Source organism: Lithobates pipiens, unplaced genomic scaffold (genome assembly GCF_037356315.1).
Source record: "Lithobates pipiens isolate NorthernLeopardFrog02 unplaced genomic scaffold, aLitPip1_a1.2 Scaffold_8, whole genome shotgun sequence".
NCBI lineage: Eukaryota > Metazoa > Chordata > Amphibia > Anura > Ranidae > Lithobates > Lithobates pipiens.
In genome coordinates, this window is record NW_027507903.1 from 479,897,354 (window position 1) to 480,021,311 (window position 123,958).

Consider the following 123,958-nt stretch of genomic DNA (forward strand, 5'->3'; position numbering starts at 1 on the left):
AAGGAGCTGGTGGTGGGACTCTGATGTAAGGAGCTGGTGGTGGGACTCTGATGTAAGGAGCTGGTGGTGGGACTCTGATGTAAGGAGCTGGTGGTGGGACTCTGATGTAAGGAGCTGGTGGTGGGACTCTGATGTAAGGAGCTGGTGGTGGGACTCTGATGTAAGGAACTTGTGGTGGGACTCTGATGTAAGGAACTTGTGGAGGGACTCTGATGTAAGGAACTTGTGGTGGGACTCTGATGTAAGGAGCTGGTGGTGGGACTCTGATGTAAAGAGCTGGTGATGGGACTCTGATGTAAGGAGCTGGTGGTGGGACTCTGATGTAAGGAGCTGGTGGTGGGACTCTGATGTAAAGAGCTGGTGATAGGACTCTGATGTAAGGAGCTGGTGGTGGGACTCTGATGTAAAGAGCTGGTGATAGGACTCTGATGTAAGGAGCTGGTGGTGGGACTCTGATGTAAAGAGCTGGTGATAGGACTCTGATGTAAGGAGCTGGTGGTGGGACTCTGATGTAAGGAGCTGGTGGTGGGACTCTGATGTAAAGAGCTGGTGATAGGACTCTGATGTAAGGGGGCTGCTGGTGAGAATCTGATGTAAAGGGGATGCTGATGGGACACTCAAAACGTAAGTGGGCCGGTCTGGATGACGTCCAGGGCCGAATTTCTGTCCCAGTCCAGCCCTGCCTGCATGGTGCACCTGGGAGGAGGTCAGTGACAGCACCACCAGGCTAATCTGAGGGGAGTCACTGATGTAAGGGGGGAGCAAATACAATAATGTAAGGGGGCACTGATATATAGGTTCCCCCTCATATCAGTACCCCACCCTCCCTTACCTTAGTGCATTCTTTCTGTGAAAGGTGGTCACCAGAGTCCCCCCCCCCCCCCCCCCCCACATTCCCAGTTGTCCCCCTTGATGATTGCTCCACTTTTACTACTTTTAACTGAAATTTGCTTTTATATAAGCCTCCTTATGTGCTTTCATATCTGTCTTATCTATATATAATACGCTCTTCAAATGTGCTTTAAAATGCATGGTTATCTTTTATGAACAAGAAAAAAATGACATGCTGTTGGGCTGGTATAATAATGCTATGTGGCTGGTATGAAATTATTTCCAGGGCTGGTTTTTATCCCCAGTCCGGCCCTGCTATCAGTGGTACCTATCAGTGCCCATCCGTTCCACCCATCAGTGCCACCCATCAGGGCCCATCAGTGCCATCTTATCAGTGCCGCCTTATGCGATGCATAGTAGCCCATTATGCTTTACCTTTGCAGGGAAACAAAGAGGAAGTAAAACCATCAGGGTTTACTTCCTCTTTAACTGTGCCTATTAGTGCCCATCAGTGCAGCCTATCAGTGCCCACCAGTGCCGCCTCATCAGCGCATATCAATGAAGTAGAAAAATTATCTGTTTGCAAAATTTATATAACAAACTATTAAACATGATTTTTTTTTTTTTTTTCCATCTTTTTTTGTTTGTTTAGCAAAAAATAAAAACCCCAGCTGTGATTAAATACCACCAAAAGTAAGCTCTATCTGTGGGGAAAAAAATTATAAAAATTTCATGTAGGTACAGTGTTTTATGACCGCACAATTGTCATTCAAATTGTGTCAAAGAGCTAAGAGCCTCCTCTTAGTCTGAACACATGAGGAGAGTGTCCAGAACGATTACACTATGGAGGCATTTTTTATTCTTCTTTTATGAGCGGCATGATTGCCATACCCTTATCCATTTTGTGAGCCATTTTGAGGAGTCGCTATAAGGTTTTTGGGGATACCTCAGAATTTCTCCCCTACGCTTAAAGTGACCATTGCAGTGTGGTCATGTGGAGTCGGTAAGGGTTATCATTACTGACTTTTGGTGTGTCACTCATTTTGGATCTAATTACCGGCTAGGATTAAGGAGTCTGTTTCTCACTCATCTGAGATTGGATCGTGTTTTTTTCAGCACTTCTGGACTTTTTTGTGCACCATTCACTACCTCACTTTATATTGGACTTTATTTATTTATATATATTAGATTTTAGTGATTATTGATTATTTAATGTATTATTTGCATAGGTTATTAAGTATTGTGTGTTATTAGAGCAACACATTTTTTACATTTATGAATTTTTTACACTTATGAATTTTGGTTGGTGTCTGCCTTAGTTTTAATCCTTCAGGGATTTTTCACCATTACTTGGGTATTGTTTTTATTTATCTAAGTTTTTTAATTTCAATTTTTTAATTTTTATTTATTTCACGTCACCTTGAAGGGTATTATATATATTTATTTTATGTCACTTTAGTGGGATTATTCATTTTTTTTATAATTTTATTGATTTCGTTTATTTATTCTTAAATTGACATTTGATTCAGTTTGGTATTATTAGCGCTGCACTCCTTTTGCACTTTAGTATTTTGAGTTATTGTATTCTGACTCCAGTGTCAGCTGCTTTTTCCATCGTATTTAATGATAATTTATCTTTAGCACAGCGTGAATCCTCTTTTGTTTTTTTTTACCATTCTCAGTACACCTGCCCCGGATCGGCCTTTTCAAAGCAGGGACAAAACTGGGGACAGACTTGGTCCAGGAACAGTGTCATCGGTCCTAGGACTGTCCCTAGAAACCGGGGACTTCTGTTCATCCTAGGCTAGTGGCCAGCAGGCCCAACAGGCCAGCAGGACCCCCAGGCCACGGTCAGCGGCCAGCAGGACCCACAGGTCAGCGGCCAGCAGGTGCTGTGGATCCTGCTGGGAGCTGCCTGCGGACCTGTGGGTCCTGCTGAGAGCTCACCGTGGCCTGCGGGTCCTGCTGGCCATAGCCAGCTCCCAGCAGGATCAACAAGCCATGGCCAGCTCCCAGCAGGAACCATAGTGTTGAGGGCTATTTTGAGGTTACTGGGTGGGCACTGGCCTAGGGCAGGGTGAATAGGGTGTATGGGGGGGAGATGGGATGTGGGGTTCAGCTGCGGGTGTCAGGGTCTCTCGCCACAGTGATGGCAGCTGCCCGTGCTAGTTCAGCAGGTCCTTGCACGGCCTCCTCCAGTCCTGGGTGTGTGATGCTCCTGTCCTGGGGTCAACTAAACATGCAGCCTGAGCCAGTTACGTGGACCTCGACTCCCTGGCGTGCCCTGCTGCCTCTGCCTGCCTTCAAGATCTGGGAGTTGTAGTTTCCTGGCTGCGATTCCCTGCTCTCAGTTCTCTACCCACCGGGAGCGCGTGTGGACTACAACTCCCAGAATCAGGGCTGGTGCAAAGATTTTTGACACCCCCTAGGCCACGGGTCTCCAAAATGCAGCAAAATTAAAATGTCAGCACTAGAACAGTAACATAAAATAACAGAATATCAAGCAATGATAGAACTAATAAAAGTCCAAAATCACAAGTCCATATATTGAAGAATGGGTATAGTAGCCAACATCTGTGCTCATTGCAGATAAAAGGGCTCTAGGTGAAGATAGGGTGATATTCCTCCTCTGGCAGCAAAGGAGTATCGAGTGATTGGTGAGAATTGAAGAGAGCCTATGAGGCTTCTGGGGAGACCCATTTCCCTACGCTTGGTGAGACCACTTTTATCCATGGTAGCGTATAGCTGGTAAGCAGGCTTACTTACTCTCACTGTGTGTGGAACGAGATTCTCTCTGGTGTGGAGGAATATCAAACTATCTTCACTTATAGCCCTTTTATCTGCACGGCGCACAGATGTTGGCTAGTGGCTACTATACCCATTCTTCAATATATGGACTTGTGATATTGGACTTTTATTAGTTCTATCATTGCTTGATATTCTGTTATTATTTTATGCTACTGTTCTAGCGCTGCATTTTTTACCTTACACAGCAGGTAGAAGACAGAGGATGCAGCATGCCGGATCAGAGGGCAGGAGCTGTCCAACTTTCAATTTAACAGACAGATAATTAGTTGCTATGACCGCCCTTAGCAACCAATCACAGGCATTTTAACTTGAAAAGTTGGACAACTCTCTGCTCGTCTTCTACCTTTTGGATAAAAGCAACGACGGGGAAGGAGGAGTCACAAGGGAGACAAGAAGACACCTAGGCAGGCTGCAGGGGTGTTGTTAGGTCTGCAAAAAATCTGGGGCTAAAGCCTATAGCAGCGGTCACCAACCTTTTTGCAGGGGTGGGGGGACGCCGTTGGTGGCTGGTGTTGGCGTTTCAATCATCATGGCACCATGGTTAATATGGTGTCAGGGTGATCGAAGTGCATTGTTTCTACTGTTACATTCTAATATATAATGAAGTGGTTCAACTCACCATAATGCAGAATCAGTGGGAGCCCTGAGCGTGTCACTTAACAAATCTCCTGCCACCAGATGCAACATGTCACTTGCCACTGTCACCTGTCACCAGATGCAGCTTTTTAACTTGCCACTATCATCTGCCACCATTTGCAGATTGCCACGTCACTTGCCACCATTTGCAGACTGTCACTTGCCACCATTTGCAGATTGTCACTTGCCATGTCACCTGCCCCTGATGTGGATTGTCACTTGCCACATCACCTGCTACCTGATGTGGATTGTCACTTGCCACATCACCTGCCACCATTTGCAGATTATCACTTGCCACGTCACCTGCCACGTCACTTGCAGATTGCCACTTGCCATGCCAGCCAGTGCCTCCAAATGTGCATTGTCACTGCATTGGTGGCAGGCAGGCAGCAATGATCCCTTTAGTGAGAGCGGAGATGCGGGGCGGGCAGTGAGAGATGATGTAATCTCTCTGCTCCCCGCCACACCTCCGACATTGAAGAGGCCCACGCTGTGATGGCGGAAGAGCACTGATCTGTGGCGGGCATGGAGAGATGATTTCATGAGGTCTCTCCTCCACCTCTAATGCAGCCTGCCCTCCACAGCCGCAACCCGCTGAGACTCAGGGCTATGGGCTCTAGATTCGGGGCTATAGCCTCGATAGCCACCCCTTGTAGATGCCTATGGCAGGCTGTTTTCACCTGCCCATACACTCTTCCCACCCACTCACCCCCTCCCTCCAGCAGCGGTACTCTGCAGCCAACACTGGAACTAGCAGTGCAGGGAGCTTAGTCTACATTCAATGCCACAGCGTGCGGCTGTGCTCCTGGCCCGAATTCATCAGAGAAAAAATTAATAAAAAATCAGATAGGCAATGGTGAGGCTGCATTGATGGACATTGGCTCTTATTTTGCTTCAAAGTTCTTTATTTAAAATGTAAGTTTTTTTCCTGAAACTTCCCTCATAAAATGAAGGTGCATGTTATATGCCGATAAATACGGTATATTATTGAAAACCACAAACAAAATGTGTCAACAGAAAAATCATTATAAAGGAAAAAATTGTCAACAAAGAGTAAAAAAAAAAAGAAAATACATACCGTATTTATCGGCGTATAACACGCATTTTTTCCCCTTATAATCCGCTGATCCGCCGCGATTCCCTTGCGATTTTTGGGCTCTGGGCTGCTTTAAGCTGCCTTCGGCCCTTCTCGCGGCTTTCGGCCCTTCTCTGCGGTTTTTGTGAGTGGCCGAAAGGCTCCGAGTACGGCCAAGGCGGCCGAAAGTCTCAGAGTACCGCCGAGGCAGCCGAAAGGCTCCAAGTAGGGCCGGGGCGGCCGAAAACCGCCGAGAAGCGGCGAGAGCGGCCGAAAGCCTCCGAGTGCGGCCGACGCGGCCAAAAGCTACGAAGGATATCTCGGCGGCGCCATTTTTAAAAACAAAAGCTGAGGGGACAACAATGACAAAGCTGCAATGACAGACAGGCTGCAGGCTGCAATGACAAGGCTGCAAATGACACTGACAAGGCTTCGGATGGACACTGATAAGGCTGCATTGATGAGCATTTAAATGTAAGTTTTTTTTCCTTAAATTTCCCTCCTAAACTTGGGGTGCGTGTTATACGCCGGTGTGTGTTATATGCCGATAAATACGGTAATATATCTCAATACATCCTCTCGAACATAGCAGTATGAATATTTATACAGCCTTGTACAATTTGAGGGAGAGTGGCCCTGAAGGCTGCTGGGTCTGTATAAATACTCTGAGACACAAAACTGCTGAGCTGCATTTCCTGCAGATGGGACATTCAAGCTGGAGGGCTTGCTGCCCTCTGGTTGCTGTTTGTGAAGTCTCAGGTGGGTGACCTGGGGGCCTGGATGCTGTAGAGAGCTGACTGAGAAGCTGTCTGCTGAAGATCTAGTCTGGTATCACTGGAGAAAGTTGTTGCATGGATGTTGGAAGAAGGCAACCAACTTTCCTTGAAAGATTGTGAGTACAGACTGCTGAGAGATCTTAGAGACTTAGGCCCTATACACACTATTCGATTTTCTGCAGATTTTTGTCTTCAGATTTACCAAAACCATATAATATGAGGTCAAATTTTAAGAGTTTCGATTTGTATGCAGTCAGGCAGGCCCTTGCACTACATGGTTTTAGTAAATCTGAAGACAAAAATTTGCAGAAAATCTAATCGTGCGTATGGGGCTTTATGGGCTGCTGCTAGGGATGAGCCGAACACCCCCCGGTTCGGTTCGCACCAGAACTTTCGAACGGACCCCAAATTCGAACGAACTTTAGAACCCCATTGAAGTCTATGGGACACGAACGTTCGAAATTAAAAGTGCTAATTTTAACGGCTAATATGCAAGATACTGTCCTAAAAAGGGTTTGGGGACCTGGCTCCTGCCCCAGGGGACATGGGTCAATGCCTAAAATGTTTTTAAAAATGGCCGTTTTGGCGGGAGTACTGATTTTAATGACGATTAAAGTGAAAAAAAAAAGTGAAATATTCCTTTAAATATGGTGCCTGGGGGGTGTCTGTAGTATGCCTGTGAAGTGCCACGTGTTTCCCGTGTTTAGAACAGTCCCTGCACAAAATGACATTAAACAGAAATAACACCATTTAAAACTGCTTGCGGTTTTAATGTTATATCTGGTTCCTGCAATATGGTTGAAAATCATTGAGAAAAATGGCATGGGTAGCCCTCCCTGCCCATTACCAGCCTATTTGGGTCTTGTACGCATATTAAGGGGAACCCTGTACCCATATCAAAAAAAGGAAATGCGTGTGGCCCCCAGGCCCTATATACTCAGAACAGCAGTATACAGGCGGTGCAAACAGGACAGGGACTGTGTAGGTTTGTTGTGTTAAGTTGAATCTGTTTGTAATTTTCAACTGGTACATTTTTAAAGTGTAGCTCCAGTCAAAAAAACTATTTTTAAGCTTTTTGGAAAACATAGGGAAGGGTTATCACCCCTGTATAATTTGTTTTGTCGTCCATCTTTTTTCATCTCACTTGCTGTTGTCTCCTTCCGTTTGCAAGTAGGAGATGTTTGTAAATTGGATGTTTGAAAGTAGGGGCCTGCCCTATATGCTCTGCAGAAATGGCGGAACAAGGTGTTGGTTTTGCCACAACATTGTAAGCCCTCAAAGTGACTCTTGGTGGGCGCTGGAGCGCCCTGCTGTGAACGATTATATCAAGAATTGTAATTACATGCCATTGTTGAACAGTGGTAGAAAAATTGACCTTTGGTGGTTGTGGTGCTGGTGCCACAACACTATAAGTCCTCACCGTTACTCTGGGTGGGCACAGGAAGGGGCCCTCCTGTGAAATATTATATCAAGAATCGAAAGAACGCTGGATGCAGGACAGGCCAGTAGCTCAATTGCATACTGTGCAAGCTCTGGCCAGTGATCCATCCTCAATACCCAGTAATCCAGAGGATTTTCGGTGGGAAAGGTGTCCAAGTCTGACCTTGCCCCTAGGTATTCCTGCACCATGTAAATCAGATGCTGGCGATGGGTGCTGGAACCGATCATACCTTGGGGCTGCGGACTAAAAAATTGTCTGAAAGCATCAGTCAGACGGCCACCTTCTCCACCGCTCCTTCTGACCGATGCCTCAGCAACACGTTGTCCAGGACCAGGAGTTTGTAACCTCCCAGTCTCTGGGAACGCGTTGCACAGACCTTTCTGCAAGGCCTCCCGGAGATGTCTCATCCTCTGCTCCCTCTGCGATGGCAAGATAAGGTCGGCAACCTTACCCTTGTACCGTGGATCAAGGAGAGTGGCCAGCCAGTAATTGTCCCTCTCCTTGATCCGAAGAATACGAGGATCCTTCCGCAGGCTTTGCAGGATCAGGGAGGCCATGCAGCGTAGGTTAGCTGAGGCATTCGGTCCGGTATCCTCTGGGTCACTAAGGACAACATGATCCGCAGCTACCTCCTCCCAGCCACGTACAAGTCCACGTGTTTCTTTGGACTGTAAATCATCCCTACAAGACTGCTGCTGCTGCTGCTGATGCTGAGTGCCAGCCTCCACCTCCATGCTGACACAATCATCCTCCTCCTCCTCTTCCTCCTCCTCTTCCTCCTCCTCATCCTCTTCCTGTGTGATGGGTGGCACAGCAGGAACATGTCTGGATAAAGGGGGCCTTGAGAGGCAAGGAAGTCCTCCTCTTCCTGCCTCTGTTCTGCCTCAAGTGCCCTGTCCATTATTCCACGCAGCGTATGTTTCAAGAGGTGGACAAGAGGTACAGTGTCACTGATGCATGCACTGTCACTGCTCACCATCCTTGTGGCCTCCTCAAACGGTGACAGGACAGTGCATGCATCCCTGATCATGCCCCACTGGCGTGGTGAGAAAAAACCGAGCTCCCCTGACCCTGTCCTGGTGCCGTAGTCGCACAGGTACTCATTGATGGCCCTCTGCTGCGTGTGCAGCTGCTGCAGCATGGCCAACGTTGAGTTCCACCTGGTGGGCATGTCACATATAAGGCGGTTCTTGGGCAGGTTCAACTCCTTTTGGAGCTCAGCCAGCCGAGCACAGGCATTAAATGATCGGCGGAAATGCACACAGACTTTCCTGGCCTGCTTCAGGACATCCTGTAAGCCGGGGTACCTGCCCAAGAACCGCTGCACCACCAGGTTAAGGACGTGAGCTACACAGGGCACATGGGTCAGTTGTCCCTGTCGGAGGGCGGAGAGGAGGTTGGTGCCATTGTCACAAACCACCATTCCTGGCTTAAGCTGGCGTGGCGTCAACCACCTCTCGGCCTGCCCCTGCAGAGCTGACAAAACATCTGCCCCAGTGTGGCTCCTGTCCCCCAAACAAACCAGCGCAAGCACGGCATGGCATCGTTTTGCCTGTGTACTTGCGTAGCCCCTGGAACGCCTACGAAGCACCGCTGGTTCTGAGGACAGAGCACTGGAAGAGGCCATGGAGGAAGAAGAAGAGGAGGGGGTGGAGGAGAGAGGTGTGTCACAACCAATAGTAGCATTTTGGAGGCGTGGTGGCGGAACAACCTCCAACACTACTGCACCTTGTCCTGCATCCTTCCCAGCTGCCAGAAGAGTGACCCAATGGGCCGTGAAAGACAGGTAACGTCCCTGTCCATGCCTGCTGGGCCATGAGTCAGCGGTAATATGCACCTTACCGCTGACCGCCCTGTCCAGCGAGGCAAGGACATTGCCTTCCACATGCCGGTAGAGAGCCGGAATCGCCTTCCGTGAGAAAAAGTGGCGTTTGGGGACCTGCCACTGAGGAACCGCACATTGTACAAACTCACGGAAGGGGGCCGAGTCTACCAACTGAAAAGGCAGCAGTTGAAGTGCTAGCAATTTAGCCAAGCTAGCATTCAACCGCTGGGCATGTGGATGGCTGGGAGTGAACTTCTTTCGCCGGTCCAGCAGCTGGGGCAGGGACATTTGCCTGCTATAATCAGACGTGAGTGTACCGCTAGCAGAGTTCCCGGAAGCACTTGGCTGTGACACACCTAATTCTACACCTTCATTCCTCTCAGAGCAGGTTTCAGAGAGGACTGAAGGTCTAGTGGGGTTGGAGATGCCAGCTGATGAGGAGCAAGGAGAGGTCCGCTTTGTTCTTTGGTGTGGGTCTTTGAGGTACGCTTGCCAACGAGCTGCATGGCAGGTCAACATATGTCTGGTCAAGCATGTGGTGCCCAAGCGGCTGATGTTTTGGCCACGCGAGATACGCTTGAGACATATGTTGCAAATAGCAGCGGTGCGATCTGATGCACTCGTCTCAAAAAAGGCCCACACCAAAGAACTTTTAGAATAACGCGCAGAGGCAGCGCCCTGCACAGGCGGAGCTCTGCGGTGTGATTCAGTCGGTGTGCTGCCCCTAAGCTGGCCCCCGGAGGGCATCCTGCCTCGTTGGACATGTGCCTCCTCCTCCTCCTCCTCCTCTCTCCTTCCAGGCACCCACGTGGAGTCAGTGCCCTCATCATCCCCTCCCTCTTCATCGCTGTAGCAAACCTGGCAGTATGCTGCAGCTTGTGGAACATGACTGCCAGATTGCTGTCCTTCTTGAGCATCCCCTCTCTCTGCGCTCACGCTACTGCCTTCCTCTAGCTGAGTGTCATCATCAGAGCCCACAAAACACTGGGCATCCTCCTGGAGCATGTACCCAACACTGTGCTCAAAGAGTTCAGGAGACTCCTCTGGAGGACGTGGTGGGTCTAGGGAAGGAGTCACTGATGATGACATTGAGAGGAGGGAAGACGATGCGTTGGCAGCTGCTTTGCTAGTACCCTGAGACTGGGTGAGAGAGGATGAGGAGGATGAAGAGGGCTTGGTCATCCACTCTACCAAGTCGTTGGCATGTTGCGGCTCAACATGTCCAGCTGCCGAAAAGAAGGACAAGCGTGTCCCATGGCCACGTGCTGATGACAATGCACCGCGTCCACGATTAGCACTGTTGCCTCTAGACACAGAGCCTGCTTGCCCTCTTTTATCGGCTCGCGCCTGTCTGCCTCTCCTTGCTGGCCTTCCAGACATGGTAATGGCCTGAAGGGAGTTGGGTAAAAAAGCAGTTGGGTAGTGTATATTGTGCTAGAGGCACACAACACCCACTAACTCCTGCAGATGCCTTTATTATAGAACACCAGAGATAAAGGGGTGTATACAGATGTATACTGTGCTGTGCTGGAGGCACACACAACTTCCAATAACTCCTGCAGATGGCAAGTGGTCTCAAATAGAGAAGAGCTATGTAGGTGGATATAGCGGTATGTACTGGGTACAGAGCACACAGACAGCACGCCCACCTCCTAACACTACTGACTGCAAGCTCTATTATAAAAGATAGATCACTAGCTATATAGGTGAGGTGAATATAGCGGTGTATACTGCGGTCAGGGCACGCAGACAACAACCACTACACAACAGCAAGATCGAAAATCGGCCGAAAACGATCGGTGTGTACTGTGTTGAAGGTACACAGAACACCCACTGCTTCAAACACCAACACACTACACAAGGCCGCCGCGCTGGCGGCCTTATATAGTGTGGGGCGTGCACTACACAGCCTGAGCTATGATTGGCCACAGGCATCCTGCCTGTGGCCAATCATGGCTCTCCTCGCTGCTGGCGCTGCGATTGGCCAAGCATGCGGGGTCACAGTGCATGCTTGGCCAATCATGAGCCAGCAATGCACTGCGCCATCGCAGTGCATTGTGGGCCGTGAGCGCCACACGAATTTGGCGCGAACGGACCAAAATGTTCGGACTTCGCCGAATGGACGAACAGCCGATGTTCGAGTCGAACATATGTTCGACTCGAACACGAAGCTCATCCCTAGCTGCTGCTGTCCCTCTTGTACTAGAGCGTCAACTGTGTGTTTGACCAAAGGGGGGGACAGGGCTGGTCTCCTGAAGAGCTCAGTCTATCTAACTCTTTGTGAAGGGACTCTGCTCTGGTTGCTTTTAACTGCTCCTACCACAAAGTTAGGTCCACAATTTGCAATTGCAAGGACTTCTGCTTCAGATTTTCAGAAAGAAGTTTTCTATCCACAACCTGTATATAGTTCTTTTTTTGGTGTATCCCACTCAATTCCCTCAAACCTATCCCAGTTACTACAAAAACAACAAAAAGAACACCCCTAGACTGGTGTGACTGTGAATGTGTGCCTGGCTGAGGGGCAATCTCCAGCGGCTCCTTCGGGGGAAGCAATGCATATCATTTGTGGACTCTTCCTATGCAGGTTTGCTGGGCTGGCCACAGTTAGGGTTAGTTAGGAAAAATACTCTTGCCTGTTAAACTGTTATGTTGAGTTTTGACAGTAAAGCCTTTGAACCATTATGAGCCTGGTCTGAAGTTATTCAAAGGGGTGCATGTTGGATTTTGCAGTATCAAAAGAACTTGGGTCTGTAAATGCAACACTACTGCAAAGACTTAGCCCTTGTACACACGGTCGGAGATTCCGGCTAGTGATGGACGAACTTCCGACGGGACGTTTCGCGAACGCGAAACGCGAACGGACACAAACGTTCGCGAAAACGACCGTTCGCCGCGGGCTCCATTGACTTCAATGGGAGGCGAATTTCGCAAACCTTTAGGTCGAATTTGCGGCCACGGGGTAATTATTAGGGGGTAGCACGTAGTCCCACCACCTGGACAATAGCATAATACATGTATGAGGTGAATTTGGGATCGATAACTACAAGCATTTTTTTTTTATTTGGGAAATTGTTCTGACAATTCAGGACTATGGAGCTAATGAAGGCAATGGAGGAGAGGGAAGGTCAGGGACCAGGGTAGGCAAACAAGAGGGTGCAGGAGATACAGAGCACTGACAGCAGCACCGTAATACAGAGCACTGACATCAGCACCGTGACATACAGCGCTGACAGCAGCTCCGTGACATACAGCGCTGACAGCAGCTCCGTGACATACAGCGCTGACAGCAGCTCCGTGACATACAGCGCTGACAGCAGCTCCGTGACATACAGCGCTGACAGCAGCTCCGTGACATACAGCGCTGACAGCAGCACCGTGACATACAGCGCTGACAGCAGCTCCGTGACATACAGCGCTGACAGCAGCTCCGTGACATACAGCGCTGACAGCAGCTCCGTGACATACAGCACTGACAGCAGCTCCGTGACATACAGCGCTGACAGCAGCTCCGTGACATACAGCGCTGACAGCAGCACCGTGACATACAGCGCTGACAGCAGCTCCGTGACATACAGCGCTGACAGCAGCTCCGTGACATACAGCGCTGACAGCAGCTCCGTGACATACAGCGCTGACAGCAGCTCCGTGACATACAGCGCTGACAGCAGCTCCGTGACATACAGCGCTGACAGCAGCTCCGTGACATACAGCGCTGACAGCAGCTCCGTGACATACAGCGCTGACAGCAGCTCCGTGACATACAGCGCTGACAGCAGCTCCGTGACATACAGCGCTGACAGCAGCTCCGTGACATACAGCGCTGACAGCAGCTCCGTGACATACAGCGCTGACAGCAGCACCGTGACATACAGCGCTGACAGCAGCTCCGTGACATACAGCGCTGACAGCAGCTCCGTGACATACAGCGCTGACAGCAGCTCCGTGACATACAGCACTGACAGCAGCTCCGTGACATACAGCGCTGACAGCAGCTCCGTGACATACAGCGCTGACAGCAGCACCGTGACATACAGCGCTGACAGCAGCTCCGTGACATACAGCGCTGACAGCAGCTCCGTGACATACAGCGCTGACAGCAGCTCCGTGACATACAGCGCTGACAGCAGCTCCGTGACATACAGCGCTGACAGCAGCTCCGTGACATACAGCGCTGACAGCAGCTCCGTGACATACAGCGCTGACAGCAGCTCCGTGACATACAGCGCTGACAGCAGCTCCGTGACATACAGCGCTGACAGCAGCTCCGTGACATACAGCGCTGACAGCAGCTCCGTGACATACAGCGCTGACAGCAGCACCGTAAGCAGCCCCAGGAGGAAGTCAGCACAGCACAGGGATGGTGTGATCCCCTCATAATAAGAACCCCCAGGAGGAAGTCAGCACAGCACAGGGATGGTGGGAGCCCCTCATAATAAGAACACCCAGGAGGAAGTCAGCACAGCACAGGGATGGTGGGAACCCCTCATAATAAGCAGCCCCAGTAGAAATATGACACCGCTCAACCTCTTCAAAGAGGAGGGTAGGGGCATATAGTACGGTGTGCTTTTTTGGGTCAGGGAAGTGAGCCAAATGAATTAAGAAGGTCTGTGTGCTTGATTCCAAAAATTGTTTATAGACATATACATGGTCTACTGATCACATGTGTTGAATTCCTCCGAGATCCATGCCTCATTCATTTTTAGAAATGTGAGGTAGTTAACACTGTGGTGAGCTAGGCGAGTACGCTTATCGGTCACAATCCCCCCTGCTGCGCTGAACGTCCTTTCGGACAGGACACTGGATGAGGGGCAAGCCAACAGTTCGATTGCAAATTGGGCAAGCTCTGGCCAGAGGTCAAGCCTGCCCACCCAGTAGTCTAGGGGTTCATCACTCCTCAGAGCGTCCACATCGGCCGTTAACCCAATGTAGTCGGACACCTGACGGTCTAGGCGTTCCCTGATGCTGGATCCGGATGACACCTGTCGATGGGTCGGCTGAAAGAATGACCTCATATCCGAAGTCACCAACACATCTTCAAACCGGCCTCTTCTTGCAGGCGCTGTTGGATTGGTACCCGCAAATCCTTCTCTGGGAGTGGGAATTGCTCCTCTGCCAGCGCACGCAAAAGCAGAATGCAGCATTTCTCGAAGCAAGGCCTGGAAGTGCTGCATTCTGACAGCCCTCTGCGACGGCGGTAACATTTCCGCCATTTTGTGTTTGTACCGGGGGTCTAAGTACGTTGCCACCCAGTACTGGTCCTTGACCCTCATGCTTTTTATACGGGGGTCCCTATTAAAACACTGGAGCATGAAGGCCCCCATTTGCACTAAAGTGGAAGCGGTGTGGTGGCCTGGCTCCTGCTCATCATCCAGGATAATGTCGTCCTCTTCATTCTCCTCTCCCCATCCTCGCACAACAGGGATCCCAGAAAGGTTTAAAGCATGCTCTTCTTGCTCCTGCTCATCCGCCCCGGCACCATCCTCCTCTGACTCCTCATCAGACTCCTGTTGTTGACTTGTCTCAGATAGAGTAGCCCCCCCTGGGAATTCATCCAGCATTGCGACTTCCTCATCTTCCCGCTCCTGCTCCTCCACAGCCTGATCAATGACACGACGCAATGCACGCTCCAGAAAGAAGGCATAAGGTACCATGTCACTGATGGCGCCATGGCTGCGACTGACCAGTTTGGTGATCTCCTCAAATGGCCGCAGAAGTCTGCATGTGTCGCGCATGAGCAGCCACTGGCGCGGTGAAAAAAAACCCAGCTCCCCAGAACCGTTTCTTTCGCAGAGTTCATACAGGTAGACGTTAACTGCACGTTTCTGCTGGAGCAGCCTATCAAGCATATAGAAGGTTGAGTTCCATCGCGTCGGGCAATCGCAAATAAGACGTCTGACCGGCAGATGGTGTCGCCGCTGAATGTCAGCAAGGCGAGCCATGGCCGTGTAAGATCTTCTGAAATGGGCCGAGATTTTCCTTGCCTGCCGCAAGATGTCCTGGACCCCAGGGTATTTGACAAGGAATCGCTGCACGACCAAGTTTAAGACGTGTGCCATGCACGGCACGTGCGTGATTTTGCCCTGTTTCAATGCGCTAAGCAGATTGGCACCGTTGTCACACACCACTTTACCAACTGTCAAATTGAGCGGTGTTAGCCACTCATCTGCCTGTGAACGCAAAGCTGAAAGGAGTGCCGGGCCAGTGTGGCTCTTTGCTTCCAGGCACAACAGACGCAGCACGGCATGGCAACGTCTCACCTGGCATGTGGAATAGGTTCTGGGGAGCTTGGGCGGTGCAGTGGAAGAGACGCTAGCAGCGGAAAAGGAGGAGGCAGCTGAGGAGGAGAGGGAGGAGGATGGAGTAGGAGGAGGAGAAGAAGAGTCAGGCCTGCATGCAATCCGTGGCGGTAAAACCAAATCTACACGGGTGCCACGGGTTACATGCTTGACGGCCGTCAGAAGGTTCACCCAGTGGGCAGTAAAACTGATATACCTTCCCTGCCCGTGTTTGCTAGACCACGTGTCTGTGGTCAGATGTATCTTGGCACCGACACTGTGTGCCAGAGATACATTCACTTGCCGCTGAACATGGCCATATAGCTCTGGGATGCCCTTCTCTGAGAAATACTTCCTTCCTGGGACCTTCCATTGTGGTGTTCCAATGGCCACAAATTTGCGAAAGGCCTCCGAGTCCACCAGTTTATATGGCAGTAGTTGGCGGGCTATGAGTTCTGACAAGCCAGCCGCCAACCGTTGGGCAAGAGGGTTATCCGGCGTCATCATTTTTTTACGCTCAAACATTAGGCCCACGGAAGCCTGCCTTTTTGCAGAAAAATGTGAGCTTGGCGTGATGGAAGGTGGAGTGGAGGACAATTGTGAGGAGAGAGGAGAAGGAGAAGTAGAAGACGAGGCTGGACGGTGAGAGCCTGCAGTGTGGCTTTGTGTGTTCCGTTGCTCCCACTGGGCTCGGTGATGGCTGCTCATGTGCCTTCTTAAGGCGGTCGTCCCTAGGTGAGTATTGGGCTTACCGCGACTAACGCGTTGACTGCAAAGATTGCAGATGGCAACGCTATTGTCAGCAGCGGACACGTTAAAAAAAGCCCACACTGCGGAGCCATGTGCCGGTGTCCTGGGAGCGCCAGATGTGACCGTACATGGTCGATGACTCGCTCCTGATACATTTGCAGTCTGCTTTGTCCCTGCTGTGCAATGTAAGTCATTGCTGCTTCTCCTCCCTATCTGCTGGTCCATATCTCCCTCTGAACTCCCCTCCTCTTCCTCTCTTGTGGGCACCCACGTGACATCACTAGACACGTCATCATCAACGTCACCTTCCCCACCGCTATAAGTAGAGTAGGCAGCAACACCGGGGACCAACCTCCTCCTTGGGCTGATCTGGGTACTGGCGTCAGACTGCTGAGTAGCGCTTGTTGCTACCTCCTCTTCCTGATCCAATACCAAGAGTGGCTGCGCATCAGAAATGTCCTCTTGATATGGATCGGAAAATAATTCCAGTGACTCAAGCGGAAGGTATGTGGTGGTGGTGGTGGTGGTCGTGTTGTTGGTGGTAGTGTCTTTGGGGGTGCACATAGCAGAGAGTGAAGAAGAGGGTGCAGATCGAGAGGATGAGGAGGGTGCAGAAGAGTAAGGCTGAGCGAGCCACTCAACCAAGTCTGGTGCATCCTTTAAAGTAATTGAACGCACCTTCTGCAACTTCCCACTTTGGCTCAAGCCTGTTGCTCCTGCCCTACCCCTACCACCCCTGCGGAAGGGCCTGCCTCTTCCTCTGCATGTCATTTTTTAAATGACCCTGTGACAAAACTCTTAGTCCCTATACCGCTGAAGGACTGCTGCAGTATAGGTGAGCGGTCAGCAGTGGTGCACGTCAACCCTATCTATTGTGGACCTATAGCGGTCCTTACAGAACAGCAGACTGTACCGCACTCAAGCCTATGTACCGTAGCACCCTATACCAAGTTACCAGTCCTTATAAGAACTTTTGTGGACCAAGCAGGTTGTGTATTAGTGTTTAGCAGACTGTACGTCAGTCCCTATACCGCTGAAGGACTGCTGCAGTATAGGGCAGCGGTCAGCAGTGGTGCACGTCAACCCTATCTATTGTGGACCGATAGCGGTCCTTACAGAACAGCAGACTGTACCGCACTCAAGCCTATGTACCGTAGCACCCTATACCAAGTTACCAGTCCTTATAAGAACTTTTGTGGACCAAGCAGGTTGTGTATTAGTGTTTAGCAGACTGTACGTCAGTCCCTATACCGCTGAAGGACTGCTGCAGTATAGGGCAGCGGTCAGCAGTGGTGCACGTCAACCCTATCTATTGTGGACCGATAGCGGTCCTTACAGAACAGCAGACTGTACCGCACTCAAGCCTATGTACCGTAGCACCCTATACCAAGTTACCAGTCCTTATAAGAACTTTTGTGGAACAAGCAGGTTGTGTGTTAGTGATTAGCAGACTGTACGTCAGTCCCTATACCAATGAAGGACTGCTGCAGTATAGGGCAGCGGTCAGCAGTAGTGCACGGCAACCCTATGTATTGTGGACCGATAGCGGTCCTTACAGAACAGCAGACTGTACTGCACTCAGGCCTATGTACCGTAGCACCCTATACCAAGTTACCAGTCCTTATAAGAACTTTTGTGGACCAAGCAGGTTGTGTGTTAGTGTTTAGCAGACTGTGCGTCAGTCCCTATACCGCTGAAGGACTGCTGCAGTATAGGGCAGCGGTCAGCAGTAGTGCACGGCAACCCTATGTATTGTGGACCGATAGCGGTCCTTACAGAACAGCAGACTGTAACGCACTCAGGCCTATGTACCGTAGCACCCTATACCAAGTTACCAGTCCTTATAAGAACTTTTGTGGACCAAGCAGGTTGTGTGTTAGTGATTAGCAGACTGTACGTCAGTCCCTATACCAATGAAGGACTGCTGCAGTATAGGGCAGCGGTCAGCAGTAGTGCACGGCAACCCTATGTATTGTGGACCGATAGCGGTCCTTACAGAACAGCAGACTGTAACGCACTCAGGCCTATGTACCGTAGCACCCTATACCAAGTTACCAGTCCTTATAAAAACTTTTGTGGACCAAGCAGGTTGTGTGTTAGTGTTTAGCAGACTGTGCGTCAGTCCCTATACCGCTGAAGGACTGCTGCAGTATAGGGCAGCGGTCAGCAGTGGTGCACGTCAACCCTATCTATTGTGGACCGATAGCGGTCCTTACAGAACAGCAGACTGTACCGCACTCAAGCCTATGTACCGTAGCACCCTATACCAAGTTACCAGTCCTTATAAGAACTTTTGTGGACCAAGCAGGTTGTGTATTAGTGTTTAGCAGACTGTACGTCAGTCCCTATACCGCTGAAGGACTGCTGCAGTATAGGGCAGCGGTCAGCAGTGGTGCACGTCAACCCTATCTATTGTGGACCGATAGCGGTCCTTACAGAACAGCAGACTGTACCGCACTCAAGCCTATGTACCGTAGCACCCTATACCAAGTTACCAGTCCTTATAAGAACTTTTGTGGAACAAGCAGGTTGTGTGTTAGTGATTAGCAGACTGTACGTCAGTCCCTATACCAATGAAGGACTGCTGCAGTATAGGGCAGCGGTCAGCAGTAGTGCACGGCAACCCTATGTATTGTGGACCGATAGCGGTCCTTACAGAACAGCAGACTGTAACGCACTCAGGCCTATGTACCGTAGCACCCTATACCAAGTTACCAGTCCTTATAAGAACTTTTGTGGACCAAGCAGGTTGTGTGTTAGTGATTAGCAGACTGTACGTCAGTCCCTATACCAATGAAGGACTGCTGCAGTATAGGGCAGCGGTCAGCAGTAGTGCACGGCAACCCTATGTATTGTGGACCGATAGCGGTCCTTACAGAACAGCAGACTGTACTGCACTCAGGCCTATGTACCGTAGCACCCTATACCAAGTTACCAGTCCTTATAAAAACTTTTGTGGACCAAGCAGGTTGTGTGTTAGTGTTTAGCAGACTGTGCGTCAGTCCCTATACCGCTGAAGGACTGCTGCAGTATAGGGCAGCGGTCAGCAGTAGTGCACGGCAACCCTATGTATTGTGGACCGATAGCGGTCCTTACAGAACAGCAGACTGTAACGCACTCAGGCCTATGTACCGTAGCACCCTATACCAAGTTACCAGTCCTTATAAGAACTTTTGTGGACCAAGCAGGTTGTGTGTTAGTGATTAGCAGACTGTACGTCAGTCCCTATACCAATGAAGGACTGCTGCAGTATAGGGCAGCGGTCAGCAGTAGTGCACGGCAACCCTATGTATTGTGGACCGATAGCGGTCCTTACAGAACAGCAGACTGTACCGCACCCAAGCCTATGTACCGTAGCACCCTAGACAGACCAAGTTACCAGTCCTGATAAAGAGCTTTGTGGAACAAGTGAGTTGTGAATGATTAGCAGACTGCAGCAGAAGGGCAGCAGTCAAGTATAATATTCTTTCTATATTTGGAAGAAAGAATATTATACGTGTACAAGCCTATTACCGTACCACTGATACCAGTCCTGAAAAGAACCTTTGTGGAACTAATAGTAACAGCAAGTCTTTAAAATTATCCTCACTGCCTGACACACTGCTTCCTGCCTGTCCCTATACAAATTGGCAAAAAAGAGTAGGCTGGAACGATTAGCTGGAACAGCTCTTTTGTGGACCTGATAGTAACAGCTAATGATGATGATGATGATGATGATGAAGAAAGACTAATCTGGCTGAGCTGTCCCTAAAATAGCAGCATACAGCGCTCTGTCCCTTTATCTAAACTGACAAAAGAAACTCAGGCTGCTGACCTAACACCTATACCAGTCCTGAAAAGAACTTTTGTGTACCAAATAGCTAGCGTTTTCTCTGTCCCTACTCCACACAGGATCCTTTCCCTACAGTGACAGAAGAAAGAATGTAAAATGGCCACCGGATCGGGTGTATTTATAGGTTAGGGGGAATGTCCAAGTGTCCATGAGCTGTCATGTCTCAATTGGTTGTCCTGTAACACATGATAAACGTGTCACGAAAGGTTAAAGTTCTTGTATACATTAAACACGTAAGTCCGCCGGGGCGAACGACGGAAAAAGGCGTTCGAACCCGCGGACGGCGAAAGTCGGAAATTCGCCGCGAAACGACCGCCGGGCGAACCGTTCGGCCATCACTAATTCCGGCAACCAAATCCATCGGATTAATTCCGTAAGAGGTCCGGAAGTGATGTTGCATACATACGGTCGGACTCAGTTGTCGGAAAATCCGATTGTACATAGCGTGATGACGTTATTTCGTTACGACTGGACTACGTTCAGGCTAGTAGCCAATAGCTTTGGTCTAGGAATTTGATCTGAGCATGTGTGGCACTTTGTCTGTCGGAGTAGGCTACACATGATCGGAGTATGTTCGATTTGAGCATTTTGTCGGAAAATTTTACCGGCAAGTTGGAAAAATCCCTACATATTTATCCCAAGGATCCCAGATTCTTCGAACTGTAGGGTCTTGTTCGCTAAGGTGCTGGCCAATTTTTCTTGGGTCATTATTCAGGATACTTTTCTTCTGACCTCCGACATAAAGGGCCTAAGTTTCTGCCAGGCTTTTGCTATTGTAAGCTTTCAGTTGTGTCTTTTATGCTGGAGAGAACATGTACTTGTTCTCAGAACTAGCCAGGTCACATGATATTGACATCACACATGTGGGTGTGTATACAGGCTGTAGTGAAAATCTCCTCCTTCCTGAACTCTCAGCACTGGAGAAACTGTGCAGTTTATCATGTAACCATGGTATACAGATCATCCAAAAAGGTATTTAATGGCAGTATTTTAATGTAAAAAGAAGATTTATAAGCTGTGGGCACTGTGGGGGGGAGGGGGGGCAGATGAACTATTTTCATGTTGCTGGGTTTAGTAACACTTTAAGGCTTAGTCACGGGGCACAGGCAGTGAAGGAGTTAATGAGCATGCATGAGGTTTGCGCTGTTTGCTCGGCAGGACCCCATTCTTTTACTGGGAGTGACGTAACACTGGACTGGTGGAGTGGGTGCAGGCTCAGCACGTCCCTCCTAATGCAAAACATACACATACATTGTGTACATGGGACAAGTCGCTTTTCAGAGGAATACTTTATAAATACACATAGTGAGGCTCATCTCAAATTCAGTGGAATACAGTAAAATGAAATTAAATAATATCAATAAACTGTAAATGGTCATACAAATGTATAATAGAAATCATATCTTTATTATTTTGTGGAAATAACATGGTGTGGGTGGATTTCTGCAAGTCACAGGCAGCCCTCCACCCTGTGTCTTAAAATAAGAAGGAAGAGAAGCCACTATCAATTTACATTTACTATCCCACCCCTATTGTGTTTAGCTGGTTAGTGGGCATAGGAGGAGAAAGGAGGGAGGGGAGTGTCATTTACCACTGTGTATACCCCCACATGTGCGACTCTATAGTCACATGGGCTTCTCAGATGTGATAGAGAGGAAATGTACAGCATAGAAACTGTCATGAATCTGCAGTAATGTTTTATGCTCTGACTATCTGCTTACCTCTCAGTTCTGTGTCTCAGCTTTAGAGAGCGTGCCCCCACACCTGCGCATTTAAGTATGAGCTCTCTGCATGGCTCCACCCCAGCCTTTCAACAGGAAACTCTATTTAATCCAGCGCACTGCAAGCCAGCCTTGCCGAGCAAAGTTGTGGTTAGGCCTCTGGTGTGGCACCCTGCTGTATGTTTGTGTCTGACTTATTGTACTGACCGTGGTGTGTTCTTCTGACCATTCCCGTCTGCTAGCCACCCGACCTTTGCGTGCTTTCCTGACCATCCCTGTCTGCTAGTTGCCCCGACCTTGGCTGTGTTTAACCCTGAACTGCTGCTTCTGCTCTCTCCACCAGAGCCAGTCCATTAGCATGAGCTGAGAGACCTGGAGTCAGCTGCCGCCAAATCCATCCTCCCTATCAGAGGCTCTGGTGAAAACCTGCTGACTCTTAGATTATGTGCCCCGGGGGAATCTTGCGCTCTAGCTTCCTGTTTGGTCCGTGTCGGTGTTCAGGTGGAGTGGAGCTGCTTTCCTGAACCAACCAGAGCTCCATCCGCAGCAGTCAGTCGAAGGGTCCACAACTTTAGCGGGGCGCTCCTAACCCCAGCGGTGTGCATCTGTCACATGGCCTCAGGTGACCCGTCATACTCACTGAAAACTGAACATGTGCAAAGTTGCCACCACAGCTGCAAAATTCCTATCTGAATTGGGGACATGAACAGGAAGTGGCGATAGAGAGCAGAAGGATCAATCAGGTTTTTTTGCAGCGTATAGAAAACAAATCTCATAATGAGTATAAACAGCATGCAATACAGCTTTTATTGATAGTTTTTTATGATGTGGGTTTAGTATCACCTTTAAAGCAGGAACATCTAAACACAGAAAAAAAGCAGTCTAGGAGGCATAAACGTTGTTTATACCACCCAGATCACTTGTCCTACATTTATAAACGATAACCGTAGGAGCAAATATTGTCTAAATACAAGATTCATGTGTGTTCTTGATCTTGGTGTGCTTTCTGTACATCTTCCAGATCTGTGTGGTAATTTACTGTGACACTTTCTCTCTGTGTAGGAGCTCTTGTAATAAAGACCGGTCACTGTGGTTCTCTCTCCTTGTGTAGGGTGACTGGTCTTGTCTCCTCCCCCCTGTAGTTTTCTGCAGGCAGACTGTAGTGGGCAGAGCTTGCTGTGTCCCACACGATAAGAAAATCAGGCGAACATTTTCGTCCGAGGAACGATCATACGATTTTTTGATAGTGTGTACACAATTTGCGACAGCCAATTCCAACATTTCAACAATGAAAATTTTGGAAGGGTCAAACGCCCAAATTGTTCTCATACGAAAACAGAATGAATAATTTTCGTTTAATGTGTACCATTTTCATACAATTTTCGAAGGACAAATAGCAGATACAAAAGATCAGAAACAACAAATAACAAAAAAAGGCTTTGAGAATTTCCGTACATTACTTCTATCCTCGGTCCCGACTTGCTGTGAAACATCGGGGAAAACCGGCCGATCGTTCATCCGATTTTCTCATAGTGTGTACGGGGCTTTAGACGCGCTACCTGCAGCAGAGCTGGACACTGCACCTGTCCCTTCCAGGCACATTAACTGCTTAAGGACCGCCCCACGTACATTTACTCTAGTAGGGCGGCCATACTTTATTTTTTTCAAGGGCTTTGGGGCGTGATTGGACACAGCCAGAGCCAATCAGCGGGCCCGGCTGACCCGATGGGTGCTGGAAACCAGTCGATTCTTTGGATAGAGACAGAACAGCAGTCTGCCTATGTAAACAAGGCAGTTCACTGTTCTGCTAGTAAGGAAGATGGAGATCTTGTGTTCCTGCTAAGGAGGAACATGGATATCTGTCTTCCTACAGTGCAACCATCCCCCACACAGTTAGAAAGCACTCCCAGGGAACACATTTAATCCTTTGATCGTCCCTGATGTTAACCCCTTCCCCGCTAGTGTCATTAGTACAGTGACAGTTCATTTTTTTAGCACTGATCACTGTATTAGTGTCACTGATCCCCAAAAAGTGTCACGTAGTGTCAGATTTGTCTGCCGCAATGTCACAGTCTCACCAAAAATCTCTGATTACTGCCATTACTAGTAAAAAAAAGAAAACGTATATAAAGCTATCTCATAGTTTGTAGACGCTATAACTTTTGCACAAACCAATCAATATACGCTTATTGGGATTTTTTTTTTTACCACAAACATAGAGCAGAATAAATATTGGCCTAAACTGATGAAGAAATTAGATTTTGAAAACATTTTTTATTGGATATGTTTTATAGTAGAAAGTAAAAAATATTTTTTTTTTCAAAATTGTCCAACTTTTTTGTTTATAGAGCAAAACATAAAAACTGCAGAGGTGATCAAATACCACCAAAAGAAAGCTCTATTTGTGGGGAAAAAGGGGCATCAGTTTTATTTGGGTACATCGTCGCACAACCGCACAATTGTCAGTTAAAGTGACGCAGTGCGGAATTGCAAAAAAATGGCCTGATTAGGAAGGGGACTGAAGTGGTTTAAACACAGGGACTTTATAAGGTAAAACCCAGGTTTACAATAAACATAATATGTACGTTTTAAATGTCACTACTTCTATGGGGAATACCTATAATATATCCTTTTTTCAAAATATCCCAACCCTTAGTGCCCGTTCACATTACCGCGACTTGTCAGGCGACTTAGCCGCCTGACAAGTCGCGCTCCGTTCTGTACTACGGAACCGTTCTAATAGGAGCGACTCAAGTCGCTCCGACTTAGAAAAAGGTTCCTGTAGTATTTTCGGGGCGACTTCAGGCGACTTGCATTGACTTCTATACAGAAGTCATTTTGCAAGTCGCCGCTGAAGTCGTGTGCAGGTCGCGTCTGTGAGACGCGCTGCAAGTCACGTCGCCCCTGTGTGAACGGGCACTCAGCCAGCTTCTATACAGTATCTCGCAAAAGTGAGTACATCCCTCACATTTTTGTAAATATTTTATTATATCTTTTCATGTGACAACACTGAAGAAATTACACTTTGCTACAATGTTAAGCACTGAGTGTACAGCTTGTATAACAGTGTAAATTTGCTGTCCCCTCAAAATAACTCAACACACAGCCATTAATGTCTAATCCACTGGCAACAAAAGTGAGTACACCCCAAGTGAAAATGTCCAAATTAGGCCCAATTAGCCATTTTCCCTCCCTGTCATGTGACTCGCTAGCGTTACAAGGTCTCAAGGTCTCAGGTGTGTATGGGGAGCAGGTGTGTTCAATTTGGTGTTATCACGCTCACTCTCTCACATCGGTCACTGGAAGTTCAACATGGCACCTCATGGAAAAGAACTCTGAGGATCTAAAAAAAAAGATTGTTGCTCTACATAAAGATGGCCTAGGCTATAAGAAGATTGCCAAGACCCTGAAACTGAGCTTCAGCATGGTGGCCAAGACAATACAGCAGTTTAACAGGACAGGTTTCACTTAGAACAGGCCTCGCCATGGTCAACCAAAGAGGTTGAGTGCACGTGCTCAGCATCATATCCAGAGGTTGTCTTTGGGAAATAGACGCATGAGTGCTGCCAGCATTGCTGCAGAGGTTGAAAGGGTTGGGGGGTCAGCCTGGGGTTGGGGGGGTCAGCCTGTCACTGCTCAGACCATACGCCACACACTGAATCAAATTGGTCTGCATGGCTGTCATTGCAAAAGGAAGCATCTTCTAAAGATGATGCACAAGAAAGTATGCTAACAGTACGCAAACGTATTGGTTCAGATGGTGTCAAGTGTGTGTGGTGGCAAACAGATGAGGAGTACAAAGACAAGTGGGTCTTGCCTACAGTCGAGCATGGTGGTGCGAGCGTCATGGTCTGGGGCTTCAGGAGTGCTGCCGGCACTGGGGAGCTACAGTTCATTGAGGGAACCATGAATGCCAGCATGTACTGTAACATAAGGAAGAAGAGCATGATCCCCTCCCTTCAGAGACTGGGCCACAGGGCAGTATTCCATCATGATAATGACCCCAAACACACCTCCAAGATGGCCACTGCCTTGCTAAAGAAGCTGAGGGTAAAGGTGATGGACTGACAAGCATGTCTCAAGATCTAAACCCTATTGCGCATCTGTGAGGCATCCGCAAATGGAAGGTGGAGGAGTGCAAGGTCTCAAACATCAACCAATTCTGTGATGTCGTCATGGAGGAGTGGAAGAGGACTCCAGTGGTAACCTGTGGAGCTCTGGTGAACTCCATGCCCAAGAGGGTTAAGGCAGTGCTGGAAAATATTGGTGCCCCTGTTGAAGACCACTCGAGTTGAAACGCTTAGGACTGCTTATTTGAGATTCCTGCATTACTTTTTAAAAAATTTTATGCCATTTTATCATTATTGGACTATTGTACCTTTTTTTATGTCTCCTTGATTGCGAGAGTATATCCCAATAAAGCATTACTGGTTAATCTGCACTATATGGAGCACTTTTTCCTATCTTTTATACCATATTCCATCATCGGTGATTACTGACGAGTTGGTGTTTGAGGTCCCGGACGAGCCTAAAGACCATCCCTGGCCACGAGTTCATAGTCTTATGGTGTGCCCTTTTGACCAGGATTTCGTTGTTACACCCAACGGGAGAAACACAAGCGTATCTGACTCACTGCCATATGGTATGTGCGTCCACCATTGTTGGTAAGATTACCTCATTTTTGGTTCTACAGTACTGGTGTTCCCTGTGTTACAAGCAGTACATCCTTTTCCAGTTATTGTGTCTGGGACATTATTGCTAATCCCCATCTTCATTTGAGCTTTTCAAAAAGATTTATATCAACCAGTTTTACACTGGCCATTGGACTCTATACTGTACACTATTGTTGTCTTTGGACTTTATTAATTTTGATACATGTTTATTATGTGCTTAAGCGCTACACATATGTTTGTTTAAATTTGTATGACTTTGTTTGAGTTTTAGCTGCTACAGAAAGTTACTTTTCTCATTTTTTCTTTTAGGTTTAGCGCAGTGTTATCTCCCCCTTTTTTTGGAAAATATTGGTGACCACAAAAAATATTGACACTTTGGGCCCAATTTGGACATTTTCACTTAGGGATGTGCTCATTTTTGCTGCCAGCAGTTTAGACATTAATGGCTGTTTGTTGAGGTATATTGAGAGGACAGCAAATTTACACTGTCGTACAAGTTGTACACACACTACTTTACATTGTGTAATTTGTTCAGTGTTGTCACATGAAAAGAAAAGATACAATAAAATATTTTACAAAAATGTGAGGGGTCTACTTACTTTTGTGAGATACTTGGGCTGATTTACGAAATTTTTGCGCCATGAGTTGAGGCGTGAGGCGCAATGTACATTTTCATATTTAGGAAACGCTTGCGCTGGTAACAGCGCGCTAATCCCCATTTACTATAGCGATCTCCGTGCACGTGAGAATGAAATCTGAGGGCCACTATTGACATGGCGCATGGCATCTTCAATTCAATATTGCCAGAAGATGATGGTGCCAATATTACGGGTTGATGTGAGGAAGTATAGTAACAACTGCTCAAATAACAAATATGCCCAAAATAGAATGAGAAAGTAACCTTTTCTGAACAAGCCTGCTGTGCCTGCAAGTATATTTAGAACTAGGTCAATTTATGTACTGGGCATGCGCAAGCAGCTTTCATCGCTCGTTCACATTTGTTTGTTCACTGTGTTGCCAAAATCTTAATAAATGTCAAGCATCGCAAATGCAATTGCGTGGGTTGAACAGGCGCTGCTCTAAACTTGACAATTTTTTGTTTACGCTGGTTCACCTTTATGTATTTTTTTAATGATATTTGCACACAGGTCATGTTAACATTTTGCCAACATGTGAAATGCACCTTGTTAAAATTATGTAAAAAGACTCTTGCTCCTCCCAAAAGGGCATTTAACCTTCCCTCTCTAATGCATAGTTACATAGTTATATAGTTACATAGTTTGTCAGGTTGAAAAAAGACACAAGTCCATCCAGTTCAACCTTAAAAACAATAAATAAATAAAATAAAAAATATAATACAATCCAATATACCCAATTTTATGCCCACAATTGATCCAGAGGAAGGCAGAAATCATGCATATGATTTCCTTGGGCTAACTTTTGCTTTTAAAGGGGAACTCCACACTCCACTCCATTCTCAAAAGGCTATGAGCTCCCTTCGCCAATACAAACCACATCCTTTTTCACAGCATACAACAGGGCCAGCTGGGAAAGGAGCGAGAAGAGCGATCGCCCCACTCCCTCCTGAACCATACAAGGTCACATGCACTCAACAGAGCTGGCTGCCTTTGGGGCATGTTGGGCTCAGCCCAATACCAACCACAAAGCATCTTATACCCACTAGTTTAAAGGGGCTTTCCACATTCCATAAAGCCTTTACAGACCCAAATCAAATGGTCTTGTATGTATTGGGGGGGGGGGGGGGGTCAGGCTATTTTTTGTTTTGGGTTAAATTCTTGCAGCTGCAATGTAGATTTGTACGTTTTCTCTAAAGCCGTACATCTATGAAGCAGCATTTTGGATACATGCTACAGATTCACCCCCCTCCCCCCCCAAATTACTAGCTTTAGGGTTAATTCAGGCCATAGAAACGCAGTCTGCGTGTGTGTTTTTGATGCTGTTTATGATGTTCCAGTGCATTTAAGATATGTTTTTGTTGCGTTTTTGATGCAGTCCACTACTCTTTTCGACTTTCTTTTTTCTTAACCTTAAATAGCCTTCTTAACCTTTTCTTAACCTTAAATAATGACATGCTGGATGATGTCCTTCATTTTTGACAGGGGGGTGTCTTATTTTGTGCTAGTTGCATTTGAGTTTGTCTGGGCATGCTCAAGGACTTTGTTTTTGTTTTGTTTTTGCATGTGTGAACAGCACTTGGATGTTTCTGGGCATGCTCAGAGAGTGTTTCGGGTTCCCTACTGCACATGCGTGAAGCGCACTGCACTTTCTAATGAGTCCAGCGACGGAGGAAGAAGGAGGGGGACCGCGGCCCCATCTCCTGAAAGTGGGGAACGTTACCTGTCAAAAAAAAACCCTCCCCCCGAAATGTGCCAAATGTGGCACCGAAAGGGGGAGGAGATGGATAAACGGAAGTTCCACTTTTGAGTGGAACTCTGCTTTAAGTCCAACTCCTTAATCACTCGGCCATCCTGGTCAGGTTAAAGGTGGAGCTGCTTCTATATATGCACTGATTTTTTTTTTTTAATCCAATGTACGCAGATCTCAGGCTGGGAAAGACAGGGACAGGACTTAGGGCCAATCAGGTCTCCTGTATTCATGTGCTGATAGGAGGATAGAGCAAAGAGATATCTTTGTCAGTCTGCTGCTACTCTTTCACTGTCCAGTCACTGCCTGAGGGCAAGGAGGTGACCCCAATGTGCTACTTAAATGCAACAGAGAAAAGTCTGCTTTGTGGCAGAGTTGCGTGGATCTCAGATCTGGTTAGTACCAGGGGATGCATGCATGCTGCTTTCTGTCACAGAGATACTTCAAAGTGGTCGGAATACTTGGTGGTGTGTAACCCCTGGCGTTAGCCTGCTGCAAAACCTGCCCTTCTGGTCTCTGCCATCTATGGTCACTTTTGGCGCATGGTTTTTCTGACGTAGCAAAACATCCAGTTGTCCCAGCAGTGCTTGGTCCTTTTGTTTTTAAGAGATATAGAAGGCATTGTATGTTGGAAACGACCAGCATCCCCTGAGGAAGCCCTTTTTATGAGCGAAACATGTTGGGAAGTCCATCACATATTGCTGTGTTGTTGAAGCTGTAAATCAGCTGTACTAGCCATTATTTGTATCTCCTTTTTCTTCATTCTTCCTTCCCGATGAACAAAATTTTATTTCGTTGCTTAAAATAAAGGAATACATTATATTTGATATTTCTTTCAAATTTATATGCACCTATAAAGTTCTGTGCCTTTTTATTGACTGGTTGGAAAGTAATATAAAATCTTTGACAAGTAAAACAGCTATCATATATTTCAACTGTATATGCTTTAGGGGGGTTGTAAAGGTTTGCGTTTTTTCACCTAAATGCATCCTATGCATTAAAGGGGTTGTAAAGGTAAATGTTTTTTCACCTTAATGCATTCTATGCATTAAGGTGAAAAAACATCTGACACTGCCGGCGCTCCCAGTCCCCCCGTTTTACTTACCTGACCCCTCGAAAATCCCGCGCTCGCCCCCGCCGTCCTCTTCGCCGCTCAGCCTGGCCGCTGATTGGCTGGAGTGGATGGATTGAAAGCAGTGCAGCCATTGGCTCGCGCTGCTGTCAATCACATCCAATGACGCAGCGCGCCGGGGGCGGGGCCTTGTGATACAGCGAGCGGCTATAGCCGCCGGCTGTATCACGGGAGCGCGCCCGCAGGTGCTTCTCACCAATGCGAGGGAGCTCGCATGAACGTGAGAAGCACCTGTGGGAAGAAGCAGAGGCAGCCGCTGAGGGACCCCAGAAGAGCAGGTTCGGGGCCACTCTGTGCAAAATGAGTGGCACAGTGGAGGTAAGTATAACATGTTTGTTATTTTAAAAAAATAAAAAATTTGACTTTACAATCCCTTTAAGGTGAAAAAACATCCGACAATAAAAAACATCCGACAATACCAGCCCCCCCGTTTTACTCACTTGAGCCCGTTCACCTGCTGCGCTCACTCCGATCTCCTCTTTGCCGCTCAGCCTGGCCGTTGATTGGCTAGAGTGGATGGATTTAAAGCAGCGCAGCCATTGGCTCAATCACATCCAATGATGCAGCGGGCGAGGTCGAGTGATAGAGTGAGCAGCTATAGCCGCCGGCTGTATCACAGGAGGGCGCCCGCAAGAACTAACCACCATGCGAGAGCTCGCACGAAGGTACTTAGTTCTTGCAGGGAGGAGCCGAGAAAACCGCTGAGGGACCCCAGAAGACCAGGTTCAGCTCCACTCTGTGCAAAACGAGCTGCACAGTGGAGGTAAGTATAACATGTTTGTTATTTAAAAAAAAAAAAAAAAAAAATTACCTTTACAACCCCTTTAAGCCTCAAGGTGCGATTTTTTGTAAAATTATGCCTAAGCGCAGTCATACACACTACAATCTGATTGTACAAGCTCTGAAAAATGTCCTTTGAATTTACCAAAGCTATGTAATGTGAGGACGCTAACAATCCATTCAATATGTATCCAGTCGCACAGACCATAACATTAAATAGCTGATAATAGATCTAATGGAAATTGGACAATCAGATTGCAAAGTTTATGATCAGTGTGCAAGCAGACAACATGGAGTTAAATGTGGAACTTTAGTTAGATACATGACGATGCATGTTGTGTTATGTGACTAATGACTATACACACACAGCAGGAGCTGCTGGGAAATCCCGTGGCTGATCACATGATCATTTTCCTGACCAGACAGTGGTGTAGGGGCGGTACTGTAAGGACGCGCAGCTGTGGACTCAAACCAATAAGGAAGAGGATCCCCAGACTGTACAAGTGTGAGCTTGGGAGCGGATTGGTGCAGAACTGACAGCTCTGGTAAGGATATAGATCTGAGGGGTGGCTGAGAATCGGAGATGGACTCCTCAATTCACTCTTTGTCACTTCCTGGATAGAGTTCTATCTGCTTGTATTCTTTATGTATGGATTTTACACTGGGTGGTATTCTTAGTATCTCTGCTTATTCAGCATGTATAGATGCTACACAGTAGCACTTCTCCTGTCCTCTATGCTGGGTGTAATTCTCAGGATCTGATCTTATGTATGGACTCTGCACAGTACCACTTCTCTTATTTTGCTTTCTGGGTATGATTTACAGTATGTTTTTTATTCTGTTTGTGCGAACATTGAGCAATCTCACTTCTCATTTCCTCTACGTTGGATGTAAGTCTCAGTATTTGTTCTTTATTCTGTATCATAGGGAACACGCGTTACTCACATGCAGTGAGACATTGCCCTATCTCTGCAGCCACGCATCGGGGCAATGTCTCACTGCCTGTGATTAGCGCAGTGCTGTGCCGACTTCCTGGTGGGCTCTGCACGTGTTCCATGCAATGATGCAAACACACCTGAGCTCATCCCTAGTGGCAAAGGGGGTGTGTTCCGACCCGGATGTGCCTGAGCACACCCAAATTACCCCATGGACATTAGCATTATTACTCTGTGCTGGTGGGGAAATGGGAAATCTCTCCCCCTGACCAGTTCTGCCATTAATGAAGTGCTACCATCATAGGTGTGCATGGGGGGTGTGCCTGGGCACACCCTAATCACTAAGTGTGGTGCAGATTCCCCCTACTCCCCACGCCCTGCCCTGCAGTGCTGCTGGCTTCCCTTTTCTCCTCCCAGCTGCTGTGGGGGAAGGGATGGTGATAAGGGTGGGCAGTGATCGGAGTGGGGGTTTGTGATCAGGTTAGCATTATGGGTGGGGAGTGATTGGAGCAGATGCATGTGGGGGGGGGGGGGGGTGATCAGGGTGGTGGCACACAGGGGGGTGTGATCAGGGTATGTATGTATATGTATGTGGGGCTGTGTGGTCAGGTTGGCTGTAAATGGGGGGTGCGATCAGGGTAGCGGTATGTGGGGGGTGTGATCCGAGTGTGTAGGGGGGAGATTAGAGTGGGTGAGGGGTATCTGGGCGTGTGATCAGAGTGGGGTTATTTGGGGAGGTGTGATCAAAGTGGGGAGCATCTGGGGGGTGTGATTTGGGAGTTTGTTTATGGAGGGTGTGTGTCTTGGTGTGGGGTGATCAGGGGGTATTTTGGGGGGGTGGGATGCGAGCAGAAGAGCATGCACTGGGTTATGTGTATGGGGTAGATTCCTCCAGGTTAGGGGAGGATAAACTGTAGAGTATGTGTATTGGAATTGAGGGTATCCAGGGCCAGTGTCAGCATGGCTTCATGTACAACAGCTCCTAAACTTTGAGTTTAGGAGCCTTATGCCGCATACAAATGACCGGAATGAACTCTGACTGACTTTTCAACAGACTTTTCGACAGAGTTAAACTGAAATGGACTTGCCTACACACGATCACACCAAAGTCTGATCGTTTAACGCAATGACATAAGACAGGACTAGAAAAAGGACATTCAATAGCCAGTAGCCAATAGCTGCCCTTGCGTCGTTGTTGGTCCATCGGACCTGCATACAGACGAGCGGTTTTCTCGACGGGAACTGGTTCCTGGCAAAGTTGTCGGAAAATCAGATCGTTCAGAACGAGGTGACGTACAACAGGACTATAAAGAGGGCAGTAGCCAATAGCTTTCGTCTCGCAATTTATTCTGAGCATGCGTGGCACTTTGTCCATCGGAATAATCTACACACAATCGGAATTTAAACGATCGGATTTTGTTGTGGGAAAATTTTAGATCCACCTCTCAAACTTTGTGTGTCGGAAATTCTGACGGAAAAAGTCCGATAGAGCCCATACATGATTACGATCGACTGCAGGTCTCATTTAAAGTCCCACCTTGTTTTTTTCTCTTCATATGATCATATTTTCCGACCAACACGATCCGATCGCACATTTTCCGTCAGAAAGTCTGACCGTGTGTACAGGGCATAAAGCTTCATGCACATGGGTCCATGAGGCCAAACATAAGTGGGTGTATTTTTCACACTCAGGAGACAAAGCTGAAACATACAGTCACCTATTGTAATGCATGGCTGTATTCTTGTGTACACAAGTATATGCATGTGTGAGTTTACTCATATTCAACATATACCTGCATACAGGTAGCATAAAGCTATTCACTACTACGGGTGGCTGTATGTTGCAGCTGAGTTTTCTCATGAGCGTGGAAATATGCTTGCAGTTTACATTGTAAAGCCTCATATGTCTGTTTGCAGTTCTAAACCTTCTAAGAGTAATGATGGTCTCGGGCATGCTCAGGTCGTACCCACCAGGAAGTTGTCACTGCACATCACCAATCATGTGCAGCTGCGGCTCAAGAAATGCCTCGCTGCCTATAATTGGCGGTGGGCAGTGACAGCTTCCTGGCGGGTACAACCTGAACATGCCTGAGCCCATCCTTACTTCTAAATATGCTCCCCTTTCAGCTAAAATTTCCATAAGTGGCTCCATTTATACTGCACCCTGCTTGTAGTCAACCATTGGCTACTTACATTCCAATACCACATAATCCTTCTTTTGGCAAACTGTTGTCTTCACATAAATTGTATCCTAGAAAAGGAAAAAAGGGGAGCAGGGGATTTTTATACGGTACAATTTATAGAGAAGCAAAGATTTCTTTTAAAAGAATTCATAACTTTTTTATTTAGAAATGTATTAAAAATATGTTTTGTAAAGACAATAACAGCAAATACATTCATTGTACAAACAATGCATAGCTATAAAGTATAGGGGATCCTGAAAGTGTTAGTTTCAGGATGAGTAAATTCTCTATAAATTGTACCGTATAAAAATCCCCTGCTCCCCTTTTTTCCTTTTCTAGGATACAATTTTTGCAGAATCATTAGGGGATGAGGTACCTATAATAGTAATGTGTCTCTGGGATAGCGTGGACCAACTTATTTCTGTTGTCTTCACATGTTTTCATCACTATTCCAAAAAATGATGGTTAAATAACTGGTTAAGACTCAACCTCCTCCTCTGTTCACTCCTGAATTGAAGACAAATGTATGGAGGGTACACTGAACACCATAAATCGGTACTCCACTTGGTCCAAGCACATTACAAATCTACTTTATTTAATACAAATATGATTAAAATCATAACACAACCAATTTTATAGCTTAAAACACTGACAAAATTCCCCCCTCCCTCAATGATACCATGGGAAGCTGGCTATAGTGCCTATGTTTCTATATAAACCAATCAATAACTGCATAGGACATCTACGGTGCTGAAGTACTCCAATGTACAAATACCAAAGGCCTTCCAATTATGAAGAGTCGTGGGCTAGCAAGATGTTCTATAGCATAAGGGGCTACAAGATGGCAGAGAAGCATTCAGCAGAGTATTCAAAATGGCTCATTGATTATATTTTCACAAACCAGAGTTCCCTCTGGAACTGTGTATCCACATAGTCCATCCTCTGATTTGCCCCTTATTAGTGTACAGCTCCAACGTCAGCCCGTAGTGCCCTCAAATGCAATGTCAGGCACAGTGGTCCAGAGGAGGAAGAATGAAAGTGCTGCCAGAGTCCACCTGACTCTGAAGATCATAATCAACTTATTGCTATTATATTGTTTGATATAGGGTAGTCAATGTTGAACCTCCCTTGCATTCCATAGAACCTATGAGCTATGAGGTGAGGGGGCTTGATACAGAAATCATGTTCAGTCCAAGGATAAGATCTCCATAGGTAGCTCAATAAAATTTGCACTTGTCCTCCATGCAGAAGATAATGTAGTACAAAAGAAATAATACGTATCAGTGCCCAAGTATACATCCCATAGAGAATCAGGGAAATGTAAGAGTCATGCCTGACCGGAATCTCTATTCCACCTTCCCTTTCTTGCCTAACTTTTTAGCCTTCTTCAATGTCAGTTCCGTTCTCCTACATCATGTTACCCCACTTTCATTTTGCATTTCATGCCATGTCAGTGCAGGCTTCTGGGCTTGTTCAGTTCTGCCGTGCAAACGCCACTCCTGCTCACTCCCCTCTCCTGACATTTTGTTTGGTCATTTCTAAGGGAAATAGACAGCACCAGCTGATCCCAATGTGCATCTGACTGGGTGATGCCACCTGGTGTCTTCAACCAGGAGCTGCTGTTTTTATTGGGCTCCTCCGCTGACACAATGGGGCTCAGTACAGGAGGGCTGCCTGTTCACCCTGTCCCCCCTGACCGTCCGTCCGTCCATCTGTCGGCAGCCCTAATAGGGGTTATCGCAAATAGGCAGGGGGCTGTTGAGAAGTGGGGACTTTGCATATTCTCCTGAGATCCCCATTCTGTAGGCATAATGATACTACCTACACTAGAAGAGGGGGCATTGTTGCTTTGGAAGGGGAGGTGTCACTGCTCTTTATGGGAAGGAGTCACTATTCTGGAGAAGTAGGAGTCACTGCATTTGAGGGGGAGGGGTCACTGATCTGGAGGGGTAGAAGTCACTACATGTTTGTGAATTTCAGCTTGAGATACTGAGCACTGTTAACAGCATTAAAAATAGTAAGCAAGGAATGGCACAAAAAGGGGATAAGTTACCAGGAGCTACCTGCATATTAGCATAAAACATTTATTATTTCATCTTTATATAGAAAAAAAAATTAGAAATTTGTGTTTTAGTGCTGACTCAAAAAACAAGCAAAGAAAGTATATACAAAACCATTATATGTTCCCTAGCAATCCTCAATATTGCTTGTATTAATTCACACACAAGCAAATTCTGTCAAAGCTTTTTTTAACATAAATTACTTGTCTCCAAATAGAGTCGTTTATTTGTGTGATATCCTTTTAGGTATGATCTGTGTCTCTCTGTATAACTAAAGTCGGCCATAGGAGACTCCTCCGCTGTCAGAATACAGTACAGAGAACAGTGCAGAGAGCAGTCACTAATTGAATACAAATTTCTAACAAGCAGGAATGACCAGAGATGACTCAAAATTCAGTCGGTCCTTGCTAAACCAACTAAATTTCGATCCATCTATGGCCAGCTTAATCCTATGACTACAAAATGAGTCACAATCTTGGCTTCGCCTCATCCAAGCTTGTGTAAACAAACCCACTACGCTCTGTGTGTTAAAGGCTTTTTATATTAACTCCCTCTTCTGCTTTCAGCAATGGCGTCTTCTGATCTCTCGCTGAGAGAGGAGCTGAAATGCCCCATCTGTTGGGCAATTTATATAGACCCTGTAAGCCTGAAATGTGGACACAGCTTCTGCCAGGATTGTATCATTCGTCAGCTGATCACACAGAAGGGATCCGGGTGTTATTCCTGTCCTCAATGCAAGGAAGAGTCCCAGGAGTGGCCTACGCTACACAAGAACATTGCTCTACGGAACATATCAGAGCACTTCTTATCTAAACCCTCCTTAGAGATCCAACAATGCTCCGTCCACAAACTGGACCTGAAGTATTACTGTGTCCAGGACACTGCCTGCATCTGTGAAAAGTGCTCAGAAGATGAACATCAGGGGCACCAAGTAGAGTCCTTGGATGAAGCCTCCAAGAAGAAGAAGGAAAAACTCAAGTACGTTCACCAAAAACTTACGAGAGAGAGAGAGGATACAGAGAACAGAGCTCAGAGTCTGCAGGAACGAAGAAGAAAAATAGACGAAAAAGCAGCTGGCGAAAAAGAGAGAGTTACTGCCCTGTTCAGAGACATCAGAAGACAGCTAGATGACTTGGAAAAGAAGGTCCTGAGTCAGATTACTATAGAGGCAGAGCAGCTATCTGTCTTAGTCTCCAATCTGATTGATCAGCTGGTGATAAAAAAGGGGGTGCTGTCAAGAAAGATGTGTGACATTGACCGAGAGCTATGTAACATAACTGATTTAGTGACTGTCCTACAGGAATCAGACACCGGTGACTTGTGTAATACTGAGGATGGAGGCAATGAGGAAAGAGGGAGTCAGGAAGCAAGTGATCTGGATGTGGCTGGCATCTCCCACACATTACACACAGGTGTATCCCATATAACAAGGGTAACCATGTGTTTCTATTTGCAGAAACCTGAAGATATATTACTGGATGTGGACACATCTCATAATGATCTACATATATCAGATGACATGAAAGCTGCATCCTATTCACCAAACCAGAATCGCCCAAAAGCACCAGAAAGGTTTCAGGATTATACTCAGGTGATAAGTAGTCAGAGTTTCTCATCAGGGCAACATTACTGGGAAGTAGATGTCACAGGATCCGAGTATTGGGGTATCGGGATGTGTTACCCTTGTATAGACCGGGTAGGATACCAGTCCCAGATTGACTGTACTGAGAAGGCCTGGTGTTTGCGCAGGAGTGGCGATCGATATTTTGTGATACATGACAGTACCAGTAGCCGGGTACCTGACAATGTATCTGCTGACAGAGTCAGGATATATCTGGATTATGAGGCTGGATTGGTCTCATTTTATGCTCTGTGTGACTCAATCCAACACCTCCACACTTTCACCGCCACCTTCACTGAGCCCCTCCATGCGGCATTACGTATATGGAATGGTTGTATAAAGATATCAGAAAGGAATTTGGATAGATGAGAAATTGTCAGAATATGAGAATTCTACAGAGAGACCTCACAACAGAAAAGGGAGTAATCTAATGGAATATTCAGCCAATAGCGTGAGGCAGTGGGCAGGGACTGCTGCCATTGTCCTGCCTGGTCTTGTATTAAAGTGGAACTATGCCCTCCTATCCTTTACAGCCAAGGAAACTGCCTTCTTGGACACTGTTTGATCTACAGTGCTGTACATGTGATCAGTTGTCATACCCGCCATTTCTTGTTTGACAGTTCGGTTGAGAGCACAAGTGAATGTGACAGTTAGCATTAATAGCATGTCTTAAAAATAACTTTTTCTCCAAAACAGTTAATTTTTATAGGTTTAGTTCCTCTTTAAACACGTATATGGGGTGATTGGCTCTCATAATATTATGGTGACTATACACTATATAATCTGATTGTACAATCCCTGTAAAATCTGCCCTAGGCCCCTTTCACATGAGCTGTCCGATTTAGGTCTGTCTGTCGGTTTTTAAATCGGACCTGATCAAAGCCTCCAGTTTCCCCTATGGAGCAGCTAATGTCAGCAGTGACATGTCCACTGATATCCATCGCTATCCAGACAGATGGTGGTCGGATGTAAACGGACAGGCGGTTTGTTTTCACCCGATTTCCCCATAGAGGAGAGCAGAACTGTGTCTGTGTCCACTCTGCACAGTGAGCGGAGAAGGACCTGTTATCCGCTTGCTCAGTGGGGATCAGCAGAGCAATAACCCGCTGAGCAAGCAGAATTTTTGTATAAGGGAGGAGCCCATGTGAAAGGGGCCTTGGATTTACCAACTCTGTGTAATATGAGAACACACCTAATCTATCCAACCAATCTGCATCCATTCTGGCAGACCCTTGCACTACATAGTTGATGGTAGATCTAAAGCAGATGGTACAATCAGATTGTATAATGCAGGGGTCTCCAAAGTTTCCAAACCAAGGGCCAGTTTACTGTCCTTTAAACTTTAAGGGGGCTGGACTGTGGGAGTAGAAAATTACCAGGTGTCAGTGGGCGTACACCGTTCCTCATCTTTGGTAGGGGGAGGAGAATAGTGCCCCATCATTTGGTGTCAGTGGGAGAAATAGAGTGGCAGGAGCTTTGGCCTACTGTTGCTAACTTTGGGGGAAATAATGCACCAAGGGCCAGATGAAAGCAAGCAAAGGGCCACATCTGGTCCTCGGCCTGCAGTTTAGAGACCACTGGTATAGTGTACAGTGAGCTTAAAGTGGAGTTCCACCTGGTTCTGTGTTTATTAAAAGTCAGCAGCTACAAAAAGTGTAGCTGCTGGCTTTTAATAAACACACACTCACCTGTCCCACGGTCCAGCGATGCGGGCACCCGAAGCCTTGCTCCTCTTCCCCCGCCTGTTCGCAGCGCCGGCATTACTACTGTGGATGCCCGACTGTGACAGCTTGCAGCTTCATAGCCTGGTCACACTGCATGTTGTGAATAGCCGTGCAATCTTCTGATGTGGCCCAGAAGATTGCAAGGAGGGAGGGGGCCGCTTAGGGGGAAAGGAGGAGTCGCCTAGGTGGCCCGGTGCAGAAGTGGGAGCTGGATACCTGTCAAAATCAGGTACCCGCTCCCCCCTCAAAAAAGGACATGGCAAATGTGGCATGTCAGGAGGTAAGAAGTACTTAAAGTGGAAGTTCCGCTTTTGTTCCACTTTAACCACTTGCCTACTGGGCACGTTCACCGTCTTCCTGACCATGCCAATTTTCATCTTTCAGCGCTGTCACACTTTGACAATTACTCAGTCATGCAACACTGTACCCATATGAAATTGTTATAATTGTTCACGCAAATAGAGCTTTCTTTTGGAGGCATTTCATCACTACTGTTTTATTTTTTATTTTTTGGCTTAAAGCGGAGCTCCACCCTAAAGTGGAGCTTCCGCTCATTGGAACCCTCCCCCCCTCCGGCGCCACAATTGGCACCTTTCAGGGGGGAGGGGGGTGCAGGTACCTGTACAGTACAGGTATCTGCACCCACTTCCGGCATAGATATCTGTAGAATCTACGCCCCTTTCCGCAGAATCTACGCCCCTTTCCGAAGGTCCCCCGCTGTCTGCTGGGAAACACAAGGATCCCAGAGACAGCAGGGACCATCCTTATTGCGCAGCGCGACTCGCGCATGCGCAGTAGGCAACTGGCAAATGAAGCCGCAAAGGCTCCACTTCCTGATTCCCATACCCAAGATGGCGGCGGCAGCACCCGAGAGACGATCGAGAGATCGCTTCGGGTGCGGACATCGCGGGCGCCCTGGGCGGGTAAGTGTCCTTATTTTAAAAGTCAGCAGCTGCAGTATTTGTAGCTGCTGGCTTTAAAAAAAAAAAAAAACGGCGGAACTCCCGCTTTAACAAATGAAAAAAGACCAAAAAGTTTTTTCATAGTTTGTTATAAAATTTAACAAACAGGTAATTTTTCTCCTTCACTAATGTGCGCTTATGAGGCGGCACTGGTGGGCACTGATTAGGGGGCACTGATGGGCACTAATAGGCAGCACTTATAGGTGACACTGATGGGCACTGATTGGCAGCACTGGTGGGCATCCTCCTGGCAAATTAGGCCCGCACTGTAGCTGTCTTTCAGCTATAACGTGTAGCAAACAACGTGACTGAACTGATGACGCCTCTGTGAAAGTCCCCTTATTATGCCGCGTACACACGACCGGACTTTCCGGCAGACGAGGTCCGAAGGGATTCGATTTGATCATGTGTGGGCTAGTCCGATCGTTTAAAAACAAAAAAAATAAATCCGACGGACCTTGAAATAGAACATGTTTCAAATCTATACGACGGACTCAATTCCGACGGACTAAAATCGGGAAAACCGTTCGTCTGTGTGCTGGTCCGACAGACCAAATACGATGCAAGGGAAGCTATTGGCTACTGGCTATTGAACCTCCTTGTTTAGTCCCCTTTATGTCATCACGTTCCAAACAAATGGATTTTCAAACAGACCTAGCCCGTTCATGTGTGGCCAAGTCCGTTCGGAAAGTCAGTCGGAACTCTGTCGAAAGTCCGTCGGGAAGACCATCGGACCTATTCTGCCGGAAAGTCCGGTCGTGTGTACGCAGCATTACTCTTCTATTGCTTGAATCACAGATAGCCTTCTTCCTATTACCAAAGAGGTTGAATCTGAAAATCCCCTTCTGCTAGTAGCTGCCATTATCACTGCTGTAATATGTAGAACTCTGTGCTACAATTCCTAGCATGCCTTAACCATCTTTGAAAAATAAATGTAAATTATAGAATATGGTTGATGTAATTTTTTTCAGTCTCAGCACAGTTGTGTGATTTGTTTATGAATAGAAGAATGTGATGGTAATGGTTTGAATGTTACCCTAGGTTCCGATCTATGCGGTTGCGATTGATGCATTTTTTCCAGTGTGTTTTGTGTTTTTAAACTCACGTTTTTGATGCGTTATTGCATTCAGTTTTCATGACTTTTGCATATATTTAACTGCGGCGGATGGTCCGGAAGTGGTTAACAAGGCCCCCCTCCCCATGTGAATGAGTATGGGGTACGTAATACCCCTACCCATTCACCAAAAAAAGTCACAACGCAAGTTTTGTGCCTTTTTTTGTTTGTTTCCTTTGTTAAAAAAAAAAAAATGTCGCCTCCCCCCCCCCCCCCCCCGGGTTTAGATTCATCGTCAATCACAAAGACCGCCACCACTACCAAACCCCAAAAAAATTGCTCCGCTGCCTGACCGTTCTTTAAATAGCTAAGTGGCAGGGCCACCTGACAACATCACTGGGTGACCCGCATGTACCGGTCGATGAGGTCACAGGGGGGCAGTGTCACTAGATGAAGTCGCCAGGTGCCCTCGCCCCTTAGCTATTTAAGAACTGTCAGGCGACGGTGGTGTGATTTGACAATGGATTTACATTGTTATTTTTTTACTATACCTTCAGCTGTCAACGACAACTGATGACTCATCAGTTGTTAAGGATACAATGGCCAGCTTTCCGCCTGCTCCTTAACAACCAGCTATTCAAAATTTGGTAAAGAGAAAAAAAGTTTAAAAACACAAAACGCACCACAAAATGCATCAAACGCAGCTGCATTGATGTGAACCGGGGGTAACACAAGCTTTAATGATTCATACTATGATATTATATCAATAGTGATGATCATCGGTTGTTAAGGACACAGCGATTAGCTCCTCAGCCCGCTCCTTAAAGTGGTTGTAAACCCTTACAAACCACTTTGACCTACAGGTAAGCCTAGATTAAGGCTTACCTGTAGGTCCAAGAAATATCTCCTAAATCTACACGGTTTAGGAGATATTTACCTGAAGACAGCCACCGCGAGTGTCAGCTCCCGTGCGCATGCGCAGGAGTGACGTCATCGCTGCTCCGGCGAATCACAGCGCCGGAGCAGCGAGACCCACCAAGAAGATGGACGTTCGGAACTACAGGGGACAGCAGTGACTTCGGTGGCTCCTGTGTCAGGTAAGTGACACATAATGGACTACTATGCGATGCATAGTAGTCCATTATGCTTTACCTTTGCAGGGAATCAAAGAGGAAGTAAACCCATCAGGGTTTACTTCCTCTTTAACAACCAGCCATACACAGTTTGTTATGGAGGGAAAAAAAAAGGGTCAGTTTGAGTCTCTTACCCACAAACTGCAACGCGCAATAAAAAAAACGCATAGATGTTAATTTAGGATTAAAGCTAAAAGTGGTTGGTCTTTTACATCCACTGTATTAAGGTAAAAAAATTTGCACTGTCTGCCCTCCCCCCCCCCAACACTTACCTGAGTCCTCTATTGATCCAGTGCTGTGCCAAGCTGCAGGTCTTCTCTCCTCTCTTCCCGGTCTTACAGGCTTTGCTGAGAGCAGCTGGAGCCATTTGCTTCTGCAACTGTCAATCCAATCCAGTGAGGGGGGAGTAGAGGGTAGGCTGAGCCACACTGTGCGTGTCTCTGGGCGCATACAGCCTGACTCTGGAGCACGCCTGCATGTGTGCCCCCATAACAAGTGGCTTCTTATAGGGGCACACGCAGAAGAGGTGGAGTGGACAGAGCCAGCAAGGGACCCCAGAAGAGGAGGTAAGGGGCCATTCTGTACAATATCACTGCACAGAGCAGCAGGTAAGTATAAAACGTTTTTTTTAAATTAAAAACAAATATGATTGTCTTTACAATCACTTGAAGTTAATTCTGCTTATGTTTTGCTTTTCCTGGTCGTTTCTTTTCCCCTTCATCAACATGATACAGTAATTCAGTAATTAAGCTTTTAGATTAAATGTTTTGTTTTCATTACATACCTTATTTTAGCTTATAGCTAAAGCGTATAGCTTCTCTATACAATGCAGGCAGATCCTGGTTAGTGGAAGGGATCAACCATGTCCTCAACAACATATTAATATAAATATAACTTCCTGCAGCTCACAGTGTGCACTGAAATCAGAATATCCACTTTCAGTACAGGAGAAGAGTGTGTACACCTGTGCAAGAAGGCTGGAGTTCAGCCTTTCCTCCAGGACTTATATGATGGAAAAACCAACATTTTTGGGTTGTCACCAGAACGGAAAGTAAAGGGAAATATTCCAATGGGGACACCTGCTCTGGTGACACCTGTTTACAATAGATTGCCCCCTCGCTTTGAAGATTTTCCTCTTGTTTCTTGTGTCTCTAGAACAGGAAGAGAAGGCAAGTCTCTCCAATGGGACACAATGAGGATGATTCACTAAAGAGAGAGCGCGACTGCAAAAATCTGATTAATTACTGCGCCTATTGATACCAGTTAGGGGTGCTGTAACGAACACAGATTCCAATATGAAAAGCACAGTTGCGCGTGCAGAAATTATGTAAATAATACAATTTCAGGAGGGCTGGAATTACCTGGTATCATGGCCTGGTGCTCTCTGTTAATTAGCTTCCTTTAGGGCCAGTTCACACCATAGAAACACTGTCCTTATGCGTTCTGGAGGCTTTTCTGCATGCATTCTTTTGATGCGTTTTTGATGCAGTCCAGTGCATCTCCCCCCCCCCCCTTATTCTTAACCTTAAATAAGGGCTTGTATTCCCGTGTGTTTTTTTTTTTGGTGCGTTTTTGATGCACTGGACTGTTCTGGAACGCTGTAAAACGCAATGGAATGCACCAGAAAGTCACTAGAACGCACTTATTTAGGCTTAATAAAATAGAGGGGAGGATGCACTGGAATGCATCAAGAACACTTTCTTGCAGAAAAAGTGTTTCTATGGTGTGAACTGGCCCTTAAAGCGGTTGTATATACATTTTTAACTTTGACCTACAGGTAAGCTTATAATAAGGCTTACCTGTAGGTAAAAAGAATATCTCCTAAACCTGTACGCTCGCAGTCCCCTCGCAATGAGCTGCTGACTTCAGCACCGCACGCGTATCGGGGATTCTCGGATGAAAGTCCAGCAGACGCCAGACCTTGCCGGGAAGAAAACTCCTGCACGAATGCGAAGGAGTGATGACATCGCGGCTCCGGCCACTCACAGCGCCAGAGCCGCGATATCCCGGAAGACACGCTGAGGGAAAATGTCAGTTCCCTCGACGTGGACTGAGTGAGATGCTGGCGCCACGTTCTAAGGTAAGTATTTCATTATGAGCTAGTATGCACCGCACTCGCTTTAAAGAAAATTACAATATTTTAACCTTTATTGATATTGTTTATCATGTTGTGTGTGTTTTTTTTTTTTCTAGGCTTGCCAAAGCATGCTGTTTTAAATGATTAGTTAAGACTAATAAAAGTAACGATAATAGTAATTTTAATAATATGTTCCAGCAGATGACCTGCAATTTACGTGAAACCATCCATCCTCTCACAAAGTAGTATTACAAGTCAATACAAATGCGCACTTTTCTGAACATACAAAACTATGTTGTGCCAAGATTTGTTAGCGTGAGTAAGGTGAACATTTCTCAATACACTAGTCCAGTGGTCATCAACCCTGTCCTCAGGGCCCACCAACAGGCCAGGTTTGCAAGATAACTGAAATGCATCATAGGTGATATTTGCTGCTCAGTGATTGCAGTATTCTAGTCTGCATCTCCCCAAGGTAATACATAAAACCTGGCCTGTTAGTGGGCCCTGAGGACAGGGTTGATGACCACTGCACTAGTCCATAGGACTGTGTATTTTTCTGAACATACAGAACTACTATATGTTGTGCCCAGATTGCACAATCCGATTGGGTAGTGTATGGACAAGATTATTTATTTATTTTTTTTTTTTTTGTGTATACTTTAACTAAATACTTCAGTACATTACAAAGGACAAGGAAGCATTTAGACAAATCAAATTAATGAACACAATTACCCAAGCCTATGAAGTTAAATATAGATGTGATGTGACCCACTTGTATGTTCAAACAATTTTCTTTTATACAAAACACAAGATAACAGATTTTACTAAATATATTGCTGAACATAAAGACAAGCTTCTCCATTATTGCTAGAACCTCAATATAATCCATCATGGATAGTCAGATTTTCTGATCCAATCTCCAAATACACTATTACCAAAAGTATTGGGACACTTGCCTTTACACGCACATGAATTTTAATGGCATCCCAGTCTTAAGCTGGCCATACACATATAGATTATCTGCAGATTTTCTATGGTTGGATGGAAAAAGTGCAACAGATTTCTCCATGTTCGCTAAACTGTGTGGATGGAGGAATCTCCCACTTTTACATCTAACCATAGAAAATCTGCAGATAATCTATAGGTGTATGGCCAGCTTTAGTCCGTAGGGTTTGATGTTGAGTTGGTCCACTCTTTGAAGCTATAATAGCTTCAACTCTTCTGGGAACACTGTCCACAAGGTTTAGGAGTGTGCCTATGGGAATGTATGACCATTCTTTCAGAAGCACATTTGTGAGGTCAGGCACTTATGTGGACAAGAAGGCCTGGCTCGCAGCCTTCGCTTCTAATGTCCTGTACACACGGTCGAACATTCCGACAACAAGATCCATTGGATTTTTTCCAATGGATGTTGGCTCAAACTTATCTTGCATACACACGGTCGCACAAAGAATTTCTGATCGTCAAGAACATGGTGACGTACAACACGTACGACAGGACTATAAAAGGGAAGTTCAGCACCACGTCCTCCATCCTTTGGGCTCCTTCTGCTGAGCTCATGTTTATCGCGTGTTAGTAGAAGTTTGGTTAGAGACGATTCGCGATTTTCAGACTTGTGCTTCAGATTGTTACTGCTCTTCAGTTTGTGCTTGTGGGTTCGTATTTGATAATCAGTGCGTGTAGTCAGTTCGCATTTGTTTGTCAGTGCGTGCCATTTATAGTCTTAAGCTGGGCATTTATAGTACTGTATTTTATATTCAGTGCGTTCTTGTCCGCTCGTTTCTGGTTTTCAGTTCGTTCTTTCAGGCCTTGCTGTTTTTCAGTCCTTTTCTGTTAGTCCGTTCTGACCAGCCAACCATTTTGAAGCCATGTTGCGTGTACGTACTCGTCGTAGAGTTTGTGCTGTGCAGGGACTTGGTGTTGGGCTTTTTGCTTTGACACAAGCCCGGTCCATGAACAGGGTGAGGAGGAGTTCATGGACCAAGAATTGGTTACTCCAGCGTGACCAATTCTCGCACATGCCTTTCTTTGCTTTGTCAGATCAGGGAGAATAATCCTGATTTCAGGAATTATCTCCGGATTACGGACCCCATTTTTCACCGCCTGTTGGCTTTGCTGACCCCTTATATCAGCAGGCAGGATACCTGCATGCGGCAAGCCATCACTCCGGATCAGAGGCTAGTTGCCACCTTGTGGTACTTGGTGACTGGGAGAAGTCTTCAGGACCTCAAGTTCTCCACAGGCATCTCACCCCAGGCTCTGGGGATCATTATTCCAGAGACCTGTGCTGCCATCATTCAGGTCCTGCAGAAGGACTATATTAAGGTAAGTTTTCTCCTTTAACATCACATTCTATGTATTTAATGTTTGCTAATGTATTGGATTTCTTTCATCCTTGCCCAATTACTATGATTGTAATATGTTGTGCCCCTTTGTCCTCATGCATGCTGGAAGCTTTTAAAGTTCCTTTTTTGTCCTTCATGCATATTTGCCTTCACTAACCTCCCCAGCATGCTCTTCCTGGGTCCATATACACCTATAGCCTAGTCACTATGCAATGTATTTTGTCAGCACCATAGTATTGCTTTCCCCTAAACACCCCCTAAAACGTGTACAAATGTTATGTGTGTCCTTAAATTCATGCAGAGTGCCAGAGGCTTTTTTTTTTTTGGTGGCCCAAACTCATTTGGAACCCCCCCCCGACCACTAAGTCAGCTGATATCAATCCTCTATCTGCTAACTTTGGCAACCCATACACACTATACTTACCTCTTTTTGTGGTCAGATTTATGGATGAATTCACCAAAGCATGTAGTGCAAGGGCCTGTCTGAATACTTTCAAATGGTACTGTTTAACCACTTAAGCCCCGGACCATTTTGCAGGTAAAAGACCAGAGCACTTTTTGCGATTCGGCACTGCATCAGTTGTGGGGGGGCATGGCTGTGTATGACATGTCATTGATCTCTTCTCCGATCACAGGCAGCAGAGATCCGTGACACTGTCACTAGGCAGAACGGGGAGATGCTTGTTTACATTAGTATCTCCCCGTTCTTCCTCCCCGTGAGGCGTTTGCAGGTATCCCCGCGGCGATTGAGTCCACGGGACCCGCTATTGGACTCACGGAGGTGCCGACTGCCGCGCGCCGCTGTGGGCGATGGCACGGCGGCAAATTTAAAGGGATGTACCTGTACACCCATTTGCCTGTCCGTGCCATTCTGCCGACGTATATTGGCGTGCGCCAGTCAGCATGTGGTTAAAGTTTTTGGTTTCTCATATTATTATCTTGATGGGTAATAGCAGAGGGAAAAAATGTGCTTCCATTCAGTGCGTTTTTTTTTTTTTTGTTTTTTTTTATGACACTTCTTACTTGTCCAGTGGGCTGCTAATAATGTAAGTAAGGAGGGGCTGGCCAAAGTTTAACACACACTATTTATGCATTCAGCTCTCAGTGAAGTGGAGAGGGTTACCTGTCCAAAACACCCCCCCCCCCCCCCCCACCCTACATTTTTGCAATGGGCCATCAGATGGGGGGAGGAATCTGATAATTGGACCTTTATACTTTTGACATTAAATACTTATTTCAATAAATGTTATACTTATGTTGACCAAAAATGTTTGTGTCTAATCTGCTTGCAATGTTTATTTGCAAAATTACTATTTTTTTATTTATTTTTTCTTGTTTGACTCCACAGTTTCCTTCAACGCTACAGGAATGGCAGACTGTGGCCTCCCACTTTGCCATCTGTTGGGAATTTCCCAACTGTGGAGGTGCAATTGATGGGAAGCACGTACACATCGTCCCACCCCCCAACTCAGGGTCCTACTATTATAATTACAAGGGGTATAATAGTATAGTGATGTTGGCGGTGGTGTCAGCTACTTATGAGTTCCTCTATGTGGACGTGGGGGAAAATGAGCAGATGTCGGATGGTGGCGTGATCGCCCAGACGGAGTTCTACTGCCGTCTCCAGAATGGCTGCTTAGGCTTGCCGACTCCAGAAGATTAAGCATTTCCGCTGGGGGAGCATGTTATGCAGCCATTCCCTATGAGGACCCTCACCCCGGACCAGAGGGTTTTTAATTACCGGCCGGCCAGAGCCAGAAGAGTGGTGGAGAACACTTTTGGGATGATGGCCAGCCAGTTCCGCCTATTTTTGACTCCAGTCCACATGGCGGAATATAAACGGAACCATATAGTGCTTGCCACAATTTTCTCCGAAATAACTCACCAAACTATGTGGTCTCAGTTGGGAAAATTTAAAAAGCACTGTGGGTGTTGTAGTGCAAAGTGGATTTGCCTTTAGTAAATAACCCCCATTGCCACAGAAAACACCAACTTTACTACAAAAACTGCTTTTGAGCATTGAAAGAAGCCACAGATTGTTGATGATGATAAAACTTTTTACTCAAAGCACATTCATATGTGTGTTTTATAAAAGGGTTTTTCAACAAATCAACATATTTGCTGTATATAACATTATTTTTGGTAACATTAATATAACTAGCCGTTTTTGTTAAAACAGACATGTTTCAAAGCATAATAAAACATACACAACTCAAAGTTCAACTTTGAAAAGTAAAGGCAATATTAGACATTAGTATGTCCAAACTGTGTTGATATTGCCTTCATCGGATGGGGTGGCACCCCTGTAAAAGCCAAATTTGGAAGATGCACACAAATTGTGATTCAAACTAGGCATTTTCCTCCTGATCCCATGCCTAATGTCAACATGTGCTATCTCCCATCATGGGGGATTAATGTACGAGTTTTGGGGGTGCAACCCCTTCATCTCAGCCACTTTAGTAGCGAGGAAGGAGTTGCACCCACAAAACGTACATTGATCCCACATGATGGGAGATAGCACATGTTGACACACTGTGTGCAGCTTACAAATTTGGCTTTTGAAAAAAAAATTAAAACAGTTTTTTCAAATCTCAGATTGATGCGAGCTAGTTTTGTGTGTTTTACATTTTCCCTAAAACATCAATGATGTTCTTCATTTTTGTTGAACATCATTGATGTTTTTCTTGAGATTTTCTAAATCGCGATTGCAACGCATTATCTCCCCGATGAGGATCTGGGCACTTTCACTGGTAAAATGACATTCTTCCACAACATCCAAAAAACACATCATGTATTATATAAATGCAGGCATACATCTATTACCTGAAGCTGTGGTCTCAGACACTCACCTGTTGTGGTGACAATTTCGCCAATTTCAACAACCTCTCCTTCCTCCTCTTCCTCTGCTTCTGGTTTTGGGATTTCCCCTTCTTTGGGAGGTGTGGGGTCCCTGGTGTCCTCAGATGTCCCTGAGTCTTCTCTCCCCTATGAGAATGTAAAAATGGAATACTTAGCACACCTATATTTGAGGGCAGAAATAGGAATATGAAACATTGCTTGGAAGTGTCGTACAATTGTCTTTTTTGGCAGAGTTCAAAGCTGATAACATTATTTTTTACACTTTCTAAAACTGGAATACTTACCTGTTTTGTGCAAGTTTCACAGATGGAGACACCCCTATAGTATCCACTGGAGCACGTGTGTGGGACACCCTAATAAATTGGGTGTTCTGGTGTCCCACACTAGTGCTACTGAGCACAGCTGCTGAGTGTCCTCTCCTTTACACTGAATCAAGTTTGCATTTCATTCTAGTTACAAACCCATCTAGACAACAAACTTCTTTGACTAGAAATAGGCATGAACAAATGTAGTTAACTGCAACTTCTCAAAACATCGTATTTTACTGGGCGAACAAACCATGTTTCCTACAACCGATTGAACCCATGAAAGGTGCCATTTTAAACTGTACAACAGTAAAGAAAAGCACATGGAGCAGTATGCAAGTAATAATAATATGAACACACGACAAATACTTACTTTTTTGAAGAACTCACTTGATCTTTCTGTACTGATCGTGCTCCCCCAGTTTCAGGTCTGACCAGCGTTTCCTCAGTTGATCCATGGATCGCCGCACCCCAAAATTCTTCTGCAGACTCTTCACAACTTTAGTCATGATCTTGGCCTTTCTGATATTTGGGTTTGGGTAAGGTCCATACTTCCCATCATAGTCGTTCCTCTTCAATATGTCCACCATCTCTACAAAGGACATATTTGAGGCCTTAAATCTTCTCCAGGATCAGGACGTTTCTGGCTCCGGGCTTTCCTCATTGCTGTAATTAGCACGCACCCGCTGTGTCTCTGCCATGTGCTCTCCCCACTGCGCCAAAAGAGAAGGGGCGGGGAATAGACTAGAAAGAACATCAGGGGCGGGCGGAGTTTCACGCAAGCGCAGTGTATATACAATGTAGCATGCGTGCGTCCTACGTACGATCTGTGAGCGGAGGACGGAGTATTGGAAGTGACGATCGTTACAATTTAAACTTGGAACATCAGTGGCCTATACTGTTTATAGATTGAGGCCTATATTGGGTCAAGATTAGGAGAGTTTAGCCTGACATTAGGGTTTGTCTTGTGTTGTGTCTTACAGAGAAAATAGATGGGTTCAAAGACCACAGTTTTCTCCCAATTTTCATAGACAAGTACAGGGAGCTGCCCTGTCTGTGGCAGGTGAAACACCCCCATTACAATAATTAAATGGGCAGGCAGCGCTGGAGAAACTGCTGGAGTTGGTGAAGCCAGTGGTCCCCATGGCAAACATCCCCTATTTAAAAGCCAAAATTGCTGGCCTGAGCAGTACATATCTGAGGGAGTGCAAGAAGGTCCAGGATTCCATGAGATCAGGAGCTGCAGCAGATGACGTTTATGTCCCCAGGCTCTGGTACTATGAGAGACTGCATTTTCTGTTAGACCAGACTGAAAACAGGGAATCCCTCTCAACCCATCCTTCCACACTTCATTCCACCCAGGCTGAGGCCTCTGATGCCCACCCTGGGCCTTCCAGCCAGGAAGAAGTGGAGGAGCCCAGCTTGCGCCAGGTATAGTATCGTTCTACATATTTTTTGAGTAAAAATGAATGCGGTTAACTAGATGTGATTATTGATCACTAATTGTTGATTTAATAAAGTGTTTTACATATCAATAGACAGTAGTAGCCAAAAATAATTGGGACAAGAATGAAAAATGCTGGGGTCAGAATGATAGTCTTTTCTATTTGTTAACATTCAATTTGCAACAATCATGAGCTGAAAATTGTGTGTGATTGATGAACCAAAAACTAAAAGTATGTCCCTTTTTCATATACAGGAAGACCTCAGCCAGGAGGAGGGCGTGGAATGTGGCAGCCAGGAGGTGGCTGTGGTATGTGGCAGGTAGGGGTTAGTGGCAGCCAGAAAGTGCCTAGGAGCCTCACAGAATCCCTGGTCCCTCACCTCCGTCTTCCAACCAAAAGGCCCAGAAAGGGGAAGAACGTGGAGGAGTCAGCACTCAGGCTGCTTGGGGAGGCTTCTGCGGCTCTCAAAACCACCCCCACTCATCAAGAGGCCTTTTCCTCCTTGGCTGCATGCAAACTGCAGGACATGGAGGAGGGGCAACGCCTCATGTGTGAGAAACTAATTTATCTCGCACTAAATAAGTGGTTGGGGGGCCAACTCACCAACAAAACCACCTGTATGGGTTGGACCATCCTCCTCCTCCTTCTGCCACACCTCCAACAGCCACAGCCTGGAAGGAAGACCAGAGAGTGATGGCCTGGGTTCAGTCTGGTCTGACAAAAGATGCAGGCTCTTGTATGACCACAGCCTGGGGACATATATGTCATCTGCCGCTGATCTCTTGGACTTCTGGACCAGATTGTACTCCCTTATATATGGACTCCTCAGGCCACCAATTTTGCCTTTAAATAATTGATGTGTGCCCTGGGAGCCAAAGGCTTCGTCAATTTCACCAGTTTCTCCAGTGTTGCCTTCCTCTTTATTTGGTTATGGCCCCTAATACATTTTTTTTTTTTTTGTTAAAGAAATACTTGCGTTTGTTTTACTTCAAAAAGGACAGTTTATTTGTGAGTAGGCAGGTACATTTCAAAGATTCAAAGTCAAATTAACAAGGGACACCAACACCAAAATAATAAAATAAAAAGATAATAATGGTGTTGTGGTAAGTTGACACACAAAACACACAAAAAAAATTACGGAGATCACCAAAATAAAAAAATGAGATTTTGAGTTAAGAAACAGCCACAAAATTAAAAAAATAAATTAAAACATAAAAATATGATATTCATGAAATCAGGAGAAATAATAAAGAAAGAAGTTTGTGAGAAGTCTGTGTGAATATGAGCAGCAAAACCACTTCATTCTTCTAGCATTATAAAGAAAAAGAAAATGCGCTGCATTAAACAATTTTTAACATTGCAACGTGACGAATGTGCTATTTTTAAATACACTTTGCTACAATGTAAAGTAGTGAGTCTACAGCTTGTATAACAGTGTAAATTTGCTGTCCGCTCAAAATAACTCAACACACAGCCATTAATGTCTAAACTGTTGGCGACAAATGTGAGTACGCCCAAAGTGTCAATATTTTGTGTGACTACCAATATTTTCCAGCACTACCTTAACACTCCTTGGGCATGGAATTCACCAGAGCTTCACAGGTTGCCATCGGAGTCCTCTTCCACTGCTCCATGATGACATTATGGAACTGGTGGATGTTAGAGACCTTGCTCTCCTTCACCTTCCGTTGGGGAAGGTGGAGGAGCACAAGGTCTCTAATATCTGTGAGGATGCCCCACAGATGCTCAACAGGATTTAGGTGTGGAGACATGCTTGGCCAGTCCATCACCTTTACCCTCAGCTTCTTTAGCAAGGCAGTGGTCATCTTGGAGGTGCGTTTGGGGTTGTTATGTTGGAATACTGCCCTATGGCCCAGTCTCCGAAGGGAGGGGATCATGCTGTGCTTCAGTATGTCACAGTACATTTTGGCATTCATGGTTCCCTCAATTAACTGTAGCTCCCCAGTGCCGGCAGCATCATGTAGCCCCAGACCATGACATTCCCAAGTGAAAATGTCCAAATTGGGCCCAATTAGCTATTTTTCCTCCCCAGTGTCATGTGACTCCTTAGTGTTACAAGGTCTCAGTTGTGAATGGGGAGCAAGTGTGTGAAATTTGGTGTTATCACTCTCACTCTCTCATACTGATCACTGAAAGTTCAACATGGCATCTCATGGCAAAGGTAGAAAAAGCAGTGCAGCGCAAAACATACAATAACAACATATTTAATAATGAAAGAGTCCATATTGTTCACACAAAGTTGAATAATGAACACCACAACGTGTCCAAACGAGTGCTTCTATGGATGAGATGCAAGGTGATCATGTGACAACCTCCACCAGCAATATTCCTAGCAGCTCACCTCAATGAATAGACCCCTGAGTAAATCAGACAGGTCACACAGGCAGTTCCCTCCCAAGGGGCATAATGGTTGGTTCACTGGATATGCTGAACGTTGAAGAGGAGTGTAGTCATGCTAGTCCCGTGGTTCTGTACGCGTTGCGTCCCAGGGGGCTGAACTTCATCAGCGGTGATGGAATGACGTGAGACATCCGCTTTATATATCGTAGACTGACACCTAAGGACGTTAGGGGTTTTACACATGATTAATCTCCATGGAAACCCAGCTGACTCCAGGAACAAGCCAGGAAGTGACCTAACACTTAAGTCAAATAGAAACAGAACGTCCATAACAAGTATAATCTGTCAGGATGAAACGAATGTACATTACCAAGCCCAACAAGACAGGAAAAATTTATATTGCACCTATCAAATGGTTATCAAAACCTAAGTAGAGGACAAAGTGCACTGTAACTCCCGTGTTAAAATGGGCATAAATGCACATAGTAATTTGAAAAGATAAAAAAAATCTATCATAAAAATAAGATGATGATCATTCATTATAATTGCACATGAATCCGTGTCCTCATTGATCCTCATAAAAAACACAAATGCACGTATTCACATGTGTTTGCATAAATCATACAGTGTGTATTTAATGGTCAAAATCAACATTCAAGCCTGCTGGTGCTAAAAATTTTGATGTATCCAATGAGATTCCCTGTGACTAAGCTGACGTATAAAGTTGCCTCCTCTCCAATGCTTTGCGACTCTTTCAATGCCCCAGAATTTCAAACCCCTAGGGTTCTGGTTATGGACCAGTTTGAAATGCCTGGATACATTATGAGTCTTTAATCCTTTCTTGATGTTGTTTACATGTTCCCCTGATCTGACATGGAGGGGTCTAGAGGTCCTACCAATATATTGCAGACCACATTCACATTCGAGTGAATAGTTGTTGTATCTTATATTTTTTTTTATTTGTCGCTGAAGCCTGAAAATTTTAATCCGCTTCTTAATGTACAGGCGATACACCACCCACAGGCATAAAATCCAGAAAGGAATGAGAATAACCGATTTTCAGATTGGACTGGTGGGTCAATGACTCCTGGGGGCCAAGCGGTCCTGTAAAGACGGAGCTTTTTTGTATATAAATGATCGCTGTGGTAATAAGGGACCTAACACCTTATCCTGTTTCAAAATGGATCAGTTGTTAAGTGCTATCTTCTCAAACTTTTTGCGCTGGACGTTGTAATTTAATACCATCTTAAAATTTGAGACATCAGTACTGATATCTTTAGTCTGATTTGATACCACAATCTGCCTGTCCATAGTATACACTCTCTCTATTTCACTATCCAGGGTAGGAAGGAAGGAGAGAGGGGGTAGGAGAGTACAAAAGACCAAAACCCCAGTAAGAACAGGTATTTACAACTTACGTAGTAGCTCATTAAGTGAGGATGAAATGCAATTGGTTAGCGGAGATGAAGTGAGAGGTGCATGCCGGACGTCTTGACGATGTAACATCCATCATAATGTTGTAACGCAGTGTGCCCTGTGTTCTCACAGTGGCACCAACATGACACCCACTCTACATTTCCGCGATTGGTTAGCAGAGGCAAGGCATGTGACGCACGTTGGATGACGTGATTGGAGAGCCAAAGTGAGGGTATACATGCACGCCAGTCACCATAATGATTCCGCGCCTAATTGGCAATTACTGTCCAATCTATTTTTTATTCTGTTTATCATATAAAGCTCAGTGTGGGGGAGCAAGCTCATACCCCAGTTGAAGTCCAATAGGACGAAACGCATCGGGTTCTTGCCTGCCAAGCTCTGCACACTGCGCCTGTTTTATGAAATTTTTGTGATCACATTTTATATGTACACATCTTGCATGATGTTTGTGCTTTTTATATATCATTAAATCCTACGTTGTTTGATCTATTCCATGTAGCAGACTTCCTTTTTCCTTTTATGGTCATATGATCACCAGGGGCATACAGTAAATTACACATGTCATTTCCTGACTATCACATTTTTGGAGGCCCTGGCACACCAGGACCGTAGAAACGCTTACAAAATGATCATATTTTTGGAAGCAAACACCACCAAAGTATTTTCTAAAAGGCATGGCGAGTGTTTTGAATACTTAATTTTTTGCCAGAAGTTTATGAAAAAAAAACAGAAAGAAAACTAAAATGAATTTATTTAAACAAAGTCATTAAATGTATTAAGATATTTTCCACACACAACATGGGCATACTTGTAATTACACTGCAAAGCACATTCTGTTACTTCTGAGTGTGGTGATACCACATATGTGAGACTTTCAATGTCTGGATTGTTTATGTACCTGACATTGTATCTTCTGTATCACAAATTAGCCAATTGTATCAAAATCATGTACTGTAATGGTCACCCCTGTACAAGTATAAAAAAACTAAAAACTAAATTGCAGTGCTAATAGTGAATTAAAACAAAAAGTCCAACGTAAAGACCAAATAAAGTGCAATGCTCCTTCCTTGGACAATAATAACCACATGGTAAATCAACATAGTCCATAATGAAAGGCCATTAAATATGCAGGAATGGAAGAAATGACATCTCACCAGACAAAGATACTGTCTCAATCAAGAGAACAGCACACACGCTTTTTACAATAAAATGCAGATGTGATTCTTTATATAGATCCACTTATGATGTCTAATTTCTATAATAACCAATATATTATAATATATATATATATATATATATATATATATATATATATATATATATATATATATATATGTTTATATGTATGTATATGTATATATATATATATATATTTTTTTTATATGTATATAACCAAGCAGTATGCAGCCCACTGTGCTCAACAGGGAAGGATAGATGGATGGATGGTTCCAAACAATGCCTCCAATATCCTTCTAATCCAGGATTCTCAGTCAGATAATTTTAGGGGACACTCAGCCGCTCACACCACCACACGATGCCAGTAAGCAAAAAAACAAGGTATCCAAGTGTAGTAGTTTTTATTGGCTTGTAAAACAGCAATATAAAACAGCCAAAAACAAAAAGTTTGTATATATGATTAAAATGCTTCTGTGGGGTCCAAGAGGTTAAAGCAGGTGGTGAGGAGGTGATATACTACCTCTTTACTGGCTGTCAAATGGTCTCTGAAGAACAATCCGAAAATGGATGGTTCTTCAGAGAGCATCGCACATGTAAACAAGTCCTTATGCTGACACTGACTGCTGTAAGGATGATAAGAGACACTATATCTGATGCGGCAGTAAACAGGGACACTTGAGACTGGTGTGGCAGTGATTAGGGACAATATGACTGGTGTGGCAGTGATGAGAGACACTGGAACTGGTGTGGTGGAGATCAGGGGCAACATAACTGGTATAGAGGTGATCAGGGACACTGTAACTGGTGTGGCTGTAGTTATGGACAATATGACTGGTGTGGTGGTGATCTCTGACATTATCTGGTGTGGCGGTGACTAGGAACCATATGGCTGGTTCAGCAGTGATATGGGACACTAAGTGGTGACAGTGTCAAAAAAAAAAAAGTGTAACGTATAATAATGTCACCAGGGCAGTGCAGTGTCACTGTACTACTTTGGGTAAGTGATCAGATTTTTTTCTGCTATCTGATTGCTTATTACAGTGATGATCACTGAATAAGCAATATGTAAAACTGTTGAAAGGTTTCATTCATGAAACCTCTGTTTACTACTGTGATGCAGTGATTGGTAACAGTTATCACATGCATTGGTGTGCGCAGTCTATTGCACATGTGTGTCTACATATATGTGACCCTGGCATACTGATCTCAATGCCGGCACAGTGAAAGAAGTGTGTGAACACATCTCTTATGGCAGGGCCGGTAAGAGGGAGATCTTTCCCATTGTTCTGGCAGCACACAGAGCAAAAATGCTAATGTGCATGGGGTGATTGGGGTGTGCCCAGGCCCTGTGTGAATGCCTATGATCACATGGTACAGGGCCGCTGTGATTGCCCCTGATACCATGTGATCACTGTGTCCGATCACAGAGATCACACATTAGTAAAAATGGCATTATGAATGACAGTCTTCTACTACTACTACTACTACTACTACTACTACTACTACTACTTCTGTTACTGTGTTTGCTATAATTGGTCATAGTAATCACATGGTACCAGGGCCTGGTACAACAATTAGTATAAGATGACACAGCAGTCACAGATTGTGCATGAGCGGGCAGGATATACTGTATGGGTACAAATGTGTATAGTATATGGGTAAGTCTATACTACCCATATATGGGTACATCTACCCGCATCAGCCCTGTTCCACTGTATATAAAAGGCCAGACGAGAGATGATTAATATCTCTTTCTCACAATAAAAATATATATTTTTATCTTAAAATAGAGAGAGTTTAAAAATATACTTAAAGTGATTGTAAAGGATCGTTTTTTTTTTGTTGTGTTTTTTATAACAAACATGTCATACTTACATCCACTGTCTAGTTTGTTTTGCACAAAGTGGACATCCTCTTCTGGGGTCCCCCAGCAGCTCTCGTGGCTCCTCCCTGCATCAGATAACCCCCTAGGAGAAGCGCTCTCCCAAGGGGGTTACCTTGTGGGCGTGCTCCCAAGTACAGAATTTGCATCCACAGACATGAATGCCGGACTCGGCCCCGTCCCCTGGCACCCGCGTCAGTGGATTTTATTGATGGCAGCGGGAGCCAATGGCTGCGCTGCTATCAATCTATCCAATCAAGAGCTGGGACCCAGTATAGAGAGGAAGAGCCCATCCTTGCTGGAGAGATGAAGGGGCTCAGGTAAGTAAAATGGGGGGGCTGGGGGGCTGGTGACTGCCAGGTGTCACAGCCGACACAGGGGCTGACACTGTGAAGGAGTATTAACCCCTGAAGGGGCAGGGTATCTGGTGAGTGCAAAACCACAACTTGCACGAAAAAATGCACTGGGGGTTTTTCAGCATATTAAGAAGCAGTCACGGCATCTGTTTTATTGGGCAAAAGTCACATCTTTCACGTCTTAGGACTATTAACCTATTCATTTAAAATTTCTGTAATTTGAGGAAAGTACATTTTGGTAGAGGAATTTGGACAGCACATTCCTCATTTGGAGGCATTAGGGGACAGCACCATTCCTAATTTAGTTTTGTTGGCTACTCTTCTACATTATTTTGATGTGCCTTTTGCATAATGTGAGCTAGTACAGGCGATCCCCGAGTTACAAACCTCTGACTTCTACTAACAAACGGGAGGGGGCGTGATGTTCTGCGCATGTGCGGCCACTTTCCGACGGTGGAAAACGACGTCTGCGCATGTACCGCTACTTGACAGAACATCGGAAAGCAACGCCTTTGCTGTTCTGCGCATGTGCTTCCATCTTACGGACATTTCCGACTTAAGAACAAACCGGCAGTCCCTAACCCGTTTGGAACTCGGGGACTGCCTGTAGTTGATGAACATTTGTATCATGTTTTTTTCTGGATTTTTGGTTGATATTCTGTCTCTATCATTTAAAATACACCTATGATAAGGCTTGTAGACCCTTAATTTCTTCGTAAGTGGGAAAACTTACAAAATCTGCAAAATGTATTATTTTTTCCATTCTAGATGAGTCACAGCCTTGAGCTATGAAGATCGGAAAAAGAATTGCTCTCCCTATGCAGCATGCAATCAGACTGAATGTAATAAAGATAAGACGTGTTTTTTACTGGCTGCAATATTTAGAGACCTTTCAGATTGTGATTCAGAAACAATAAATAATTGCCCTTTGGAACTAGTTACAGTGCAGTAATGAACAAATATGTCCATATAATCATGCATTTTACCCTTGAGAAGCAATTGATCAAAATCATGTCGATAACTGTAAGATCTGGACATATATATTTATTATTATTATTATTATTGAGCTGTATTAACTAGTAACTAGAGGATATATGGTGTCCAGTCAGTGATGCTTTTACAATGTTATCCTATTTGTTTTCTTTCATCGTGCTTTGTGTCATGTCTTGTAAGTGAAGATGTAATTGTGCAACCTAGAATAGCATAATGGTGGGAATTATACAATACTGTAGGTGGGGGTGATGCCAACTTGGTCAATTTTACTAATGGTAGATCTGTAGGTAGGTGATCAGGTTTTAACACTTTGACTGAATTTTATTAATATAATTTTAGTAGTTCAATAGCTTATTAAAGTGGTTCTAAAGCCCAAATATTTTTAACCTTACTGCATTCCCTGCAGCAAGGTTAAAAAAAAATTGGTAACAGTATCGCCCCTCACCCCCCTTATACTTGACTAAATCCTCACTCAATCCTGTGCTGTGGCGGTCTGTAGCAGCTCTATTCTCTCACTTCTGATCTCCCAAGCTTTGCTTTTGCCATTTGGCTTTCGCTGCTGTCAGTTAAATCCTGTGACATGGGAGCGGGGAATGAAGCCGAGCCACTCTGTCTGTGTCTATGGATGCAGGAAGCGTGGCTCGGGATCGAGCTAGCAGGTTTGCCATCATAGGAAACGGCTTACAATGATGCCGCACCAAGAAGAGGAGGAGCCATGAACACGGGGGTGGGGCGGACCCTTTTAACCATTGGGCCACTGGCCACTTAAAGTGGTTGTTAACCCCTTACAACCACATTAACCTACAGGTAAACCTAGATTAAGCCTTAACTGTAGGTGCAAGAAATATCCCCCAAACCTAAAAGGTTTAGGAGATATTTGCAGAAATAGCGGCACCGATGTCTACAGTGCATGCGCCGTAGACATCAGGGGCAGGCACACTGAGCGTGCCGTTTCTAACGGCGATCATGCCGTTAGTGACGGCACCAGCGCGCATACGCGGGAGTGACGTCATCACGGCTCCAGCCACTGAAAGCTGAAGTTATTCTGGGATAGATGGCGGTGTTAGAGGAGGTGAACGAGGGCCGATGTGGGGGCTTCGATCTCAGGTAAGTAATTCATAATGAGCTAGTATGCTAGTATGCTATGATTCTGCACGTTCCTTTTCGTTTGTTAAAACAATAACGAAAATACCTGAAATTCGGATGAACGAATGCACATGTCTAATTTTAAATCACTTTGTGTATGTCTAGACAAGATGGGGTAAAAAAACATTCAGTAAATCTCTGAAATACATTAACATTTTTGTCTATTTAAAAACATTGCAAGTGCATAGCTCCCAACTGTACGTCATTTCGAGGGTTTGCCCCTTCAAATAAAATTCCTCTTTCAGCCTCAGTTGTCCCTCTTTTTGGTCTAGGGTGACCTTTTTAAATAATGTATTTAACTACCAAAACTATTATCATTTGTCAATCCCTTCATTCATTCTCTAAATTCCTGTTTTTGTTGTTTTGAACAATCAGTATGAAGGATAATTAGTGGTAAAAAGGACGTGTGGGTTTACCAAATCATTTTCTGCATATTCATCCTTTACGGTCTGCAGAACTGGGGGGTGTCCTTTGCCTTCATACGTTGCAGTGAAACGTGTCCCTCTTTCCTATCTCAGAAAGTTGAGAGGTATGCAGGTACAGTAAAACGCTTATTCATCTGCCTAAAATCCCATGAACTTCTACCATCTCCCCTACTGAAATACTGAAATACACCCCTCCTCATCTCCATAATCTAAGCAGGAGGTGTTTTTAGTCCAGCAGTACAGAATTGGGTAAGGCTGACATTTTATTTTCCAAGCATAAGAATGCTATTGCATTAAATCCCAAGAGACTTCCCACACACTGTGTCTGGGTAAAGGGCTCTTGGGAGATATATTTTTGGTGGGTGTGCCTTTGACAGTAGGTAAGACCTAATCCTTTCTCCCAGTGCCTCTGTAACAATTTTAGAAGTCTGGTAATGACAACATAGGAAGAGGGAAGAGATTGGAAATTTGGCCCATGCCTATACCAATCGTTTGGCCTTATTGACATGGTTGATGGTACCAATGTGATAGGCATGTGGACAGGGCTTAGCACCTGATGTGGGTATCCTCGACTATACTCGTTAATGAGCTAGGAACATGGGCATGGGGCTCTGGTCATGCGGAGATCAGCATTGAGGCCACATCCCAACTTAGGAGTGACCATTCTACTTGGTAGACCTAAACATTTTACAGTTAAAGTGGACCTTCAGTAATATTTTCTTCTTTCATTCAATTAAACCTTCAGCCCTTGTGAATCATTGAGAATCAAAAATGTAATTTGGTTGAAGTAAATACATTTTTTTTCTGTACTTTCTCTTTCCCTGCGTGTAAATTGCCTAGGCTAGTGACGTAGTTTCCTGCATTTGCATTGATCCCAGGAGATAAATGCCAGATCTCACAGCAGTCTCTGTGTTATGGGCATATAGATTACTGCCCTTTTCTAAATTTACAGTTGCTCAGTATTGAAGGCTGTCTTTTCTAATGTATTAATTCTTTGCAGAAAGGTTTAACAGTGTTTTAAGCTTCTATATGCTTTAACCGCTTGCCGAACAGCTGCCGCAGTTTTGCTGTGGCAGAATGGCACGGTTGGGCAAAATGACGTTACCTTACGTCACTTCATCTTTTGGCCACTAGGGGCGTGATGACTGCTGGGCTTCCGCAATCACTCGAGACAGAGCAAGAACCAGGACCTGTGTGTGTAAACACACAGATCCTGGTCCTTTCAGCGAAGTAGAGACAGATCATATGTTCATATTATGTTCATATAATCAATCTCTCTCTCTCTCTCTCCTACAGCTAGAACACACTCAGGGAACACAGTTAACCTCTTGATTGCCCCCTAGTGTTAACCCCTTCCCTGGCAGTGACATTTATAGAGTAATCAGTGCATTTCTATAGCACTGATCGCTGTATTGTCAATGGTCCCAAAAATGTGTCAAAAGTGTCCAATTTGTCTGCCACAATATCGCAGTCCTGATAAAAATTGCAGATCACCGCCATTACTCGTAAAATAATAATAAAAATTCCATAAATCTATCCCCTATTTTGTAGATGCTATATATATATATATATATATATATATATATATATATATATATATATATATATAAATTTATTTATTTTTATTACCAAAAATATGTAGAAGAATACATATCGGCCTTTTGATAAAAAAAATAAAATGCGGGATATTTATTATAACAAAATTGTCGCTCTTCTTTTGTTTATAGCGCAAAAAATAAAAAACGCAGAGGCAATCAAATACCACTAAAAGAAAGCTCTATTTGTGGGAAAAAAAGAACATCGATTTTATTTGGGTACACAACCACGGAATTGTCAGTTAAAGTGATGCGGTGCCATATCGCAAAAAATGGCCTGGTCATTGAGCAGCCAAATCTTCTGGGGCTGAAGTGGCTAAACCGTGAAAATATATTCAATATTTTTATCCCTACCAGGTGTGTGTCTGGTGATAATCCACAGCCAGGTTAACGGTATTTTCCACGTGTGTCCTTAAATGTGTTTACAATAATTTTATTTAACCAGGTGTGCCAGAGGGGCGGAGATCAGAGAATCCAAATTCACCAAGCGGCTCCTTTGGGGGGCGGCACTACATGTATATAATAGCAAGGGGTGCTGGAGGGTATATTGATGCTAGCTTCTAGGAGATTTGTCACAAGTGGGGAACTGTTTTTGTGTGAGGGTATATTGTTGCTGGTGGGGGATCTATTGTTGCTGGAGGATTTTATGTTGCTGGTAGGGATCTACTATTGAGGGATAGGTCTATTGTCGCTGGCTTCTGGATGGTCTATTGATGCTGGCTGCTGGGAGATCTGTTGTTTCTGCTGTGGGGGTCTAATGTTGGGGTGAACCTTTTGTTGCTGGGGATGGTATTTTGTTGTGGGTGGTCCATTGTTGCTGTGTGTGTGTGGGGGGGAGGGTGTCTATTGTTGCTGGGGAAACCTATTGTTCCTGGGTTGGTGTCCATTGTTGCTGATAAGATCTATTGTTGCTGGAGTGGGGTCTATTATTGCTAGGGGAGTCATTTGTTGTGTGAGGGATCTATTGTTGCTGGGGTGGGGTCTACTGGTATCTGTTGTTGCTGGCTCCAATGGATCTATTTAACTGCTTTTCTGGTTATTAGGCAGGAACAAATTCAATACAAATTATTTAGCACCACAAAATGATACTTGGGGCAGTACTGGGAGGTGCGTATGGGGTGGAACCAAGGGATGTGTCAGAGGATGGTAGGGTGCGGAGACGAGAGGGGCCTCATTTGGGTACAGTGTTGTAGGACCGCGCAATTGTCATTCAAAGTGCATCAGCGCTGAAAGCTGAAAATTGGTCTGGGCAGGAGGGGGGTTTAAGTGCCCAGTAAGCAAGTGGTTAAACTGTCCTCCAGTTGCTCTGATGCGCACCCACCCTCTTTGTTCTCCCTCTGCCTCTGGGGCCTGTTGCCCATGTACTGTCTTCCTCTAACTCATTTCCCTTGTGTGTTGCAAGCCCTGTTCTTCAACTACGCTGTGCATACACCCATTCAAGAGACCTCAGACCAGGCAAAGCAAGTGAACAAATAAGCATCCTATACTGAGGCAGTTGCTGAGAACAGTACAATGCTCAAAAGACATTCCCAACACAGTTCCTATACAAGGCTCTTCTAGTGCCCCATAATGTGTGCATACCTTAGGCATATGCTAGGTCAATAAGGCAATCCCTTTTTATCACAAGAATCTCTTTAGCTTAGGCAATAATCCACAAGAGGTAGTGCAAGTCTCTTAGCGTCTATGATTGGTAGTAACCCATTAAGGCAGTAAGTCCATGATTAAGTCAATGGGGGTCTCCAGACTCAAGACCCTCACCAGGAACCCCAATTGGGCTCCCATCACCCCCCAAAAGGGTGATCATTCTAGCAGAGTAACAGGCTACATTGTGGCTGTATTTCAGGAGGCTACAACGCCTTTTTATGTGGGTTGACCTGTAGGAGGTGGTAACCTTGCTAAAAAATGGCGAGAAAACGTTAACCCTTACAGCCTGGTTACCCCAGCTGACAGGTCAATTTAAGGACACAGTGCAACATCAAGACACTGTAACCTTTTGCACCTGGCTGGCTCAGGTAACATGGTACTTGCCTGCTCTGTGTAGTGTTTTTGCACAGAGCAGCCCAGATCCTCCTCTTCTCAGGTCTCTCACCACCCCTACTGGTCCCTCTCTCCTGCTGAGTGCCCCCACAGCAAGCAGCTTGCTATTGGTTCACCTGAGCCGAGCTGCTGCTCTGTGTGTAGATTCAGACACGGGGCTGCGACCCCATCCCTTCTCTCTCATCGGCTCACTCACTTTGACAGCAATGGGAGCCGATGGTGCCCTTCTGCTGTCTCAGCCAATGAGGAGAGGGAGGGACTCTTGGACAGCAAGCCTCTTGTGCAACATTTCTGGTTCGAGATGGGTTCAGGTAAGTATTAGAGGGGCTGAGGGGGGCCACTGCACACAGAAGGTTTTTCATCCTAATGCATAGAATGCATTAAAGTGGTTGTAAAGGCAGAAGGTTTTTTTTATCTTAATGCATTCTATGTATTAACATAAAAAGCCTACGGTGTGTAGCAGCCCCCCTAATACTTACCTGAGCCCCAGCTCTGTCCAGCAATGTGCACGAGTGCTTCGGCCATCTAGGACTCCCCTTCTGATTGGCTGAGACAAAGCAGTGGCGCCATTGGCTCCCGCTGCTGTCAATCAAAGTCAGTTAGCCAATCGCGAAAGAGAGGGGATGGGCCAAACCTCTGCTCTATGTCTGAATGGACTCACAAAGCTGTGGCTTGGCTTTACAGGAGGGAGGGGCAGGAGCACCGAAGAGAGATCCGAGAAGAGGAAGATCCAGGCTGCTCTGCAAAACCACTACACAGAGCAGGTAAGTATGACATGTTTGTTATTTACAAAGAAATAAAAAAGGAAACTTTAGTGTCTCACTTTAAGATTAAAAAAAAAACCTTTTGACTTTACAACCACTTTACCTTTAGTAGGCATCTGCCCACAGACATGCATTCTAAGCCCTTGTACACACGGTTGGACATTTCGATAACAAAATCCATCGGATTTTGTCTGAAACTGGTTTTGCATACACACGGTCGGACAAAGTTGTCGGAAAATCTGATCGTTCAGAACGTGATGACGTTATTTCGTTACGACGGGGCTACGTTCAGGCTATTAGCCAATAGCTTTGGTCTAGGAATTTGATCTGAGCATGCGTGGCACTTTGTCCGATCGGAATTCTCTGCAAACGATAGGACAAAGTCCAATCGGACCATGTTGTTGGAAAATTTTATAGCCCAGATCTAAAACTTTGTCGGTCGGATATTTAGACAGAAACAGTCTGTGGAGCCCACACACGGTCGGATTATCCGACAACACGGTCCGATCGGACATTTGTACAAGGGCTTACGGGACTTTATAAGCCCTGCCAGCACAGGGAGCACAAATAAAATAGGTGTATGTGTCAGTATGGCCGGGGTAAAGTTTAAAAAGTAAGCTCAGAGGAGGACATTTTATAGAAAAAAAACAGCCACTACATTTATGTAATTAGTGTCTGTTTTATTAAAAATTAGTACAAATAGTAAATGCTTGTTACAAATGTATCAAATCTTAATGGCATTACCTTTATTCTTTATCTAAACAGGCAGCCTGACAGCGGGATACACTTATCTAGGTTTTTCTCGGTAAATAATCCTGTGAATGCTGCATGAGTCACAGCCCCAGCCTCACCCTGAATAGGAAAACGCAGCCTCTGCAGTCTAAAACTTGAAACCTCATCTTCCCTCTGCTGTCAGCGATGGCGTCTGCTGATCTACGAAAGCTGCTGGAATGTTCTGGTTGTCAAAATATTTACACTGATCCTGTTATGCTAGATTGTGGACATAACTTCTGCCGGGTCTGTATTGATCGTGTATTGGATACACAGGGAGAATCTGGAGCTTATTCCTGTCCTGAATGCGGAGAGAAGTTCCAGGAGCGGCCTGCACTGCACCAGAATATAACACTGTGTAACATTGTGCAAAATTTCCTGTCTACTTTGCCAGATCGGGAGTGTGGTATACCCTGTACTTACTGTATTCATTTTTCTGTGCCTGCTGTCAAATTCTGTCTGCTATGTGAAGCTTCTCTGTGCAGTAATCACTTGAAGGTCCACAGCAAGTCACAAGAACACGTCTTATCTGACCCCACAACCTCTCCGGAGGACAGAAAAAGCTCCCTCCATAAGAAGGTCATGGAGTATAAATCCACTGAGCACTCGGAGTCTGTTCGTGTGTCCTGCTGTCTGATCACAATACAAAAAGGGGACCAGGTCGAGTCACTAAATGAAATCTCTGAGAAGATGAAGAAGATGAGAAATATTAAGCAGAAACTGATGACAAAGAAAGAGGAGATGGAGAAGAGAGTCCAAAATCTGCAGGAACACCAGAGGAAAGTAAAACAAAAAGCAGACGTCGAAATAAAGAGGGTAATTGATTTGTTTACGGAACTCAGGAGACAGCATGACGACCTGGAGAGCAGAGTCCTGAGTGAAATCTCCAGGCAGGAAAATCAGCATTCTCTTTTAATTTCAGATATGGTCCAACAAATAGAAACAAAGAAGGATGAGTTATCTAGGAGGATGAATCGAATTGAAGAACTGTGTACCATGACAGATCCACTGAGTGTCCCACAGGAATTGGACACAGGTGATTTGTGTGATACTGGGGATGAAGATAATGAGGACATAGAGACATTTTCCGAACAGCTACAAACCGATGGTGACCTGAATGTGACCCAGATTTCGCAAATATTACGCAAAGGTTTAGCTGATGTAATAACTGGTATTATTGGGGGGATCTATATACAGGAAGCTATAGACATTTTGTTGGATGCAAACTCTGCTACCCATAATGTTCATATATCAGATGATATGAAGACTGCAACCTTGATGGGAAACCAAAATCGCCCAGAAACACCAGAGTCATTTCAGTTTTATCCTCAGGTTATAAGCAGAGGGACCTTCAACTCAGGGAGACATTACTGGGAGGTGGACATCAGGGGATCCCATTATTGGAAAATCGGTGTGTGCTATCCTAGTATACAAAGAAAAGGAGGAGAAAGGAGTGAAGGAGGCCTGTCTGGTCTTCAAGAAATTGGATATAATGACAAGTCTTGGGTAATGGAGAGGTGGAATACAGACTATTTTGTGATACATGATCACATAAGGTTCCAGTTACTTGATATTATCACAGGTGATAAGATTAGGGTATTACTGGATTACGAGGCTGGGCAGATCTCATTTTATGATCTGGGTGACCCAATACGCCTCCTGCACACCTACATCACTGCCTTTACTGAGCCCCTCCATGCTGCTCTTCTAATTTGGGATGATTATGGTTTTTTAACAATATGTGGGGGCAATTGACATTTCCATTTGAAGCTGGTAACCTCATAGGAAAAGGGGATTTAATTGGGTTGAATTTACAGCCAATTGAAACATTGGCACTTTGGGAATCATAAAAACCTGCTGCTAGGTCAATCTTAACCAACTCCTGTGGCCAAGAGCCAATAATTGTGATAGGGGCCCAAGCACAGAAGCTGGCTGAGATTTATACAATAGAGGAACTCGGATTTCAGGGCTCCCTAGGTGTTCAACAAGGGACCCCCTAGGCAAATGCAAATAAGATATGTTGGGCTGGTGGCTCCATTCAGACCTTGATTATAACGGGACCCGCAATCAGTGACAGCTGCTGGGTATTCTAGATACCTGTCTTCCAGCACCAATTTAGTTGGCAACTCTAAGATTTCTTGTGGACAAATGTGGAGAGCCAAAAAGAAAGGTACTGTCATTGTATGTGATCACAGTACAATCTCACCGACCCTCTCTCCTCCACTTTCCAGCCACACTCCTTTTACCACCTCCTCCACAATCCAGTCTTATTACTTCTTTATTTCTATCTTTTATAATCTGTTCCCACCATCCCCAATTATTAGTTTTTTTTGTTTTCTACTTTTGCATAGAGTAGGGAAGGGTACCATCTCCTGGCAGGTTATGAATGGTTGTCTGTGTCCCACTGGGGAGATTCCCGATTTGCTTCCTGTCCTGCACACACAACAGGAAATAAAAAAAAAAAAGGAATACAAAAAAGGGAAAATGAAAGGGAATTCCCATCTTACGTTGGCTACATATTATACAATTTTCTTATCCAATTTTCTTTAGATTTACCTTTTAACTATGTAGTACAAGAGCCTGCCTGATTGCATACAATTTAAAAGTGTTTGGGTTTGACCGCATATTATATGGTTTTGGTAAATTTAAAGGAAAATTGTACAAGAAAATAGTATAATGTGTAGCCAGCTGAGCACAATTGTTGCTGGAAGATTTCCCCCCCACCTTTTACTCTAGTGACAGCTGTAAAATTTGGGATTTCCCATCACTTTCTGGTCATCAGGACAAGCCGGGAGGGTGTGTAAAATGTATACATTACATTTTGTGTAATAAGTTATGCATTTATATACAGTATATTTAAATGAAAATTATATGAAATAAACAAGACAATCTATTCCTCCTCTAAACCATTAAAAACTGAAAAAATTATTATTTTTTACATACACTTTAACCACTTTAAGACCGGACCATTTTGCTGGTAAATGACCAGAGGTCTTTTTACACTTTGGCACTGCGCTGCTTTAACTGGTAATTGCGCGGTCATGCAATGTTGTACCCAAACAAAATTTGCGTCCTTTTCTTCCCACAAATAGAGCTTTCTTTTGATGGTATTTGATTGCCTCTGCGATTTTTATTTTTTGCGATATAAACGTAAAAAGACCGCAAATTTTGAAAAAAAATGATATTTTCTACTTTTTGTTATTAGAAAAATCCAATAAACTCAATTTTAGTCATACATTTAGGCCAAAATGTATTCAGCCACATGTCTTTGGTAAAAAAAAAGTCAATAATTGTATATTTATTGGTTTGCGCAAAAGTTGTCACATCTACAAACTAAGGTACGTTTTCTGGAATTTACGCAGCTTTTAGTTTACGACTGCCTATCTCATTTCTTGAGGTGCTAAAATGGCAGGGCAGTACAAAACCCCCCCAAATGACCCCATTTTGGAAAGTAGACCCCCTAAGGAAATTGATAAGAGGCATGTTGAGCCCATTGAATATTTTATTTTTTTGCCTCAAGCGATTGAATAATGACAAAAAAAAAATTTTTTTTTTTTTTTTACACAAAGTTGTCACTAAATGATATATTGCTCACACATGCTATGGGCGTATGTGAAATGACACCCCAAAATAAATTCTGCTGCTTCTCCTGAGTACGGGGATACCACATATGTGGGACTTTTTGGGAGCCTAGCCGCGTACGGGGCCCCGAAAACCAAGCACCGCCTTCAGGCTTTCTAAGGGCGTAAATTTTTGAGTTCACTTCTCACTACCTATTACAGTTTTGAAGGCCATAAAATGCCAAGATGGCACAAAACCCCCACAAATGACCCCATTTTAGAAAGTAGACACCCCAAGCTATTTGCTGAGAGGCATGTTGAGTTCATGGAATATTTTATATTTTGCCACAAGTTGCGGGAAAATTACAAACTTTTTTTTTTTTTTTTTTTTTTTCACAAAGTTGTCACTAAATGATATATTGCTCACACATGCCATGGGCATATGTGAAATGACACCCCAAAATAAATTCTGCTGCTTCTCCTGAGTACGGGGATACCACATATGTGGGACTTTTTGGGAGCCTAGCCGCGTACGGGGCCCCGAAAACCAAGCACCGCCTTCAGGCTTTCTAAGGGCGTAAATATTTGACTTCACTCCTCACTACCTATTACAGTTTTGAAGGCCATAAAATGCCAAGATGGCACAAAACCCCCACAAATGACCCCATTTTAGAAAGTAGACACCCCAAGCTATTTGCTGAGAGGCATGTTGAGTCCATGGAATATTTTATATTTTGCCACAAGTTGCGGGAAAATTACAAACTTTTTTTTTTTTTTTTTTTTTTTCACAAAGTTGTCACTAAATGATATATTGCTCACGCATGCCATGGGCATATGTGAAATGACACCCCAAAATAAATTCTGCTGCTTCTCCTGAGTACGGGGATACCACATATGTGGGACTTTTTGGGAGCCTAGCCGCGTACGGGGCCCCGAAAACCAAGCACCGCCTTCAGGCTTTCTAAGGGCGTTACAGTTTTGAAGGCCATAAAATGCCAAGATGGCACAAACCCCCCCCAAATGACCCCATTTTGGAAAGTAGACACCCCTAAATTTAGGGGTACACTAGTGAGACTAGGTAATAAATGGCGGGTGCCCTGAAACTATAAAAAAATAACTAACCAACCAGCGTCACCTGTAACAGTTATATGGTGATCACTGGTGAAAGGGTTAACTAGGGGGCAATCAGGGGGCTTTATGCGGTAGTATATGGGGGTCCCTGGCGCTATAAAAAGCTGCGGCGAACCTAAATACCTACTTGCCTAACTAGCGTCACCTGTGACACTAATACAGCGATCAGAAAAACGATCGCTTATTAGGCTGGGTTCACACTGGAGCGATGCGGGAACGCCACGAATGCGCGGCGGGTTCCCGCATCGCATGCCTCCCGGCGGCAGTTCACACTGCCCTATGCGAACTGCTGGGAGTGTCAGTGAAATGTTACGGACACCCCCAGATCAGTTCGCATATCGCAGTGCGATCTGAAAACTCGGATCGCATGGTGTGAACACCCATGCGATCCGATTCTGCTGCGGGCCAAAAAAAGGGTCCCGTGCGAATTTGCGGCGGGTGCGGCGGGTGTGGCGGGTGCGGCGAATGGCTGAACTCGAATCGCACAGAGATCGGATGTGATTTGCACTGCAGTGCGGTGCGAATCACATCCGTTCTCAAACCGCTGCAATCTGAACCCAGCCTTAGTGACACTGGCGACGGGGGGTGATCACGGGGTTAAACCTTTATTGGGGGGGTTAGGGGGGTACCTTAGAACTAAAGGGGGCTAACCCTAACTGCCCTAACAGTTATTAGTCACAAATGACACCCGCCGGGTGATCAGGGGGTTAAACCTTTATTAGGTAATAAATGGCGGGTGCCCTGAAACTATAAAAAAATAACTAACCAACCAGCGTCACCTGTAACAGTTATATGGTGATCACTGGTGAAAGGGTTAACTAGGGGGCAATCAGGGGGCTTTATGCGGTAGTATATGGGGGTCCCTGGCGCTATAAAAAGCTGCGGCGAACCTAAATACCTACCTGCCTAACTAGCGTCACCTGTGACACTAATACGGCGATCAGAAAAATGATCGCTTATTAGGCTGGGTTCACACTGGAGCGATGCGGAAACGCCGCGAATCCGCGGCGGGTTCCCGCATCGCATGCCTCCCGGCGGCAGTTCACACTGCCCTATGCGAACTGCTGGGAGTGTCAGTGAAATGTTACTGACACCCCCAGATCAGTTCGCATATCGCAGTGCGATCTGCAAACTCGGATCGCATGGTGTGAACACCCATGCGATCCGATTCTGCTGCGGGCCAAAAAAAGGGTCCCGTGCGAATTTGCGGCGGGTGCGGCGGGTGTGGCGGGTGCGGCGGGTGCGGCGAATGGCTGAACTCGAATCGCACAGAGATCGGATGTGATTTGCACTGCAGTGCGGTGCGAATCACATTCGTTCTCATAAACCGCTGCAATGTGAACCCAGCCTTAGTGACACTGGCGACGGGGGGTGATCACGGGGTTAAACCTTTATTGGGGGGGTTAGGGGGGTACATTAGAACTAAAGGGGGCTAACTCTAACTGCCCTAACAGTTATTACAGTCACAAATGACACCAATGCAAAAAAAAAAAAAAAAAAAAAAAAATGACATTGGTGTCACTGTGACTGGGGGGCAGGGGTAATTGGGGGGGTGATCGGGGGGTAAAGGGGGGGTGTGAGTGTGCCTGGCATGTTCTACTGTGTGTGTAGAGTGTTGGTGCAACTCACCGATCCGCTCTCCTCCGTGTCGGAACGGAAAATACCGACACGGAGGAGAGAATACATCACTTCCTCTCCTGTGTTTACATTACAGGAGAGGAAGTGATGTCACGGGGGATTTCCATTCGTCGAGAGCGATCGCGAGGGGGTGGCCATGAATGAATGGCCGTCCCCTCATCCCTGATCTCTCCCGAACGAATGCCGACCGCCGCAGGCACCGGGGGGGGGCCCGATCGGGCCCCCCACCCGCGGGCAGGCATGGACTTATATATACGCCAATATGCCTGCCCGTGCCATTCTGCCGACGTATATCGTCGTGCGGCGGTCGGCAAGTGGTTAATATATAAAATGAACAGAAATGGCAGATTTATTCTGAGCTGATGTGCTCTAAGATATGTGTTAATTAATTATTATGTGTTCATAAATACATACAAATGGGCTACTGCACAATAAACTCGGATTTCCTGCTTTCGGAGCGGCCGTCTCTGTACGGCCAGATTACAGACATTAAAATTTGTTGAAGATGATTTTCTTTTTTTTTTTTTTTCTTGTGAAATGTGAATTGAACAATAAAGAAAATACAGAAAAATGTAGGTAAATGGCATTAATTTTACATTTTAATCCTAAAATTTGTAGGCTTATTCAATATATTAGCACAAGAGAAAACTCTTGTGCTAATAATATATATAATACACAAAGAATGGTAGCAATAGAAACTGATAGGAACTTTAAACTAATTTGATCTCGTAAAGAGTATGTCAGTGCAAAAAAAATGCTATAAATGCATATTATGTTTTATTTCTTAACCACTTCCCGCCCGCTGTACGCAGAATGATGGCCGGGAAGTGGCTCTATTATTAGTCTGACACCCCGCATCTCCGTTCGTTATAAGAAGCCTCTTGCGTGAACCAGGAAGTGCCGGTAAGTGGCATGTCTCAGTTTGCGCTGACAGGGAGAGCCGATCGGCGGGTCAGATGTGCCACAACACCCTTTAAAATGTGCCCATAAGCTGTCAGTCAGTGCCCCATAAAAACACAGCTTACAGAGTCCATCAAAGTGCCAATCAGTGCCCATATCAGTGCTAATCAATGACCACCGCAGTGCCAGTCAGTGCCCAGCAGTAAAACCTGTCAGTACCTCAACGTCAGTGCCAATCAGTACCACCTATCTGCCAATCAGTGCCACCTGACAGTGCCCATCACAGCCACCAGTCAGTGCCAATCAGTACCGCCTATCTGCCCATCAGTGCCACCTGTCAGTGCCAATCAGTACCGCCTATCTGCCCATCAGCGCCACCTGTCAGTGCCAATTAGTACTGCCAATCAGTGCTGCCTGTCAGTGCCCATCACAGCCTCTAATCAGTGCTGCCTATTGGTGTCCATCAGTGCTGTATATCAGTGCCGCCTATCAGTGCCCATCAATTCTACATATCAGTGCATCCTCATTAGTGCCACCCTATCAATTTCAACTCATCAGTGGCCGTCAGTGAAGGAGAAAACAAAATGTTATAACCAAAACAAAGAAAAACTTATTTTTTTCAAAAAATGTTTTATTTTTTAGTTTGTTTAGCAAAAAATAAAAACCACAGAGGTGATCAAATACCACCAAAAGAAAGCTCTATTTGTGGGAACAAAAGGGAAAAAAAATTAGTTTGGCTACAGTGTAGCATGATTGCGCAATTGTCATTCAAAGTGCGACAGAGCTGAAAGCTGAAAATTGTCCTGGGCGGGAAGAAGCGAAAGTGCCTGATATTGAAGTGGTTAAAAACCCTACAAGTGCAGAGAAATACTTGTTGATCTGCCAGAAATGCACTGAAGTCCTGTTTGAGGGCTGACAATACACACCTTTTTTGCGGACTGAGTGGTGTCAGCCCTACCAAGTGTCTTTTGCTAAACTACTGCATCCTCCTTTCCTTCTCCATATCTGCATCACCTAAAAGTCATTGGGGTCAATTCATTAAGCTTTAGTGAATGCGGTAAGGTTTTCATGTTTCTCATTTGCATAAATGATTGCATGCGGTAAATAAAGTTCAATTCATAAAAATAAAAAAAAGATTTTATGGTAAGCAACAGGAAAAAAATTATTGGTAAATATTGTAAAAAAAATCATACGATAATAAGTCCAATTCACAAAGGAAACAGGAACTAAAAAAAGGCGCAATATTTAACACCACCCTTTTGGTGGCGGTAATCAGTGTGGTCCCATAAAGAGGGGCCTATTCAAACCCTCAGGGGCATTCCACCCACTGAGAGCCTGATTCAACCCACAGAAGACCCACAGGAAGGGGTATATTCCCCCCACAGAAAGGGGTACAATACTACCCCCAGAGAGAGGGTTTAATTCCATCCACAGAAAGTTGACACTATTCCACCAGCAGTGGACACACAAAAATGTATAAATATATAATTTTTTTTAATTATTAAATCAACAAGGCATCACACGCATTGCAAATTAAATGCAAACATCGGCTGAAATTTAACTTCAAGAACTTAAAAATAAAAATAAAAAATGTAACTGAGTTGGACAATTTGTAGATAGGCAACTCCTATCCTCATATTGATTAGTGGTTCCAAATTAATAACTACTGCAGTAGGGGATAGGGGGTAGGATACATTCAGCATCTTTCCAAATAACCGTTCTGCTTTATTATGACGCAATTGAAGGTTTTTATACACATGATTACGTAAGTATAACATTAATACTACAATTGTACGTTTATGGTAACAAGGGGCATTACATAGGTAGGCTAATTCTAATCAGGACTCAAAAGAATGCAAAACATGTACTGAAAACATTATTAGTGCAGTGTGCAGCACAGTGAGGGCATTGTGCAATACATATAAAATAGAATACAATTATATACAGAACTTACAAATTTCCATTACAGTCTCCTCTCTTTTGATCAATATTTTGATCACTAACCATACCTGCTATCACCTTTAACCTGGAACCTCCACATGATTAGGTGAAGGTAGTCCTGGCCAAAGAGGAAAAAACTCCATTGTGGAGAAAATAATAGATGAGCAGCTTTTTCATTACAAAATTACTTTTCATTGTGAAAAACAAATGATTTATAAGAAATATTTACAGAGTACTGGCTGTACACTCCGGTGGCCATAATGGCCTTCTACCTTAATTGTTGGTATGCTGACTTATCAGCATATGTAAACAGACAATTCTACATAAAATGGAAGCGGTACAAAAGACAAATATGACTTCAACATGGTTAAATTATTTTTCAAATATATATATATATATATATATATATATATATATATATATATATATATATATATATATATATATATATATATATATATATATATATATATATATATATCCCTTACAATGAAAGTAATTGAATCAAAAAGTACCCTAGACTGTGATCACAAGAGGGAAACAAATAAAACACAGAGTTCTTTAATTTAGTCATTTTTGCAGTGTCTGGTGTGGATCCAGGTGACTTTTCCTTCAAGTTTTGCAAAACTGTACATGAAATAGATGCTGTATTGAGTCTCCAAACATTTCCTTATATATAAATGTCTCTTAACAATCCACAAGTCACCTGGCTTTAGTTTTAGATCCTTCCAAACTATTAGGATCTGGAATTGGAGAGAAAACATATAAATGAGTTTGTCAAAAACCTTAAAAGATCAGCAAAATTCTCTGTGAGATCCGAATGAAGGACTTCAGCTGCTGAGACAAAATATAAGCAAGTGAGTAACACACTCCCAAACCAAATCCCATAGGGAGAAAGTCCAACATCCACTAAGGGGCTTGATAAAATATAATAAAACATTCAGGCAAAAGTTTTCTAGTTTCTTACTCTACTTTTTCCGCTACATTGTAGACAGTAGGGGGTGTAAAAATAAAACCTCAAAACTTCTAGTAAGGACTCTCCTATAAAAATGATTTCCTCTGTTACTCTCTGTAGATTCTGCACTCTGTACTTACAAAGTACTTCTGATAACACTTCTTACTGTGGCCTTTGCAATAGCATTTGGCACTGGACATCCAGAAAACATGTCCATACAGACAAAATACATACTCATAAGATCCTGACTTGCGCATCTGGATATATCCTTTTGTAATCTCTGGAAGGGATGTTCAGCTTTTGGTAACACCTTTGGTAACAGGTAAAACAAGAAGTGATATGTTATAAAAACAACTGTGGTGAACCCTGGCTCTTACCCATGCTCATTTACTAAGGCAGTCACAACTGCTTGTGATTGATGACACGGTCAATCTATCAAGCTGAAAGGAAAAAAGTGTCTGGCAGACATAAATGATCACCTTTTCCAAAGTCCTGTTTCGGAAGAAGTTGACCCCTGTGGACCACTTGTTCTTCTCATTCTGGGGTCCTTAAAGTTGAATTATTAATCCCAGCTATACTGGGCCAGAACTAGGGTGGAATCTGTGAGTTGCACAGGACCAGCAAGTGTCCAGGGCTATAGTTCAGCATCCTAAAGCCGCGTACACACGGGGCGGACTGTCTGGCCAACTTAGTCCGTCAGACAATCCGACGGACAGTCCGTCATACTTTCGAATGAACGGACTTGACCACACACATAACTTTTTGAGCGGACTAATATGGCGTACTAAGTCCGCCATACTATCCGCCCTACTTTTGAAATGAATGGACTCGCCCACACACGCGGAGGAAAGTCCGCTCATTTCGAGCGCGTCTCCAGGTAGGCGGGGCCCGCGAAGGAGACGTCGCTGACCCCGCCCCCTGGAATGGACTTAAAGGGGAACCCCAACGCCGAAAAAAATCGGCGTGGGGTTCCCCCCCAAGTCCACAACAGACCCTTGTCCGAGCACGCTACCCGGCCGGCCAGGAAAGGGGGGCGAGCGAGCGCCCCCCCCCCCCCTCCTGAGCCGTACCAGGCCGCTTGCCCTCAACATGGGGGGTGCCTTGGGGAAGGGGGGGCCGCGCGGCCCCCCCACCCCAAAGCACCTTGTCCCCATGTTGATGAGGACAAGGGCCTCTTCCCGACAACCCTGGCCGTTGGTTGTCGGGGTCTGCGGGCGGAAGGGTTATCGGAATCCGGGAGCCCCCTTTAATAAGGGGGCCCCCGGATACCGGCCCCCACCCTATGTGAATGAGTATGAGGTACAATGTACCCCTACCCATTCACCTGTAAAATAAAAGTACAAAAAAAAACACAACACACGAGATAAAATACTTTATTGCACAGCTCCGGGGGTCTTCCGTCTTCGGGGGTCTTCTCGCCGGACTCCTCCGCTATCTTCTTGTAGCTCTTTTGCTAGCGGAGGAGTCCGGCTTTCTTCCTCGCCGCCGGCCTCTTCTCCCGACTTCGGGGGTCTTGTCCCCCTCTTCGGTTCTTCTGCCGCCGTCGCTGCCGCCTTCCGTTCTTCTTCTTCTTCTTCTTCTTCTCCAGGAGATGTTGCCTCGACGATCTCTCCGGCCGGAATGCCAGGGAAGCGCTGCGCGGCCACTTATATAGGGACAATGGGGCGGTGTCACATGGCTTTATGTCACATGGGTTGGTCACATGGGTTGATGTCACATGGGGACTATGACATCATAAGGGGGCGGGGTCACCATGTGACACCAACCCATGTGACATAAAGCCATGTGACACCGCCCCATTGTCCCTATATAAGTGGCCGCGCAGCGCTTCCCTGGCATTCCGGCCGGAGAGATCGTCGAAGCAACATCTCCTGGAGAAGAAGAAGAACGGAAAGGCGGCGGCGACGGCGACAGAAGACCGGGCCACCGCCTGTAAAAGAGCTATAAGAAGGCGCGGTGGCCCGGCAGAAGAACCGAAGAGGGGGATAAGACCCCCGAAGTCGGGAGAAGAGGCCGGCGGCGAGGAAGAAAGCCGGACTCCTCCGCTAGCAAAAGAGCTACAAGAAGATAGCGGAGGAGTCCGGCGAGAAGACCCCCGAAGACGGAAGACCCCCGGAGCTGTGCAATAAAGTATTTTATCTCGTGTGTTGTGTTTTTTTTGTACTTTTATTTTACAGGTGAATGGGTAGGGGTACATTGTACCTCATACTCATTCACATAGGGTGGGGGGCCGGTATCCGGGGGCCCCCTTATTAAAGGGGGCTCCCGGATTCCGATAAGCCCCCCGCCCGCAGACCCCGACAACCAACGGCCAGGGTTGTCGGGAAGAGGCCCTTGTCCTCATCAACATGGGGACAAGGTGCTTTGGGGTGGGGGGCCGCGCGGCCCCCCCTTCCCCAAGGCACCCCCCATGTTGAGGGCACGCGGCCTGGTACGGCTCAGGAGGGGGGGCGCTCGCTCGCCCCCCTTTGCTGGCCGGCCGGGTAGCGTGCTCGGACAAGGGTCTGTTGTGGACTTGGGGGGGACCCCCACGCCGATTTTTTTCGGCGTTGGGGTTCCCCTTTAAGTCCATACCAGGCGGCGGGGCCAGCGACGTCTCCTTCGCGGGCCCTGCCTACCTGGATACCCGCTCGAAATGAGCGGACTTTTCTCCGGCCCGGAAAAGTCCGCTCATTTCAAAAGTACAGCGGACTGGCACACACACGGGCGGATTGTCCGCCGAAATGCGAGTCCGACGGACAGTATTACGGAAATTCCGAAATACTTAGTCCGTCAGACTGCACGCTGAAAAAGTCCGCTGAAGCCCACACACGAGCGGACTGTCCGCTGAAATGTGTTTCGGCGGACTAAGTAGGCCAGACAGTCCGCCCGTGTGTACACGGCTTAAGATGCCTGGTCTGCTTCCATGTGTGAGTTTTAATGTTAGTATGGCTACCTCAGCAAGAACCTGGAAGGCTGAAAACAGCCGATCAAATTAACTTAGCATGCTTGATTGGTTTACCTGCTGAAGTAAAAACAAACTTCTGGCCCTTCAAATGGAACTAAAAGCTCTCTAATTCTCTACTATCTATATAAATATATACTCTTTTTATAGCTCACAGGCTTTACTAAAACATGGAGCTCTGCTTCTGGAGCTGGATCCAATGACTCTAAATACAGAGTATCCTTCTGGGTGATAAACTGCATACTCAGCATAAAACCGTGAATAACTCTACAAAAAATGAAATATCTGGGTCTTCAGGGAGTACGCCCTGCACTGGCCTCACAGCAGCTGATTTCTACGTCATCAAATGAACATATGTGGTTTTCCTTTGTCTCCAGCCTCCTCCAATAGAGGCAATAAGGTGGCTGAATTCAAATGTACGCATTTTTCATTGTTAGATTTGTACATAGACAAACTCATATTTTAAACCTTTCATTAGAGAAACATTTTGTTAGCTGTATATTTGCTGCGCAGAATGTCGGACCCTTAAAAATTAAATATTTGACCAAAATAATGTCTGTAACTTTGTCTAATAGCACCTTTGCATAAAGCTACAGCTCTGATATATTGGGGTGAACCCTTTCATTACTGGGTCCAGCTTGCATAAATATATTACAATTGCTTGTTTACTATCATGGTGTTTGTGTAAGAACTCCAGTTTTATGTTTCAAAAAGACAACTTTTTCCTGGCAATGTTATAATAAATGATAACAATACCCTGCCGTCATACAGAGATGTCCATAAATCCAAAATATTCTTCTGCTTATACCACTGCACTTACAAGGAAAAGGGGCACATCATTTCACAATCCACACATTCTGCTTTTGATTTCAAAAATAAAAATAAATAAAAACAAAAGGACCAACAAACAATCTGTGTATGATGGACCAGAAAGCGCTCAGCCACCTCAAAAACTATAAAACAACTGGCTACATGTGGCATCTATCCTAACAGGGTGTGTGGAATTGATGTGATTGGTCACGTCATGGACCGTACATCAAGTTATTATCAGACCTTAAGATTTAATTTTTGTAGAAAAACTTCTTATGTATCCCATTCATCTTGGCTTTGTTAAACATTATGGCAGCTGTATTCCAATTAACAACCTCATCTTAATCTTTTTTTTTCCACTCAATAAATGTAAAATTACAAAATTGTTATCTTAATCTAAACTAATCCCATTTTTTACAAATTTCCCCATTACCCTGATTTCATTTCCAACCAAAGGTTGTCTAAACCAGTTTCAATATATCTATATTATTAATAAAATTGTTAAACTCATATAAGCAATGAATACTCAAATGATAATTTCAAGATCACACATTAATATATATCCACAGATACATTTCCTTAAAGGGGGACATTTTACTTAATTTGACTTAATTTCCCTTTTTTAAATGCACTGTTTCCATTATCAAAGGATATTCAATTTGTGTAATACACGGATAAATGTAACCTTCATTTTACCATGTTTGGAAAACAGATTCAAATAATTGTGATCACATTGTTTATCATTAGATCCGTTAACCCGGCACATTTTGTTATAAATATTTTGTCTAAAAAACTGAAATTGGCATGGTGTCCTTCCAGCTTATCACTGACCTCTTATCCCAGCCTCATTCTTTCATGAGAGCACAAAGGAGGGGGTCACATCTGCATACGTGACACACACAAGCGATAGAACTAAAGGTTACAGCATTCACACACACATACACAAATATCTCTCTAAAATTGCTTACATTTTTCCCATTTGTACACACGTGCATATCATTCTCTCATTTTCTTTTAACTTTAATATTTCCTTGCTTAATTTCTGCTTTCCTTATTTTGTTCTGATATCCTTTGCATCCAATGTATTGTAATACCATACTTCACATCAAAATGTCCCTTTCTGTCTAGTGTTAATTGTCACCCTTGATCCATCTTGCTCACATAGATAGCTGTTTCTCTAGCTGTTACTCTGCATGATTCTTAGTCCCTGTGGACTTACCCATTGTGGATCCCTGTCCACTTTAACCATTAATCTCGGAGCTTAGTATAAGCAGAACCGCACCTTCGGTTAATATATAGTGCTCCTCTTGCGCTGGGCATTTTTGAGGGTCTCTTACCCTTCATTCCCTTACTTAATTTAATGCCCATAATGACTGGCCAGTCTTTTCTACTTGTGACTATACCCTCTTGCCTCTAAACTACTTAATTTAGCAAATGTACTACATATACCTGTGAACAGCACTATTCTTCCCTTTCTTATCTATAACACTCCAATGGACAGTAGACAGTGACAACATAACATATATCCACCAATCAATACAGTTTGATTAAGGGGAGTAAAATAGGTACCCTTTGTCCCGAAAATGCCTCACCGATCAAGGAAGTCTGATAAAAGCAAGCAATGGGCTTACCTCAGCCGGCTGATTATCAGAAATTCCCGGATTGTCTCAAGCTCCTCGTTTCGGATTCTCAGGGTCACCTGTAAAGCCCCTCCTAGGCAAAGCTCGCCACCTGACTTGGACAATTTGTAGATAGGCAACTCCTATCCTCATATTGATTAGTGGTTCCAAATTAATAACTACTGCAGTAGGGAACAGGCACAAAAGATACGCTCAGCATCTTTCCAAATAACTGTTCTGCTTTATCATGATGCAATTGAAGGTTTTTATACACATGATTACATAAGTATTACATTAATATTACAATTGTACATTTATGGTAACAAGGGGCATTACATAGGCATGCTAATTCTAATCAGGACTCAAAAGAATACAAACATGTACTGAAAACATTATTAGTGCCATGTGCTCAGTGAGGGAAGTGTGCAATACATATAAAATAGAATACAATTATACACAGAACTTACAAATTTCCATTACATAACCACTTTGGCCCCTGGAAGGTTTTACCCATTTCCTGAGCAGGCCATTTTTTGCGATACAGTACTGCGTTGCTTTAACTAGCAATTGCGCGGTCATGCGATGCTGTACCCAAATAAAATGTATGTCCTTTTTTCCCTCAAATAGAGCTTTCTTTTTTTGGTATATGATCACCTCTGCATTTTTTATTTTTTGTGTTATAAACTAAAAAAAGAGCAGAATTTTTGAATAAAAAACAATATTTTTTACATTCCTTTATAAAACATTCCCAATAAAAAAAAAATCTTCATCAGTTTTGGCCAATATGTATTCTGCTACATATTTTTGGTAAAAAAAATCCCAATAAGTGTTTAATGAGTGGTTTGCGCAAAAGTTCTCCTGTCTTCAAACTATGGGTCAGATTTATGGCATTTTTAATTCATTATTTTTTTCTACTAGTAATGGCAGCAATCGGTGATTTTTATCGGAACTGCGACATTGTGGTGGACAAATCTGTCCCTAAGTGACACTTTTTTGGGGACCAGTGACACCAATACAGTGATAAAAAAATGCACTGATCCCTGTATAAATGAAATAATGAAATGACACTGGCAGGGAAGGGGTTAAGTGTGTCCTAGGGAGGTGCTTTCTAACTGGGGGAGGGGGGGGGTGGAGAGTGTTACACTGGAGGAAAACAGAAATCATGTTTCAGCTTAGCTGAACCAGAGGATCTCTCTTTCTCTCTTTTCCTCACAGACAGATCAGCAGTGTGTCTTGTTTACATAGGCACACCGCTTCTTCATGTCTCCTGTGAACAAAAGGGCAGGTCGCAGCAGCCATCGTGGCCACTGGACCCACTGATTGGCTCCCTATGTGTCCAATCACAGTGGGAGTGGCGCTCCGGTGGCACGAACACGCCCCCTACACCGTGTGCACAAAATCACCTACAGGTACGTGATTTTGCGCAGCCGGGTCACCCTGCCTCAGTATATGTACAGTGAGCGGTCTGGAAGTGGTGAAAGTAAACATTGTTTACAAAAGTGCAGCAATGGAGTATGTCAACCATGTTACTCCAGCTAGTGGCCACTGTAATACTACTTTTTACACATCAAGTTAAACTTGGATAGGAACATGAAAAATAAATAAAAATATTTAAAAACTTAAAAAAAAAACATATTCTTATCTTTAGTTTCCACAATATAAACATAGGTAGCAGCACAGAATTGGGCCAAGAACAATCTAGCAAAGAGCACCTTCAACAGCTCTAGTATGCCATACATTGATTTAGTAAATAAGCGCAACACCAACTGACTAGAATCAGCTGACAAAGCACTCTAGTCGTGTGAAACACCCCCTGCCTGTATACTTTTGTAGGCTGTTGACATTTGGAATAAATCGCTATTGCATCATGTATGGGAGTGCTGCCATCCTTTGTTCTCTCCTACATGCACTGCATTATGGCCGCTGCTACATGATTGTTATAATCCTGTTCTGAGCCTCAGACATTTCCGGCTACAGCCCCGCGCTCATGCGCTACAGCTGCCCCCTCAGGGCTTACTACCGCCATTGCAACCTCCTGGGTCCCTCTGATGGAAATGATGGAACCCAAGGAAATATTATGGACTAACTTTTATTTACTCCACGTGCGCAGTGTGTGTCAGGGCCCTTGGGACCCATATGCCCTGCACCCATGGATGATGCGTCACTGATGAAGGTGGACCATTCACTCATAAAGAAAATGCTGTATCCTACTAATTCCACCCCCCCCCCCCTCCATGCAACAGACACATATCGCTTTTTTTTTTGGGGTGGGGGAACACGTTTTTTGTTTTTTTTTCTTGCAGGTGATTGCTTCTAGTTTCTCATTCCTCACCTAGGTGAAGATGACATAACCCTGACATAACCCTTAGCCCGCCTACCCTGCACACAGCTTCCTGGGATACACATCACACATTGCCAGAAGGCTTCAAGATATTCCCAATGTAGCCCATGATCTCACACATGCGAAGTGAGGCTGGGTGACCAAGTAGTAACAGCTGGCTCTGAAATGCAAGAAATTCCTGAAGATTACCCGGGACCAGATAAGTATTTGCCCTTTTATTTTATTGCACCTGTTGTGCCTTGACATTGTCCTCTATTTCTCTATATTTTACATTTTTTTTCCCCCTGAAGGGGATGTATTCCTTATCTCTCAGGTTTCATTACCCCATCACTGAGCCTGGCATGTAATGTGTATCCACGCCACTAGATGGCACCAGATATTTATTTATCCAGTCACTTGGCTTTTTCTTTACCATTCAACTGTTGCACTATACTGCTCCTTGCTCCTTTTTTTTTCTGAAACTTTCTGGAAGTCACAGGAACATTCAGTTGATCTGTCAGACACTTGAACCTTCGGTTGAACTTCCAAGTATTTTCTTTTTTGTTCATGTTTGGGCCTAAAGCTACATACCGGACACCGTTTAGTTTTTTTTGTTCTCTTTTTTCTTTTCTTTTTTAGTTCTGGTATAATAGCAGGCGAGTTCTGTTCTTGTTTTTATGCTGTTCCATACTCAGTTCTCAGCTCTCAAAGTTATGATGGCACCCTTTATGAGCGGTGGTGCCCATTTGCTTTAGGGCACCATATAGCTCTTTGCTTGGGCTTTTGGGCTCCAGCTGTGTAATGTTTAAGATATGTGGTCATGGCTAACTCAATTAAAATAGTATCTTGGAATTTTCAGGGTTTAAATAGCAAATTCAAATGGGCCACGATGTTCCAGTATCTCTGGGACTGTGACATCATAATGGGCGGATACATCACCCGGTTACCCCGCCCATTGTCCCTATATAAGTCGCCGCGCAACACGTCCCTGTCATTATGGCCAGAGACAGCGTCGAGTCAACATCTCAAGGAAGAAGAGAAGGCGGTGACAGAAGACCAGGCCACCGCCAGTAAAAGAGCTGGAAGAAGGAGCGGAGGCCCGGCAAGATGAACCAAAGAGGGGGACAAGACCCCTGAAGAGGGGGACAAGACCCCTGAAGTCGGAAGAAGATCCCCGGACGGCAGCGACGAAGAAGAAAGCCGGGCTCCTCCGCTAGTGAAAGAGCTAGTAAAAGAGCAGAAGATAGCGGAGGAGACCCCTCAAGACGGAAGAAGACCACCGGAGCTGTGCAACAAATTATTTTAAACCCTTGTGTTCTGTTTTTTTTTACATTTTTTTACACCAGGTGAATGGGTAGGGGTACATTGTACCCCATACTCATTCACATAGGGTGGGGGGCCGGTATCTGGGGGCCCCCTTATTAAAGGGGGCTCCCAGATTCCGATAAGCCCCCCGCCCGCTGACCCCGACAACCAACGGCCAGGGTTGTTGGGAAGAGGCCCTTGTCCCCATCAACATGGGGAGAAGGTGCTTTCCCCAAAGCACCCCCCATGTTGAGGGCACGCAGCCTGGTACGGCTCAGGGGGGGTGCTCACTCGTCCCCACCCCCTTTCCTGACCGGCCAGGCTGCGTGCTCGGATAAGAGTCTTATATGGACCACGTGGGGACCCCCACAGCGTCTTTTTCGGCGTAGGGCTTCCCCTTTCAGTCCATACCAGATGATGGGGCCAGCGACGTGTCAATCTCGCGACATTGACTTCCTTCACTAGTCCCGGCTACCTGGAGCCGCGTTCAAAATTAACGGACTTTCCTCCGTGTGCGGGAAAGTACGTTCATTTCAAAAGTCCGGTGGACTAGCACACACATGGCCGCATTGTCCGCCGGACTCACAGTCTGGCGGATAATTTTTGAGTCAAAACTACTTTCTAAGTCCACCGGACTTTTGGGGGAAAAAAGTCTGCCGGAGCCCACACACGAGCGGATTGTTTGATCGTGTGTACGTGGCAAAAGACATCACAACAGATGGGGAATTATTAACTTTTGACCAGCTCAAACACAGACACGACCTTCCCAACTCGCAATATTTTAGATATCTTCAATTGCAACATGCATTCCAGGTCCAGTTTAACCACTTCAGGACCGCCGTATTGCCATTGTACGTCAGCACAATGGCACAGGCAGGCAGAATCACGTACATCTACGTGATTGCCTTCCAGCGGGTGGGGGGTCCCATCGGACCCCCTCCCGCTGGATACGGCGGTCCGATTCGGTCCAGGAGCGCTCCGTGATGAGGGGATGGCCGTTCGTTTTCGGCCACCCCCTCTGGATCGCTCCTGGCCAATGAGAAGCTTCCTCCCCTGTGTATTGTTTACACAGGAAGGAGGAAGTGATGTCATTCTCCTCGGGGCGGTCTTTTTGACCGGACTACGAGGAGAAGAGTAAAAGTAAGTCTGCACGAACACTACACTGACATGTAGGTACACACAGGCACACAAACCCCCCCCGATCCCCCCCCCGATCGCCCCCCGATCCCCCCCCCGCCCCCCCTCCCCCCCCAGTCACAGTGTCACTGATTGCATTGATCATTTCTTTACTGATCAATGCATTCAGTGTCAGTTGTGACAGTAAAAACTGTCAGGACAGTTAGTGTTAGGTCCAGGGTAGCCCCCTATCACCCCCCAATAAAGATTTAACCCCCTGATTGCCCCTAGAGTTAACCCTTTCACCCCCTTTTGCCAGTGTCACTAAGCGATCATTTTTCTGATCGCTGCATGTGTCGCTAGTGTCGCTAGGTAGCTAGTTATTTTTTTAGGTTCACCGCCAGGTTTTTATATCGCTAGGTACCCCGATATACTACCCAATAATGTTTTTAACCCCCTGATTGCCGCTAGTTAACCCTTTCACCCCCTTTTGCCAGTGTCACTAAGCGATCGTTTTTCTGATCGCTGCATTAGTGTCGCTACAGTCGCTAGGTAGCTAGTTATTTTTTTAGGTTCACCGCCAGGTTTTTATAGCGCTAGGTACCCCGATATACTACCCAATAATGTTTTTAACCCCCTGATTGCCGCTAGTTAACCCTTTCACCCCCTTTTGCCAGTGTCACTAAGCGATCATTTTTCTGATCGCTGCATGTGTCGCTAGGTAGCTAGTTATTTTTTTAGGTTCACCGCCAGGTTTTTATATCGCTAGGTACCCCGATATACTACCCAATAATGTTTTTAACCCCCTGATTGCCGCTAGTTAACCCTTTCACCCCCTTTTGCCAGTGTCACTAAGCGATCGTTTTTCTGATCGCTGCATTAGTGTCGCTACAGTCGCTAGGTAGCTAGTTATTTTTTTAGGTTCACCGCCAGGTTTTTATAGCGCTAGGTACCCCGATATACTACCCAATAATGGTTTTAACCCCCTGATTTCCGCTAGTTAACCCTTTCACCCCCTTTTGCCAGTGTCACTAAGCGATAATTTTTCTGAACGCTGCATCAGTGTCGCTAGTGTCGCTAGGTAGCTAGTTAACTAGGCTCCCAAAAAGTCCCCCACATGTGGTATCCCCGTACTCGGGAGAAGCAGCAGAATTTATTTTGGGGTGTAATTTGACTTCTGCCCATAGCATGTGTGAGCAATATATCATTTAGTGACAACTTTGTGCAAAAAAAAAAAAGTTTGTAATATTCCCGCAACTTTTGGCAAAATATAAAATATTCCATGGACTCAACATGCCTCTCAGTAAATAGCTTGGGGTGTCTACTTTCCAAAATGGGGTCATTTGGGGGGGTTTTGTGCTATTTTGGCATTTTATGGCCTTCGAAACTGTGATAGGTAGTGAGGAGTTAAATCAAAAATTTGCACCCTTAGAAATCCTGAAGGTGGTGATTGGTTTTCGGGGTGCCGTGCGCGACTAGACTCCCAAAAAGTCCCACACATGTGGTATCCCCGTACTCGGGAGAAGCAGCAGAATGTATTTTGGGGTGTCATTTCACATATAACCATGGCATGTGTGAGCAATATATCATTTAGTGACAACTTTTTGTAAAAAAAAAATTTTTTTTTTTTTTTTTGTCATTATTCAATCCCTTAGGACAAAAAAAATAAATATTCAATGGGCTCAACATACCCATCAGCAATTTCCTTGGGGTGTCTACTTTCCAAAATGGGGTCATTTGGGGGGGATTTGTACTGCCCTGCCATTTTAGCACCTCAAGAAATGAGATCGGCAGTCATAAATTAAAAGCTGTGTAAATTTCAGAAAATGTACTCTAGTTTGTAGACGCTATAACTTTTGCGCAAACCAAAAAATATACGCTTATTGACATTTTTTTTACTAAAGACATGTGGCTGAATAAATTTTGCCCTCAATGTATGACTAAAATTTAGTTTATTCGATTTTTCTTATAACAAAAAGAAGAAAATATCTTTTTTTTTCAAAATTTTCGCTCTTTTTTCATTTATATCGCAAAAAAAAAAAATCGCAGAGGCAATCAAATACCATCAAAAGAAAGCTCTATTTGTGGGAAGAAAAGGACGCAAATTTCGTTTGGGTGCAATATTGCATGACCGCGCAATTACCAGTTAAAGCAGCGCAGTGCGAAATTGCAAAAAGACCTCTGGTCCTTAAGGTGTTTATTGGTCCGGAACTGAAGTGGTTAAGGACAAGAGCATTGAGTCCTTTCCTTCTGATTTGGAAAACCTGCTTATGACTGAGGAACTTCCAAAAACCTTACCTGCCACTTGCAAAGAATTGTTTAAAAAAAGGCAGAGGGCAGTGCTCAAATGTAGGAAACGGTGGGAGGCCAAAGTATCTGACATTCAGGGGGGGAGACTGGGATGACATGTGGGATCATCCTTTTCAGCACCTGGTTGTGGCAAGGGATAGATTGATCCACTTTACATTTTTGCAGAAAATGTATTATACACCTGCTCGGCTGGCAACCATATTTCATTCTGTTCCGGCAGATTTCTGGAGATGTTCCTTCTCATTGGCAGCTGCTGATCATATCATCTGGAGTTGTCCTCAGATCCAACAATTTTGGACTGCGGTTACCTCCTGCATATCAGAGGTCCTAATGGTCCCCGTCCCTTTGACGATCAGAGTGTGTCTCCTGGGCTTGGTGGAGGAGGTAGTCTCGTCTTGGGCTCATAGAAGCCTTAATAATAATCTTTTGTTTTATAGGAGGAAGGCCATTTTGCTACAATGGAGGAAGCTGGAGGCCCCTGACGTGCAATTCTGGAAAGGGCTAGTTTACTCAATGATGCCATATTATAAAGCAACAGACTTGTCTAGAGGATGTGGGAAGAAATTTCAGAAGGTGTGGCAGTCATGGTATAACTCTGATCTAACAGTGGGTTCGAAACGTATGTTGCGATTGACAGCTATGACAAATGTGCCACGTCAACATCTGGGTAGGAGTTAGGAGATACTTGGGTTTGAATATACCTCAAGGAGTTTGAAGTTGAGCCCCCTACTGGAGATAAATGGGCATTAAACCAAAAATCCTTGAGGCATTACACTGAGTTGCAGGTGCACTTTATCCAGGGATACATATGTAGAAGTGAAGAGTGAGAGAACTGAGTATTTGGGTTGTTGGGGGGAGGTTGGAGGAAGGATGTTACTGGAATGTTTTAGTGTTACTGTTAGCTAGTCGGAATCTCTGTTGTACCTGTAAATGTTGGCCGTGTTGTGCCGAGTCCTTTTGTATGTATGTCGTCTTTAAAACGTAAAAAAAAAAAAAAAAAAAAAAAAAGAGAAAGAAGCCTGCTTTTTACTGCTTCTAATACAAAGCCAACTCCACAGTTTGCTATTACAAGGACTTCTGCTTCAGATTTTCAGAAAGTAGTTTACGCTCCTTGACCTGTACATTGTTCTAATTTTTTGGAGTATCCCACTAAAATAGTTACTCGATAAATAAAACTATAAAAAAGATAATTGTTTAATATAATGATAAACAATATTTCAGGCTGTAGAGTGCTGCTTATAGTCAAATGCTATAAAGGAACTTATAAATTCAAGAATAGCATAACAGCCAGACAGCTAGGAGAAACTGTGTGATGGTAAAGTTTAGTGCAAATTATTCTATATCTCATGTAGATACCAGATACCTGGACCTCCCTTTTCTATAGGGAGACAGGAAATCTTTTTAGGCAGCATATCTTGATCTTAATAGGAAAAAAAGGGAATGAAGCTATTTTTTAATGTGTCCCGTTATTGCCTTAACCATTTCAGCCCCGGAAGATTTTTACCCCCTTCCTGACCGGAGCACTTTTTACAATTTGGCACTGCGTCGCTTTAAATGACAATTGCACGGTCATGCGAAGCATGAAAAACAATAAAAAACAATATTTTTTACTTTTTGCTATAATAAATATCCCCAAAAACAAATTTCTTCATCAGTTTAGGCCGATATGTATTCTTATACATATTCTTGGTCAAAAAAATTGCAATAAGCGTATAATGATTGGTGAAGCGCAAAAGTTATAGCATCTACAAACTATGGGAAAGATTTATGGCATTTTTATTTTTTACTAGTAATGGTGGTGATCTGAGATTTTTAGCGATAGTGCAACATTCCGACGGACAGATCAGACACTTTTGACACATTTTTGGGACCATTGATTGCTATAAATATGCACTGATTACTGTCTAAATATCACTGGCAGGAAAGGGGTTAACACTAGGGGGCGATCAAGGGGTTAAATGTGTGTTCCCTCAGTGTGTTCTAACTGTATGGGGATTGGACTGACTAGGTAAGGAGACATATCGCTGTTCCTTGCTTAGTAGCAACAAACGATATGTCTCCTCTGCCCTGACAGCACAGGGATTTGTGTGTTTACATGGGTTGTGTGTTTACGGGGTTTCGCACAGGGGTGCCATTCTGCCCCCGTAGACAGACGTGATCCAGTCGGGAACTGCTTAAGGAAGGACACCCATATTAGGATATGTTGTTTTACAGATATATTTTGTTGCCAGGCAAGTTGCGTGGAAATTGATGATTTTATTCAAATAATAGAGCTTATGGTTTTAAAACAGGTTTGCATAATAGGGAAATGTTATATACATATGTAACACTCTGTATACAAACTGTATCTTTCTCCCTGGTTACCTGCAGCTGGTTGCCAATGGTTCCCACTTAGGTGCAGAGGGTCCCCACTCGGTTGCTGAGGATTTTCCACTATGTTGCTAGGGGTTCCTGCTTAGTTGCTTAGAGCTCCTGCTTGTTTGCTAGGAGCTCCCACTTGTTTCACGCTTACTCTCGCTTGCTCGTTAATCAAAGACCAATCCAGGGTATTTGGGTTTTTGGATTTTATTTGGAACTTGGATAGGAGAAGGGATGAGTGGGATACTCCAACTGGAACTATTCACAATAGATAAGGACATCTCTCACTTGACCTCACTGGATTATCTGTGGAAGCAAACACACTGCTTTACCCATACAGCCACACTTATGGAAGGGTTAAGGTGACCAGTGACACCAATACAGTGATCAGTGCTATAAAAATGCACTGACCACTGTATAAATGGCACTGGCAGGGAAGGGGTTAACACTAGGGGTGATCAAAGGGTTAAGTGTTCCCTGGGGAGGTGCTTTCTAACTGTCAAGGGGACGGGCTGACTGAGATTAGAGAGAGATCGCTGTTCCTGATCACTAGGAACAGCTGATCTCTCTCTCATCCCCTGTCAGAATGGGGATCTGCCTTGTTTATATAGGTAGATCCCCATTCTGCCTCTCTTCACTGGGATCGCATGCACCCACAGTACCACATGCACAGACCGATGTACAGGTAAGTCGGTGTGCGTAGCCAAACCTCCTTGCCACAGTAGGAAGGCGGTCAGCAAGTGGTTAAAGAAACCTATTAGAGGCATTAAGTCAGGGGTCCACAAACTTTTTAAACAGGGGGCCAATTCACTGTCTCTCAGACTGTTCGGGGGTGGACTATAGCTTGAAAAAAATATGAATGCATTCCTATGCACACTGCACATATCTTATTATGCAGAATGCAGGGTTCTGGAGTGTGTTAGGCTCAGAATGCAGGATTCAGGAGTGTGTTAGGCTAAGAATGCAGGGATCAGGAGTGTGTTAAACTCAGAATGTAGGGTTCAGAAGTGCGTTAGGTTCAGAATGCAGGGATCAGGAGTGAGTTAAGCTCAGAACGCAGGGATCAGGAGTGAGTTAGGCTCAAAGTGCAGATATCAGGAGTGAGTTAGGCTCAAAGTGCAGATATCAGGAGTGAGTTAGGCTCAGAGCGCAGAGATCAGGAGTGAGTGAGGCTCAGAGAGCAGAGATCAGGAGTGTGTGAGGCTCAGAAAGCAGAGATCAGGAGTGAGTGAGGCTCAGAGAGCAGAGATCAGAAGTGTGTGAGGCTCAGAAAGCAGAGATCAGGAGTGAGTGAGGCTCAGAGAGCAGAGATCAGGAGTGAGTTAGGCTCAGAGCGCAGAGATCAGGAGTGAGTTAGGCTTGGAGCGCAGAGATCAGGAGTGAGTTAGGCTTGGAGCGCAGAGATCAGGAGTGAGTTAGGCTCAGAGTGCAGGGATCGGGGGGTAGTAATGTGAAGGGTGGGAGAGCACACTGCTATGGGGGTGACCTTAGCAGTAACAGTGTCCTCTGCCCATTCACATCACCCCCCCCCCACACACATACACACACCCACAGTGGTGTCCTCTGACCCCCTTTCCCCTATAGCAATGACCTACCTCACAGCCGAGAGCAGAAGGCAGCACAGTTCTGGACAGAGGCTGGGAGTGGGAGCCAGCAGAGTGGCTTTCCATATTAGGAAGCTTGTGATTGGTTGCCCTCTGTCCTAGCAACCGGTCACTTGTGGTTTTACATCAAAAGTTAATTTGGGCAGCTCCTCCTCCTGCCCTCCGTCCTGAGCTAAGCTACTTCCTGCTCACCGCTGTTGACTGATGACAGCGGCGGAGGAGGCTTCCAGAGGTTTGCGGGAAAGGCACCCATGGTAGGGCCGGCCCTAAGGGGTGGGCCAGGTAATCAATGTGTAAACACACAAATCCCTGTTCTGTGAGGAAAGGAGAGGCAGATCGTGAGTTCCTACTAGCTAGGAACCATGGTCTGTCATCTACTATAGTCAGCCCCTCCCCCCACAGTTAGAACAAACACTAGGGAACACAGTTAACCCCTTGATCACCCCCTACTGTTAACCCCTTCCCTGCCAGTGACATTTAAACAGTAATCAGTGCATTTTTATAGCACTGATCACTGTATAATTGTCAATCTTTGTGTCAATTGTCATGTCAAAAGTGAAAAAATAGTAATTATGAACCCACGCTATGAAGATAAATGGTGCAAAAAATATATATATATATATATATATATATATATGAAAGAGTAATATGTAAAAGAAAAAAAGAAAAAAAATATATATAAGCAAACTATATATATATATATATATATATATATATATATATATATATATATATATATATATATATATATATATATATATATATATATATATATATATATATACACATATATACTTGGGCTGCTGCTGTGAAAAGGGTAAATACCCTTCTAAAGTTGAAAAAGAAGTTTAGTGCTCAGCGCTGCTCCTGTATATATATATAATATCATACACACTTATAATCAATTAAAGTGCTGTTGCTGTACAACTAAAGTGCAAACAATAAGTGCAGAACAATAAAGTGCATACAATATCAAACATCAACGTATGAGTGAGCGCATATCATGCGTTAAAGGTGACTTCATGTGCCAATAAAGTGCTACTAGATAAACGTTCATTTAATGTGCAAATTCTGTGATTCAGTGGGGGTCCATGCCCCCCTCCTGGGTTCCCACTCACCAAACAGAATAAATAAAGGAGCCTGTATACGCAATGGTTGCTGTCCTCCGAATGGCAGAGTATATTCTATTGGCAGGGTTTTCCTATCCGCCTCCAGTGGGTTTGAGGGTCCTCCTCCTCCTCTCACAATAAGTGACCATTCAAACACAGTTAAAGCAAAAAATGGAGGAAAGGGACATAGTGTAATACTGCAGGATTTATTGAATAAAATTAATAAGTATTGCACTTACATAAAAAATGTAAAAACAGGCGAATATTGCCGTCTTGGCATTCAAACAGCCTTCACAGATCCTCACTAGCTTGACGCGTTTCGCCCCTCCCACTGGGCATCATCAGACGCTTCCCTATACATCTCCTTGTAATCCTAACAGTTACCCACCCTGTAACCTGAACAATAACTCTCCTTATAACTTTCCTTGTAATCCTAACCATAACCCTTACTGTAACTCCAACACGTACCCTCCTTGTAACCCTAATGCCCCGTACACACGAGAGGGATTAAGTCTGACAGACTTCCGACGGAGTTCTAGCGGAGTTCCGCCGGAGTTCTGGCGGACTTTTCGACCGAACGGACTTGACCACACACCATCACACCAAACTCCGACGGAGTCGAACGTGATGACGTACGACTGGATTCGACGTAGGAAGTTCATAGACAGTAGCCAATAGCTGCCCTAGCGTCGGTTTTAGTCTGTCGGAGTAGCACACACACGAGCGAATTTTTCGAAGGGGACCGGGTCCGGCGGAGTTCCGTCGGGAAAATTTGAAGCATGCTTCATTTCTAAAGTCCGTCAGACTTTTGCGAAGCTAAAGTCCGTTGCAGCCCACACACGAGCGGATAGTCCGCCGGACTCAGTCCGTCGGAGTTTGGATGTCGAAAAGTCCGCTCGTGTGTACGGGGCATAATACTAACCTTGCATCAGCATTCTTGGTACCAAACACCATTCTTTTTTGGAAAAAACAAATAACAGCACTTAGATGACAGTGTTTAACCTTCTTCATTCCCCAAGGACCACCCAAATCTGTCAACATTCTCAGTGTTTATTAAGCCATATTTAGAAATAAAATAAAAAAATTAAGTGATTGTAAAGGCAGAAGGTTTTTTATATCTTAATGCGTTATATGCACCAAGAACAAAAAAAACCTTCTGTGTGCAGCAGCCCACCTAATACTTACCTAAGCCCTATCTAGATCCAGCAATGTTGCATAAGTGCCTCGGCTGCCTGGGGACTTCCCTTCCTCATTGGCTTAGACAGCAGCGGGAGCAAATCAAAGTCAGTCAGCCAATATGGAGAGAGAGAGATGGAGTAGGGCCCAGCCACGGCTCCGTGTCTGAATGGACACAGGGAGCCGTGGCTCGGCTCGGGTGTCCCAATAGCAAACTGCTTCCGGTGGGGGCACTCAACAGGAGGGAGGGGCCAGGAGCACAGACGAGGGACCCAAGAAGAGGAGGATCTGGGCTCTCTGCAAAACCACTACACAAGCAGATATATAAGTATAACATGTTTGTCATTTTTAACAAAAAAATTAGGCTTTAGTATCACTTTAAGTTCATTTTAGTGCTTACAATATATTACCCAATATGTTGAGAAAATAGATAACAAACATGTCAAGCCTTAAAACTGTGTGCGCCAAAATTGACCATAGCAACTCTTTAAAAGCCCTTAAAGGTCATCAGTTTAGAGTAATCCATGAATAATGGCCATAGAATTATTGTTCTTACTCCAGTGTGACCTGCGATCCCTACTATATGTAACTCAATTGTCATTTTCGCACATAGACTCACCCAGCGCTCACGTTTATGTTCATATGTACGTGTGCATAGGGTGTATAACAGGGATATGCAATTAGCGGACCTCCAGCTGTTGCAGAACTACAATTCCCATGAGGCATAGCAAAACTCTGACAGCTGCAAGCATGACACCCAGAGGCAAAGGCATGATGCGACTTGTAGTATCGCAACAGCTGGAGGTCCGCTAATTGCATATCCCTGGTGTATAACATATGTGATACAGATTGCTGATGACAGGTCCTCTTTAATGAAACATTTAGGGTCTATTAGCCCCTAAAGTCTCCCCTGCCTTCCACTGCTGCAAATGGAGCACAGATTCTGCTTGATTAGCTGCTTCCTTGGCCACAATAGGCCGGGGAATGACAGCTCTGGCTACCAAATGAGCACCAACATGAAAAATGAGGGATTGTGCTGCTTGCCCTAGTAACATACACCAAGGATTGAAATTTCTCCCAAGAGCTTTTGCGCAGCCAAGAAATTGTCAAACAATGCATAGGGATATCATGTGAAATATCATGTTAACACAATGGGTTTAATGTAATATGTGTTGTTTTTGTCACCATTGATAGGTTGTACATTTTTTTATGTCTAAGCCAGAATTGCTTTTTACAACTTTCATGTATTTACTAAGTACTTTTTGATATAATAAAATCATTTTTTACTCAAAATTGATCACTATTCAAGTACTACTTTTTCCTGACAAAAAAAACATTAGAGGAAACTCCCATTCTATAAAAATTGTCAAACAATTACAAAAAAATTATGAAAAATGTATCACTTCTATTGATACAACGGTTTTAAAAATTGAAACACACTTTGTTTAAAATATGAGCTCTGGTATATATGACTCTAATATTGCATTACTGATGTTCATAAACAATGGCGATTGTACAAATAAAATTAAGAGGAGTTCCCTGACCAATTTGACCACGTAGGTGGCAGGGTAGTCCAGACAAGCAGGGAAGGCAACCTTGTACCTTTTTATAGTGATTGGTTGCCTTTACAGCAGCTCAAATCACTTTGATCAGAATTTGAATAGTTGGCTTGAGAGGTGTACACACACTCTGAGCTGCTACAGCTGTGTATGTAAATACCTCTGCTGCTGCCCATTTATGTCTTCTGTCGGTGTTAAACATGCTTGGGACAAACGTAGATCTATACTCGAAGGACCACAGGGTCTTTTTCTGCTAGCACTCTTCTGGTTTCTATGTTTCTATGTAACAAATATCACGAGTCACACAGCCTAAGCCTCTCCCTCAGGAGGAATTTGTAAACAAAATCATTGTAATCTACGTCATCGTGAACTTTGTCTCTTTTCTTCCTTTCTTCCTAAGTGATGGCGTCTTCTGATCTGAGAGAGGAGCTGAAATGCCCCATCTGTTGGGAAATTTATATAGACCCTGTAAGCCTGAAATGTGGACACAGCTTCTGCCAGGATTGTATCATTCGTCAGCTGATCACACAGAAGGGATCCGGGTGTTATTCCTGTCCTCAATGCAAAGAAGAGTCCCAGGAGTGGCCTACGCTACACAAGAACATTGCTCTACGGAACATATCAGAGCACTTCTTATCTAAACCCTCCCTAGAGATCCAACAATGCTCCGTCCACAAACTGGACCTGAAGTATTACTGTGTCCAGGACACTGCCTGTATCTGTGAAAAGTGCTCAGAAGATGAACATCAGGGGCACCAAATGGAGTCACTGGATGAAGCCTCCAAAAAGAAGAAGGTGAGACTAAAAAATGCTCTTCAGGATCTCAAGAAAGACAGAGAAGAGATGGAAAATAAAATTCAAAGTCTGCAGGATCGCAGGAGGAAAGTTGAGGAAAAAGCAGCCGGTAAAACAGAAAAAGTCAGTATCTTGTTCAGGGACCTCAGAAAACAGCTGGAAGATCTAGAAAAGAAGGTCCTGAAAGAGATCTCCATAAATGCAGAGCGGGTCTTGGTCTTAGTGTCGGATATGATCGATCAGCTGCTGATCAAAAAGGGCGAGCTCTCCAGGAAGATGCGTGATATTGACCGAGAGTTGTGTAACATGACAGATCTGGTGACTGTCCTACAGGAATCAGACTTAGGTGACTTGTGTGACACCAATCACAGAGATAATGAGGACAGGGGGAGACTAGAGGAACTCTCCAACGATGGAGCGGATTTGGATACAACTTGGATCTCACACGTGATACATACGGGCGTATCCCATCTAACAGAATTAACGGTATGTTTCCATCTACAGGAACCTGCAGACATATTACTAGATGTAAACACGGCTCATAATGATCTACATATATCAGATGACATGAAAACTGCATCCTATTCACCAAACCAGAATCGCCCCAAAAAACCGGAGAGGTTTCAGGATTACACTCAGGTATTAAGCATTCAAAGTTTTTCCTCAGGACGACATTACTGGGAAGTGGATGTTGGAGGGTCGGAATATTGGAGTATCGGGATGTGCTACTCTAGTATAGACCGAGGAGGATACCAAGCACAGACTGAATGTAATAACAAGTCCTGGTGTTTGCGTAGAAGTGCCGATTGGTATTCAGTTATACACAACAGCAAATGGATTGAACTGCCTACTAGCATCTCCAGCGATAAACTGAGGATATATCTGGATTATGAGTCTGGTCAGATCTCCTTTTATGAGTTTTGTAACCAAATTAAACACATTTACACCTTTACTGCCATCTTCACTGAGCCTCTCAATGCTGCACTACGTGTTTGGAACGGTTGCATCAAGATATCAGGAGGGAATCTGAGTTAGTGAGAAGACATTAGGTTGTAATGAACCCAAAAATTTTTTTTTTCCTTGACTGTCATGAAAACAATATTAACTATTAAGAAAAAATGCATTTTAAAGACTAAGCCCATGAGCAAAAATGTAATATATTATTATAATTATTCAGGATTTATATAGCGCCAACAGTTTGTGCAGCACTTTACAATATGAGGGCAGACAGTACACTTACAATACAAATCAATACAGGAGGGATCAGAGGGCCTTGCTTATTAGAGCTTACAATCTAGAAATATTGCAGCTTACCAATTATTAGATGAGGTGGCTGCATTTTTTTTCTTTGTTTTTCAGGCTTTTTTTTTCTGTATTTTCACTAGGTGATCCTGCCAGTAACATTTCATTTCCTGGGGAGACAACGCTCACTCAATATACTGTGTCCATGAAGATGCAGCATTGTCACCCTAGGACAAGACTACCATACACCTCCCCCACTCCTCTTCTCCATAACTCTGGAGAGAAATGTTCTGTAGTCCACAGTGGAGAGCTGAAGTTTAAGTTCAGTGAAAAGGAAATTACGCAACTAAATTTCTGTCAGGAACAAGCTGAATGTTTACTAACTTAACTTCCAAAAGTTGCACTGAGCCTGAAAACAGAAGATATATGCAGCCACTACATATAGGGAGTGTTGAGCTGCAATATCAGTAGGTACTATTTTATAATTACCCTTATATTTGAGCAAATCGAAGCAGCTGATTTAAAAATAGGTATCAGTATGGACATAAAAATCACAGAGCAGATGTGTGAAAACCTATGAAATCAGCTTGAAAGGAAGAATGTAATGTATTTATTCTTCTTAATAATTATATATATATATATATATATATATATATATATATATATATATATATATATATATATATATATATATATATATAAATGATATTATTATTATTATTATACAATCATGATATTTCTCCTTAATAATATATAATATTTTCAATAATATCTATAATAGTTATATAATTATAGTTATTATGTATCTTATCATTGTAATGTCAAAGATTGTTGTACCAGAACTATTAAAAATGACCACATCATCGCTCACCACCACCTACACTTCAATTAGCGTAGCCTCACAAAAAAATGTACATTTGAAAGCTGATAGATATGAGGTGGTACATTGCTGGTTAAGTGCACTAAAACTAGCAGTGCACCACCTTAAAAGCACTTGTATACATTCAGATACATGCCTGCTTTAAGATGAAGACCTCAGCATCACCAATCGGTGTAAACCAGCGGCTACTTCCGGGTAAGGTGATGACCTCACTAGGCCCCACCTTGACATGTTTCGTCACCATCCTCGTGACTATTTCAAAGGGTAAATCCTTGAGGTTTCTATATTAAAGGGGGCATGTATCAGGATACAGGTGCTTTTAGGGTGGAGCACTTCTGGTTTTAGTGCACTTCTTATGCGAGTGGATTGTATATTAATTTTAATAAAGTGGCATCTGCTTTATAATATTAAAACACTGTGTTGCGATCGTATTTCCTTGAGTGGAGGAGTCAGTGGATAGCCATGATCTGTATCGGTGTGAGAGGAGGAGGCGTCCAAGTGGTAATCCTAGGGGCATCCTGAGAAGGTGGATGAAAGTGCATGGTGACCTAGTTATACACAAAAGGACAATATAGAGGTAAGTGCAGAGTGTTAGACCCCATACACTATTAGATTTTCTGCAGATTTTTGTCTTCAGATTTACCAAAACCATATAATATGAGGTCAAACCTTAAGAGTTTCAATTTGTATGCAATCAGGCAGATACTTGCACTACATGGTTTTGGTAAATCTGAAGACAAAAATCTGCAGAAAACCTAATAGTGTGTATGGGGCCTTAATGGTGGTACTCACTGGGAGTTACAGATAAGGAGCGTGGGAAGACACTATATAAAGCCTTTGTTGTTTTTTTATGTACAACATACGTGCAGTGCAGTATGTTAGTGGTGATAGAACTCACTTGTTGATTTAACAAGAGAAGAAACACAAGATTGTATTACACAAATTAGTTTATCTCAAGGACTTATATTTATGGATTTTTTTGTTCAATATAATCACTGTATCCATTAGTATTGATTGCATCTATCACGTTGAGGAGTTATTGATAGAAGAAGCATAATATTATTGTTTCATGATCATTTTATTTTTACTTCATTTTATTTTTTTGCACAGCACTAGTTGATACCTTATATATTGGTGGATGTGGGAAACACATTATTACAGTGTGAGCAGCAGCACTAATTACTTGAGTAACTAGGATTTTACCACTGATTTAATTACTGTAAGCACTAATTTGGTTGCTCAGATAATATTTTGTTTACCTATTAAATATACATTATACATATGCAGGAGCAATTTTGCCTGCCAAAAGATTATCATTTTCTGTCTATCCAGTCCTGAGATTTAAACAGATCTGTCACAAAGCACAGCACAAAACAGCTCAACCCTCTCTGCTCTGGTAGGGCAGGAGACCTGATTTTTCTGTTTGTTAACCACTGCAGCCCCGGAAGAATTTACCTCCTTCCTGACCAGAGCACTTTTTGCGATTCTGCACTGAGTTGCTTTAACTGACAATTGCGAGGTCGTGCGATGTTGTACCCAAACAAAATTTACGTCCTTTTCCCCCCACAAATAGAGCTTTCTTTTGGTGGTATTCGATTGCCTCTGCAGTTTTTATCTTTTGCGCTATAAACAAAAAAAGAGCGACAAATTAAAAAAAATGCATTATTTTTTACTTTTTGCTATAATTAATATCCCCAAAAAATATATATATACATTACTAGTAATGGCGGTGATCTGCAATTTTTATCGTGACTGTAACATTATGGCGGACACATCGGACAATTGTTTTACACATTTTTGGAACCATTGGCATTAATACAGCGATCAGTGCGATTAAAAATGCATTGATTACTGTAAATATGTCACTGGCAGTGAAGGAGTTAACACTAGGGGCTGTGAAGGGGTTAACTGTGTTCTCTGGGAGGTGATTCTAACTAAAGGGGAGGGGACTGACTAGAGGAAGTGACGGATCGTGGGTTCCTAGCTAATAGAAACACACGATCTGTCACTCCTGTCAGAACAAACCAGGGAAGTGTGTGTTTACACACACTGGACCGCTGGCCACGAGCATCGGCACCCCCCATGTCCTGACCCCCCGAGTTCTGCCCACGATTACCATTTCTGCTACTCAGGAGATCGTAGTCTGTGCATGTCTGCATCACATGCAGCGCTCCTATTCTCCTCTGTCTTCAGCTCCCCTCTTCCTGTCAACATGTAGCCTCTCTCCTCTCTGATTGTCTGCTCGGCTCTCATACTTAACCTGAGAAGCTCCTATCCTCTCTGTATTAGGACAAGAAGTTTCTGTGTCTGTGTTTTATCATGAATATGCTCAAATATCTGTACGGATAACACATCGGCTCCCTGCGATCACATGACTCCTCGGCTCTGTCTCTCCTCTCCTCCCCAGCTGAAGTCAGTGGCAGTGCCCCCCTCCCGTCACACTGTTCTCGCATACTGACCTCCACTGCCCCCCCTCATCACACTGCCCTTGCATACTGCTCTACACTGCCCTCCTCCTCCGCTGCCCTACTGACCACATCCACTGCTCTGACCACGTCCACTGGCATACTGACACTGTTCACTGCTTATGGACTGACACTATTGACAGTCCACACTGACACCTCTGGTGAAACTACCAGGGTTGCAAAGGTCCCACTTGCAACTGGACCCTGGCGTTCTGCCACCATGGCAGAGCCTAAGACTGCAGGAATGGGGTCCACTGCACAATATGTTAAAGGGATCCACTGTGGGACTGTAAAGGGTCCTGGCAGGGGCGTAACTAGAAATCACAGGGCCCCATAGCAAAATGTTGTATGGGCCCCCCCCCCCCCACCAAAAAAAATGAACTAATGCCATTAAACAACAGACTACCACACCCATGTGGCACAGTACCCAGGCAACGGCTTATATTAATTTTGAACAACAAAGTATGCACTATACTGTATGCAGCCCTTAAGGGAACACATTGCTGACCTCCAGGCCTTTTAACCAATTTCTGTTCTGTTATATAAAATGAAATAGTTCAACTCACCATAATGCAAAATCAGTGGGATCCCTGAGCGTGTCACTTGCCATCATCGCCTGCCACCAGATGCAGATTGTAACTTGTCAAACGTTGCGGAATGTCACCTACCACATGTTGCGGATTGTCACTTGCCAAGTCACCTGCCACACATTATGGATTGTCACTTGCCACACATTATGAATTGTCACATGCCACGTCCTGGATTGTCACTTGCCACGTCACTTGCCACACATTATGGATTGTAACTTGCCACGTCCTGGATTGTCACTTGCCACACATTAAGGATTGTCACTTGTCACATCACCTGCTACACATTGCAGATTGTCCACTTGCCACGTCGCCTGCCACCAGATGCAGATTGTCACTTGTCACACGTTGCAGAATGTCACCTGCCACATGTTGCGGATTGTCCACTTGCCAAGTCCCGGATTGTCACTTGCCACATTACCTGCCACACATTACGGATTGTCACTTGCCATGTCCTAGATTGTCACTTGCCATGTCTCGGGTTGTCACTTGCCACGTCACCTGCCACACATTACGGATTGTCACTTGCCACGTCACCTGCCACACATTACGGATTGTCACTTGTCACATCACGGATTTTCACTTGCCACGTCACCTGCCACATGTTACGGATTGTCACTTGCCACATCCAGGTTGTCACTTGCCACGTCACCTGCCACACATTACGGATTGTCACTTGCCACGTCCTAGATTGCCACACATTACAGATTGTCACTTACCACATCCTAGATTGTCACTTGCCACACATTATGGATTGTCACTTGCACGTCCCGGGTTGTCACTTGCCACGTCACCTGCCACACATTACGGATTGTCACGTCACGGATTTTCACTTGCCACGTCACCTGCCACATGTTACAGATTGTCACTTGCCACATCCAGGTTGTCACTTGCCACGTCACCTGCCACACATTATGGATTGTCACTTGCCACGTCCTAGATTGCCACACATTACAGATTGTCACTTACCACATCCTAGATTGTCACTTGCCACACATTATGGATTGTCACTTGCACGTCCCGGGTTGTCACTTGCCACGTCACCTGCCACACATTACGGATTGTCACTTGTCACGTCACGGATTGTCACTTGCCACGTCACCTGCCACATGTTACGGATTGTCACTTGCCACATCCAGGTTGTCACTTGCCATGTCACCTGCCACACGTTACGGATTGTCACTTGCCACGTCCCTGGTTGTCACTTGCCACGTTGCCTGCCACACATTATGGATTGTCATTTGCCACATCATGGATTTTCACTTGCCACGTCACCTGCCACACGTTACGGATTGTCACTTGCCACGTCCTGGGTTGTCACTTGCCACGTCGCCTGCCACACATTATGGATTGTCACTTGCTCTGCCACTTTCCTGCTGTGTCACAGAGTCAGCCAGCAGATTATCAGTCAGGCAGCAGAGAGATAATGTCATCTCTCTGCTTCCTGGCTGCCTGCACAGTGAGGGGGGAACTGCACTGCAGGGATGAGAGGGCGGCAAGAGATGATGTCATCTCTATGCTCCCTCACCCGTCAGCTCCCTGATTGGCCAGCCCGCTCACGCCCACTCTCTCACCAGCGGACCGGCCACTCTCATCTGCCTCCCACTATCACCCGCGGAGCCCCCCGCGGACCCGCGGAGCCCCCCGCGGACTGCCCGCTCTCACCCGCGGAGCCGCCCGCGGTCCACCCGCGGAGCCGCGGACTACCCGCGGGCCGCCCGCGGACCGCCAGCTCTCACCCGCGGAGCCGCCCGCGGACCACCCGCGGAGCCGCGGACTGCCCGCGGGCCACCCGCGGAGCCGCCCGCTATCTCCCGCGGAGCCATAGGGCCTGTCCTCACCGGGCCCCATTTGACTGCGGGCCCCATAGCGCCCGCATGTGCTGCTATGGCGGTAGTTCCGCCACTGGGTCCTGGGATCAGTAGGAAGTTCTCTGGGCTCAGAGGGAAGGCCCCAGGTTGGAGGTCTGGGGGCCCTTCCTTAGGGTCCCTACGTGTCCCGGATTGCCCGGGATTATCCCGTAATTGACATTTTTGTCCCCGGTCCCGGGCACCTTCATTCCGGGACAATACAGTGTCCCGGAATGAAACTGACACTGGGAACAAGGGCCAATCCTAGGTGTGTGTAGTTCCCCTGGGCACCACAGAGGTGGGGGCGGTCAAGCGCCAGAGTGCTCCCCTCCCTCCTCCTCCTCTCCTTGTCGATGACAGTGTCCAGAGGCCGATCTCTCCACCGGTGTCCTATCATATATGGCCCCCATCGGATAGTGTCCGATGTGTACTGGCCTCTAATTTTCACAACCCTATGTCCGCTTGGATGGTGGGGCTACCACCTCCACTCACGGCACAGGCGCCGTTCATCTTCGGAGATTTTCCTAAGCTTCTTCTGCCCCGTACTACGCATGCGCAGTATGGGGCGGACACTATATGATGGCAGGACACTATCTGCCAGAACACCGGTCACCGCCATCGCTGTATTTGCTGCTCAAGTCCGTCCCCTTTCCATCCTCCTGTCAGAGGAGATCCACCTCCTCTCCAGCTGCTGCCCGGGTGGGGTTTGTGCTGAGGGGGGTCTGTACTAATGAGGGGTGGTTTGTGGGGGGGTCTGTACTAATGAAGGGTGGTTTGTGAGGGGGTCTGTACTAATGGAGGGGGGCAGTTTGTGGGGGGGTCTGTACAAATGAGAGGTGGTTTGTGGGGGGAGTCTGTACTAATGGAGGGGGTGATTTGTGGGGAAGTCTGTACTAATGGGGGTCTGTACTAATGGGGGTGGTTTCTGGGGGAGTCTGTACTAATGGGGGGGTGGTTTCTGGGGGGTCTATACTAATGCATGGGGGTGGGTTATGGGGGGGTCTGTACTAATAGGGGGATGGTTTGTGGGGGGGGTCTGTACTAATGGGGGAGTGTTTGTGGGGGGGGGTCTGTACTAATGTGGGGGTGTTTTGTGGGGGGGGGTCTGTACTAATGGAGGGTGGTTTGTGGCGGTCTGTACTAATGGAGGGGGGTGGTTTGTCCTGGGTGTTCTGTACTAATGGAGGGGGGTGGTTTGTCCTGAGGGGGGTCTGTACTAATGGAGGGCGTGGTTTGTCCGGGGGGGTCTGTACTAATGGAGGGGGATGGTTTCTCCTGAGGGGGGTCTTTACTAATGGAGGGGGGTGGTTTGTGGGGGGTCTGTACTAATGGAGAGGGGGTGTTTTGTTCTGGGGTCTGTACTAATGGAGGGGGGTCTCTACTAATGTGGGGGGGTGGTTTGTCCGGGGGGGGTCTCTACTAATGGAGGGGGGTGGTTTTTCCTGAGGGAGTCTGTACTAATGGAGGGGGTGGATTGTGGGGGGGTCTGTACTAATGGAGGGGCGGTGGTTTGTCCTGGGGGGTCTGTACTAATGGAGGGGGTGGTTTGTCCTAAGAGGGGGTCTGTAATAATAGAGGGGGTGGTTTGTCCAGCGGGGTCTCTTCTAATGGCGGCTGGTTTTTCACTGAGGGGGGTCTGTACTAATGGAGGGGGTGGTTTGTCCAGGGGGGTCTCTACTAATGGCGGCTGGTTTGTCCTGAGGGGGGTCTGTACTAATGAAGGGGGTGGTTTGTGGGGGGTCTGTACTAATGGAGGGGGGTCTGTACTCTCACTTCCTCCTCCTCTGCGCTAGTGCTCCTGGGGCCCAAAGCAGCTGCCATTTGAGCCGAGCCCTGTCGCCACCCCCTTGTCATGCTATGAGCCTGGAGAGTGAAAGTTCCGCTGGTCTAGTGGTGGCAGGGTGCAGGGCAGGGGAAGCAGAGCCGACAGCAGCAGCAGCATTTTGAAAGCTCCGGTAAGCAGCATGGGGCTGGCTAGAACCAACAGCTCAGGAGGGAGTGGGAGAAGACCTCACCCCCAGCTACCCTGACCTGAGCAGAAGTGGGTGCAGCATCCCCGGAAAACTCCCAGAGCCTGCACACTTTCTCCAGCCTCCTCTCCTAGCTGTCACTGTCATCAACAAGAAGGAAGACAGGCTGACCAAGGGCCCAGAGGACGAGGATGGGCGTGAGGTAGGTGCATCTCACACACACACCTACCCACAGACAGGGGCTGGGACAGGGGGGCACAGGAGGGACTGCAGGCAGGGGATAGGGGGTCACTTTCATCCACCCTTTCTCTCTCTCCCATCCCTCCTCTCTCATACTCCCTCCCCGCTCTCTCCCTCTCCACCTCTCTCTCCCCCCACCACTCTCTCCCCCCCCACCCCATCTCTCTCACCCTCACCCACCCCCCCCACCAACCCCCTCTCTCCTCCCACCCCCACCACTGCCACTGACCTCATTCTCCTAATGAAGGACTACAGGTCCCAGCATGAGCCCCACAGAGCTGAGGATGTGACATCCGGTAAGTCAGTGTAGGGATCAGGTAGGTCAGTGTATGTCCAGTTTTTACTTTTTACTTAGTTATTTGTATTCCTTTTGGAGTATAAAGTATGGGGTTTTTTTTATACAACTTTAGTGCCTTGGATATAAAAAGCATTTGTTTCAAGTATGTTAGCCCAACATTGTAAGAACAATTAGTCACAGAGTGTAATTGTTCTTACAATGTTGGGCTAACATACATGAAACAAAATGCTTAAATAGGTAAGGGGCGGGGCCACCCATGGATGTCACATGGTGGCACCACCCCCTTGTGATGTCACAGACCAGTGCATGCTGAGGGGTGTCCCTGAATGGCAGTTTGGAAATGTGGTCACCCTACCCTTCATGTTTTCTTGCACCGGGGCCCTGAAGGTTCTAGTTATGCCTCTGAAGACTACTTTCTCCCCAGATTAACAACTCTGCTGTCCAGAGCTGTCTCCATTGTTCTTCCATGATCCCCCGCCAGAACACAGCGGTCAGTGCTCACAGCCATTGGCACCTAGAGCTGATCAGATGCTGGTTTTCCAACGTGCCCATTAGACAGAAGCTGGCCTTGTACAGGCTGGTTTCTGTTGAACCGGCCGATACTGGCCGATATTTGGCCCATGTGTAGCAGGCTTTAGAGTCCCCCCATACTTCTAATCCATAAGGAATATTACAGCTACTACAGGTGGCATTAAGGGTCTCATAAAACCTCTATCACCTTATAATCAGGAGCAGGCAGGTTATAAAGCAGCAGCACCACCACCAAACACACAATCAACATCTCTTGAAACAACACAAACCTCATTTAATAAAATGTCCAATGCTGATGTAGCAGGTAGTAGGTACTAAACGGCTGGTTAAAAAAAAAACACCTGTAAGGCAATTGAATAATGTGCTAGTATGCATCGCCCCTTCCAGTGGCACGATATAACCGCTGAGAGGGCTGACATCTTCCCCCGGTCTTTCCTCCAGGTTTGCGCTTTCCAGTTATGCATTGGCCAGAGCCCCAGTGACGTCACTCCCACGCATGCGGTAGCTCTTGGTTCCGACATGAACCTCTGATGGTCCAGCAAGGTATGCCGGACATTTAGAGCGCATGTGCCAGGGATGTCACCTACTGTATACAGGGTGAATATCTCCTAAACGGTGCACGTTTAGGAGATATTCATTTTACCTACAGGTAACCCTTACTATAGGCTTACCTGTAGCCAAAAATCACAAAGTGGGCTTTACTGCTGCTTTAACTTGAAACTGTGAGGTAAAATATAGCAGCTTTCCTGCCTAACAGGAAAGCTACATTTGTTCAGCTAGGGCAGGGGTCAGAAACCTTTTCCCACTTCCCGATTCAAAGTATGTGAATGCATGAAGGGCCACATTCACCTGCTAATAAATTAAAATAATAATAATCATAGCATAGTAATAATAACAGAACAGGTTTACCTCACTTTAAGGTGCAAGCCAGTTCACCCTGAGGGAGCATGTGGCTGGGGATTCAGATTTTACTGCCCTCTCTCCCATCCTGGCACCTACGTGTGGATGACACCAGTATGGTCTGGAGATGAGGTTCCTGTCCCCAGGTGAGAAGGTTTCTTATCCCCAAATGAGAAGGGTTCCCTGACCCAAGGGGAGATGGGGTCCCTGTTCCCAGGTAAGAAGGGGTCCCTGTCCTCAGGGGAGATGGGGTCTCTGTCCCCAAGTGAGAATGTGTCCCAGTCCCCAGGTGAGAAGGGGTCCCTTTCCCCAGGAGAGATGGGATCCCTGTCTCCAAGTGAGAAGGGGTCTGTGTCCCCAGGGGTAATGGGGTCTCTAATAGGGCCCCCCTATTGCAGTGCCTTCTGTCCCCCCTTCACATGACTCTCATAGTGTCCTCTGCCCTCTCCTGCCATAGCAGTTTCCTGTGCCCACCAAAGCAGCATCCTCTGTCCCCTGCAACCCCCCCCCCCCCCCACACTGTAGAACTCTCCTACCTTACATAGGTGTACAATAGAGCAGAGATTGGTCAGTGTCACAGGGCTGGATGCGGGTGGGAACTGCTGAAGTTAACTTTTCACATTAACAGGCTGGTGATTGGTTGCTAGGATCACCCAGCAACCAATCACCTACTGTTTAATGTGAAAAGTTAACTCTAGCAGTTCCCACCCCCATCCAGCCCTATGATACTAGTTGCTGTCCAATGAAGAGGAGAGCGTCAAAAATTTCCACAAGCCAGGTGCTCGTGAATTCATCACGGACACTGACGAGCCCGACATTTAGAAAAGGCGTGCTGGGTGCGGTCCGCGAGCCGTGGGTTAACGACCCCTTAGCTAGGGAGTCATGTGTGTTTCACAGTGCTGCTGTATCTGCATCTTTTTGCGGCACCACTTCTGGTTTCCTGGCTAACTGCTGTGTGCTCTGGGAGTGTTGTCATTACCACAGTGAAGGACGGCCAGGCTCTTCACAGCCGATCACTAAATGTAAAAATAGAGCGGTAACGAGATGTTTCCTTGTTCTCCACCTCACACACGATTGTGTGTGAGAAGGAGATTGCGGTAACATCTCTTTACCACTTACTGTGTACACCAATCACGCTGATTGCCTCCCCTAAAGGGGACCTGTCACCACTCATCAAAGTACCTGTCACAGTCCATATGAGTACCTGTCACAGTTCATCTGACTACCCGAGTACCTTTAACAGTCCATCTGAGTACCCGAGTACCTGTCACAGTCCATCTGAGTACCTGAGTACCTGTCACAGTCCATCTGAGTACCCAAGTACCTGTCACAGTCCATATGAGTACCAGAGTACCCGAGTACCTGTCACAGTTCATCTGAGTGCCCGAGTACCTGTCACAGTTCATCTGAGTTCCCGAGTACCTGAGTACCTGTCACAGTCCATATGAGTACCTGAGTATCTATCACAGTCCATATGAGTACCCAAGTACCTGAGTACCTGTTACAGTCCATAAGAGTACCTGTCACAGTTCATATGAGTGCGAGTACCTGTCACCTCCCTTCAGAGTACCCGAATACCAGTCCCCAGCCCATCAGAGTACCTGAGTACCTATCTGCAGCCCATTAGAGTACCCAAGTACCTGTCACCAGGCCATCAGAGTACCCGCAGGTACCTGTCACCAGCCCGTAAAAGTACCCACGGGTACCTGTCACCAGCCCATCAGAGTACCCGCGGGTACTTGTCACCAGCCCATCAGAGTAACCAAGTACCTCTCACCAGCCCATCAGAGTAACCGAGTACCTGTCACCTGCCCATCAGAGCACCCGAGTACCTGTCTGCAGCTCATCAGGTTACCCGAGTACCTGTCTCCAGCCATTCAGAATACTCGAGTACCTATCTGCAGCCCATCAGAGTACTCGAGTACCTATTTGTAGCCCATGCCTCATAGAATATACGTTGGGGTGTTTGCTTTCCAAAATGGGGTCATTTTATGGTTAATTCCATTGTCCTGGTGCTCAAGGACCTTCAAAAGTGTGATAGGCAGGAATGAAATGAGATGTGTAATTTATGCTCCTAGAACACCTGAAGGTACTACTGCAATGTTGGGCCTTTGTATGTGGCCAGGCTGTGTAAAAGTGTCAAATATGTGGTATCGCCATATTCGGGAGGAGTAGCAGAATGTATTTTTGGGTGTAATTTGTTATATGCATATCTTTTGTGTGAGAAATAACCTGATAATATGACATTTTGTTAAAAAAAAAAAAAAAAAATCATCTTCATTTTGCAAAGAATTGTGGGATAAAAATTACAACTTAAAAAAACTCACCATGTTATTTACTTACTTTCTAAAAAGGGGTCCTTTGGGGGGTATTTGTACTTTCCTGACTAAGGCTAGGTTCACACTGCAGCGATGCAGGAATGCTGCGAATCCGCTGCGGGTTCCCGCATCGCATGCCTCCCGGCGGCAGTTCACACTGCCCTATGCGAACTGCTGGGAGTGTCAGTGAAACTTTAATGACACCCCCAGATCAGTTCGCATATCGCATGCGAACCGATTCTGCTGCAGACCAGAAAAAGGGTCCTCTGCGAGTTTGGGCCGGATGCAATGCGAATTCAGCCATACTATCTGTATGGCTGAACTCGCATCGCACAGAGATCGGATGTGATTTGCACTGCAGTGCGGTGCGAATCACATCCGATTCTCGTCACCGCAGCAGTGTGAACCTAGCCTTAGTGTCTCAAGAAATGAGCTACACCTGATGTACAGAAGGCCTGATCAGATGTGATCAATTTTCAGTGATTGGCACCATAGTTTGTAGAATCTATAACTTTCACAAAGACCAAATAATATACACTAATTTGGGTTATTTTTACCAAAGATATGTATCAGTATAAATTTTGGCCAAAATTTATGAAGAAAAATGACTAATTATCAAAATGTTATGACAGAAACAAAATTTACGGTCTTTTTTTATTTATAGCATAAAACCCACTAGTGATTAAATACCACCAAAAGAAAGCTCTATTTGTGTGAAAAAAAGGACGCAAATGTCATATGGGTACAGAGTTGCATGACTGAGTAATTGTCATTCAAAGTGTGAGAGAGCTGAAAGCTGAAAATTGGTCTGGGTATTGAGGTGTTTAAAAAAGGCAGTCTTTATTATTCATCTTTTTTATGTAAACAATGAAACAAAATGAAAATAAATATAAATATATTTATGTATACAATGAACACAATTAATTTATAAAAAAATAAATAATAAAGATAAAGTAAAAAATAAAATAAAAATAAAATAAAAAATAAAAGAAATCAATTAAAATAAAAAAATTCAATTAAAATGTAAAAAAATAATAATAAAATAAAAATAAAATTCGAATTAACCACTTTCAGACCGGACCATTTTGCTGGTAAATGACCAGAGGTCTTTTTACACTTTGGCACTGCGCTGCTTTAACTGGTAATTGCGCGGTCATGCAATGTTGTACCCAAACGAAATTTGCGTCCTTTTCTTCCCACAAATAGAGCTTTCTTTTAAAGGTATTTGACTGACTCTGTGATTTTTATTTTTTGCGATATAATTGTAAAAAGACCGCAAATTTTGAAAAAAAATGATATTTTCTACTTTTTGTTATTAGAAAAATCCAATAAACTCAATTTTAGTCATACATTTAGGCCAAAATGTATTCAGCCACATGTCTTTGGTAAAAAAAAAGTTAATAACTGTATATTTATTGGTTTGCGCAAAAGTTGTCACATCTACAAACTAAGGTACGTTTTCTGGAATTTACGCAGCTTTTAGTTTACGACTGCCTATCTCATTTCTTGAGGTGCTAAAATGGCAGGGCAGTACAAAACCCCCCCAAATGACCCCATTTTGGAAAGTAGACACCCTAAGGAAATTGATAAGTGGCATGTTGAACCCATTGAATATTTTATTTTTTTGCCTCAAGCGATTGAATAATGACAAAAAAAAATTATTTTTTTTTTTTTACACAAAGTTGTCACTAAATGATATATTGCTCACACATGCTATGGGCATATGTGAAATGACACCCCAAAATAAATTCTGCTGCTTCTCCTGAGTACGGGGATACCACATATGTGGGACTTTTTGGGAGCCTAGCCGCGTACGGGGCCCCGAAAACCAAGCACCGCCTTCAGGCTTTCTAAGGGCGTAAATTTTTGATTTCACTTCTCACTACCTATTACAGTTTTGAAGGCCATAAAATGCCAAGATGGCACAAAACCCCCACAAATGACCCCATTTTAGAAAGTAGACACCCCAAGCTATTTGCTGAGAGGCATGTTGAGTCCATGGAATATTTTATATTTTGCCACAAGTTGCGGGAAAATTACAAACTTTTTTTTTTTTTTTTCACAAAGTTGTCACTAAATGATATATTGCTCACGCATGCCATGGGCATATGTGAAATGACACCCCAAAATAAATTCTGCTGCTTCTCCTGAGTACGGGGATACCACATATGTGGGACTTTTTGGGAGCCTAGCCGCGTACGGGGCCCCGAAAACCAAGCACCGCCTTCAGGCTTTCTAAGGGCGTTACAGTTTTGAAGGCCATAAAATGCCAAGATGGCACAAACCCCCCCCAAATGACCCCATTTTGGAAAGTAGACACCCCTAAATTTAGGGGTACACTAGTGAGACTAGGTAATAAATGGCGGGTGCCCTGAAACTATAAAAAAATAACTAACCAACCAGCGTCATCTGTAACAGTTATATGGTGATCACTGGTGAAAGGGTTAACTAGGGGGCAATCAGGGGGCTTTATGCGGTAGTATATGGGGGTCCCTGGCGCTAGAAAAAGCTGCGGCGAACCTAAATACCTACCTGCCTAACTAGCGTCACCTGTGACACTAATACAGCGATCAGAAAAACGATCGCTTATTAGGCTGGGTTCACACTGGAGCGATGCGGGAACGCCACGAATCCGCGGCGGGTTCCCGCATCGCATGCCTCCCGGCGGCAGTTCACACTGCCCTATGCGAACTGCTGGGAGTGTCAGTGAAATGTTAATGACACCCCCAGATCAGTTCGCATATCGCAGTGCGATCTGCAAACTCGGATCGCATGGTGTGAACACCCATGCGATCCGATTCTGCTGCGGACCAAAAAAAGGGTCCCATGCGAGTTTGCGGCGGGTGCGGCGGGTGCAACGCGAATTCAGCCATACTATCTGTATGGCTGAACTCGAATCGCACAGAGATCGGATGTGATTTGCACTGCAGTGCGGTGCGAATCACATCCGTTTTCATAAACCGCTGCAATGTGAACCCAGCCTTAGTGACACTGGCGACGGGGGGTGATCACGGGGTTAAACCTTTATTGGGGGGGTTAGGGGGGTACCTTAGAACTAAAGGGGGCTAACCCTAACTGCCCTAACAGTTATTACAGTCACAAATGACACCCGCCGGGTGATCAGGGGGTTAAACCTTTATTAGGTAATAAATGGCGGGTGCCCTGAAACTATAAAAAAATAACTAACCAACCAGCGTCACCTGTAACAGTTATATGGTGATCACTGGTGAAAGGGTTAACTAGGGGGCAATCAGGGGGCTTTATGCGGTAGTATATGGGGGTCCCTGGCGCTATAAAAAGCTGCGGCGAACCTAAATACCTACCTGCCTAACTAGCGTCACCTGTGACACTAATACAGCGATCAGAAAAACGATCGCTTATTAGGCTGGGTTCACACTGGAGCGATGCGGGAACGCCACGAATCCGCGGCGGGTTCCCGCATCGCATGCCTCCCGGCGGCAGTTCACACTGCCCTATGCGAACTGCTGGGAGTGTCAGTGAAATGTTAATGACACCCCCAGATCAGTTCGCATATCGCAGTGCGATCTGCAAACTCGGATCGCATGGTGTGAACACCCATGCGATCTGATTCTGCTGCGGACCAAAAAAAGGGTCCCGTGCGAATTTGCGGCGGGTGCGGCGAATGGCTGAACTCGAATCGCAGAGATCGGATGTGATTTGCACTGCAGTGCGGTGCGAATCACATCCGTTCTCATAAACCGCTGCAATGTGAACCCAGCCTTAGTGACACTGGCGACGGGGGGTGATCACGGGGTTAAACCTTTATTGGGGGGTTAGGGGGGTACATTAGAACTAAAGGGGGCTAACCCTAACTGCCCTAACAGTTATTACAGTCACAAATGACACCAATGCAAAAATAAAAATAAAAATAAAAAATGCATTGGTGTCACTGTGACTGGGGGGGCAGGGGTAATTGGGGGGGTGATCGGGGGGTAAAGGGGGGGTGTGAGTGTGCCTGGCATGTTCTACTGTGAAGTGTCATGTTGGTGCAACTCATCGATCCTCTCTCCTCGGTGCCGGAACGAAAAATACCGACACGGAGGAGAGATTACATCACTTCCTCTCCTGTGTTTACATTACAGGAGAGGAAGGGATGTCACGAAGGATTTCCATTCGTCGGGAGCGATCGCGAGGGGGTGGCCATGAATGAATGGCCGCCCCCTCATCCCGGATCGCTCCCGAACGAATACCGACCGCCGCAGGCACCGGGGGGGGGCCCGATCGGGCCCCCCACCCGCGGGAAGGCAGGGACGTACAGGTACACCCATATGCCTGCCCGTGCCATTCTGTCGACGTACATCGTCGTGCGGCGGTCGGCAAGTGGTTAAAATAAATATAAAATTAAATAAAAAACATAGGCATCACTGATAGGAACTGAGGGGCACTCATAGGTGGCACTGATAGGTGGCACTGTTAGGTAGCACTGAAGGGCACTAAGGCTGTTTGACACTGAGGCACTTAACAGGCACTATAGCAATAACAATTAGAGATGGACAAACTTCCAACGGGACGTTTCGCGAACGCGAACCGCGAACGTGGTCAAAAGTTCACGAACCGCAAAGTTCGCGGCGGGCCCCATTGACTTCAATGGCAGGCGAACTTTAAAAACCTACAGGTCATATTTTCAGCTACAAAATACTTACTAGCTGTGCACACATAGTCCCACCACATGGCCATGGACATAACACATGTATGAAGTGAATCTGGGATCGACAACTACAAGCATTCTTTTTTTATATGTGGAATTTTGACAATTCAGGACTCAGGAGCACATGAAGGCAATGGAGGAGAGGAAAGGTCAGGGTAGGCTATGAAGAGGGTGCAGATAGAGGTTCTGGGGAGCTTGGGCGGCGCAGCGGAAGAGACACTAGCAGTGGAAAAGGAGTCAGCCGAGTAGGAGAGGGAGGAGGATGGAGTAGGAGGAGGAGGAGAAGAGCCAGGCCTGCATGCAATCCGTGGCGGTAAAACCAAATCTACACGGCTGCCATGGGTTACATGCTTGACGGCCGTCAGAAGGTTCACCCAGTGGGCAGTAAAAGTGATATACCTTCCCTGCCCGTGTTTGCTAGACTACGTGTCTGTGGTCAGATGTATCTTGGCACAGACACTGTGTGCCAGAGATACATTCACTTGCCGCTGAACATGGCCATTTGGCTCTGGGCAGTGGCGTAACTAGAACCTTCAGGGCCCTGGTGCAAGAAACCATGGAGGGCCCCTCTGACCTCCAGCCAGGGCCCTTCCCACTGATCCCGGGGGCAACAGGACCTGGATAGAAGGGGGAACAAATCCCCTCCATTTTCCTCCTGCAGCCACTTAATGCCTATCAGAGTGAGAGGAGGAGATGCAGACTTTTAGTGGCTGCAGGAGAAAAATTGAGGGGATTTGTTCCTCTAAATGCCCCCACCCCATCCGGGTGTTCAGGGGCAACATGTGCGCTAATGCAATTGTGATCCCTGTAGTTACGCCCCTGGGATGAGTGGCAGGGGTGGTGGTGGGGGAGGGATAGGATCAGTGGCATCGGTGGGGGGGGGGGGATGGGATGAGTGGCAGTGGTGAGGGAGAGATGGGATGAGTGGCAGCGGTGGGGAGTGTGGGATCAGTGGCAGCAGTGGTGGTTGGGTGGGGGGGATGGGATGAGTGGCAGCGGTGAGGGGGGATGGGATCAGTGGCAAGGGTTGTGGTTAGGGAGGTAGGCTCAGTGGTAGAGGGGTTGAATGGGATGAGTGGCAAGGGTGATGGTTGGAGGGGGATGGGATGGGATGAGTGGCATCAGTGGGGGGCATTGGATGAAATGTGTGGCAGTTGTGGTGGGAGGATGGGATCCGTGGTGAGGGTGGTGGTTGGGAGGGTGGGATGGGATGAGAGGTGGGGAGGGGAATGGTATCAGTGGCAAGGATGGTGATTGCGGGATGGGATCAGTGGCAGTAGTGTTCATGATGGGGGGTATCGGTGGTGGTGTGGGGAGAGGGAATCAGTGGCAGTAGTGGTGGTGTGGAGGGTACCTGTGGCAGTAGTGGTGGTGTAGGGGGGTACCTGTGGCAGTAGTGGTGGTGTGGGGGGGTACCTGTGGTGGTGTGGGGGGGTACCTGTGGCAGTAGTGGTGGTGTGGGGGGTACCTGTGACAGTAGTGGTGGTGTGGGGGAGTACCTGTGACAGTAGTGGTGGTGTGGGGGGTACCTGTGACAGTAGTGGTGGTGTGGGGGGGATCAGTGGCAGTAGTGGTGGCGTGGGGGGTACCTGTGGCAGTAGTGGTGGTGTGGGGGGATCAGTGGTGGTGTGGGGGGATCAGTGGCAGTAGTGGTGGTGTGGGGGGTACCTGTGGCAGTAGTGGTGGTGTAGGGGGGTACCTGTGGCAGTAGTGGTGGTGTGGGGGGTACCTGTGGTGGTGTGGGGGGTACCTGTGGTAGTGTGGGGGGTACCTGTGGCAGTAGTGGTGGTGTGGGGGGTACCTGTGACAGTAGTGGTGGTGTGGGGGGGTACCTGTGACAGTAGTGGTGGTGTGGGGGGTACCTGTGACAGTAGTGGTGGTGTGGGGGGGATCAGTGGCAGTAGTGGTGGCGTGGGGGGTACCTGTGGCAGTAGTGGTGGTGTGGGGGGATCAGTGGTGGTGGTGTGGGGGGTACCTGTGGCAGTAGTGGTGGTGTGGGGGGGGATCAGTGACAGTAGTGGTGGTGTGGGGCGGATCAGTGGCGGTAGTGGTGGTGTGGGGGGGATTAGTGACAGTAGTGGTGGTGTGGGGCGGATCAGTGGTGGTAGTGGTGGTGTGGGGGGATCAGTGACGGTAGTGGTGGTGTGGGGGGTACCAGTGACAGTAGTGGTGGTGTGGGGGGGATCAGTGACAATAGTGGGGGTGTGGGGGGGATCAGTGACTGTAGTGGTGGTGTGGGGGGATCAGTGACGGTAGTAGTGGTGTGGGGGGATCAGTGACAGTAGTGGTGGTGTGGGGCGGATCAGTGGTGGTAGTGGTGGTGTGGGGGGATCAGTGACGGTAGTGGTGGTGTGGGGGGTACCAGTGACAGTAGTGGTGGTGTGGGGGGGGATCAGTGACAGTAGTGGTGGTGTGGGGGGTACCTGTGGCAGTAATGGTGGTGTGGGGGATCAGTGGCAGTGTTAATATTGAGGGATGGGTGCCACTTACTTGCAGATCACTTGTGGTTCCTTTTCCTTGCTGTCTTGCTTGGGTGAGCAGAGAGGATGGGCGGGGCTTGTGAGTGAAGGCGGAGCCAGAGAAGATGGCAGGGACTGTGCCCATAAGTGCAGGCGGTGACAGAGAAGATGGGCGGGGCCTTGAATGAAGGCAGAGAAGATGGGCGGAGCGGGCGGGGCCTGATCCCGTGAGTGCAGGCGGTGACAGAGGATGGGCTACGCCTTGAGTGAAGGCGGAGCCAGAGAAGATGGGCGGAGCGGGCGGGGACTGATCCTGTGAGTGCAAGCGGTGACAGAAAAGACTGTGAGTGAAGAAGAGAAGATGGGCGGAGTGGGTGAGGAATGTGCAGGCGGAGAGGATGGGCAGAGCAGGCGGGGACTGTCCCCGTGAGTTCGAGAGCAGAGGATGGGTGGAGAAGATAGGCGAAGCAGCCCATCTATCTCCCGGGCATGTCTATCTCCTGGGCGGCGGCGGGCCCCCCTACAGTGGCAAAACTCAAGGGCCCAGTCGCAGATGCGACTGGTGCGACCCTGATAATTTCCGCCACTGGCTCTGGGATGCCCTTCTGTGACAAATACTTCCATCGTGGGACCTTCCATTGTGGTGTTCCAATGGCCACAAATTTTCGAAAGGACTCCGAGTCCACCAGTTTATATGGCAGTAGTTGGCTGGCTATCAGTTCTGACAAGCCAGCCGTCAACCATTGGGTAAGAGAGATATTCGGCGTCATCATTTTTTTACGCTCAAACATTTGGCCCATGGAAGCCTGCCTTTTTGCTGAAAAACGTGAGGATGGCATGATGGAAGGTGGAGTGGAGGACAATTGTGAGGAGAGAGGAGAAGTAGAAGACGAGGCTGGACGGTGAGAGCCTGGAGTGTGGCTTTGTGGGTTCCGTTGCTCCCGCTGTGCTCGGTGATGGCAGCTCATGTGCCTTCTTAAGGCGGTCGTCCCTAGGTGAGTGTTGGGCTTACCGCGACTTATGCGTTGACTGCAAAGATTGCAGATGGCAACACTATTGTCAGCAGCGGACATGTTAAAAAAAGCCCACACTGCGGAGCCATGTGCCGGCGTCCTGAGAGCACCAGATGTGACCGTACATGGTTGATGCCTTGCTCCTGATACATTCACAGTCTGCTTTGTCCCTGCTGTGCAATCTAAGTTCTTCCTGCTTCTCCTCCCTATCTACTGGTCCATATCTCCCTCTGAACTCCCCTCCTCTTCCTCTCTTGTGGGCACCCATGTGACATCAAGCGGGAGGTATATGGTGGGAGTGGTGTTGGTGGTAGTGTCTTTGGGGGTGCAGATAGCAGAAAGTGAAGAAGAGGGTGCAGATCGAGAGGATGAGGAGGTTGCAGAAGAGTAAGGCTGAGTGAGCCACTCAACCAAATCTGGTGCGTCCTTTGACGTAATCGCATGCACCTTCTGCAATTTGCCACTTTGGCTCAAGCCTGTTGATCCTGCCCTACGCCTACCACCCCTGCGGAAGGGCCTGCCTCTTCCTCTGCTTGTAATTTTTTTAATGACCCTGAGACAAAAGTCTCTAGAGAAGTGCAGTATGTATGTGGAAGAAAGTATATAACACCCCGCTTCAATCTGTCGTTTTTGGGGGCCACTGGTCTATCACACCAGTTATAATACTTTTTTTTTGATTGCCTTTGTCACTCTTTGTAGTATCGCTGCAGAACCGCTCAGCAGTCACAATGCTGCTCAGTGGAATTGCACTATACTATGCTTTCTATATGTGCAAGTATTTTATACATGTATTACACAACTATATACTGCACACCAAATAGTACACCTATAAAATATGTGCAAACGAAACCCTTTTTTTTAACTCATACTGTTAGACAGGATCATTTGGTTGGTTGCAAGCTGGTTGGAAAGTTGAGCTGGGAATTTTCTTTGGTTTTGTTTGAGATGTGTTATCCTTCCATGTGCTGCTTGCTGCAAAGGCCAGTTATAGGTGGGGACAGTGGCCATTTGTTTGTACTGTTTTAATTGATTTTTTAATCATATAAGATCAGAGTTCTGATCATATGATGTGGTGATTTTGTTTACTGTTATGTCATCTTATATTATTGTCATCTATATAGATCCTTGCTATTTTTGTTTATGAATTTTGATACTTTGTATTACAATCACCTGGAGTTTTCCCTGCTCGACTTCAACCAGGATTTAATACTACTTCAGTACTAATTCTGTGAGATTTGTAATGATTTGATACAAGTTCAGTGAGAGGGGCTGTCCATGTCACAGGGAGGAACAGTGATGTTATGAACAAAAGCTTAACCACTTCAGCCCCGGAAGGATTTACCCCCTTCCTGACCAAGGCACTTTTTGCGATTCAGCACTGCGTCGCTTTAACTAACAATTGCGACGTTGTACCCAAACAAAATTGATGTCCTTTTTTCCCACAAATAGAGCTTTCTTTTGGTGGTATTTGATCACCTCTGCGGTTTTTATTGTTTGCACTATAATTAGTAGAATATTTTTTTCCTCAGTTTAGGGCGTTATGTATTCTTCTACATATTTTTGTTAAAAAATTGCAATAAGCGTATATTGATTGGTTTGCGCTAAATTTATAGCATCTACAAAATAGGGGAAAGGTTTATGGAATTTTTATTTAAAATTTTTTTTTCTTAGTAATGGTGGTGATCTGCGATTTTTAATCGGGACTGCGACATTATGGAGGACAGATCGGACACTTTTAACACTATTTTGGGACCATTGTCATTTTATACAGCGATCAGTGCTATAAAAATGCATTGATTACTGTGTAAATGACACTGGCAGTGAAGGGGTTGACCACTAGGGGGCGATGAAGGGGTTAAGTGTGTCCTAGGGAGTGATTATAACTGTGGGCGGGAGGGGCTACAACACAAATGACAGCGATCACTGTCCTGTCACTAGGCAGAACAGGGAAATGCTTTGTTTACAAAAGCATCTCCCCGTTCTACCTCTACATAACACGATCGCGGGCACCCGGCGGACATCGAGTCCCCAATGACGTCCGTATGACGAAACACGTAAGGCGGGATTTTCTTGGTACACAATACGTCACTTCTGGCTCCTCCGTTCTTCCAGTTTGTGGACAGTTCGGCTGTGGAATGCAAGCCGTACACGCAGGAACTGCGGGAGCCTTGTTGTTTTTTATTTGTATAGGAGCTGGGGTGTTGTAGCCTCCACTTTCTATATACCTTTGAGCTGGATATTTTTAATATATTTTTTAATACATTTATCTTGATGGATTCACGCTATGAGGGTCATCCCCTTTTTTTACACATGTGGATTGCCCGCTGTTGATGACATTTAAACATCCCTGAGAGGTTAAGTGCTGCTGTGGGCTGACAGCCATTCAGATCCAAGGGATTTCCTGGGGAGAGGGATACCGCCTTCTGGATAAGGATTATTATGCCTGTTACCCCTGCATGGGTGAGGCGCTCTGGTGAGTGCATACATAAGAGGGGAAAGTGAACGAAGGAGGGGAGCACTGAAGAGTCACCTTTTTTACTTTTCTCTTATGCCGCGTACACACGATCAGACTATCGCCCGTGTGTGGGCTCGGTAGTCCCACACACGGAGGAAAGTCCGCTCATTTTGAACGCGGCTCCAGGTAGACGGGACTAGCGAAGGAAGTCAATGTCGCCGCCTCCTTCGGCGAGATTGACACCTCACTGGCCCCGTCACCGGCGTAGGGGAAGCCCTACGCTGAAATAATGGCATGGGGGTCCCCCCCAAAGTCCATATCAGATCCTTTTTTGGCGTAGGGCTTCCCCTTTAAGTCCATACAAGGTGACAGGGGCCAGCGAGGTGTCAATCTCCCACCATAGTCCGGCGGTTTGTCCACCGCACTTAGTCCGCCGGAAAAGTCCCGTTGTGTGTGGGCAGGTCCGCTCGTTCGGAAAGTCCGGTGGACCTCTGCTTCAAAATCCAGCAGATAGTCCGATCGTGTGTACGCGGCATTAGTTGCACGGATTTTCACCGACAGAATTTGTTGCTATTTTGTTTTTATGGACACTGCAATATTTTGGATATATTTGTTTATTTTTCACTGCTATATTCTGGACACTTATTTATTTATTTAAATATTTTCTGGACACTGCAATATTTTGGATATATTTATTTATTTTTCACTGCTATATTCTGGACACTTATTTATTTATTTAAATATTTTCTGGACACTGCAATATTTTGGATATATTTATTTTTCACTGCTATATTTTGGACACGTATTTATTGATTTTTTATTCTATTTATTACTTATGAATTAATAATTTTTTTTTTGGATATAATTATTGAGGTCATTTTGCTGACACATATTTTTCATATACGTTTTTGGACACTGTAATATATTTCTGGTTGTTTTTATTTTTGAACATTTTTTTATTGTTATTTGTTATTGTTATTGTTATATTTTGGACATTTTATTATTTTATTTTTTCTTGCACATAATTATTCTTTTCTTGCTATATATATATTTTTTGTTATTTTTTTTCTAGCTACATATTTACACATTAATTCTTATATGCACGTAGCGTGTGTATTCTTGAGACAATCTTTTTTGTGATCACTTGTTTTATCTTGTCATCGATCAATTTATATAGGTTTTTTATTATTATTTATTAATTTTGTGTGGATACACTCATTTTTACATAGCTTCATTTTTATGCACATTGCACTTGATATTTAGTACTGTGTTTACCTTTTACATTTACTATTCACTTATCTATTTTTTTGTGGTGTTAGATTATATACACATTCACTGGTGCTTGTTTAGTGCACCCATCTTATATCCGAACATCGCCATTGTCCCCTTTTTTAGAATATATTGTGGAGTTTTTTTATTTCTCATCACACAGGCAGTTTTCTGCAGTGACACAAACCTTCTGTGTGTTACATCATACTGGTGGGTACAAAAGATTTTTAAGTTACAACATATGAACATAATTGAGGCATGTGCTGTTTTTTCTCCAATTTCAGAAGGGGCTTTCCAAATTCCTTATATATTTCCACTCAACTTTCCGATGGAAAAATGTGTGATCAGATCTTGGTGTCAGAAAAGCCGATTGTGTGTGGGCTCCATCGTACTCTTTCCGTGGGAATTTCCGACGCACAAAGTTTGAGAGCTGGATCTAAAATTTTCTGACAACAAAATCCGATCATTTAAATTCCGATCGTGTGTACACAATTCCGACGGACAAAGTGCCACGCATGCTCAGAATAAATTACTAGATGAAAGCTATTGGCTGCTGACCTCTTTATAGTCCTGTCGTACGTGTTCTACGTCACCCCGTTCTGAACGATCGGATTTTCCGACAACTTTGTGCGACTGTGTGTATGCAAGACAAGTTTGGGCCAAAATCCATCAGAAAAAATCTGATGGATTTTGTTGTTGGAATGTCCGACCGTGTGTATAGGGCATTATTTATTGTTGCATCTAATGCCCATCTTTGTTAACTTCCCTCTTATGGTTACAAATATATATTTTCAGCCAGAGACATGTATCTCCTATACAATTTAAAATCAGCGCTCAGTGGAACTCAACATAAATACAATCAATTAATTAAAAATATCACATTTAATCAAAAGAGAAGCACAGAGGTAAAGTCATTAATATCCAGCACAACAGTGAGGGATGTACTTATTGCACAGTCAAGTAAAAATCCAAAAGTTGGAATAAAGCAAAAGTAATAGTACACTGTGCCGCCTTCCTTCAGGAAACAAGGGGTTAACTCTCGGCTATAGATCTATTAACAGGTAGCCAAAGCATAG

At 45.4% G+C, this 123,958-nt stretch overlaps 2 protein-coding genes across 3 annotated transcripts; both read left to right on the plus strand.

Moving 5' to 3' along the window:
- Positions 1–31,347: 31,347 nt before the first annotated feature.
- LOC143960332 (E3 ubiquitin-protein ligase TRIM21-like) lies at positions 31,348–69,514 on the plus strand. Of its 2 annotated transcripts, none has more exons than XM_077468800.1 (2): positions 31,348–31,485; positions 66,581–69,514. In XM_077468800.1, the coding sequence occupies exon 2, from the start codon at positions 66,734–66,736 to the stop codon at positions 68,339–68,341; it is 1,608 nt and encodes a 535-aa protein (XP_077324926.1). In that variant the 5' UTR covers positions 31,348–31,485; positions 66,581–66,733; the 3' UTR covers positions 68,342–69,514. The 2 variants fall into 2 exon arrangements, with proteins under 2 accessions (XP_077324926.1, XP_077324927.1); XM_077468801.1 differs by lacking the exon at positions 66,581–69,514 and adding an exon at positions 36,685–41,372 and having other exon boundaries at positions 31,350–31,485.
- A 27,773-nt stretch (positions 69,515–97,287) lies between these two features.
- Positions 97,288–100,271, plus strand: LOC143960333 (E3 ubiquitin-protein ligase TRIM62-like). The gene has a single exon (XM_077468802.1). The coding sequence runs from the start codon at positions 97,344–97,346 to the stop codon at positions 98,769–98,771; it is 1,428 nt and encodes a 475-aa protein (XP_077324928.1). The 5' UTR covers positions 97,288–97,343; the 3' UTR covers positions 98,772–100,271.
- The last annotated feature ends 23,687 nt before the right edge of the window (positions 100,272–123,958 follow it).

Excerpts from the sequence above, each read along its gene's own strand:
- LOC143960332 (XM_077468800.1), top strand. The coding sequence starts at position 66,734 with ATGGCGTCTGCTGATCTACGAAAGCTGCTGGAATGTTCTGGTTGTCAA.
- LOC143960333 (XM_077468802.1), top strand. The coding sequence starts at position 97,344 with ATGGCGTCTTCTGATCTGAGAGAGGAGCTGAAATGCCCCATCTGTTGG.